This window comes from Acipenser ruthenus, chromosome 13 (assembly GCF_902713425.1).
Source record: "Acipenser ruthenus chromosome 13, fAciRut3.2 maternal haplotype, whole genome shotgun sequence".
Classification (NCBI taxonomy): Eukaryota; Metazoa; Chordata; class Actinopteri; order Acipenseriformes; family Acipenseridae; genus Acipenser; species Acipenser ruthenus.
The window spans coordinates 14,038,435-14,181,537 of record NC_081201.1 but is presented as its reverse complement, the minus strand read 5'-3'; the positions used below and the strand labels follow the sequence as shown (position 1 = coordinate 14,181,537).

Here is a 143,103-nt window from a genome sequence, read left to right as displayed (position 1 = left end):
GCCTTATTAGGAGGGAAACAGTTCCCGGATCTAAACTTGGTTTTAATTGCGAAGTATGTCGTTTTACATGTACACATGTGTTTGTTTGGAAAATGTACAGCAGCTTTGTTTTTGAGATTCTATATGGGAGCAATGTTAAGATCCTTTAAAATGTATAATGTTCCTTTAACGGTGCCAACAGTTTGGGAAATGCCTTTTAACTTCTCATTGATAAAACATTTTATTGTTAAGAATGAATTAAAGAATATAGGGAAAGAGTACTGGGAGGACTATAGGAAGGTGATCAGACTTGTTCAGAGCAAGGATACTATTTGTCCTGTCAGGTGGTACACCGCAGATCAGGTGGAAATGATTTGGATAGAAGTTGCCCATCCAAAGCTTTTAAATATACATAGGGATCTGGCCTGGCTGATAGTCCATGAGGCCTTGCCAGTCAGGCAAATGATGTATGGACGATGAATGGCGAAGTCCCCTAGATGCCCTCGGCAGGGTTGTGGGGTGGAAGAATCAGCTGAGCGTCTAGGAATGCAAGAAGCAGAACGCATGTGGAAGTTGGAAAAGTGGATCGGTGGGCAATGGGCTATTGGCATTGGTTAGTGGTACTGAGCATTTTTAAGGGTTTTGGATGAGGCTTTTATTTAGAATGGGCAAAAGTTTTTGCTCTGATCAATACGGAATCGCTACTGTTGTAACTTTTTTTTTTGATAGTGTACTGGTTTTAATACCTTTTGTGTGATTTGATCTGTATAGTGGAAGGTACTGCATGGAAAGTTACTTTTTGTGTGAAGATCATTTCTACCGGAGTGGTCTGACCGTATACTACATGGTTCGTTTTGTTTGGACTGTAATGAATGTAAAATGAAAAGATGTTTGAAAGGAAGTGATGTTGTATTTAACAACATGGAATGTTTGGGTTTTGTGATGTTTTTGTAAATGGCTTTTATAACCATAAATGTGATATATTCATATTGCAGTGATTTAATAAATATTTACATATAAAAAAAAAAAAAATCTGTTCTTATCAGTTTAATATCTGATACGTCCCCCATAGGGGGACTCGTCTATATTAAATTGATTTTTGGAAGCAGGAGATGGAACCGGGGCTTGCTCCGTCCACTCCACACATCGACCCGGTATTGCAGTACCTCCGGGAACGGTGCACAAGAAAGGTCAAAAGAGAGAGAGAAAGAGAAAGAGAAAGAGAAAGAGAGAGAGAGAGAGAGAGAGAGAGAGAGAGAGAGAGAGAGAGAGAGAGAGAGAGAGAGAGAGAGAGAGCCAGAGCCAGCCTCTCCCTCTCCCTTTTTCTGGGTTGTATTTTTTCCCGCTCTTTTTGTTGTTTTTTTTTGTTTTGTTTTGGTTTTTTTTTGTTTGTTTGTTTGTTCCAAATAAGGCAGGCAGGTCTGCCTAACTGAGGGACAGTCTGCTCTGCTCACGCAGCAGGCCAGTGTACCCAGAAGGCCTTGCGCTCGTGGGAGGAGGAGGACGAGCGCAGCGGTAAAGCAGAAACGGAGCTGTTTAGTGGGGCAAGGAGCCCTCGCTTTCAAGGCGGCAGCAGCAGCAAAGCGCCCCTTTGCCGGGACCGAACGGCACTTGCGTTTTGGGAAGAGTTCCCTGTTTTGTTTTGTTTTGTTTGGCCTTTCCGCCGGGTAGAGGAGAAGGCCTTTGGGCCGGCCGGAAGGGCTGGGCTACCAGTAAAACCACACTCTGGCTTCTCTTCAGTTCGAATAAATCTTTCTAAAGACTAAGGCTTAGAGGGTAGTGGCATTGCCCACTCCCTCCGAGGGTCTGTGAGAGGTTTGTTCGGGTGAGGAGGAACAGAATTTTTTTTTTTATTTTTGACTGGCTTTCTTCAGCTCGGCAACTTTTTGGAAGACTAATGCTCAGTCTGGTTTTGGCCGAGGGTCTTTCAAGATTTTGTTGACTGTTGAGAGCAGTTTTTCTTTTTCAGGCGGTTCCAGTTTTTTTCTTTTTCAGGCGGTTCCGGCTTTTCCAGACGTTCCTGGAGTTCGAGAGAAGGAGGACCTACCATCCAGACGACCTTTGAGGACCCTTTGATGACCTAGACGACCTCATCCCCAGCCCTTGATTGTAATCGAGATCCTGACCGAGAGAGCAGCAGGCGCCCAGCAGAGGGCGCCATCTGGGAGGAGCAGAGGGTGGCCCTGGACCCCGAGGAGGCGTCACAGCCACGATTCTTCCTACGTGGTCTTGGTGCCAAGCAGCGCCCCCTACTCCGCCAGGGAAGGACACCGTTCACCTGGGGAGGGGGTCCCTCTTGCGAGGCGACCATCTCCTCAGGGACTAAAGTAATAGTTCCTTCAACTGCCCAGATTTGCTGCTTACGTTGTCTCTTTTCTGTAGAGAGAGACAACCCGGATGTCCAGAGGCTTCTCCCACCCCAATCGGAGGAGCCAGCTGAAGGATGGCGTTCCGGCCAACCCAGGAGACCAGGAGGCACAATGTGGTGCGCTTCACAAGGACCCAGCAAGAGGAAACGGAACCAGGACTGACGAGACTGGAGTTCAGCCGGACCATTCTTCAGAGGGGTATGGGTTTTTCCCCTTCTGACTTGAATTGTTTGGTGAAATTGCCAGGGCTTGAGGAAGTGTTTGAGGTCAGTTTTAGGAACCCCCAAAAGTTACAAGAAATGTGGTCCTTTTGGGGGGAGAATAAATATCTCGCTCCATACAAAGAATTTTGTGTGGATGCACTGACAGACAGAGAAATGAAAGTTGTTACTGTCCAATTTTTCAATGAGGCTGTTAGCGACTATGATATTACAACATGGCTTAACCGCTATGGGAGGGTGTCATCAGAAGGGAGGAAAATTACAGACGAAGATGGGGTTTGGACAGGAGCCAGAAAGTGGCTGGTACGCCTTAATGTTGATCCATCGGGCATTGGAGGCGTCCGCCACATTCCAAACTCCATAGTGTTAGGGCCCAACAGAGGGCTGGTATTCTATAATGGGATGCCAAAACTCTGCAGGAAATGTGGGGAATTAGGACACCTGGCGGCCGCGTGTACTGTAGTCAAGTGCAGGAACTGCGGCGCCCCCCACGAGACCAGCCACTGCAGAGAAGAGAGGCAGTGCAATTTGTGTGGAAAGAAGGGGCACCTGTTTAAGGACTGCCCCTCTTCCTATGCCAACATGGCCAGAGCCAGCAAGGCAAATACCAACAAGCCTAGGCCTGAGCAGGAAGAGGGAGCAAGTAACAAAGATCAGTCCACATCACCACCAACAGCATCCAAGACCCAGACTCCAGCACCACCATCATCACCAGCACCCCCCTCACCCCCCCGCCCCCGAGACATGTCCCGTTTTACAAGGACCCCTTCCCCCAGCCCAGAGAGAAAGTACAACAGCTACTCCACTAGCTCCTCCAGAAACTCCTCTGATGCAGAACACGAGGCAGGGAGGGAGCCCGGACCCAGCAGCGGCCCCCCCTGAGTAGGGCCCTCTCAGCGCCAGCACTCCCCCTCGGCTCTCGTTATGACGCCATAAGGATTGAGTCCGTGGGGGAGAAAAGCGAAAGCGACAGTGAAAGTGAGAGTGAGAAGGAGGGGAAGGGAGTGAAGAACCAGCCGAGGGTGGGGAAAAGAAAGGGTAGAGACGAGGGGGGGGAAAGAAAGAAGATAAAGATCAAAGACAGCAAGTTGCAGGTGGCCCCCATAGATCCAAAACCAGCTAATCTCCACACAAAGTCTTGCCCACGGAGGCGAGTGGGACGGATACACTGCCGCCTAGTGGGCAGGTAGCAGCCAGCCAGGGCATCCCCAGCCAGCCTTCCCAGTCGTTAACACAAACCCTAGCACACCTCGCAGAAGAGGTGTTCACTAATGCACCGAGGGAGAGGTCGGGGTCAACATCTTCCCTGACCAGCAGTACCTCGGTAGCAATGACCCTCTTCAAGCGAAGGGCCTCCCTTCAAAGCATCCTTGACCCCCTCCCTTGTATGGGCAAAACCAGGGGCCCCCTAGAGGTCCTCCTAGATACAGCATTGGAAGACATGGGAATACCCCTGGACGCTTTAAGCCAGAAGTCTGCTAACAGCTCCAATTCAACAGACGGTAACAGCCAAAGAATGCTGTCTGTCAGAACCCCCCCCCCCCCAGGACAAAGCTGACCCACACGTTCCGAGGGGCCCTGAGCAAGTTCCACCAGACTTACCTTGTGGGGAGTTGAATAGCCCAAACAACTCCACGTACTGTGCATACAAAGACGGTGCCTTCTTGGACGAGGCAGCAGTGAGTACCTTCTCAGGGGTGATGGGAGTTGCAAATAAGCCCAAGCCCCCTCGAAGCAAGCGTAGAGCTAAGAGTAGGAAGAGTGTCCCGACCTCCCAATCATAGTCGCTATGGGGTGGACGCAGCGACTCCTTTTCTTGTTAGCTACCCTGATGGCCCTGATATGTGTGTCTGTTAATGTCAGGAGCATCAGGGAGACACAAAAAAGATTTGATGTACTAAACTAACTTGAAAGCAGATCTCATCTTTCTGCAGGAGTGTGGTATTTCGTCGAGCCCTGATTATAGGGACCTGAAGGAGAGTTGGACCCTGGGGGACTCCTTCTGGTCGGGCTCCAACATAGCCAGAGCCGACGGAGTAGGTATCCTGTTTAAAAACCCATTTATTACCTCCCGCAGCAGCAGGGAGGTAGAACCTGGTAGAATTCTGAGCGTGGATGTGACATACAACAACACTCCCCTCAGACTGGTCAATGTCTACGCACCCACTAACCAAAAAGAAAGAGTTCAATTTTTTCCACAGCTGCGTCCACTCCTGCTGGGGAACGTACCCGTCATCGTGTCAGGTGACTTCAATTGTGCTCTGAGGGACGTAGACCGGAGCAGGCCACGCAACGACCGCTCTAGTAGAGTTTTGTCCTCCGTAATATCTGATTTCTCCCTGTGTGATGCAGGCAAGTACCTGGTGCTTCCCTTTACCTGGGTGAGCTCATCTGGGACCTCCTTCTCCCATATAGATCTCGTCCTGCATACCAGCTCCCTTACGAAGACGGCAGTAGACACCCAGGCCGTCTTCTTCTCTGACCATAGGCTCCTGCAGGTAACATTGCAGGTCCCTCAGACCTCCCAGATGGGGTCAGGGGTCTGGAAATTAAACACCTCCTTACTCGACGACCCCTCCATAGCTGCAGCCTATAAGAGCAGGCTTGTTGAGTGGACCACTTTGCGTGATCTATTCAACTCCCCTATAGAGTGGTGGGAGATGGTCAAAATCAGAACTAAGGGTTATTTCATAGCAGCAGGCAAGAGGAAAGCAAAAGAAAGGAGGGCCAAATATAAACACCTGAATGCTGCCCTCCAGCGTCTGAGCCTGCTTCAGCTTCGGGGGTTCCCTGTAAGCGACGAGATAGCCCAGACCAAGCTAGATCTTTCAGTGCTTTGTAGGGAGGAACAACGAAAGGTCATGCACAATGCAAAAGTGCAAAAAATGGAGGAAGACGAAAAGTGTACCCGCTTCTTCCAGAAAACCAGGGAAAAGCGGCACTTGATGTCCTCCATGCTCGACAGCAGTGGGAGGATAGTAGAGGATAGTGAGGGAGTGAAAAAAGTGGTAGAGAACTTCTATAGGGACCTATATAACATCAAAGCTACAGATGACACCCTGATAGAGTGGTTCCTGAGCCAGTTGGAGCCTGACTCAGTGCGGGACGACGAGGAGGAGGAGGAGGACCCAGAACTCACGCTGGAGGAGCTCACCCAGGCGGTTAAGACCATGAACACCGGTAAGACGCCAGGTCTAGATGGCATCCCGGGTGAGTATTACCATCTTTTTTGGGACACGCTAAAAGTCCATTTAGAGGAGGTCTACAGAGCGGTCTACAGGGAGAAGCGGTTGGGCCCTTCTATGCAGGAGAGTGTAATTACTCTCCTTCATAAGAAAGGGGAAGTTAAAGATCTACGGAATTGGCGCCCAGCCTCCTTTGCGTGGATTACAAGATACTAGCCAAAGCTCTGATGCTCCGGCTACAAGTACACCTTCCTTTGGTCATTGGCCCCGACCAGGCTTGTGGTGTCCCAGGGAGGTCCATCACCGATATTTTAATGTTAACAAGGGACATTCTGGCTTATTCTAGAGAACGGAACCATCCCCTCTGCCTGTTCAACCTTGACCAGGAGAAGGCCTTCGATAGGGTAAGCCATGAATATATGTACAAAGTGATGGACCAGATGAAATTCGCTCCTGGACTTAGGGAGTGGGTTAAAACTATCTATACAAACATTAGTACCGGAGTCTTGGTGAACAGGCACCTGACTGGTAAAATATCTATCCAGTCAGGGGTCAGACAGGGTTGCCCACTATCCCCACTGCTATATGTCGTGTGCATTGAACCCCTCCTGCAGGCAATTCGTAGGGATACCAATATAACTGGTTTCCAGCTGCCTGGATCCAACGGGGTCCAGGTCAAAACAACAGCATATATGGACGATGTGTCACTCATTTGCACCAACACATCGTCTGTACCTCGGATTAGTAATATCCTTGAGAAGTACTGCATGGCGACTGGGGCAGTGATTAATAAGTCCAAGAGCGAAGTCTACGTGTCTAAAAATTGGCAGGTAGATAGGGAACTGTCGGATATGTACCCTGTCAAAAAGGACAAAATCAAGATTCTGGGCCTCATTTTCGAGAACAATAGCTGGGGGCCCAGAGCTGGACGGCGGCCATTAACCAGGTCCGTAAAAAGATTGGCGGATGGAGCACAAGATCCTTAACAATGACGGGTAGAGTATTAATAACCACGTCTATACTGTTCCCCATCCTCTCTTATGTAGGAAAAATCTTTCCCCCAGACAGGACCACCAAAAAAGTGGTGGACCGCATTATCCACCGCTTTATCTGGGGCAGCAAGATGGAGCGGGTAAAGCGAGCCACCTTGAGTAAAGCCGACAAGAAGGGAGGTAAGGGGGTCCCGGACGTTGTGCAGCTCACCCGAGTGCAGGGGCTCACGCAAACTATCAAGAACATCCAGGCCCTGGACAGGAAGGTATGTTACATGAATCGTTTCTATTTTGCCACCTGTCTCAGGGCCTTGGGCCTCTGCACTATTGATAACACCGTGCCGTACTCCTGGGACCCCCCATTGTATTATAGAACCTTAAGGGACACTATATATAAATTGGGCTTAGATAAAGCAAAATTGGCCTCCTGGGAATACAAGGCTGTAACTAAATATCTTGCCGGTTCCCAGGAAATTGAAAAAGTAGCTACTTTCTCCCTCACCCAAAGCCAAAAAATCTGGGAGAATGTGTCTCACAGCTGCCTCAGTAATGTCCAGAAGGATATAGCATGGAACACCGTCCACAGTGCACTCCCCACTCGAGCGTTCATGTTCAGGAGGGGACTAGCCCAAGTAGAAACATGCCCCTATGCAAAGTGCCGCAAGAGAGAAACACCAGCCCATATCTTCTGGGAGTGTGATGTGGCTGGCAGTGTCTGGCTCTCTGTCTCTGTCTTCCTAAACAGGTTTGCTGACACGGCCAAGATGACCGCTGAGACTGTGCTCTATGGGCCTGCGGGAGGAATCGCTACCAGCACAGCTAAGTGCGTTTGGCGTGTCATCAATGTTGTCAAGCAGATCCTGTGGGAGGGCCGTAATGTCTGTGTCTATCACAAGCAGGAGCTAGACACTATCACCACGACCAGAAGGGCACAAACTCTTATCAAGGACTTTGTAATTCTGGACATCCGGACCCTCGGGAAGGACAAGGCCTGCGCGGAGTGGAGGATCGCCGGACTTCAGGACGTGAAGATGGAATAAAGGAAAAAACTGGAACCGCTAGCTCCTAGGAGCGGGACTACGGGGCACCGCTAAGCCTTTTATTTATTTTGTCATGCCAGCATTCCGCCCTTTTTAGCTGGCATGACCGTTTTTGAACAGTGCCCTGGTTTTATGTAGTCTTTTTGTTTCAGTTTTATGGATTTTTATTTGATTTATTTTGAATGGTTTATTTGATTTTGTTTTGTTTTATGTATCTAAAAGATTTTTAATGTTAGCTATTAAAAGTTACATTTTAAGTGTTTTAAAATTTTAGAATTTTAACTCACTGTTTTACACACTGTCCCTTTTCCCCTGTCCCTGATTTTAATTCTATAGTTTTATTGTTCTGTTTTATGTTCACTTTTGAACTTTTTTAGAGAGCACTCCCCGGCCCTCACAGCACTGGTTTTTTATAGATGGTTCTTTTTTTCCAGTCACTTTTAAAAACAGCACAGGTTTTTTTCATGTTGACTTTAATCTGTGTTTGTTTTAACCATGTACAAAGCACAATTGTCTTGGTGTTTTTAAATGTATTTTAAATGCTTTTAAAACAAAATGTATGTCTGTATGCATGAATGTCATCTTTAAAAGAAATGTGTAATGAATGTAAAGGTGTAAATGTAAAAAAATGGTAAAATCTCAATAAAAGAGTATTTTATTAAAGATTTCTGTGGAGAGGAGCATTTATGAGTTCAATGCAATTTTTGGCTAGCCCTGCCCCTCGGGGTGGGGCTCGACATGGGTTTAAATGCAGAACGAGCACAGCGGCGGCGGCCGTGTTAATAATTAGAGCCTGGCACCTTTTTTTCTTGTTCTTTTTTTTTTTTCTTTTTCCCATTTTTCCCCCTCAGTCCACGAAGCGAGTACCCCGGCAGCTCCGGCGGGCGGGCACGCCTGGGGCGTTTGGTCAAAACCATTGTGGGCATCGCTTCTTGGCCTCTTGGCTCAGATCAAGTGTGTGGCTTGACCGCAGCTTGATTTGGAAGCGATAGGTAAGGTAAGTTAAGGTACGGTAAAAGGTACGGTAAACGGTGGCAATATTGGTTGCTGGTAGCTGAGGTGGTGGATGAAGGAGGGAAGACCAGGAGCCAGTATTGCTTAGCAGGTAAGGGGGACCCTTTGAGGGCACCTTATCTGCTTTCTAGTTAAGTATTTTCTTTTTTGCCTTTTTGGGTGTTTTTTTTCAATATTTCTACTGCTTATTAATTGATTGGAATGGCGGGCCCAAGGGTTGGGGGACGCCGTTTAAATTGTGTTAGGTTCTCTATAAATGAGTCGAAGCAGGGGGAGGAGAAGTTGTTTTTGAATAGGCTTGAGTTTTTCAGAGGGGTTGTACAGAAGGTGTTGGGGTTTAGGCCTATTGATTTAAACTGTATTATTACGATAGTGAAAGGAGGACAATGGGATGTAAGTTTTATGTCTGAGGCGGGTATGATGGAGTGTGTGAGCAGGTTTCATAACTTAAGGGGACATGATCTGATTAAGAAGTTGAGTTTGGAGAAACTGACAAATAATGCACGAAGGGTTGTGATTGTGAGAATGGGCTCAGAGATGGTGAAGGGACAGGATGTGTGCACTTGGTTGAGGAGGTATTGCCATGTGAAGGGGGAGGCTATAAAAGTGAGGGATGATGATGGGGTGTGGACTGGGTCATGGAGGGTGGTGTGTGAGCTGTGGAGAGGCTTAGGGACATATGATGGGTTTCTGCACATACCTTCTGACATTGCACTTGGTACTGACAGGGGGTATGTGCATTACTTCGGCCAGCCTAAGGTGTGTCGGAATTGTGGAGGTGTGGGGCACTTAGCGGTGGTGTGTAAGAGAGTGGTGTGTAATGTGTGTAAAGAGGAGGGGCACATGGCTAGGGAATGTGAAGTTCAGAGGAAGTGTAATCTGTGTGGGAGTGAGACACACTTTTTCATGAATTGTCCTAGATCCTTTGCCAATAGGGCTAAGAGGTATGAGGAGGGGGAAGAGAGTGAGGAGGAGAAGGAGGAGGAGGAGGGTGAGGGGAGGCAGAAAGGGGGAAGTGAGCAGCAGGAGGAGGGGGAGAGAGGGAAGAGAATAGAGGGGAGGTGAGGGAGGAGGGGAGGGAGGGGGAGGCACAGGGGGAGGGGGGAAGTGAGCAGCAGGGATCTGTTCTGGAGGAAGATTTGATGGTGTCCCCATCAGAGGAGGAGAGTGAGGACCCAGGGGAGGGGTCCAGTGGAAGGAGCAGGAAGGTGGTGTATAGGGGGAGTGGGGTGGTAAGCTCTGTAGAGGATGATGGAGGGGGCGGTATTCCGTGTGCAAAGCGGGAGAGGGATGGGGCTAGTGTCGAGGGAACAGGACGGGAGGAGGAGGAGGAGGATGGTAACTCAGAGGAAGAGGATATGGATCAGGAGAGGACTCCAGGGAAAAGGAAGTTACATAGTGAGGAGGGGGATGGGTTTGTGAGGGTGGAGGGGAGGAAGAAGGGGAAGAAGAAAAAGAAGCAGGGAAGTGGGGGAGTAGGACAGGAGTTTTTTTCATCCCCCAGTTCAGTCGTTTCCTCTAGGAGTGACTATAGAGGAGATGGTGGTGCGGAGAAGAATGGGGGAGAGCCGTTCCTGGATCTGGAGGGGGTCGTAGTGTTTTCCTCGGGTGAGGTAAGTATGAGGGAGGAATTTGTGGTAACGGAGCAGGATGATGTAGCTAAAGTTGCTGTAGTTATGGGAATGGAAGAGAAACCCTAATTCTTTTTGATGGACTCCAAGGTAGTAACTTTAAATGTAAGGGCTTAAGGGACAGGGAGAAAAGAGCTGCAATATTCTTGTCTTTGGCATTGATGCCCTTTAACATTTGTTTTTTGCAAGAGTGTTACCTTCGGGATGAAATGGACTTTAAAAAGTTCTCAAGGGACTGGACTGGGGGGGTTTCATTTTGGAGTGTGGGTAATGTACACTCTGATGGATTGGGGGTACTGGTGAAGGGTAGTGAAATGATTATTGAAAATGTGTTAACGGTGGTACCAGGGAGATTAATGGTAGTAGATGGTATGATTGGGGGGGGGGGCAGAAATATAGGCTTATTAACATCTATGCACCATGCAATCCTACCAAAAGATTACAGTTTTTCAAGGATTTTGTGTTTTTGTTATATACTAACCAAAAGGTCATATTGGGAGGTGATTTTAATACTTCGGTAGATAGTACAGAAAGTGGAACTGAGCTGGATTTTACAGGGAAATCTGTTAAAAGAAACTCAAAATTATAAATTAAAGGATGCATATAGAGGGTTGTATAAAGATGGAGTGGGGTACACATGGAGGAACACTAGAGGGCATCAAAGCAGGTTAGATTATTTTTTCACTTCACAAGAGATTAAGGTTAAAGAGTGTAAGATATTACCATGTTGGGGGTCTGACCATGATATGGTAGTGATGTCAATAGAGGGGGGTGCAGTGAATATTGGGAAGGGGTTTTGGAAACTTAATATTAGTTTATTACAGGACGAGACATTTGTGAAGAGTTTGAGAGAATTCTATAAATTATGGCAAGAATTTAAGGGGTGGTTTAGGAATATTTTAGTTTGGTGGGAGAAGTTGAAAGTTAATCTAGCAGAATTCTGCAGACGGTACTCCAAGGAGAAAAGAGAGGAGGAGAGAAGAGCGGTGAGGAGGGTAAATAGGAGGTTACAAAGGCTAATAGGTGAAAGGAATAGGGGTTAATGGTAGAAGAAGAAATTATAGAGGCAAAGAAGGAAATTAAGGAGTATTATGTGAAGAGTTAAAGAATTTGCATTCTTAGCAAAAGAAGAAGAGCGAGAGAAAGATGAGAAAAAAACAAAATATTTTTTTCAGACAGTCAAACAAAAACAAAGAAGAGAATGGGTGGAGGGTGTGGTCACTAGTGAAGGGAAGGTAGTGAGTAGAAAAGAGGAAGTGTTTGATCATGTGTCCTCTTTTTACAAGGAGATGTTTGCTGAAAGAAATGTGGACGAGGAGAAGGGTGAGGTGTTGTTAAGTAAATTAGGGAGGAGGTTGGGTGAGGAGGATAAGGTTGAATTGGAGGGGGAAAATAAAGTGACAGAAGTAGAGAGGGCTTTATTGGCTATGAAGGGGAATAAGACCCCTAGGGGGGATGGGCTTCCGAAAGAATTTTATGTTTCACTGTGGGATTTAGTTAAAAAAGGATTTGGTGGAGGTGTATAAGGGAATTTTTAAGAGAAAGGAGCTTAGTGAGTCAATGAAGACAGGGATTATTCACTTAATATATAAAAAGGGGGATAAGAGAGACATTAGAAACTGGAGACCAATAACATTATTATGTGTGGACTACAAAATTTTAAGTAAGGTATTAACTAACAGATTAAAGGAAGTGATGGGAGTTGTGGTGAGTGAGGACCAAACTTGTGGGGTGAGAGGCAGGGCGGGGTCTTACAATTTATCTTTAATAAGGGATCTGATTAGTTGGGCAGAAGATAGAGATTTGGCATTGGGGATTTTAAGTTTGGATCAAGAAAAAGCTTTTGATCGGGTGAATCAATTTTTTGTTTAAAGTGTTAAAGAAAATGAATTTTGGGGATAATTTTGTGGCCTGGGTGAAGGTGTTATACAATAATGTTTGTAGTAAGGTTAAAATTAATGGAACTCTGGGTGCCTCAGTGAAGCAGAAAGGAGGGGTTAGGCAAGGGTGTCCTCTTTCTCCATTGTTATATGTATTATTCATTGAACCTTTGGCAGAGATGTTAAGGCAAGAGAAAGGGATTGAAGGGGTGCATATTATTATTATTATTATTTATTTCTTAGCAGACGCCCTTATCCAGGGCGACTTACAATTGTTACAAGATATCACATTATACATTATTTCACATTATACAGATATCACATTATTTTTACATACAATTACCCATTTATACAGTTGGGTTTTTACTGGAGCAATCTAGGTAAAGTACCTTGCTCAAGGGTACAACAGCAGTGTCCCCCACTGGGGATTGAACCCACGACCCTCCAGTCAAGAGTCCAGAGCCCTAACCACTACTCCACACTGCTGCCCGCATATCCCTGGGGGGGTGGAGAGAGGGCCAAAGTGGCTCAGTACGCAGATGACACTACTGTTTTTTTCACCACAGATAGAGGCTTGGACAAGATAGTAGAGGTGTTGGGGTTATATTGTGAAGCTACAGGGTCTGCAATTAATGTGGGAAAATCTGCAATAATGTACTGTGGTAGCTGGAGGAACAGGAAAGACATAAGGCACAGGTTTTCTATTTGCAATGATGGGCTGAAAATTCTGGGAGTTAAATTTTATAACAGCGATTCAGCTGGAAAGAATTGGGAGGAAAAAATTGAAAGGGTGAAGAAAAAATTAGGTTTATGGAAAACTAGGCGGCTTAGTATTACGGGTAAGGGGTTAGTTGTTAAGGCTGATGTTTTATCAGGTTTGATTTACTTAGCCCTAGTCTTTCCTGTTCCAACTAAGTATAAATTGATTTTAACAAGGTTAGTGTTTTCCTTTATTTGGGGAGGCAGGTATGAACCGGTTAAAAGGGAACACATGTATTTGGAGATTGAAGAGGGGGGGAGGGGTATAGTGTCTATTCCTTTGAAATTGGAGATTTTGTTTGTATGTTTTATTGTGAAAATACAAAGGAAAAGGTACGGCATAAGGCATATTATTTTATGAAACTTTGGGGGGCTTTTTTAGTTAAAGATTTAGTGTCATGGGATAATGTGGGACCAAAGGCTGAGCAGTTACCATGGCACTATGAAAAGGAGTCACTATTTTTAAGAGCACACCCAGAGGTGCTCAAGGACGATTTGGTAGAGGAGCATAAGAAAATGTATAAAGTTTTAAAAGAAAAAATGCTACTATCGGGGGTGAGGAAGGTGGGTGCTAGGAAAATTAATTGGGGGGCAATACAATTAAAAAATCAGCCAAATGAAATAAAGGATTTGAATTGGTTGGCAGCCTTAGATAGGTTACCTGTCAGGGAAAGATTGCATAGGGAAGGTCAGATTCTCAACGGCAGGTGTCCAAGGGGGTGTCTGCAGGAGGAGGCGGTATGGCATGCCTTCTGGAGTTGTCATCTGGTTAATGGCTTCTGGGGAGAAATTAAAGTTATTAAGGTTAGTTAAAGAAAATCTTGATTTAAGTCCTGAATTTATGTTATGGGGGGGAAGGGTTGGAAGGGATGGGGAGTGAAGTTGGGAGAGTAATTTGGGGAATTATTAGTATTGGGAAAGAAATTGTGTGGAGGGATAGGAATGAGCAGTGTAAAAAAAAGAAACAAGGGAAGTCGGTAGCACAGTTGGTTTGTGAAGCGAAATCATGGGTGAAATTAGAATATAAGTTGGAAAACAGGAGGATGGGGGAGGTAGCATTTAAATCAAGGTTGGGGGAGCCTGGGAGGGAAATTTGTGTAAATAAAATGTAATAATGTGAAAATGAATAATTGGGAAAACTGTGATGATGACATGTGGTCTGTAAATTTCTGGGAAAATAGTGAGACTAATTTCTGAGTAGTAATAAAAAATTAAAAAAAAAAAAAAAAAAAAAAAAATCTGTTCTTATCAGTTTAATATCTGATACGTCCCCCATAGGGGGACCCATCTATATTAAATTGATTTTTGGAAGCAGGAGATGGAACCGGGGCTTGCTCCGTCCACTCCACGCATCGACCCGGTATTGCAGTACCTCCGGGAACGGTGCACAAGAAAGGTCTCAAAAAAAAAAGAGAGAGCGAGAGAGAGAGAGAGCGCCAGCCAGCCTCTCCCTCTCCCTTTTTCTGGGTTGTATTTTTTCCCGCTCTTTTTTTGTTTTTATTTTTTTGTTTTTTTGTTGTGTTTGTTTGTTTGGTTGTTGTTGTTGTGTTTGTTTGTTTGTTTGTTCCAAATAAGGCAGGCAGGCAGGTCTGCCTAACTGATGGACAGTCTGCTCTGTTCACACAGCAGGCCAGTGTACCCAGAAGGCCTTGCGCTCGTGGGAGGAGGAGGATGATCGCAGCGATAAAGCAGAACCGGAACTGTTTAGTGGGGCAAGGAGCCCTCGCTTTCAAGGCGGCAGCAGCAGCAAAGCGCCCCTTTGCCGGGACCGAACGGCACTTGCGTTTTGGGAAGAGTTCCCTGTTTTGTTTGGTTTTGTTTGGCCTTGCCGCCGGGTAGAGAAGGCCTTTGGGCCGGCCGGAAGGGCTGGGCTGCCAGTAAAGCCACACTCTGGCTTCTCTTGAGTTCGAAGAAATCTTTCGAGTGTGGGAGCGATTGGAGTGTTGGGAAGGAGCGCAGGTGGTGTGCGTAATTTATTAATAATAATATTTAATTGACAGATTTTCTTGGAGAGGCGTGTTCGTGAAAGGGAGTGGATTGGTGGTGTTTCTCGGAGGGGTAAGGCCCCCTAGGGGGTGCTAGTGTTTTTTCTTTTATTTGTGTAATTTCTTTCTGTGTAGTGTGTTGTAGTTGTTTTTTTGTTGAAGATGTCTAGGTTTAGTGTGCGTCGTCATTGTTGTGTGAGGGTTAGTTTGAAGAGGCATTTGACTGTTGGTGAGGATAGAATAGATATGAGTAGGTTAGAGATGAGTAGGTTGTTTTTGCAGAAGGCTTTGGGGTTTAAGGTGGATGAAATTAATTGTATAATTGCACTGGGTAATGGTAGTTCGTGGGATGTTAGTTTTAGGTCTGAGGATGTGTTTCTGAGTTTCTTTGTGAGGGTGGAGAATCAGAAGGACTCCGAAACTGTGTGTAAGTTTAATATAGAGAGTTTAGTAGATAATAGTGTTAGAATGGTGGTGGTGAAAATGTTTAATGAGACAGTTTCAGGGGGGGATATTCACACATGGGCGGCACGGTATTGTGAGGTAAAAAGGAGTCCGGTGAAGGTGACAGATGCGGATGGGATTTGGAATGGAGCTTGGCGGGTTTTGGTGAAACTCAGACCGAGTGAGAGGGGATATGATGGCTACCAACATATCGCCTCAGATATAGCACTGGGTGGGAATAGGGGGTTTGTGTATTATCAGGGTCAACCAAAACTGTGCAGAAATTGTGGCAAATTGGGACACCTGGCAGAGGCCTGCACAGAGGTTCGGTGTAAAAACTGTAATCAGGAGGGACATCTCACTTCTCAGTGCAGAGAAAAGAAAAATTGCAATTTGTGTGGAAAGGATGATCATGTTTTTAGGGATTGTCCTGAATCATTTGCAAACAGATTAAGAAAAGACAAAACTGCAAACAAAATGGAGGCCCAGGTGGATGGGAAAGATGATGTGGCAGTAACTTCAGTGGTGGGGGAGGAGAAGGGAGTGAGTGGTGATGTGGCAGTAATTCCAGAGGTGGGGGAGGGGAGTGGAGTGAGTGGTGATGTGGCAGTAGTTCCTGTGGTGGGGGAGGTGCAGGTAAAAGAAGGGGGGACAGTGAACCCTGGTGGTAGGGAAGAGAGGGAGGTGGTAGATTTAAGGGAGGATTTATTGGTGTCACCTTCCTCAAGCACAAATGTGTGTGATCTTTCTGATATTAGTGAGGAGGAAGAGGAGGAGGGAGAAATAGTAGAGGAAACTGAGGGGAGTGAGATGGAGGTGACTCAAAATTTAAGAAAGGAGAAAAGGAAAATGGTGGAGGGGAAAAAGGGAGAAAAACAAAGAGAGTGGCAATTGCGGATTATCCACAGGACCCGGACGTGGGGGAGCATTGCTTTTCTCCTCAGAGCTCTGAAAGTGGCGAGAGCTATGTGCCAGCAACCATAGAGGGAGAGGAAAGGAGCTTTCTGGTCGACGATGCGGTAACACAATTGGCAGAGGTGACACAAATGAGAGGTAAAGTTATGGGTAAAGTTAAAGGGAAAGGGGGAAAAACTAAAAAATAGTAATGATGGCTGGGTTAATAAGGTGTATAATCTTTGTGGCCATAATGGCGTTGTCAATTGCATCTATAAATGTTAGAAGTATTTGTAGCACTGTTAGATGTACTTCTATTTTTAATACTTTGGCGAGTGTGAATGCAGATGTTATTTTTGATTTTAATACAACTTTAGCAGCACAGGATAAGGGTGGTGCGAGTGGGGAGGTGAAGCTGGACAAAACATCGATTTTATTAAAAGGCTTTTTAAAGGATTTTAATTTGATTGATGCTTTTAAAAGTTTGCACCCGGGTGAAAGTGGGCACACTTGGTTTAACGCACAGGGGGACAGGAAATCACGTATTGGTTTTATGTTTCTATCCAAAGATTTTAAATGTAGTCAATTCATTTTAGACCCAGTGTTTTATTCCGACCATGTTTTATTGTGTGCCAAGCTTGATTGTGGAGTGCCTGTGACTGTTGGAAGGGGTGTATGGAAGTTTAATGTGAAGCTGCTAGAGGATGAGAGAGTGTGTGAAAGTTTCAAACAGTGTTATAACGAATGGAGCACGTTGAAAGAGATGTGTGAGTCTGTGTCTGAATGGTGGGAGGTGATGAAAGTGAAGAGTAGGGCATTTTGTATTAAAGTAGCGAGGGAAAATGTTTTAAAGGAGAAAAAAGGTATGCAGGGCTACAATACAGGCTGCAAAGGTTGTACACCTTTTTGCGAGCTGGTTTTGAGGTAGGGGGAGAGATTCGGATGCTCAAACAAAAAATGAAAGAGATCTTTGGAGAAAAGCAAAACAATTATTTATCTCAGTAGGGTCGAGCATGTGGAGCACAATGAAGTGTGTTCTAGGTTCTTTTTTAAAAAGGTGGTGGAAAACAACAAGGTAATGTGTGGTTTAAAAAATAAAGATGGTGTTTTAAAAGAATCCAAAGAGGAAATTAATCTCATTGCTGAGGAATTTTATAAGGAGAAGAATTTAAAGGTTTTATTGAAAGGTGTGAGCAAGGTTTTATCGGAGGAGGAGAAGGAGTGCATGGGTGAAGAAATAAAGATGGAGGAATTAGAAGGAGCGATAAAAGATTTTAAAACAAATAAGACTCCAGGAAATGATGGGTTGCCTGTTGAATTTTTTTGGAAATTTTGGGATATTTTAAAAATGGACATTTTAGAACTTTTTAGAGATTTTTTTAAAAAAGGAAAGATGCCATTGTCCCTCAGGCAGGGGGTTATTACACTTTTATTTAAAAAAGAAGATAGGAAGGATTTGAAAAACTGGAGACCCATAAAACTTTTAAACACAGATTATAAATTATTTGCTAAGATTTTAATGGTGAGGATCAGGGGGGTCATTGGTTCAGTGATCCACCCTGATCAAGTGTGTGCAGTGCCAGGGAGGAGGATAGCGGACAGTCTTATGTTGATTAGAGATTCCATCCAGTTTGCACTGGAGAATAAATTGTGTATTTTGAATTTGGATTTAGAGAAAGCGTACGACAGGATTGCGCACAAATACATGTTAGCTGTACTGGCGCAGATGGGTTTTCCAAAAAATGTAATTAATTGGATCCAAATTTTGTATAGGGAAATTGGCAGTAGGATTTTGATTAACGGTGATCTATCTGAGTCAGTGCAGGTTTTAAGTGGACTAAGACAAGGCTGTCCGCTCTCGCCCCTGCTTTTTATTTGTTGTATGGAGCCTCTGGCGAACTTATTAAGAAATGACACACTTTTAACCGGCATGTTTTTACCAGGCAGCGGTGGGGAGCAGAGTAAGTGTTTGCTGTATATGGATGACGTGACTATTGTGTGTTGATGATTTTTCTATTTACAGGGCTATGGATCATACTAAAGTGTTTTGTGGTGCGTCTGGATCCAGATTGAATGTGAACAAGAGTGAGTGTATGCTGTATGGCGAGTGGGTGCCTGCTCCCCAGGTTGACCTGAATTTTAAAACATGATTTTATCAAAATTTTAGGTTTAAAATTCGATAAAAAAGGGTCTGGTTTTAAGAATTGGGAGGATGTGGGTGGGAGAGTAACGCAGAAGCTGGGGTATTGGAGCCTGAGGGAACTAACAATGGAAGGGAAAGTTTTAATTGTCCGTTCGGTGATTTTACCCATGATTTTATATATTGCTGTTGTGTTTCCTCCACCAAGGAGTGTTTTTTAAGGATTTTAATCATGAAAACAATGCATTTTTTCTGGAAAACAAAGTGTGAACGAGTCAAAAGGACGGTACTGTACAAAGACAAGCCTTACGGGGGTAAGAATTTTCCTGATTTTAACTTGATTTTATGGTTAAAGTACACTGCAGTTCATGTAGAGGCATGTTTGTTTGGTTTTACTAAAGCTTCCTTTTTTACACGCTTTTATCTTGGGGGGGGGGTTTAAGAGTTTTAAAGCTTTTTAAACCTGCCTTGGGAGTGCCTACAGCGTGGAATGTGCCTTTTTATTACATGTCTATTAAAACGTTTTTAAAAGCAAATGACTTAGCAACCATAGAACCGGAAATGTGGAAAGATTTTAAAAAAGTAACTGGTTTTGTTCACCATAGACCCCAGATGTGTCCGGTGGGGCAGTACCCTCAAGCTGTGGTGGAGAGGATTTGGAAAGATGTGGCTCATCCTGGACTTCTGAATCACCATAAAGATCTGGCGTAGCAGACGGTGCACGATGTCCTTCCCGTTCGATCAGTAATGTACAAGCGGTCCCTGGCAAAGACCCCTAGATGCCCGATGGAGGGTTGTGGGGCAGAAGAAACCATCAGACATCGGTTTTGGGAGTGTCGTTCCTCCAAGAAGATCTGGAGAGAGGCAAGAGCATGGCTAAGCCAGCTCCTGGGCGGTGGCTCCCTGGACTATGAAATGATTGCCTATGGCATACACCCGGTGGCAATGGACAGAAAAGAATGGATTGTTTTATGGATTTTTTTAAATTGCATAAAAGATGCAATGTGGAAAGCCAGGAACCGGTGTGTCCTCAAGGGGGAGCTGCTGTCCAGTGCCGATACAATCCGGCTTGCCTTACACCTGATGAAGGACTATTATGCCAGGGATTCGCTTGTAGAAGGTGTACATTGTGCCCGTCATCGATGGAGGGTGTTCCAGGGTTATGGTGGTTCATGAGTCCTATATCTAGGGGATGAAGTGTTTTTGTAGAGGTGTTCTGTGGTGAACAAATGTAATAGCTTTTGACTTGTTTTTTACTGATTTTTTTGTTAAATTGTTTTGATTGTATTTTATTGTATTTTTTAATTGATTGAATTGTATTTTATTGTACGTTTTGAATTGATTTAAGTGTATTGTATTAATTGAATTGGTTTTAAAGAACTGTATTTAATGTATTTATTGATATTTTATTGCATATCATGAATTGAAAATATTGATTTTATGCATAGTTCATGTATTGAGTGTATTTATTTATTGAAATTGATATATATGTATCATTTTGTTCTTTATGTTTCGAAATTTTTGTTTTTTGTTTAAAATTTGTTTGTATTTGTCTTTTCCTGATGGAAAAATAAAATTATTGAAAAACAAATCTGTTCTTATCAGTTTAATATCTGATACGTCCCTGTGATGGGGTGCTAGCTCGCCCCTATAAATGTGTTGTTTGTTATTGTTGTTATTTTTACTGTTTTCATTATGGTTTTTGTGATTCTTGGTTTGTTTTGGATTGGCAGGGAGGGGGTTAAATTCCTCCCTGTAAAATGCATGTGAGAATGTGGCTGGAGCCTTAAGTGTATAATTGTTAATTATTAGTTAATTGGGCTCCAGCCACAGACTATAAAAGACAGCTGAAACCCTTTGTTAGGGAGAGGAGTTTTTGGGTGAGTTTTGTTTGTTGGTGTTCTGTGCTGTTTAGTTTTTTGAAAAAGAAACTGTAGTGAAGGCTAATGCCCAGCCTACATTTCTGTATTTTGTTTGAACCTTTTTGTTGGCCCTTGTGCCTGTTTATTTGATTATTTTTGTTTAATAAAGATCATTATTTTGCCCCTTCCACTGTCTCTGAGCCTCAAACCTCTGTCATCCTGCCACACGTGGTGTGAGAAGCGGGATAGCGCCACCGCGCCACCTAGAGGCTCAGAGCAGTATTTTTTTTTTTTTTTTTTTTGAATTTTGAATTATTTTAATTTGGGGATTTTGGAGGTTTTTTGGCGGTGCGCAGAATGGGGAAAAAACAAAGGCAGCGAAGAAAGCAGCAGCTACCAACCCCGTCGTCGGCAGCCACCCCACCACCGCCTTCACCACCATCATGGGAGATCTGGGAGTGGTTGGTGCACCCCGAAGCGGACCTCTTCCACGACCTCCCCACAGCCCTCAGCACGCTGTGGTATCGAGATGGGGAGAGGTGGGAGGAGTGGGAGAGAGAGCACCACCCGGGGTCCCTCCAGGAGATAGCCGTCATGGTCCTGGCATACCTGGCGATAGACATGGGGGAGATCCCCCTCCTTGAAGAAAAGGGGGTGGAGCCGCTGCCGTCGCCCAGAGAGGGGGAGCCACTGCCGTCCCCCAGAGAGGGGGAGCCCGAACGTCCGCAGCCCGAGAGGGAGGAGCCCGAACGTCCGCAGCCCGAGAGGGTGGAGCCCGAACGTCCGCAGCCCGAGAGGGGGGAGCCCGAACGTCCGCAGCCCGAGAGGGGGGAGCCCGAACGTCCGCAGCCCGAGAGGGGGGAGCCCGAACGTCCGCAGCCCGAGAGGGGGGAGCCCGAACGTCCGCAGCCCGAGAGGGGGCAGCCCGAGAGGGGGGAGCCCGAACGTCCGCAGCCCGAGAGGGGGGAGCCCGAGCGGGAGGAGTCGGTGCGTCCACGGCCCGAGCGGGAGGAGTCGGTGCATCCACGGCCCGAGTGGGAGGAGTCGGTGCGTCCACGGCCCGAGCGGGAGGAGTCGGTGCGTCCACGGCCCGAGCGGGAGGAGTCGGTGCGTCCACGGCCCGAGTGGGAGGAGCTGGAGCTGTCTCTCCCTCCACCGCCAGCAGAGGGGGAACAGTCGGAGCTGTCTCTCCCTCCACCGCCAGCAGAGGGGGAACAGCCGGAGCTGTCTCTCCCTCCACCGCCAGCAGAGCGGGAACAGCGGGCTCTGTCTCTCCCTCCACCGCCAGCAGAGGGGGAACAGCGGGCACTGTCTCTCCCTCCACCGCCAGCAGAAGATGCTGGAGGTCCCTCCCAGCCTCTGTACCGGCTGCTGAAGGGAGCGCGGGGACAAACTGCCCGGCGGCTAAGAGGCACAGCACCACCCAAGGATGCCTGCTTGTCCGCATCGCCTGGGGTTGCCTGCCTGCCCGCATCGTCTAGAGAAACTCTCAGTGTGCTTTCTCCTAGGGATGCTGGTCCGCCGTCGCCTGGGGTCGCTGCTGGTCTGCCGTCGCCTGGGGTGGAGCTACTGTCCCGAGCGCCAGAGGGGCCAGAGGATCCAGCGCCGCCAGAGGGTCCAGCGTCGCTAGAGGGGCCAGGGGGTCCAGAGGGTCCAGCGTCGCCGGAAGGACCAGCGTCGCCGTTCCCGCCTCCGCCACCAGAGGGAGTGTGATGGAAATTCAATCGTTTCCTCGAATAGACTTATTAGAAACTGACAGGAGGCAGTATGAGTAAAACAAAATAGATTACCTTTATTGATTGCAATCAGGAGCGTTCAACCATGCATCACAGAGTCTGTTAGCAGTCAGTTAGAATCGCACACCCACCCTTAATTTGGTGCGGGTTATATAGTTTTGGCACCCCCAACCCAGCCGAGAGAAGATCCGCCTCTTCTTCCATCTGCTCTTCTGTGGTTACCCACAGAAGTTTGTTTACCCCACATTTGATTGGCTGGGGCAGTTGCTCCACTTTTAGTTGAGGCCTGATTGGTTGTTACCGGGCAGACTTTCTGGAACCTTCTCCGGCTGTGAGTGTGGCGTGGTGCCAAAAGACACTTTGTAACATCCTTATTATAAAAGTATATAAAATATATAAAATAAAATAAAGAGATAAAACATCCACAAACTGTTTTTTTCTATCTCACTTCAGTTCCCAGTGTCCTAGAGATACCGGGCAGGGCTAGTTCTTACCCTCATTGTTCCATCTATAAGCTCTTTGTAGTGTTAATGCTGTGTCTAGCTTTATTGAGTTATTTAATGCCATTTAGGCAATACCTTATAAGAAAATAATCCACTACATTCCCTCCTTTGGTACCGTGCCAACCCGGTACCATAACTAATCATGATATTCTATCATACCTAAACTCAACCCCTCTTCCTCTTTACCTTCAGTGGCGAGGAGGGGCATGGTCAAATGTTTAGTGGTGTTAATAGCCCCGTATGCGGGAACACAATACTTCATTGGCTAGCCCTGTAAGTAATCTCTTTTGTTTCTTAAGCACATATTTCAAATAACAGAATAATAAAATAGCAATAGATAAAACCAATAATGAAATAAGCGAGGACCCCTGTCCCACCACATTCCACTAGTCAGCCCAGTCCACTCCAGCACTTTCCCTAGCTAATCCACATAGGATACCCCACCCATGTGATCAGGCATCTGCTAATATCAGTTGACCAGCGTTGCCCGCCAGCGACGCCTGCACTCTACTAACTCTCGAGTGAACGTCCATAAGCTGCTTGTTAATGTGTGCCAATGCCACCAGCATACCTGTATGATTGATTGTCTTCATCCATTCTTCAGCATCTTTGTTAATGCCTGTGATGTTAATCAAAGGAGTGGGGTGCATGCTCAGGTGTCCCACAGTCACAACACCCTGCGGGTGAAAACACACAGCCGGTGACATGAGGCTTACCTGGCCGCTACTTCCCACCCCCATGTTTGAGGTGATTACACACCATGTTCCATTTCTCATCTGAGTGCATCTTTCGTACCCTAGCTTTGGGTGTACCGTTGCTTCCATCAATTGCATTGACAGGTTAGTGCTGTTAGCATGGTCACACAGAACAGCATCACCAAATTCAATAAACTCAGTGGCTTTGAAGTACAGGGTGGCATTTTTGAGCATGCTGATCAACCCATGTTATTTGTGGGACTATAACCCGTGCTCCAATTACTACCCCTAGACTACTGACCGTTATCCAGGTACTGTGGTGGACCCGACTGGTGGTATGTGGCACTATTAAAATAAAACAAATATCTTCATCACATCGTTCAGTACATATCAGTATCCGGTCATACCCCACATAACACCTGTTCTCTCCAAGCTGTCAAATTTACATCTTCAATTATTGTGTCAACCGTCTTTCACCAGTCATTTGTTCAGCCATGGCCAATCTCTGAATGGCATCACCTGTTTTCAGAAACCGGCCATGGTTTTCATTGTCCTGCTGTATACTATCTATGGAATTGAGGCTTGAATTCACAGCCCCGAACCACCCAGCAATGTCGTCAATCAGACCCCTCCTTTGACGGCCACCTGCGTTATGTTGGTATGTATCCAATTCACGATTAAAAGTTTTATTCAATATTTTAGTTAATAGACTAAACTCATCACACCTTTTGGTGTAATGTCGTTTGATATCTTCAATGTTCATTTTTACCAACGTTTGCAACCAGATTGCTCCCATCACAAATGGTTTTGCCTCTTCCACAGCTATCAACCTGTCTGGGGAAAGGGCATTAGTGGGGGACATTGAGTGGAGTGGAACTGTGGCTTCATACCCCCCATACACCATGTATTTTCACAAGTACCATCACACACACTGAGTGCACATTAACACATGTCCAATTGCTTGTTGCATTAGTTTGTTCCTGTTGTCACTGTTTTGGCACAGTTTTTTTTTTTTTTTTTTCCCGTCCAGAGACAGTCCACCTCCAATGACGCATCACTGCTTACAGTTCGGTTGCATATTGACTCCTACTGGACCCCTCTTACTGTTAGTCGCCATATCGCAAGTAGAACATTGTTCAAACTGTGCTGGAGTCATTGTATTATTCTGGCTTATCAAACACACAGGTTGCCACGTTCCCTCTATGTTACTCTCGAAGGAAAGTGGTCTTTGTCGTTGTCTAAAGATTCACGTGCAATTCTCCCAGGGGGCCCCCAAAGCTTGTCTCTCTGTACACGCCTCGTTCCACGCCCAGAAGTGTGGAATCCTCTCCGACTCTGGAATGACATAATACCTGGAACACAAATCATGTTACTGTCCGTTGCTGCTCCCGCTGTCTGTGGAAAGAGATATACCGTTAGTTTCGGGGTATTCAGTGTCAGCAAATTCAAACTGAGATGTATCCACGCGGTGGTACCGTTTGGTCTGTGTCCAACGTACTCACTTAACCCCATGTGGGAGCTTCACTGCTACCCTAGTTTGTGTCACCATCAGCACTATGTATTAACCAAACTGTTAACATCTCTTTCTCTTCTTGTGTCTTTTGTGTGTCTATAATAGACTGCTGTTTCTGTGCAAGAATGACAAAATATATCTACTGACACAGCTGCTGTTTTGTGGTTAACAGGAAACCGCACTGCTTCCTTAGCTAGTTTCAGCCTTCTCGTTGCTTTTGTGCTTTCACTTTAGTTGACTGTGTGGGTTGTCCAGTTCTTTTACTTGGTCTTACAACGAAACGATCACCTATGCCCGAGATCACCACAATTGTCACATTTAGGCTCCTGCCCCTGTTTGCAATCTGACCTTTGTCCCATTTTACCGCAGTTCTGACATGCTCCATCAAATTGTGCCCCACTTATTTTCTTTTTTTTTTTTTTTTACTACTACTACACATGTTTCTTTTTTTTTACTACTACACATGGTTACTACACATGGTCTACTACCCCTACTACCCCTCCTTTGGACACATGGTCAAGACCGTGTGCCCACTTACACATCATGGGGTACCAGGCGCGTGGCAAAATGGGTTTACCGTTTGGCCCCAACCAAAACCCAGACTCGGTTTGGCCCCCTCTGCGTAAACTGTCATTTCCTTTTCCCCATTGTGCTTCTCACGCACTCTTACTGGTAATGCAACTTTATTTATTTATTATCCTATGTTACTTAATGCACGAACCTTGCAGAATTCCTTTCTTTGTCTTTCCAATTAATTTTGACATACGGATACAATTTTGACACATTACATTGTCTTTAACACCTGATTCATATTATTGCCGTTCCACCTTTAGCATAACAATCAACTTGTCTATGCCCCAGCCTACCACACTTCTCTTTCCTTCTGTAAACTACAACACCTCTCAACCACACAACTTTTAGGAATGCCTATCTTGTTTCTATGTTTTAACTTTCTGTAACATAACCTCTTGTCTTTTTGTACTTTGCCTTTTTCTTGTTAGTTACAGGTTGTGATATTTTTAGTATCGCCTCAATTCTGTTTTTGCACAGGGACTTCCCCTCGGCTGACAGCTGGCGGCCTAGACAAGTTAGTTCCCCATTTACAATCGGTACATCTATCAGTCTTGCTTGCTTACAGCGTCATACATATACATATATAATGTCTTCAACCTACTCACACTTTTACATTAAATTCTATTTTCCTTGGGTCTTTGAAGGCACTTTTCCGCCCTATGTCCTAACTCTCCACAGGTAAAACATTACCTTTGAGCCATACCCCTTCTCCTCACATCCACAAACAACCAGACCCGGGACACTCAATCACATCTCACAAGGAATTCCAGTTACACAACAATGCCACAATCGGCAAAACACTAGACCTTACATGTCTGTCTACCAGGACTTAATTTACCCTCTGTCAAGTCTCAAGTCTTGGCCCAGCAAACACCCACGAGTTTTTTAAATGCTTAGTCGAAGTACAAACTCAACTGTTAGCGACTGGATCCACTAAATATTGGGGATGGTAATTAAACATACTCATCCTCCTTGGACAGTCAATAACAGACAAGTCAGCGCAACAATTAATTGCAAATTAATGTTTATTGTGTTAAATCTGTAGTGGGGTCTTTTGGGAGGACTCGACGTGACAGCCCGTAACACTAATCTTATAAACTTTAATACGCAGTGCAAAGAAAGTCAGTAACACTATTCAAAATACAATTCTGACATTCATATTCGAAACAACGTGTACACATGGACAAACAGACAGAGAGAAACAAACACAAAGGAACAAACTATTAGTTCATACAGACACGTAAACATTAAATAGACAGACAGACAAACAATGCGCATATTACATAACCAGGATCCTTGATCATACTTTTAGTGTAACTTTGTTTCTGCTTTGTCACATTTCACAATACTTACTCAAACCTTCCGCAATCTGCTTCAGCCATCTGCTACGCATTCTGCTGTCCAGCATTCTCTCCTCTTCTGACCATATTCGCCGCACCCGTAGCATCTTCCTCTAAATCCTCTCACCAAGTCCCAACTCAGTTTCCAACTCTTCTATCATTTTTTTTCCTTCCCTTTGTTTTTTTTTTAATTCCATTAGGTTGATCTTTAGTTTTTCTTTTATCTCTTGTTTCGTTTTTTGTTTCGATTTCTTTTGACACTGTACTTCATATATTTTACATGACGAATACCAATCACTTTTCTGGGCCATTTTATTAACCATTTTCTACAACAATAAACTAGGGTTTAAATTTCTTCCTTTCTAACAGTCTGTCAGACTAGGCAAGTCTACAACATTACTTATTTGTTTCACCTACTTCCTCCTTTTCTTATAGCAACAGTGGTTTTGCAACAGGAAATAGAACAAGCACAGAAGCACACAAATGCAAGCGGCGACGAGAGAGACAGAGAGAGAAACAAAAGGAAAAAAAATATCAATACAGGCTCTCCCAGTCAACACAAAAGCAGATATTGCTTTTCTTATTTGTTTTAATCAATTGCTTATTTCCCTTTAAAGTCAGTTTCAGTGTCTATATTTATCGTTCGGGTTTCTTATCGGTCTCGTCTGTCCAGCGAACCCAGAGCAGGAGCCTCACGAGTTGATTTCCAGACTTTGCGCAGAGTCTGATTTCCAGAAGTTAATGCAAACCCCCGTGATTCCAGAGCCTTATGCAGGACTCCGTGATTCCAGAGCCTTATGTAGGACTCCGTGATTCCTTATCTTTCCAGAGCCTTATGCAAGGACTCCGTGATTCCCTATCTTTCCAGAGCCTTATGCAAGGACTCTGTGATTCCCTATCTTTCCAGAGCCTTATGCAAGGACTCCGTGATTCCCTATCTAACCCTCATGAGACTAAACTCAATTTTCCGTCCGGACAAAACGGGCCGAGTTAGAAACCCTGCTCGCAGCGCCAAATTGTGATGGAAATTCAATCGTTTCCTCGAATAGACTTATTAGAAACTGACAGGAGGCAGTATGAGTAAAACAAAATAGATTACCTTTATTGATTGCAATCAGGAGCGTTCAACCATGCATCACAGAGTCTGTTAGCAGTCAGTTAGAATCGCACACCCACCCTTAATTTGGTGCGGGTTATATAGTTTTAGCACCCCCAACCCAGCCGAGAGAAGATCCGCCTCTTCTTCCGTCTGCTCTTCTGTGGTTACCCACAGAAGTTTGTTTACCCCACATTTGATTGGCTGGGGCAGTTGCTCCACTTTTAGTTGAGGCCTGATTGGTTGTTACCGGGCAGACTTTCTGGAACCTTCTCCGGCTGTGAGTGTGGCGTGGTGCCAAACGACACTTTGTAACATCCTTATTATAAAAGTATATAAAATATATAAAATAAAATAAAGAGATAAAACATGCACAAACTGTTTTTTTCTATCTCACTTCAGTTCCCAGTGTCCTAGAGATACCGGGCAGGGCTAGTTCTTACCCTCATTGTTCCATCTATAGCTCTTTGTAGTGTTAATGCTGTGTCTAGCTTTATTGAGTTATTTAATGCCATTTAGGCAATACCTTATAAGAAAATAATCCACTACAGGAGACGAGCTGCTGTTCTCGCCTCCGCCATCAGAGGGAGACGAGCTGCTGTTCCCGCCTCCGCCATCAGAAGGAGACGAGCTGCTGTTCCCGCGTCCGCCACCAGAGGAGCTGGAGCGGGCTCTACCTCCTGCTGCCAACAGAGAAGAGGAACTCTGGCCACTGCCACCCTGGCCAGAGGTTCCTGCAATGTTGGCCACGCCCAAGGATGCCTGCCTCGCATCGCCTGGGGTTGCCTGCTGCTCTGCTTTTGTTCCTCCTAGGGTCGCCGAAGGTCCTGCTTCGCCTGGGGTCGCCGAAGGTCCTGCTTCGCCTGGGGTCGCCGAGGGTCCTGCTTCGCCTGGAGTCGCTGCCAGTCCTGAATGGCAGCAGGAAGTACTGTGGCCGGAGCCTCACAAAGGGGAGCTGCCGGCCACGAAGAAGGGGGGGGGGGGGAGGTGAGGAGACCACCTCCACCACAGCCCCGACCACCACCCCTGTGCCACAGCCCGGGGCCTGGGGGTTGGATCCCTCAGCCTGTGCTCCCGGACACCCAGGCTCCATGTCTGGCCCTTTGGTCACTGGGCCTGACTCCCAGGTCGCAGCACCACCAGGCACAGGAGGTCGCCTGGTCTCCTGCTCTGCTCCCCCTGGTTGCCCAGACGTCGCCTGGGCTCGCACCTCTGCCTGGGGCTGCAGCTGGCTGGTCGCCTGCCTGTGCTCCCGACGCCCCATCCAATGCACCTGGGTCCCCTTTCACCAGGTCTCGGTACCGCCAAGAGGGCGCTGGGCTATGGACTGACCCTCCCTCAGCAATGGGAGAAGGAAGACCTCCCACCATGGCCGCCCCCATGGGCCACTTGCTTCCCCTCGTCCGGAACATTGGGACTAAGGGGGGAGGTGGCCGTTGGGGCCAAGTGTGCTGTGCACAAGGGGGGGGGAAATGTGATGGGGTGCTAGCTCGCCCCTATAAATATGTGTTGTTTGTTATTGTTGTTATTTTTACTGTTTTCATTATGGTTTTTGTGATTCTTGGTTTGTTTTGGATTGGCAGGGAGGGGGTTAAATTCCTCCCTGTAAAATGCATGTGAGAATGTGGCTAGAGCCTTAAGTGTATAATTGTTAATTATTAGTTAATTGGGCTCCAGCCACAGACTATAAAAGACAGCTGAAACCCTTTGTTAGGGAGAGGAGTTTTTGGGTGAGTTTTGTTTGTTGGTGTTCTGTGCTGTTTAGTTTTTTGAAAAAGAAACTGTAGTGAAGGCTAATGCCCAGCCTACATTTCTGTATTTTGTTTGAACCTTTTTGTTGGCCCTTGTGCCTGTTTATTTGATTATTTTTGTTTAATAAAGATCATTATTTTGCCCCTTCCACTGTCTCTGAGCCTCAAACCTCTGTCATCCTGCCACAGTCCCCCATAGGGGGACCCGTCTATATTAAATTGATTTTTGGAAGCAGGAGATGGAACCGGGGCTTGCTCCGTCCACTCCACGCATCGACCCGGTATTGCAGTACCTCCGGGAACGGTGCACAAGAAAGGTCTCAAAAAAAAAAAAGAGAGAGAGAGAGAGCCAGCCTCTCCCTCTCCCTTTTTCTGGGTTGTATTTTTTCCCGCTCTTTTTGTTGTGTTTGTTTGTTTGTTCCAAATAAGGCAGGCAGGCAGGTCTGCCTAACTGATGGACAGCCTGCTCTGCTCATGCAGCAGGCCAGTGTACCCAGAAGGCCTTGCGCTCGTGGGAGGAGGACGACGAGCGCAGCGGTAAAGCAGAACCGGAGCTGTTTAGTGGGGCAAGGAGCCCTCGCTTTCAAGGCGGCAGCAGCAGCAAAGCGCCCCTTTGCCGGGACCGAACGGCACTTGCGTTTTGGGAAGAGTTCCCTGTTTTGTTTGGCTTTGCCGCCGGGTAGAGAAGGCCTTTGGGCCGGCCGGAAGGGCTGGGCTGGGCTGCCAGTAAAGCCACACTCTGGCTTCTCTTCAGTTCGAATAAATCTTTCGCCTTTTACTAAAGATTTCCATGGAGAGGAGCATTTATGAGTTCAATGCAATTTTTGGCTAGCCCTGCCCCTCGGGGTGGGGCTCGACATGGGTTTAAAAGCAGAACGAGCACAGCAGCGGTGGTGGCGGCCGTGTTAATAATTAGAGCCTGGCACCTTTTTTTTCTTGTTCTTTTTCCCATTTTTCCCCCTCAGTCCACGAAGCGAGTACCCCGGCAGCTCCGGCGGGCGGGTAAAAACCATTGTGGGCATCGCTTCTCGGCCTCTTGGCTCAGATCAGGTGTGTGGCATGACCGCAGCATTTGTTCACTAGGAGAAAGAGAAGGCGGTGTGCAGGATGGCCTACAACAATCCAGCTGGTCAATCCAAGTCAGCTGGTCGGGCTGTGCTTAGGAATACTGCGAGATTTTTGTGGAAGGGAAGAGCGGAGGAGGAGATGCTGGATAGAGAACAATTTATCCGAGAAGTATTGCTGGGAGTTTTGAATTTTGAGCCGGAAGAAATCTTTTGTTTACAAAGGAATGGAACATCTAAATTTTTGGACGTCACTTTGCATAGCGCACAAGCCTTTCATTATCTTCTTGATACTTGTAATGCTTTATCTTTTTTTCCCCGTGGAGTCCTTGGCTAAAACAAATTTCCAGATTATAACAGTACATATGTACAATCCATATGCGTCGGATTTAGCCATAAGTGCTTTCCTGTCCAGGTATGTGGATGTGATTTCCGGGGGAAAGTTACTTAGAGACGGCTTTAAAATTTGGAACGGGAAGAGACAGTTTCAGGTGCTGCTTCGCCAAGAGGAGGGAGGATATGATGGGTTCCGTCATCCCCCCGCAAATTTCTTTATTGGAGCAGATAGGGGTTACCTGTTTTATTCACGACAGCCCCTGTTCTGCAGAAAATGTTCCAGTTTTGGCCATATAGAGGTCGGGTGTACACAAGAGAGATGCAGGAACTGTGGAGAACTGGGACATGTTTCAAAAGACTGTCAGAAAAATAAGAGCTGTAATGTCTGTGGAGAAGAAGGGCATTTGTTTAAAAATTGTCCTAAGCAGAAGCAGACATATGCTGATGTTGCACGGGGCCGTGAGACAGATGGATTGGAAGTGGTGGATGACATGCCTCCAATTGAAAAAGTGTTGAAGGAGATGAGGCACATTGCTGTGCCTGACGGAGGGGCAGCAGAAGGTGATAAGGTAAAAGGTGGTGAAGAAGAAATGGAAGTGGTGTCGTGGGGAGATACCCCCGACGGCGTGACTGATATGACGGAGCAGATTTTGGTTCAGGGAAAAGGAAGGGGAAAGGGGAGGAAGAGTAACAAAGAAGTGGAGAATGAGACAGCATCTGCTGGTTTAGAGGGGACTCCAAAGAAGATAGTGGGCGTGCAGCGCATGGATGTACCGAAGGACTTGGAGGCTGTTTCTTCCCAGCAGTTAAGTTTAGTGGAGTCAGTGACTGCAGAGGAGTTATCTGGATCGGTTTCTTCATCATCTTCCATGATACCGGACACTGGTTTGGAGGAAGAGGTGCTGCAGTTGGCAGTCTTATGTCTTTCACCGGTGAGTCCAGGTCCTTATGGACTCAGGCATGGGGTTACCAGAGGAGCAAAATGAGAGGAGTTATGTGGATACAGAAGGTACGGGCCCTTTCTAGGGCTAGACTTTTTGGGACTAATGGTTTGAGGGTTTTTGTTGGAAAACATGAAACAAGTATTGAATAGCAGTTTGCTACGCATGAGGAATGACTGCTGTATTCATGTTATTTTTCTGAAAAGTGATTTAACATTGGATAGAAAAAACTGTTAGTTCCAAAAATGCAAGCACTGCTGTGATAGATGAAGGCTGCAATATGGTAGAGAAGTTAAGATTATTTTGTGTCAAAGCAAATGGCTGGCCAGCAGCACACGGCTGTATAAACAAGTCCTTTGATCTCCAGCCCTGACATGAAAGAAGTTTGCTCTTCGGGGAATCCACTGGGGTATAAAACTAGTTAACAGGTTTTTGCTTAGAAAATACAGCTGGTTTATGACGGGGTCATAAAGCTAGTTTTCAAGGGGGACCGAAGAGCCAAAAAGAGATAATGAAACTGGGATCAAAGTGTCTTAGGCAAATCGGAGAGATAGGAACAAGGAAGATGACAAAAACCAGATGTATGGACCTTTGTGACACCAGGGTCTGAAGAAAGCACTGAGTTCAGAGATCTTCACACTAGATCACACACACACACACACACACACACACACACACACACATATAATGATAATGAGTTGTACCTTTTCTATTGGTTAAGTGTCAGAAAAAGAGGAGGAGAGAGACACCTATGCAGAAGGGTATTTAATGTCATGCAACAATTGTAAGAACGATTATTCTGTGTCCTGTACCTGGGACCAGACTCCCTGCATATTTCAATAAACCTAACAACTGACTGAAGAAAAGGACTCTGTGCAGTTTCTTGAATCTACTTACTCACCATCCTTTTTTTAAGTTACATCAGTTTTTTTTGTGGTTTTCTCATTTGTGAATGATGGTTTATTTTAGTTTTTCATATCTTTTTTAGTGTATTATGTCTTTATCTTTTATTTCTATGAATGTAAGAGGTTTGAGGGGTTATAATAAGCGAGTTTCTGTGTTTCTTTATTTAAATTCTTTGTCATTTTCTTTTTGTTTTTTGCAAGAGTTTCATTTAAGGGATGCTTCTGATATTGCTTTGTACACAAAAGACTGGGGGGGAGGGGAGTCGAGGTGGAGTGTGGGGGGGGGTGCATTCAATCTGGGGTAGGGGTGTTAAAGGACAAGGAGATGGAGGTAGTGCAATGCATTTCAGTACTGCCAGGGCGCATTCTGTGTGTGGATGTGAACTGGAGAGGTCAAAAGCTGAGACTGATTAATGTATATGCACCTACTGATTTGGTTTCTAGAAAGGACTGTTTTGTTGCCATAAGGGATCTCCTTCTGACAAAGAGACACATAGTTTTGGGAGGGGATTTTAATGTATCATTAGATAAGGGGAATGTGCACGATTATACGGTGGGGGTGTTAAAGGGTATTATAGTACTTTTTAGTTTGGTGGATAGTTTTAAAAAATGTAATCCAGGGTTGGAAGGGATCACATGGAGAAATTCAAGGGGGGCAAAAAGTAGATTTGATTATTTTTTTGTTTCAAATGTGTTGTCTGTTAGTTTTTGCAATACATCTCCATTATGGTTTTCAGATCAAGATAGTTTAAAATGTATTATTAGTTTCACAACACCGGTGTTTGGTGGCGGGTTTTGGAAATTTAATTGTGAGGTATTAGAAGATGAAACGTTTAGGGAGCTTTTTGTATTTCATTTTAAGGGATGGGTTGAAATGTTGTGTTATTGTGATTCTGTTCTAGTTTGGTGGGAGGGGGTAAAGGGAAAAATTAAGATACTTACTCAACAATTCTGTAGGAGAGCGATTTTGGGGTTACAGAAGGATTTGGAGGGGGTGTATATAAGGGGAAACACAGGGGGTAATTTTGATTTTGAAAAGGCAAGGGAACTTAAGGATAAGATGAGGGTGGTGTGGGAAAAAAGGGAGAGTAATTTTTTTGTTTAGGTGTAAGGGGGATTTTTTAGAAAAACATGAGACATGTAGTTCATACTTTTTTAAACAGGTGAAGGGTGAACAAAAAAAGAGGGTGATCAAGGGTTTAAAGGGGAAAGATGGGGTCACGGTGGTGGATACAGAGGACATGCTAGACTGTTCTAGTAATTTTTATAAAATAATTATTTTCAGAAAAAGAGGTTAATGAGGAGGTTGCTGCCTTTTTTTGGATAAAGTGCATGTCAGGCTGTCTGATGAGGTGAGAGAGTTTGGAGAGACCGGTCACTGTTGCCGAGTTGAAAAGTGCGCTTAATAAAATGGCAGATAGGAAAGTGCCAGGGGGAGATGGTCTCCCTAAAGAATTTTATGTTACTTTTTGGGAGGTAATTGGGCCAGTATTATTAATGGTGGTGGGGGAAGTTTTTCACACAGGGAGTTTGTCAAAATCTATGAGGAATGGTGTGATTTCTTTATTGTTTAAAAAAGGGGATGAGATGAACCTGAGGAACTGGAGGCCAGTCACTTTGTTAACGGTGGATTATAAAATAATCGCAAAGGTTATGACAGAGGTTAAAACAAGCAATGCCGTTAATTGTAAGTCAGGATCAGACCTGTGGGGTGGTGGGTAGATCGGTTCATTGGAATCTGATGTTAACAAGGGATGCAATTAGTTGGGCTGAGGATAGGAGGGTACCTCTAATGTTGGTGAGCCTGGATCAGGAGAAGGCGTTTGATCGGGTGAACCAGGGTTTTTTGTTTAGAGTTTTGGCACATTTTGGGTTTGGGGAAAAGTTTCTGAGGTGGTTAAAAATGTTGTACACTGAGGTGGGTAGTAGGGTGAATATTAATGGGCATCTGGGGGAATTCATTTCACAAGTTTCAGGAGTGAGGCAGGGGTGTCCACTGTCTCCTCTGTTGTATGTTTTGTATATGGAACCTTTTGCAGAGGCGGTGAGAGTGGATGATGGGATTGAGGGGTTGTTGTTACCAGGGAGTGGGGGTATCTCTGTTAAGATCTCTCAGTATGCAGATGACACAACTCTATTTTTGACATCAGACAGAAGTTTGGAAAGAGTTCTTCAGGTTCTTGCACAGTTTGCCTTAGCATCAGGATCAAAATTGAACATGGATAAATCATCGGTCATGTTTCTTGGGGCCTGGAGAGATAGGTCTGATGTACCAGGGGGTTTACAGTTATGCACCAAGGGGCTAAAGTTATTAGGGATTTCATTCTATCACAAGGGGAGTGGGGTTAAGAATTGGGCGGATAAATTGTTAAGGTTAAGGGTGAAAATAGGATTATGGAAGTGTAGGAAGTTAACTTTTTTGGGGAAAGTGTTAGTGCTAAAAAGTGATGTTCTTCCATTTTTATTGTATTTATCTTACATTTTTCCTTTACCATATAAATTCAGAAAGATTTTGGTTAAAATGGTTTTTGATTTTGTTTGGGGGGGGAAATATGAATACATCAAGAGGGATATCATGTATAGGAGGGTGGAGGATGGGGGGAGGGATGTTCATAACATCCCTCTTAAATTGGACTGTATTTTTTTCATCTTTATGTATTGCTTTGAATCCAGTGGTTTTTCATAAATGTCAGTATTTTGTTTCATTATGGTTTTCTTTTACTATGAGAAATATTGTTGTCTGGTTGAATAATAGACCAAAGGCAGAGGTATTGCCAGAGCATTACCAGTGCGCTGTTGTTTTTTTAAAGAAATATCCAATTTGTAAAACGGAGAAATTATGTACACAGCACAAACTTCTGTATAAAAATATCATTGAGGGGGAGGGTTTGGAGTTGGTTGGGGGGGGGTCACAAAAGAGGTGTGGGGAAGGGTGCAGCCGAAAGGTTTAGATAATAGGTTAAAAGATTTAAATTGGTTAGTGGTGCACGGGAGGTTACCTGTAAGGGAAGTTTTACATAGACACGAATTAACAAAGAATAAGTTCTCTCCTAGAATCAAGTGTAGGGTGGAAGAGACTTTGAGTCATGTGTTCTGGGACTGTTTTTTTGTTAAAACGGTTTGGGCACGAATAGAGAAGGTGTTTGATTTGATTTTATTAGATTTTGCTTTGTCATATAGTATTGTGGTGGAGGGATTGGATTATAAAGGGATAAAGAAGGAGTAGGGTTTTTATTGTGGTAAGTTATTAGTTTAGTGAAACAGAATATCTGGGATGCAAGAATTGTTTTAGTTAAATCAAATACGAAATGGAAAGTACTGGGGGTGGTGAATAAGGTATGTACGGATTTGAGGGGTAGTGTAAAAAGGGATGTGTTAAGGTGGGGGTTCAATGCTGCAAAAGAAAAATGGAAGGGTTTGGTGTATTTGTAGTAAGATTTCTGTAAATAAGGGAAGGGGTTAGGTGTGACATGAGTTATGTATGGGATGGATTTTAGAGTTTATTTTGCGGGGTGTATACTCTGTATATTGTCATGTATTTTCTTTTGTGAATTTGTTTGATTGGATGTTCTGTATATTTGTTTGTGTGAAATAAATACATAAAAAAAAAAATCTGTTCTTATCAGTTTAATATCTGATATGTTCCCCATAGGGGGACCCGTCTACATTAAATTGATTTTTGGAAGCAGGAGATGGAACCGGGGCTTGCTCCGTCCACTCCACGCATCGACCCAGTATTGCAGTACCTCCGGGAACGGTGCACAAGAAAGGTAAAAAAAAAGAGAGAGAGAGAGGGGAAGAGAGAGCGCCAGCCAGCCTCTCCCTCTCCCTTTTTCTGGGTTGTATTTTTTCCTGCTCTTTTTTTGTTTTTATTTTTTTGTTTTTTTGTTGTGTTTGTTTGTTTGTTTGTTCCAAATAAGGCAGGCAGGCAGGTCTGCCTAACTGATGGACAGCCTGCTCTGTTCACGCAGCAGGCCAGTGTACCCAGAAGGCCTTGCACTCGTGGGAGGAGGAGGACGAGCACAGCGATAAAGCAGAACCGGAGCTGTTTAGTGGGGCAAGGAGCCCTCGCTTTCAAGGCGGCAGCAGCAGCAAAGCGCCCCTTTGCCGGGACCGAATGGCACTTGCGATTTGGGAAGAGTTCCCTGTTTTGTTTTGTTTTGTTTGGCCTTGCCGCCGGGTAGAGGAGAAGGCCTTTGGGCAGGCCAGAAGGGCTGGACTGCCAGTAAAGCCACACTCTGGCTTCTCTTCAGTTCGAATAAATCTTTCTAAGGGCAAAGGCTTAGAGGGTAGTGGCATTGCCCGCTCCCTCCGAGGGTCTGTGAGAGGTTTGTTCGGGTGAGGAGGAACAGAATTTTTTTTTATTTTTGACTGGCTTTCTTCAGCTCGGCAACTTTTTGGAAGACTAATGCTCCGTCTGGTTTTGGCTTGCACAATCCAGGGCGAGGGTCTTTCAAGATTTTGTTGACTGTTGAGAGCAGTTTTTTCTTTTTCAGGCGGTTCCAGTTTTTTTCTTTTTCAGGCGGTTCCGGCTTTTCCAGACGTTCCTGGAGTTAGAGAGAAGGAGGACCTACCATCCAGACGACCTTTGAGGACCCTTTGATGACCTAGACGACCTCATCCCCAGCCCTTGATTGTAAATCGAGATCCAGACCGAAAGAGCAGCAGGCGCCCAGCAGAGGGCGCCATCTGGGAGGAGCAGAGGGCGGCCCCGGACCCCGAGGAGGCGTCACAGCCACGATTCTTCCTACGTGGTCTCGGTGCCAAGCAGCACCCCCTACTCTGCCAGGGAAGGACACCGTTCACCTGGGGAGGGGGTCCCTCTTGCGAGGCGACCATCTCCTCAGGGACTAAAGTAATAGTTCCTTCAACTGCCCAGATTTGCTGCTTACGTTGTCTCTTTCGTAGAGAGAGACAACCCGGACGTCCAGAGGCTTCTCCCACCCCAATCGGAGGAGCCAGCTGAAGGATGGCGTTCCGGCCAACCCAGGAGACCAGGAGGCACAATGCGGTGCGTTTCACAAGGACCCAGCAAGATGAAACGGAACCAGGACTGACGAGACTGGAGTTCAGCCGGACCATTCTTCAGAGGGGTATGGGTTTTTCCCCTTCTGACTTGAATTGTTTGGTGAAATTGCCAGGGCTTAAGGAAGTGTTTGAGGTCAGTTTTAGGAACCCCCAAAAGTTACAAGAAATGTGGTCCTTTTGGGGGGAGAATAAATATCTCGCTCCATACAAAGAATTTTGTGTGGATGCACTGACAGACAGAGAAATGAAAGTTGTTACTGTCCAATTTTTCAATGAGGCTGTTAGCGACTATGATATTACAACATGGCTTAACCGCTATGGGAGGGTGTCATCAGAAGGGAGGAAAATTACAGACGAAGATGGGGTTTGGACAGGAGCCAGAAAGTGGCTGGTACGCCTCAATGTTGATCCATCGGGCATTGGAGGCGTCCGCCACATTCCAAACTCCATAGTGTTAGGGCCCAACAGAGGGCTGGTATTCTATAATGGGATGCCAAAACTCTGCAGGAAATGTGGGGAATTAGGACACCTGGCGGCCGCGTGTACTGTAGTCAAGTGCAGGAACTGCGGCGCCCCCTACGAGACCAGCCACTGCAGAGAAGAGAGGCAGTGCAATTTGTGTGGAAAGAAGGGGCACCTGTTTAAGGACTGCCCCTCTTCCTATGCCAACATGGCCAGAGCCAGCAAGGCAAATACCAACAAGCCTAGGCCTGAGCAGGAAGAGGGAGCAAGTAACAAAGATCAGTCCACATCACCACCAACAGCATCCAAGACCCAGACTCCAGCACCACCATCATCACCAGCACCCCCCTCACCCCCCCGCCCCCGAGACATGTCCCGTTTTACGAGGACCCCTTCCAACAGCCCAGAGAGAAAGTACAACAGCTACTCCACTAGCTCCTCCAGTAGCTCCTCTGATAAAGAACACAAGGCAGGGAGGGAGCCCGGACCCAGCAGCGCCCCCCCCCCCTGAGTAGGGCCCTCTCAGCGCCAGCACTCCCCCTCGGCTCTCGTTATGACGCCATAAGGATTGAGTCCGTGGGGGAGGAAAGCGAAAGCGACAGTGAAAGTGAGAGTGAGAAGGAGGGGAAGGGAGGGAAGAACCAGCAGAGGGTGGGGAAAAGAAAGGGTAGAGACGAGGGGGGGAAAAGAAAGAAGATCAAGATCAAAGACAGCAAGTTGCAGGTGGCCCCCACAGATCAAAAACTAGCTAATGTCCACACAAAGTCCCCAGTCTTGCCCTCGCAAGCAGAGACCGAGGCGAGTGGGACGGCTACACTGCCGCCTAGTGGGCAGGTAGCAGCCAGCCAGGGCATCCCCAGCCAGCCTTCCCAGTCGTTGGCACAAACCCTAGCACACCTCGCAGAAGAGGTGTTCACTAATGCACCGAGGGAGAGGTCGGGGTCAACACCTTCCCTGACCAGCAGTACCTCGGTAGCAATGACCCTCTTCAAGCGAAGGGCCTCCCTTCAAAGCATCCTTGACCCCCTCCCTTGTATGGGCAAAACCAGGGGCCCCCTAGAGGTCCTCCTAGATACAGCAATGGAGGACATGGGAATACCCCTGGACGCGGTAAGCCAGAAGTCTGCTAACAGCTCCAATTCAACAGACGGTAACAGCCAAAGAATGCTGTCTGTCATAACCCCCCCCCCCCCCCCCAGGACAAAGCTGACCCACACGTTCCGAGGGGCCCTGAGCAAGTTCCACCAGACTTACCTTGTGGGGAGTTGAATAGCCCAAACAACTCCACGTACTGTGCATATAAAGACGGTGCCTTCTTGGACGAGGCAGCAGTGAGTACCTTCTCAGGGGTGATGGGAGTTGCAAATAAGCCCAAGCCCCCTCGAAGCAAGCGTAGAGCTAAGAGTAGGAAGAGTGTCCCGACCTCCCAATCATAGTCGCTATGGGGTGGACGCAGCGACTCCTTTTCTTGTTAGCTACCCTGATGGCCCTGATATGTGTGTCTGTTAATGTCAGGAGCATCAGGGAGACACAAAAAAGATTTGATGTACTAAACTATCTAGCTAACTTGAAAGCAGATCTCATCTTTCTGCAGGAGTGTGGTATTTCGTCGAGCCCTGATTATAGGGACCTGAAGGAGAGTTGGACCCTGGGGGACTCCTTCTGGTCGGGCTCCAACATAGCCAGAGCCGACGGAGTAGGTATCCTGTTTAAAAACCCATTTATTACCTCCCGCAGCAGCAGGGAGGTAGAACCTGGTAGAATTCTGAGCGTGGATGTGACATACAACAACACTCCCCTCAGACTGGTCAATGTCTACGCACCCACTAACCAAAACGAAAGAGTTCAATTTTTTCCACAGCTGCGTCCACTCCTGCTGGGGAACGTACCCGTCATCGTGTCAGGTGACTTCAATTGTGCTCTGTGGGACGTAGACCGGAGCAGGCCACGCAACGACCGCTCTAGTAGAGTTTTGTCCTCCGTAATATCTGATTTCTCCCTGTGTGATGCAGGCAAGTACCTGGTGCTTCCCTTTACCTGGGTGAGCTCATCTGGGACCTCCTTCTCCCATATAGATCTCGTCCTGCATACCAGCTCCCTTACGAAGACGGCAGTAGACACCCAGGCCATCTTCTCTGACCATAGGCTCCTGCAGGTAACATTGCAGGTCCCTCAGACCTCCCAGATGGGGTCAGGGGTCTGGAAATTAAACACCTCCTTACTCGACGACCCCTCCATAGCTGCAGCCTATAAGAGCAGGCTTGTTGAGTGGACCACTTTGCGTGACCTATTCAACTCCCCTATAGAGTGGTGGGAGATGGTCAAAATCAGAACTAAGGGTTATTTCATAGCAGCAGGCAAGAGGAAAGCAAAAGAAAGGAGGGCCAAATATAAATACCTGAATGCTGCCCTCCAGCGTCTGAGCCTGCTTCAGCTTCGGGGGTTCCCTGTAAGCGACGAGATAGCCCAGACCAAGCTAGATCTTTCAGTGCTTTGTAGGGAGGAACAACGAAAGGTCATGCACAATGCAAAAGTGCAAAAAATGGAGGAAGATGAAAAGTGTACTCGCTTCTTCTTCCAGAAAACGAGGGAGAAGCGGCACTTGATGTCCTCCATGCTCGACAGCAGGGGGAGGATAGTAGAGGATAGTGAGGGAGTGAAAAAAGTGGTAGAGAACTTCTATAGGGACCTGTATAACATCAAAGCTACAGATGACACCCTGATAGAGTGGTTCCTGAGCCAGTTGGAGCCTGACTCAGTGCGGGACGACGAGGAGGAGGAGAAGGACCCAGAACTCACGCTGGAGGAGCTCACCCAGGCGGTTAAGACCATGAACACCGGTAAGACGCCAGGTCTAGATGGCATCCCGGGTGAGTATTACCATATGTAGCAGGGTGACGTGTTACATGTGTGGGTAGTCACTGGAAAATACTGACAGACACAGAGCATTGGTGTTGATACGCCGCTCAGGCGCGCAGATTTAATTTTAGCACCAAACTGACACTAGGGTACCAGCGATGGTAGACCTAGTGTCACATTTAACAAAGCAATAAAAACAAAGAAACAAAAGCTAAAAATAAAAGTTTGCCACACAAAATGACGAGCGCTAGTCCCACTAAAAGGAACGTCCCGCTCCAGGAACCTACTACTCTACGGTAACCCTGTTTATACTGTTTTGGGATCCACCTCCCCTAAGCTGACCTACTTCTGTTGTGTCATTTCTGAAGTCCTGGCCTCCCAGCGACTCCGGGCCATTCTGACGGTCCTGGCTGGGCAATTGCCTTCACAGGCCCCGTCCTGCAGTTAAAGGGCTCCGTAGTAGTCTTTCCCGCAGAGCGGACGCTTCCCTCCTGGATGTAAACAAACTCACAGCTCTCGTCTGTACAGCAATGGCCTTGCAGCAGCCCCGAGCTGTAGCGCAGCCGCTTTTTGAGCTCTGCGCAGCATCCCCAGGCACACCCCCCAGCCAATCCAGACCTCCCGATCACTTTAGCTCAGGACGAGCCTGCCACTCAACTGGTTGCTTAGCAACGCGTCTCCAACTGCGCGTTGCAGCTGATTTTCTACAGGCACACACTTGCGCAGGAACCAGCGACCCGGTTCCCTGTTACACCATCTTTTTTGGGACACGCTAAAAGTCCATTTAGAGGAGGTCTACAGAGCGGTCTACAGGGAGAAGCGGTTGGGCCCTTCTATGCGGGAGAGTGTAATTACTCTCCTTCATAAGAAAGGGGAAGTTAAAGATCTACGGAATTGGCGCCCAATCAGCCTCCTTTGCGTGGATTACAAGATACTAGCCAAAGCTCTGATGCTCCGGCTACAAGTACACCTCCCTTTGGTCATTGGCCCGGACCAGGCTTGTGGCGTCCCAGGGAGGTCCATCACCGATATTTTAATGTTAACAAGGGACATTCTGGCTTATTCTAGAGAACGGAACCATCCCCTCTGCCTGTTCAACCTTGACCAGGAGAAGGCGTTCGATAGGGTAAGCCATGAATATATGTACAAAGTGATGGACCAGATGAAATTCGCTCCTGGACTTAGGGGGTGGGTTAAAACCATCTATACAAACATTAGTACCGGAGTCTTGGTGAACAGACACCTGACTGGTAAAATATCTATCCAGTCAGGGGTCAGACAGGGTTGCCCACTATCCTCACTGCTATATGTCGTGTGCATTGAACCCCTCCTGCAGGCAATTCGTAGGGATACCAATATAACTGGTTTCCAGCTGCCTGGATCCAACGGGGTCCAGGTCAAAACAACAGCATATATGGACGATGTGTCACTCATTTGCACCAACACATCGTCTGTACCTCGGATTAGTAATATCCTTGAGAAGTACTGCATGGCGACTGGGGCAGTGATTAATAAGTCCAAGAGCGAAGTCTACGTGTCTAAAAATTGACCGCTGAGACTGTGCTCTATGGGCCTGCGGGAGGAATCGCTACCAGCACAGCTAAGTGCATTTGGCGTGTCATCAATGTTGTCAAGCAGATCCTGTGGGAGGGCCGTAATGTCTGTGTCTATCACAAGCAGGAGCTAGACACTATCACCACGACCAGAAGGGCACAAACTCTTATTAAGGACTTTGTAATTCTGGACATCCGGACCCTCGGGAAGGACAAGGCCTGCGCGGAGTGGAGGATCGCCGGACTTCAGGACGTGAAGATGGAATGAAGGAAAAAACTGGAACCGCTAGCTCCTAGGAGCGGGACTACGGGGCACCGCTAAGCCTTTTATTTATTTTGTCATGCCAGCATTCCGCCCCTTTTAGCTGGCATGACCGTTTTTGAACGGTGCCCTGGTTTTATGTAGTCTTTTTGTTTCAGTTTTATGGACTGTGATTTGATTTATTTTGAATGTTTTATTTGATTTTGTTTTGTTTTGTTTTATGTATCTAAAAGATTTTTAATGATAGCTATTAAAAGTTACATTTTAAGTGTTTCAAAATTTTAGAATTTTAACCCACTGTTTTACACACTGTCCCTTTTCCCCTGTCCCTGATTTTAGTTCTATAGTTTTATTCTGTTTTATGTTCACTTTTGAACTTTTTTTATAGAGCACTCCCCGGTCCTCACAAGCACTGGTTTTTTATAGATGGTTCTTTTTTTCCAGTCACTTTTAAAACAGCACAGGTTTTTTTCATGTTGACTTTAATCTGTGTCTGTTTTAACCATGTACAAAGCACAATTGTCTTGGTGTTTTTAAATGTATTTTAAATGCTTTTAAAACAAAATGTATGTCTGTATGAATGTCATCTTTAAAAGAAAAGTAAAATGAATGAAAAAACGAATGGGCGTAAATGTAAAAAATGTAAAATCTCAATAAAAGAGTATTTTACTAAAGATTTCCGTGGAGAGGAGCATTTATGAGTTCAATGCAATTTTTGGCTAGCCCTGCCCCTCGGGGTGGGGCTCGACATGGGTTTAAAAGCAGAACGAGCACAGCGGCGGCGGCGGCCGTGTTAATAATTAGAGCCTGGCACCTTTTTTTCTTGTTCTTTTTTCTTCTTTTTCCCATTTTTCCCCTCAGTCCACAAAGCGAGTACCCCGGCAGCTCCGGCGGGCGGGCGCGCCCGCCCGGGGCGTTTGGTCAAAACCATTGTGGTGGCATCGCTTCTCGGCCTCTTGGCTCAGATCAAGTGTGTGGCATGACCACAGCTTAGTCTATCTGAGAGAAAAAGAAGGTGATACGAAGATGGCGTCGAAATCTTTTACAAGTCAGCACGTGGGGCTCGACTGCGGAATACCGTCCGTTTCAGATGGAAGGAAGAGAACAAGGAAGATTTCTTAGATCGAGATCAGTTCATGGAGAAGGTGTTGCTGGAACAACTGCGCTTTGTACCTGCTCAGATCTACTGCCTTCAGGTGAATATAAGCCAAAAATTTTTGGACATGACTTTTGAAACTAGATCCATTTTCGAAATCTTTCTAAAAACTTTTGAAGAGAAATCAACAGAAAAACCTTTGTCTTTTTATAGCATGGAGCCACTGGCACAAAGACCACAGAGTAATAACGGTTCACATGTTTAACCCATATGTAAGTGACTTTGATATTGAACTGTTCTTATCTCGGTACTGCAAAACTGTTTCTGGTGGAGTACCAATTAAAGATAAGCATGGCATATGGTCAGGTAAAAGACAGTTTCGGGTAACTTTAAAGCCTGAAAAGGACAGCTCTGATGGGTTTAAGCACCCGCCGGCCAATTTCACAATTGGGCCAAACAGAGGCTACCTGTTTTACAGCAGACAGCCCCAGTACTGCAGGAAATGCGGTATTTTTGGGCACCTGGCTACCACTTGCGACAACATAATCTGTCGTAACTGCCAGGGCACAGATCATGAGACCAAGGTGACAAAACAAAAAAAATGCAGCATCTGTAACTCTGAGGAGCACCTGTTCAAACAGTGCCCAAAGAGGAGTACAACATATGCAGATGCTGTCCGAAGTGAGGAGCCGGCAGAGGAAGAACCAGCTGATCAAGAGGCGGGGGAGACTGTCCCAGAAACTCTACAGGAAATGGAGGAGGAGAAGGAGGAGGAGGGGGACGTTGTAGTCTGACCTAGTTGGAGGGTATTGGCTTCCTCCTGTGACTACAACAGATCGTTTCCTGGCAACCAGGAACATTGGAGAGATGTGAAGAGAGGCAGGGAGAAACGAAAAAATGTAGATGAACAATTAAAGAGTCAATCAGAGGCTATCACTAAACGGAAGGTAGCAGGGATCCCTCTTTCTGTTAACCCCTATGGCGCTTTGCTGGTAAGAAAGGAGGGGGAAGCTTTAGAAGAACTGTCAGAGGAGGGAGTTACTAGAGACTGGAGTGAATGCAGCACAGGCAGTGCTGAACTCGGAGCTACTTTGGAAGAAATCCAGGAGTAAGTTCTGGCTCTTGGTAATGACTCTATTAGGCAAACGCTACCCAGCCATGAGAACCAGGAACATTGGAGAGATGTGAAGAGAGGCAGGGAGAAACGAAAAAATGTAGATGAACAATTAAAGAGTCAATCAGAGGCTATCACTAAACGGAAGGTAGCAGGGATCCCTCTTTCTGTTAACCCCTATGGCGCTTTGCTGGTAAGAAAGGAGGGGGAAGCTTTAGAAGAACTGTCAGAGGAGGGAGTTACTAGAGACTGGAGTGAATGCAGCACAGGCAGTGCTGAACTCGGAGCTACTTTGGAAGAAATCCAGGAGTAAGTTCTGGCTCTTGGTAATGACTCTACTAGGCAAACGCTACCCAGCCATGAGAAGGAGGGTCCTACAGAAGGCGGACCAGGACATATGCCTGCTTTGGAAGGCAAAAAAGGGACTTGAGCTGACTGGTGATTAGTTTTGGTTGTTTTTCTTTTTTTTCTCTTAGCCTATGTAAATGGCTGCACTGAATTTAATGTCTGTAAATGTCAGGGGGTTGAGAGACAAAGTGAAGAGGACAGCTGTGTTTACCTCTTTACGATTATATGATTTTTTGGTTTGTTTCTTTCAAGAGGTACACCTTAAAAGATGAGAAGGATGTGGAAGCCTTCAGTACAGAATGGGGGGCTGGTGAGTCCCGCTGGAGTGTGGGGGGGGGGTACATTCGTCGGGAGTGGGGATTATTTTTAAGGGTCAAAATGTGGAAATCGTATACACTGTTTCACCTGTACCAGGGAGGGTCTTAATGGTGGATGCTGATTGTGGGGGGATACAGTTCAGATTTATTAATATATATGCAAACCCTCTTATGTCTGCAAGGGCGGATCTGTTTGCTGAGTTAGGGGATTTGTTGGTCACTAATAGGGTGGTGGTGATGGGAGGGGACTTTAATATTAATTTGGACGCAGCTCAAGATGCAGATTGTAGTCTTAAGCATCTGAAATCCCTGTTAACAAATTTTGAATTAGTCGATGCCTTTGCAAAACTAAAACTGAAGGGGGCCACTTGGAGGCATTCCAGAGGGTCTAGTAGCAGGCTAGATTATTTTTTTGTAAACAAAACCTTTCAGTTACAGTCTGGGTCTGTTCTCCCTATGTGGTTTTCGGATCATGACCTAATATCTCTCAAAGTATTAGTAAAAGCTCCCTTGTTTGGCAAAGGCTATTGGAAGTTTAACAACAAAGTACTTGAGGAGAGAGAGTTCTGTGAGCTTTTTTTAGAGCACTACCAGTTTTGGGTGGGGTTGAAGCCATATTTCAGTTCAGTGGTAGAGTGGTGGGAGGAGGTGAAAAGGAGGGTGAAAGTGTTGTCACAAGAGTTTGGTAAAGCTAAGGCTAAAAGGGAAAGGAAAGATTTTCAGATTGCAGCGGATTTTGGAAGGATTATACATGATAAGTAATAGGGGACACACACTGGGAGTACTTTGCAGAGGTGAAACAGCAGTTGAAAGACATTTTTACTCTAAAAGCCACACAGTTTTTGTTCCGGAGGCAAGGAGAAGTGGTCTTTAACGCTGAAGCTTGCACTCATTCCTTTTTCAGACAAATCAGGGACAGACAGAGTAGGCAGGTAATCACCAGCCTGCTGGACAAACAAAACAGGGAATTACTGGACCCTGCTGAGGTACTGGAATGTGCTAGCTCCTTTTATGAAGATCTATTTTCGGTGCGAGATGTGAGCGAGGGGGAGCTCAGGTGTCGTCCCAAGTGCCAAAAGAAGTAGTAGAGGACTTGGAGAAGCCAATACTGTTAGAAGAGCTGACAGCAGCCTTGAAAGGGATGAAAAGCAGGAAGGTACCAGGATCTGATGGGCTTGGGAAAGAATTCTATTTGGCGTTTTGGAATGTGTTGGGTAAGGATGTCTTAGAGGTAGTACAGGCTATTTTTAAACAAGGTGAAGTAGGGAGATCAATGAAGGAGGGCATTATCACTTTTTTATTTAAGAAAGGAGAGAAGTCTGATCTGCAGAACTGGAGGCCTATTACCTTATTAAATGCCGATTATAAATTAATAGCAAAGGTCCTTACAGGCAGGCTTGGGAGAGCAATGCCCCATATTGTACACATAGATCAGACTTGTGGAGTCCCGGGCAGGTCTGCCAAGTGGAACCTGCAGCTGATTCGCGATGTGATTGGCTGGGCGGAGGACAGGAGGTTGCCACTGATGCTAGTTAGTTTAGATCAGCAAAAGGCTTTCGACCGGGTACATCATGGGTTTTTGTTTAAGGTCTTGCAGAATTTCGGGTTTGGGGAGCACTTTCTGAGGTGGTTTGGCATTATGTATAATGGGGTTTTCAGTAGGCTCAGAGTGAATGGGAATTTGGGGAGAAAGGTCCGACAGGTATCGGGAGTAAGGCAGGGTTGTCCTCTCTCTCCTCTTCTCTATGTCTTGTTTGTGGAGACCTTTGCAGCGGCTCTACGGGGGGACAGGAGGGTGGGGGGCGTGGTAATCCCAGGCAGTAAGGGAGAGGTATTAAAAATCTCTCAGTACGCTGATGATTCCACATTAATTTTGGAGTCGGATTTTAGTTTAAAAAACTCTCTAGCGTTAGTCCACAGATTTGGGTTAGCTTCAGGGTCATGTTTGAATGAGAATAAAACTTCGATGATGTATTTTGGAACCTGGAGCAACAGAGAAGATGCACAATGTGATTTGAAACTATGCACAGAGGGTATAAAAATTCTTGGGGTCACATTTTATCGCACGCAGACAGAGGTTAAGAATTGGGAGGAGAGGTTAGAAAAGGTGGGAAGGCAGTTAGCACTTTGGAAAAGCGGAAGACTCACCTTCAAAGGTAAAGTGCTAGTAATAAAAGCCATAGTTTTGCCCATACTGGTCTACCTGGCATATGTATTTCCTTTGCCTCGCAGGATGAGAAGGTGGGGTCACTACGATAGTGTTTCAGTTCATGTGGGGAGGAAGGTACGAGTATGTGAGGAGAGATATTATGTACAGACCTATAAAGGAGGGGGGAGAGATGTGCCGCAGTTACCACTGAAACTAGACTGCTTATTTTTTTCAAACCTATGTGTTGCATTGGTCTCGCACAAATGTCAGTATTTTATCAAATGTTGGTTTTCCTTATCTATGCGTCATCTGGCCCCTATTTCAAACAGCATTCCTAAGGCAGAGACCAGGCCCGCCTGGTATGAACATGCTGTAGTGTGGTCAAAGGCTAACCCAGCCTGTAAAGAGAAAGATCTGTGCCTGTCACATAAAATGTTGTATAGCCAGTCTGTTTCAAGGTTTTATGTACGGTTTTTGTACGGACACCACAAAACGCCTGGGCTGAGATCCAACTGAAAGTTTGGATAATAAATTTAGTGACTAATTGGTTGTGTGCACATAGCCGAGTTCCAGTGCGGGAAGTTCTACACAGACACTCCCTGACTAGAAACCCTTTTTGTCCAAGGAACAGCTGTTTATCGGAGGAAACACAAAGGCACATGTTGTGGGAATGTTCCTTTTCTAAATCAGTGTGGGAGAGGGCAGAGGATCTGTTTGGGTTATTGGTGCAGGTTTGGTTCTGGATTATGATTTTATTATATATGGTGCTGGGTTGGGAAAATACTCAAAAAAAGATGGGTTTTATACTGTGGTTTCTAATCAGTTTGATCAAATTTGAAATTTGGGGAAACAGGAACTGCTTGGTGAAAAACAACAAGAGCATGTGCCCTGATAGAGTGATAAAAGAGATTCGGGGGCAGGTAAAGAGGCGGATCCAAATAGAAGTGGATAGATGGGGCTTTCATGCTGCAAGAGAAAAATGGAAGAATTTAACTGATCTACAAATATAGGATGTCTCTGATGTACTATGTGTTGTGAAAGATGTAAATTGTACTATAAAAGCAGTATGGTTACTTTGTAGTAATGTAAAAATGTAACTATTTGATTGTAATTGTATTGTTGTTCAATGAAAAAAAAAAAATCTGTTCTTATCAGTTTAATATCTGATACGTCCCCCATAGGGGGACCCGTCTATATTAAATTGATTTTTGGAAGCAGGAGATGGAACCGGGGCTTGCTCCGTCCACTCCACGCATCGACCCGGTATTGCAGTACCTCCGGGAACGGTGCACAAGAAAGGTAAAAAAAGAGTGAGAGAGAGCCAGCCAGCCTCTCCCTTTTTCTGGGTTGTATTTTTTCCCGCTCTTTTTGTTGTTGTTTTTGTTTGTTTGTTTGTTTGTTTGTTTGTTCCAAATAAGGCAGGCAGGCAGGTCTGCCTAACTGATGGACAGCCTGCTCTGCTCACGCAGCAGGCCAGTGTACCCAGAAGGCCTTGCGCTCGTGGGAGGAGGAGGACGACGACGATCGCAGCGATAAAGCAGAACCGGAGCTGTTTAGTGGGGCAAGGAGCCCTCGCTTTCAAGGCGGCAGCAGCAGCAAAGCGCCCCTTTGCCGGGACCGAACGGCACTTGCGTTTTGGGAAGAGTTCCCTGTTTTGTTTGGTTTGGCCTTGCCGCCGGGTAGAGGAGGAGAAGGCCTTTGGGCCGGCCGGAAGGGCTGGGCTACCAGTAAAACCACACTCTGGCTTCTCTTCAGTTCGAATAAATCTTTCGCCTTTTACTAAAGATTTCCGTGGAGAGGAGCATTTATGAGTTCAATGCAATTTTTGGCTAGCCCTGGCCCTCGGGGTGGGGCTCGACATGGGTTTAAAAGCAGAACGAGCACAGCGGCGGCGGCGGCCGTGTTAATAATTAGAGCCTGGCACCTTTTTTTTCTTGTTTTTTTTTTTTTCTTTTTCCCATTTTTCCCCTCAGTCCATGAAGCGAGTACCCCGGCAGTTCCGGTGGGCGGGCGCGCCCGGGGCGTTTGGTCAAAACCATTGTGGGCATCGCTTCTCGGCCTCTTGGCTCAGATCTAGTGTGTGGCTTGACCGCAGTTTGATTTGGAAGCGATCGGTAAGGTATCGCTATCAGTAAGGTAAAACGGGAGCAACATTGGTTGCTGGTAGCTGTGGTCTGGGTAGGAGAGGAGCCAGGTTATGGAGCAGGTAAGGGGGACCTGTTTATTTTTCTGTTATTGATATTTTGCTTTAAATTTGGCCTTTGCTAAATTTAAAAAAAAAAAAAAAAAAAGAAAATCCTTAATTTTTTGTGTGAGTTAGTGGCTATAATTAAAATGGCTCAAGGTTTGCGGCACGTCGTTTTAATTGCATAAGGATTTCTTTGAAAGAGGGAGATGAGCTAGCATTTAACAGGCTTGAGTTTTCTAGGGTTGTGTTGCAGAAGACACTGGGGTTTAGAGCAGCTCAATTGTATTATCACTGTGGGGAGGGGAAACACCTGGGATGTCAGTTTTAGGGCTGTGAGTGATTTGCAGAAATGTCACAGTTTGTTCAATTTGGGGAAAAATGACCAACTTTTGATAAGGTTCCAAGTGACAACCTTGACTGATGTTGCGAGAAGGGTGGTGATTGTGAGGATGGGGTCAGAGGGTGTGGAAGGAGAGGATGTGTGTGTGTGGCTAAGAAAGTATTGTACAGTGTATGGGGGTGCAGAGAAAGTGAGGGATAGTGATGAGGTATGGAATGGTGCTTGGAGAGTGCGTGTAAGTCTGTGGCCAGATCCGAATGGGTATGAGGGATTCAGAGCCATTCCCTCTGAAATAGTACTGGGGATGGATAGGGGATATATACATTTCAGGCAACCTAAATTATGTCGAAAATGTGGGGTAATGGGTCACTCGGCGGCGGGGTGCACAAAAATGTGTTGTGTGTAAGGGTGAGGGGCACGTGGCGAGTGAGTGTCAGGAGAAAAGGAAGTGCAGTCTGTGTGACAGTAGTGAACACCTTTTTATGCACTGTCCGTCCTCTTTTGCTAACAGAGCAAAGAAGAGTGAAGAGAGAGCGAGTGAGGAGAGGGAGAGGAAGGAGAGGTATGAGAGAGAGGAGAGGGAGGAGGAGAAGAGGGATGGGTATTGGACGGAGAAGTATAAGAGGTTTGAGAGGGAGGAGAAGGAACAGGAAGAGGGAGAGGAGAGGAAGGAAAGTGGTGAGCAGCTGGGGGGAGGGGGAAGGGAGAGTGGAGAGGGTGAGGGGAAGAGACAGGTGGAGTGGGGGGGAGAGCAGAGGGGCGGTGAGGGGGAGGAGATAGATCAGGGGGAAGAACAGAAGGAGCAGCAGGGATCTTCATTGGCAGTAGATCTGGAGGTTACGGAGTCTGAAGACAGCGAAGGTTTCGGAGAGGGGTCAAATAAGAGTGGGGGGGAGGCATGTTCTTCAGATATCCAGGAAGAGGGCCCTATCCCGTGTGGTCAGATGCCTCAAAAGAGACATGGCGGGGGGGGGGGGTGTAGAGGGTAGAACAGGAGGGGAGTCTAGTGAAGAGGAGAAGGAGGTGCAGGAAGAGGAGGGAGGGAACATAGATGGGCAGAAAATGGAGCAGGAGAAAGCTTCAGGGAAAAGGAAGTTGGAGAAAGGGGAAGAGGTGAAAAGTGGTATGAAAGTGGGGAAAAAGGGGAAAAAGGAAAAAAAAGGAGGACAGTATGCAAGCTGGGCAGGAGACCCCGGTTTCTCCTGGCTCCGACTCCTCGGTAGTGAGTGACAGGTCTTATGGCGGGAGGGGAATAGACCATGGGGGCACTTCCTTTTTGGATGATGATAATGTGCAGCGGCTCTCAGATAGCATGGGGATAGAACCATCTAAAGTTTTATGAATGTCTTTATACATTTCGCTGATAATAGCAACGGTGAATGTAAGGAGTGTGGTGAGCAAGGTCAGGTGCAAGGCTGTTTTAGAGTATCTAGAAGGTATTGATGCAGATGTGTTCTTTTTACAAGAGTGTGGGATTGGGTTTAAGAAAGAATATAGAGAGTTGGAAAGCATGTGGGTGAAAGGTGAATCAGTGTGGTCGGGGACAGATGAAAATAAGAATGTGGGAGTGGCAATATTGTTTAAAAATAATAAGTGTATAATTAAAGAGAAAAGTGTGTTGCAGGATGGAAGGGTTGTTATGGTGAGAGTGGTATGTAATAAGCAAGAGATTAAGCTGGTGAATGTGTATGCACCTGTGGAGAAACACCAGAGGCTTGAATTGTTGGGACTGGTAAGGATGGAGCTTAGTTCATCCATGCCGGTAGTGATGGGAGGGGACTGGAATTGTGTGAGGAGTGGGGGTGACAAGAAGGATGGGAAGGAAAATTTTAAATTGGATAAAACATCTGTGTTATTGAACAAAATAATTAAAGACTTTAAGTTGATAGATTGTTATAAAATGATACATCCTGAGGGGGGCTTTACCTGGAGCAACTCTCAGGGGACAAGTAAGTCCAGGATCGATATGATCTTTATTTCTGAGGGGGCGAAATGTCAAGATTGTAAACTGGAGCCTATGTTCTTCTCTGATCATGTGATGGTGAGGGCAACATTGGATCTGGGAGGGGTGAGTGAAAAGGGAAAAGGAGTGTGGAAATTAAATGTTAAATTATTAGAGGATAGTAAAATAAGAGAGAAATATGTAGAGAAGTATAAAGGGTGGAGGTCTCTACAGGTTTTGTTTGGAAAAAAGAGTGAGTGGTGGGATTTTGTTAAAAGGAGAACCAAATTGTTTTTTATAAATGAAGGCAGGGATAAAGTACGCAAAGCAAAAGAAAAATGTAAATGGCTGGAAAAGAAGCTTCAGAGATTGTTTTTGCAGGAGAGGGCAGGATTTGAAGTCTCTGAAGAGATAAAGGGGGTGAAGGAGAGAATAAAACATTTCATGTATAAAAAAAGTGAGACAGTGATGCTGCAAAGCAAGATAGAGAGGATTGAGAAAGAAGAGACCTGTTCGAGGTTCTTTTTTAAGAAAGTATTTGACAGAAAACAGGTGATGGAGGGGTTAAAAGGGGAGGATGGTGTGGTGAGGAATGGAAATAAAGGCATGTGTGAGGTGGCGGAAAGTTTTTATGAGAATTTGTATGATGAAAAGAGGGTGGTGGAGAGGAATTGTAAAGAAATGATTGAAGGCATTAATGTATTTTTAAGTAATGAACAGAAGGTGGGGTTGGAAAAGGGCTTTTCTCTGGAAGAGCTGGATAAAGCTTTGAAAGCAAGCAAAATGGGGAAAACGCCTGGGGAGGATGGCTTACCCACTGAATATTATAAGTGTTTTTGGAATGTTTTAAAATATGATTTGTTGAGTGTTTTTATAGAAAGTTCTAATGCTGGGGAAATGGCCACTTCTTTTAAGAGGAGCGTCATCACTTTGCTTTATAAGAAGGGAGACCGGGAAGATTTGAAGAACTGGCGTCCGATCAGCCTCCTCAACACAGACTATAAGTTGCTGGCGAAGATCCTGACTGGAAGGATGGGGCAGGTGATCGACACAGTCATCCATCAGGACCAGGTATGTGCAGTCTTAGGTAGGAGGATAATGGACAGCTTGATACTCATGAGAGACTCTATCTATTATTCCAGGGAGAGGGAGCTCCCGTTTAGTATCCTGAATTTGGATTTAGAGAAGGCATATGATAGAATAGCGCACAAGTACATGTTTGGTGTACTGTTGAAAATGGGGTTTCCAATCAGGTTCGTTAATTGGATTAAGGTCTTGTATGAAGACATCCAAAGTGTTATTTTGGTAAATGGGAGCACGTCTAAACCAGTTAAAATCCGAAGCGGAGTGCGCCAAGGCTGTCCACCGTCTCCTTTGCTGTTTATATGTTGTATCGAACCTTTAGCCATTGCCATTAGGGCGAATAAACAGACCTGTGGAGTGTTCGTACCTTGGAGTGGGAGAGAACAAGTGAAATGTATTTTGTACATGGATGACGTGTCGATTATTTGCCGAGATGAGTTTTCAATGGAGAAAACGGTGAGAATGGTCGAGGGGTTCTGCAAGGCGTCAGGATCCAAGGTCAACATGGGAAAAAGCGAGTGTATGCTGTATGGGAAGTGGGCCAGAGTTCCCAGCATAGGGTTGTGTTTAAAGAATGATTTTATTCAAATTTTAGGGGTAAAATTCTATAAACATGGGTCTGGAGTGCAGAATTGGGACAACGTCACTGCCAAGGTTGCACAAAAGCTGGGGCTGTGGAGCCTCAGAGAACTCACTTTTGAAGGCAAGTGTTTAATTTTAAAATCTGTTATTTTACCTGTCTTGGTTTACCTGCTGTAGTGTTCCCTACAACCAGGAATGTCCTGTGTGCCCTGACACGCAGTGTGATGCGCTTCTTCTGGGGGAGGAAGAATGAGATGTTAAAGAAGGGAGGTGGTATATAAGCCAGCAAAAAATGGAGGAAAGGGGGTTCCTGACCTCACGAAGATCTTGCTTTTACATTTTGTAATTGTCCATGTGAGGTTGTGTCTCTATGGGTCAAGCAAAACTGCACAATTTTGTAAAATATTTTTTAGGATCGATTCTAAGAGGTTTTAAAATGTTTTATCCTGTTTTAACTGTGCCGACATCATGGGAAGCTCCTTTTTTGTATAATAAAATTAAACTGTTTTTAAAGAAAGAGGAACTTTTTGTTTTAGATAAAGAGGTGTGGCAGGACCCCCGTAAAGTGCGGAAATTTGTGCAAGACAGAGAAAAAATGTGTAATGTCTCATTTTTTAACCAACAGGTTGTGGAGGGGATTTGGCTGGAAGTAGCTCACCCGAGACTCATGAACCGGCACAAGGACTTGGCATGGCAGACGGTACACGAGATCCTCCCAGTATGGGCTACTATGTATTGTAGGAACCTCGGGAAGTCCCCTAGATGTCCTTTTAAGGATTGTGGGGCAGAAGAGACTGCAGCGCATTTGTTCTGGGGATGTGGACAAGCCAAAAAAGTTTGACGGGAGGCCGAAGACATCCTGTGCGGGTTTTTAAACAACAGAATCATTTTAAAAGCAATGGTGCTGCATGGGATTAAGCCAGGGTTTGTAGTGAAAGAAAAATTGACATGCTTGTGGGTTTTATTGAACTGTTTTAAAGAAGCCATGTGGAAGGCAAGAAACCTTTTCGTTTTTAAAGGAAAGCTGCTGACCTCAGGAGAGGTGAAGATTTTGGCTTGTCACAGACTCAGAGAGTACCAGCTGCAGGATGCGCTGCGGGAAGGAGAGGAGATCGCCCGGGAGAGATGGAGCACCTGTTGGGCTTTGCCTGTCACTTGGACTCGTGCCGGTTCATGGTCTTATGATAGGGGGTGAAGCGGGTTGTTTTTTGACACATACACTGTCTTGTGCAAATGGAAGTTGTTTTAAACTGATTGTCCTTTCAGACCTTGTTTTTATTGGAAAGTTTTTATGACTTGGTTGTAATATGATATTGTTTTTTTCTGTGTATTGTTTGAGTTTTTTGATTATATGTTTATGATTTTTGTCCAAGGAAAATAAATAAAAACTTTAAAAACAAACAAAAAAAAATCTGTTCTTATCAGTTTAATATCTATATGTTTTGTTTTGTTTGGCCTTGCCGCCGGGTAGAGGAGAAGTCCATTGGGCCGGCCGGAAGGGCTGGGCTGCCAGTAAAGCCACACTTGGCTTCTCTTCAGTTCGAATAAATCTTTCTAAGGACTAAGGCTTAGAAGGTAGTGGCATTGCCAGCTCCCTTCAAGGGTTTCTTTTTCAGGCGGTTCCAGTTTTTTTCCTTTTCAGGCGGTTCCGGCTTTTCCAGACGTTCCTGGAGTTCGAGAGTAGGAGGACCTACCATCCAGATGACCTTTGAGGACCCTTTGATGACCTAGACGACCCCATCCCCAGCCCTTGATCGTGATTGAGATCCAGACAGAGAGAGCAGCCGGCACCCAGCAGAGGGCGCCATCTGGGAGGAGCAGAGGGTGGCCCCGGACCCCGAGGAGGCCAAGATTCTTCCTGCGTGGTCTCGGTGCCAAGCAGCGCCCCCTACTCCACCAGGGAAGGACACCGTTCACTTGGTGAGGGGGTCCCTCTTGCGAGGCGGCCATCTCCTCAGGGACTAAAGTAATAGTTCCTTGTTGATCCAACCAATGTTGATCCATCGGGCATTGGAGGCGTCCGCCACATCCCAAACTCCATAGTGTTAGGGCCCAACAGAGGGCTGGTATTCTATAATGGGATGCCAAAACTCTGCAGGAAATGTGGGGAATTAGGACACCTGGCGGCCGCATGTACTGTAGTCAAGTGCAGGAACTGCAGCGCCCCCCACGAGACCAGCCACTGCAGAGAAGAGAGGCAGTGCAATTTGTGTGGAAAGAAGGGGCACCTGTTTAAGGACTGCCCCTCTTCCTATGCCAACATGGCCAGAGCCAGCAAGGCAAATACCAACAAGCCTAGGCCTGAGCAGGAAGAGGGAGCAAGTAACAAAGATCAGTCCACATCACCACCAACAGCACCAGAAACCCAGACTCCAGCACCACCATCATCACCAGCACCCCCCTCACCCCCCGAGACATGTCCCGTTTTACGAGGACCCGTTCCCCCAGCCCAGAGAGAGAGTACAACAGCTACTCCACTAGCTCCTCTAGTAGCTCCTCTGATACAGAACACGAGGCAGGGAGGGAGCCCAGACCCAGCAGCGCCCCCCCCTGAGTAGAGCCCTCTCAGCGCCAGCACTCCCCATCGGCTCTCATTATGACGCCATAAGGATTGAGTCCGTGGGGGAGGAAAGCGAAAGCGACAGTGAAAGTGAGAGTGAGGAGGGGAAGGGAGTGAAGAACCAGCCGAGGGTGGGGAAAAGAAAGGGTAGAGACGAGGGGGGGAAAAGAAAGAAGATCAAGATCAAAGACAGTAAGTTGCAGGTGGCCCCCATAGATCCAAAACCAGCTAATATCCACACAAAGTCCCCAGTCTTGCCCTCGCAGGCAGAGACGGAGACGAGTGGGACGGCTACACTGCCGCCTAGGTGGGCAGGTAGCAGCCAGCCAGGGCATCCCCAGCCAGCCTTCCCAGTCGTTGGCACAAACCCTAGCACACCTCGCAGAAGAGGTGTTCACTAATGCACCGAGGGAGAGGTCGGGGTCAACACCTTCCCTGACCAGCAGTACCTCGGTAGCAATGACCCTCTTCAAGCGAAGGGCCTCCCTTCAAAGCATCCTTGACCCCCTCCCTTGTATGGGCAAAACCAGGGGCCCCCTAGAGGTCCTCCTAGATACAGCACTGGAGGACATGGGAATACCCCTGGACGCGGTAAGCCAGAAGTCTGCTAACAGCTCCAATTCAACAGACGGTAACAGCCAAAGAAGGCTGTCTGTCATAACCCCCCCCCCCCCAGGACAAAGCTGACCCACACGTTCCGAGGGGCCCTGAGCAAGTTCCACCAGACTTACCTTGTGGGGAGTTGAATAGCCCAAACAACTCCACGTACTGTGCATACAAAGACGGTGCCTTCTTGGACGAGGCAGCAGTGAGTACCTTCTCAGGGGTGATGGGAGTTGCAAATAAGCCCAAGCCCCCTCGAAGCAAGCGTAGAGCTAAGAGTAGGAAGAGTGTCCCGACCTCCCAATCATAGTCGCTATGGGGTGGACGCAGCGACTCCTTTTCTTGTTAGCTACCCTTATGGCCCTGATATGTGTGTCTGTTAATGTCAGGAGCATCAGGGAGACACAAAAAAGATTTGATGTACTAAACTATCTAGCTAACTTGAAAGCAGATATCATCTTTCTGCAGGAGTGTGGTATTTCGTCGAGCCCTGATTATAGGGACCTGAAGGAGAGTTGGACCCTGGGGGACTCCTTCTGGTCGGGCTCCAACATAGCCAGAGCCGACGGAGTAGGTATTCTGTTTAAAAACCCATTTATTACCTCCCGCAGCAGCAGGGAGGTAGAACCTGGTAGAATTCTGAGCGTGGATGTGACATACAACAACCCTCCCCTCAGACTGGTCAATGTCTACGCACCCACTAACCAAAACGAAAGAGTTCAATTTTTTCACAGCTGCGTCCACTCCTGCTGGGGAACGTACCCGTCATCGTGTCAGGTGACTTCAATTGTGCTCTAAGGGACGTAGACCGGAGCAGGCCACGCAACGACCGCTCTAGTAGAGTTTTGTCCTCCGTAATATCTGATTTCTCCCTGTGTGATGCAGGCAAGTACCTGGTGCTTCCCTTTACCTGGGTGAGCTCATCTGGGACCTCCTTCTCCCATATAGATCTCGTCCTGCATACCAGCTCCCTTACGAAGACGGCAGTAGACACCCAGGCCATCTTCTTCTCTGACCATAGGCTCCTGCAGGTAACATTGCAGGTCCCTCAGACCTCCCAGATGGGGTCAGGGGTCTGGAAATTAAACACCTCCTTACTCGATGACCCCTCCATAGCTGCAGCCTATAAGAGCAGGCTTGTTGAGTGGACCACTTTGCGTGATCTATTCAACTCCCCTATAGAGTGGTGGGAGATGGTCAAAATCAGAACTAAGGGTTATTTCATAGCAGCAGGCAAGAGGAAAGCAAAAGAAAGGAGGGCCAAATATAAACACCTGAATGCTGCCCTCCAGCGTCTGAGCCTGCTTCAGCTTCGGGGGTTCCCTGTAAGCGACGAGATAGCCCAGACCAAGCTAGATCTTTCAGTGCTTTGTAGGGAGGAACAACGAAAGGTCATGCACAATGCAAAAGTGCAAAAAATGGAGGAAGACGAAAAGTGTACCCGCTTCTTCCAGAAAACCAGGGAAAAGCGGCACTTGATGTCCTCCATGCTCGACAGCAGTGGGAGGATAGTAGAGGATAGTGAGGGAGTGAAAAAAGTGGTAGAGACACTCTGATAGAGTGGTTCCTGAGCCAGTTGGAGCCTGACGAGGACGAGGAGGAGGAGGACCCAGAACTCACGCTGGAGGAGCTCACCCAGGCGGTTAAGACCATGAACACCGGTAAGACGCCAGGTCTAGATGGCATCCCGGGTGAGTATTACCATCTTTTTTGGGACACGCTAAAAGTCAATTTAGAGGAGGTCTACAGAGCGGTCTACAGGGAGAAGCGGTTGGGCCCTTCTATGCAGGAGAGTGTAATTACTCTCCTTCATAAGAAAGGGGAAGTTAAAGATCTACGGAATTGGCGCCCAGCCTCCTTTGCGTGGATTACAAGATACTAGCCAAAGCTCTGATGCTCCGGCTACAAGTACACCTCCCTTTGGTCATTGGCCCCGATCAGGCTTGTGGTGTCAGGGAGGTCCATCACCGATATTTTAATGTTAACAAGGGACATTCTGGCTTATTCTAGAGAACGGAACCATCCCCTCTGCCTGTTCAACCTTGACCAGGAGAAGGCGTTCGATAGGGTAAGCCATGAATATATGTACAAAGTGATGGACCAGATGAAATTCGCTCCTGGACTTAGGGAGTGGGTTAAAACTATCTATACAAACATTAGTACCGGAGTCTTGGTGAACAGACACCTGACTGGTAAAATATCTATCCAGTCAGGGGTCAGACAGGGTTGCCCACTATCCCCACTGCTATATGTCGTGTGCATTGAACCCCTCCTGCAGGCAATTCGTAGGGATACCAATATAACTGGTTTCCAGCTGCCTGGATCCAACGGGGTCCAGGTCAAAACAGCATATATGGACGATGTGTCACTCATTTGCACCAACACATCGTCTGTACCTCGGATTAGTAATATCCTTGAGAAGTACTGCATGGCGACTGGGGCAGTGATTAATAAGTCCAAGAGCGAAGTCTACGTGTCTAAAAATTGACCGCTGAGACTGTGCTCTATGGGCCTGCGGGAGGAATCGCTACCAGCACAGCTAAGTGCATTTGGCGTGTCATCAATGTTGTCAAGCAGATCCTGTGGGAGGGCCGTAATGTCTGTGTCTATCACAAGCAGGAGCTAGACACTATCACCACGACCAGAAGGGCACAAACTCTTATTAAGGACTTTGTAATTCTGGACATCCGGACCCTCGGGAAGGACATGGCCTGCGCGGAGTGGAGGATCGCTGGACTTCAGGACGTAAAGATGGAATGAAGGAAAAAACTGGAACCTCTAGCTCCTAGGAGCGGGACTACGGGGCACCGCTAAGCCTTTTATTTATTTTGTCATGCCAGCATTCCGCCCCTTTTAGCTGGCATGACCGTTTTTGAACGGTGCCCTGGTTTTATGTAGTCTTTTTGTTTCAGTTTTATGGACTGTGATTTGATTTATTTTGAATGTTTTATTTGATTTTGTTTTGTTTTGTTTTATGTATCTAAAAGATTTTTAATGTTAACTATTAAAAGTTACATTAAGTGTTTTAATTTCAGAATTTTAACTCACTGTTTTATACACTGTCCCTTTTCCCCTGTCCCTGTTTTAGTTCTATAGTTTTATTGTTCTGTTTTATGATCACTTCTGAACTTTTTTAGAAAGCACTCCCCGGCCCTCACAAGCACTGGTTTTTTATAGATGGTTCTTTTTTTCCAGTCACTTTTAAAGCAGCACAGGTTTTTTTCATGTTGATTTTAATCTGTGTCTGTTTTAACCATGTACAAAGCACGATTGTCTTGGTGTTTTTAAATGTATTTTAAGTGCTTTTAAAACAAAATGTATGTCTGTATGCATGAATGTCATCTTTAAAAGAAATGTAAAATGAATGAAATGAATGGGTGTAAATGGGAAAAAAATGTTAAAATCTCAATAAAAAAGTATTTTACTAAATATTTCCGTGGAGAGGAGCATTTATGAGTTCAATGCAATTTTTGGCTAGCCCTGGCCCTCGGGGTGGGGCTCGACATGGGTTTAAAAGCAGAACGAGCACAGCGGCGGCCGTGTTAATAATTAGAGCCTGGCACCTTTTTTTTTCTTTTTCCCATTTTTCCGGCGGGTGGGTGGGCGCGCCCAGGGAGTTTGGTCAAAACCATTGTGGGCATCGCTTCTCGGCCTCTTGGCTCAGATTAAGTATGTGGAAGCAGAGGATGTGGCTACTTGGTTAGCGCGTTTTTGTACAGTTAAAGGGTCACCTGTGAAAGTGATGGATGCAAAGGGGATTTGGACTTGTTCTTGGAAGATTCCAGTAATACAGAGAGCAGACTATGGGGGGTATGGCAGTTTGGAGCATATTCCTCAGACTATTGTGCTTGGTGAAAATAGAGGGCTGGTATACTATCAGGGTCAGCCAAAGTTGTGTAGAAACTGTGGAGAAATGGGGCACCTTCGTGAGGCTTGTAAACAGATAATATGCAAAAAGTGTAGGGGTGTCGGCCATGTCTATGCTGAATGTCTGAATGAAAGGAAGTGCAATTTGTGCGGTGAAACATCTCATTTGTTTAGGACCTGCCCCAAATCATATGCTAACATGTTGAAAGAGGATTACAACAATGCAGATGTGGCGATGGTTAAAGATGGTGAGGTTGGGGAAAAAAGTACTACTGAGGATGTAGGGAAAGAGGTTCAGGACAAGGACAAAGTCGTTTTGAAAGGGTGTTTGGTTGAGGATTTGGTTGTGTCTTCATCAGGTGAGGAGGTGGAAGAGGATAGGGTGGAGTCAGATTCAAATTTGGGGAATGCTAAGGTGATTGGTCCTGAGGGGCAGAAGGTAATTGAGGGTGAAACAGGTGCAGCTGAAAGTAAGAAGCCGGAGGCGGGGCATGGTAGGGCGGTGGCTGGTGGAGAGTTGCAGCAGGAGGTGTGCATAATTCCCAGCAGTCCTTGTAGTACTGCAAGTGATTCATTGCTATGTTTGGAATCCTCATTGGGGAGCGAGGATGAAAGCAGGGACTTTGAAATGAAGGAACTGGAAAATTCAAAAAAAAGGAAATATGATTCTTTTGAGGAAACTGATCAGAAAAAAATTATTGTGACTCGGGATGATGGGGTGGTGTGTTGTGATGTTGGGGTTGAGGGTGTGTCTTCCCCTCAGGTTCAGAAAGAGAAGATTATCCTGTGAAAGAAGAATGAGGCACCTTTTCTATGGCCATGCTTGGAAGATGTTGGTAGTGGCTATAGTTAGATTTAAAATGGATGTTTATTTTTGTTTTATTATTATTATAATGGCGCTTTCAGTGGTTACTATAAATGTAAGAAGTATGAAGAGCAGCCTGAGGGGTGAGGCTGTTTTGTCCTTTTTAGGCAGTCAGAAGTTTGATGTGTTAATGTTACAGGAGTGTGGTTTTCCTTTAAAGGAGAATTATTTGGACATGGAAAAAAATGGAAATATGGGCCATCCTTTTGGAGTGGGTCTGATGAAAATAAATCTGATGGGGTAGCCATATTAATTAAAAATAGGAATTTGGGGGTGAAAGGGAGTACTGTGGTGAAGTCTGGTAGACTTTTAAAAGTAGACATTTGTTATATGGGGAAAGATTGTGTTTTTGTTAAATGTATATGCATCACCAAATGTACATGAGCGAACCGAGTTATTCAATGATTTAAGAGGTGTTTTAGTGAGGAATAAAACAGTGGTATTAGCAGGTGATTTTAATTGTGTTCTTAGGAAGGAGGAGAAAACACCTATAAAAGGATGGCTTCAAATTGGATAAATCCTCGCTGGTACTAAACGAGATTGTTAAAGATTTTGAATTGATTGATTTATTTCGTAAGCACAAGCCTGATGAGAAGGGGTTCACATGGGTGAGGGATAATGGAAAACAAAGTTCGAGAATTGACTTTGTTTTTGTGAGCAAGGGGGTTAAATGTATAGACTGTACAGTGAGTCCAGTCTTTTCGGATCACTTGGTTTTAAATGTAAAAATTGATTTGGTTGCATGTGTCACTTTGGGGAAGGGTGTGTGGAAGCTAAATATTTCACTGTTAGAGGATAAGGCTATAGAAGCCTTATTCCAGGTGAGGTATGAGGAATGGAGATCTCTGAAGGGGTGTTTTGAAACAGAAGGGCAGTGGTGGGAAGAAGTTAAAAAAGGATTAAATAATTCTTTATTATGGTGGGCAAGAGGAAGGCTGGAAAGGAAAAGAGGAAAATTGGAGGGTTAAGTATAGGGTTAAGAAATAAATCAGGTAAAAAAAAGAATTAAAAGGCATTTGAGAGAATGTAAAAAAAAAAAAAAAATCATATTCCAGAATCGGGTTAAGGTGTTGGAAGAAAATGAAACATGTTCTCGTTTCTTTTACAAAAAGGTTGTTGAGGGGAGCAAAACAATGGGAGGGTTGAAGGATGGTGTTGTGGTCTCAACTACTGAGGAGGTGTGGCTGAGGGGTTTTATAAAGAACTATATGGGGAGAGAGGTGGAGAAAGATAAAATGGAGGAGCTGGAGAGGGCCTTGGAGGGGAAAGTGGTTAATGGGAAACACCTGGAGGAAGATTTAACTCTAGAGGAGGTGGGGAAGGCAATGACAAGTTTTAAAGGAGGGAAGGTCCCAGGGAGTGATGGACTTCCTTTGGAGTTTTATTTGAAATTTTGGGATATTATAGCAAAGGATAATCTGTTGGTTTTTAAAGAGTTTGGGAAACAAGAGATCTTGCCTGAAAGTTTCAGACAAGGGATAATTACTCTGATTTTTAAAAAAAACTATAAACAAGATTTGAAGAATTGGAGGCCTATTAGTCTATTGAATGTGGATTTTAAAATTTTTAGTAAGATTTTAACTCTTAGGATGAAAAATGTATTGGAGGAAGTGATAGACCCGGATCAGACCTGTGCTGTGCCTGGAAGGAGGATCACGGACAGTCTGGTAATGATTTGTGATGCCATCTGTTACGCGAGAGACAGAAATATGAGGATCTGTTTATTAAATTTAGGTTTAGAGAAGGCTTACGATCGGATCTCGCACCAGTTTATGTTTCATATTCTGCTAAAGATGGGGTTTCCGGAGAGGTTTCTAGCCTGGGTGGGTCTGCTGTACAAAGGGATTGAGAGCAGGATATTGATAAATGGGGTTTTGTCAAAAACAGTTGGAATAAACTGTGGTGTTAGGCAAGGGTGTCCGTTATCCCCCTTACTGTTTATATGCTGTATGGAACCTCTAGCGCAGGTTCTGAGAAAGGAGAAAAATATCACTGGTTTTAGAATCCCAGGGAGCGGGGGATGGAAGTCAAGTGTGCCCTTTACATGGACGATGTGAATGTTGTTTGTGTTGACGAACCATCTGTGAGTAAAGTTTTAGCTATAACAGAACAATTTTGTAAGGCATCTGGGTCCAAGCTAAACAAAGAGAAGAGTGAAATTATGTTTTATGGGAAGTGGGATACGGCGGTCGGGAAGGACTTAAATGTAAAGAGGGACTGTATTAAAATATTGGGGGTCAATTTTGGGGCTGTAGGTGATGGAACTAAGAATTGGGAGGAGGTGGGTGTAAAAGTCAAGAAGAAGTTGGGATACTGGAAGTTGCGGAACCTCACACTGGAAGGGAAGGTTCTGATTGTTAAAGCTGTCATTTTGCCTATTTTGTTGTATACCTCTATGATTTTTCCTCCAGCCAAGCAGACTGTTTGTGTTATCAGGAGAGAGTTGTTCCAGTTCTTCTGGGGGTCAAAATGGGAGAGATTGAGAAGGGAGATTGTGGGTAAAGGGTTGCCAGATATATTCATGTTTTTAATGATAAAGTATGTATGTCTTCATTTTGATATGTGCGTATCTCATAGACTGTTTCCACTGCGTTTGAGATACCGTATCACTATGAAATTATTAAAAGGTTTTTAAAAGACCAAGATATGGAGAAGTGTGGAAAGGATGTGTTTTTAAATAAAAAAAAACACTATCTGTTTTTGTACAGGAGAGGGAACAAATGTGTCCAGTCAAGGGTGCTATTGTTGCCGACCCAAAGGGGGTGTGGAGGAACGTGGCCCATCCTGGCCTAGTGAATCGGCATCGTGACCCATCCTGGCTGGTGGCCCATGACATCCTGCCTGTCAGAGCAATGTTGAATGCAAGTAATCTCTCAAGAACCTCTAGATGCCCCAGAGAGGGCTGTGGGGCGGAGGAGACATGCCTGCATTTGTTTCGAGAATGCCATTTTGCAACAGATCTATGGAGAGAAGTAGTAGGTTTCACTGACCTGTTTCTGGATAGTAATATCTTGGATGATATGATGGTGCTCTACGGGATCAGTAAAAAAGTTTTTCCCCCAAAGGATTTTGGTTCAAAATATGGGTTGTGATTACCTGTGTAAAGGATGCAATCTGGAAAGTAAGGAACTTGTTGGTGCTGCAAAATAAACTTGCGCTGTCTATTGTGAAAGATTATGTGTTGCGAGATGCGTCTGCTGGAGACCTGGAGAAGTTGAAGATGGAATGGCATCTGGAACAATGGGAAGATGGGATGGATTGGGTCACCGGGCTGGTTGATGGGTCTGGGTGTGGTTTCATGGGGTCAGGGTGAAGGATGTACTTTAAGGACATACACTTGCCTGTACAAAATGTTTTGGAAATATGTGGATGGAATGAATGTATAATTATGTAATATGTCCGTATTCAGTAATGTAAAAGGATATATGGAAATGAATTGTGATTTGTTATGTGCTGATTTGTCTAGAGGGTATTGTAACTAATACGGTATTGTGAATATTTAATTAATACAATAAAAAAAGATTGTTGTGTTTAATATAAAATATTATAAGATGTACAAATAAAATGACAAAGGAGTAGATAAGAAATGTAATACAAATGATAAAGTACTGGATGTTAGCGACTTGTATTATGTACCTTGTATGGTGTTTTTTTTCCTTGAATAAAGAAATTTAAAAACAAAAATCTGTTCTTATCAGTTTAATATCTGATACGTCCCCCATAGGGGGACCCGTCTATATTAAATTGATTTTTGGAAGCAGGAGATGGAACCGGGGCTTGCTCCGTCCACTCCACGCATCGACCCGGTATTGCAGTACCTCCGGGAACGGTGCACAAGAAAGGTCTCAAAAATAAAAGGAGAGAGAGAGAGAGCCAGCCTCTCCCTTTTTCTGGGTTGTATTTTTTCCCGCTCTTTTTGTTGTTTTTTTGATTTTTTTTTTGTTTGTTTGTTTGTTTGTTCCAAATAAGGCAGGCAGGCAGGTCTGCCTAACTGATAGACAGCCTATCTGCTCACGCAGCAGGCCAGTGTACCCAGAAGGCCTTGCGCTCGTGGGAGGAGGAGGACGAGCGCAGCGATAAAGCAGAACCGGAGCTGTTTAGTGGGGCAAGGAGCCCTCGCTTTCAAGGCGGCAGCAGCAGCAAAGCGCCCCTTTGCCGGGACCGAACGGCACTTGCGTTTTGGGAAGAGTTCCCTGTTTTGTTTTGTTTGGCCTTGCCACCGGGTAGAGGAGAAGGCCTTTGGCCGGCCGGAAGGGCTAGGCTGCCAGTAAAGCCACACTCTGGCTTCTCTTCAGTTCGAATAAATCTTTCACCTTTTAGTAAAGATTTCCGTGGAGAGGAGCATTTATGAGTTCAATGCAATTTTTGGCTAGCCCTGCCCCTCGGGGTGGGGCTCGACATGGGTTTAAAAGCAGAACGAGCACAGCAGCAGCAGCGGCGGTGGCCGTGTTAATAATTAGAGCCTGGCACCTTTTTTTCTTGTTCTTTTTTTTTTCTTTTTTTCCCATTTTTCCCGTCAGTCCACGATGAGAGTACCCCGGCAGCTCCGGCGGGCGGGCGCGCCCGGGGCGTTTGGTCAAAACCATTGTGGGCATCGCTTCTCGGCCTCTTGGCTCAGATCCAATGTATGTGGCGTGATCGCAGCAGAGGATTGTGTGAAGGAGAAGGCGATGGCGACGGCGGAAGATTCATCGGCCCAAGGGGTGCGATTGGTGAACACGGTGAGGTTTAACCTGAAGAAGAAAGATGGAATCCTGCCGGTGCTGGGAAGGACGGATTTTGCAAAAAAGATCATGCTGGGAAATCTTGGATGTTCTACCGCTGATATCTACTGCCTCCAGGATGTCACCTCTTGTGGGATTTTCGACGTGACGTTTGCAACTGCAAGTACCTGCTCAATAGAATAGAAGCGATGTCTTGAAGGTAAAAACTCTGCTCCGTTGTCGGATTTTGTGATTGAGCCACTGTTTGTAAGGGAAATTAGACCCTTAACTGTTCACATGTACAACCCCTATGTACAAGATGCAGACATTGCCACCTTTTTGAAAAGGTTTTGTGATGTTTTAAGCCCCGGTTCCAAAATTAGAGACACACTGGGGATTTGGAACGCTAAGAGACAGTTCCGTGTAAGGCTACGGCCCTGCAGTACATCCACCAGCCTCTTTCTCAATTGGCGGGAACAGGGGGTATTTATACTATCCGGGTCAGCCGATAAGATGTCGGAAGTGTGGAAGGGAGGGGCACACCGCAGAGGCCTATGTGGCTGATTTCTGCAGGAAATGCCAGACAGAGGGACACACAGCATCCGGATGTGCGGCTCCTGTGGAGTGTAATCTGTGTGGTTCTCAGGAGCATGTTTTTAAGAACTGTCCATCCAGGGTTCGCAGTTATGCGGAGGCTGCTCGGTCGGCTTCGGAGAGCATTCCCCGGCCCTCACAAGCACTGGTTTTTTATAGATGGTTCTTTTTTCCCCCCCAGTCACTTTTAAAGCAGCACAGGTTTTTTTCATGTTGATTTTAATCTGTGTCTTTTAACCATGTACAAAGCATGATTGTGTTTTTAAATGTATTTTAAGTGCTTTTAAAACAAAATGTATGTCTGTATGCATGAATGTCATCTTTAAAAGAAATGTAAAATGGTGTAAATGGGAAAAAAAAAAGTTAAAATCTCAATAAGAGTATTTTACTAAAGATTTCCGTGGAGAGGAGCATTTATGAGTTCAATGCAATTTTTGGCTAGCCCTGCCCCTCGGGGTGGGGCTCGACATGGGTTTAAAAGCAGAACGAGCACAGCAGCGGCGGCCGTGTTAATTGGAGCCTGGCACCTTTATTTTCTTTTCTTTCTTTTTTCATTTTCCCTTTTTTTCCCTCAGCCCAAGAAGCAAGTACCCCGGCAGCAATGGTCAAAACCATTGTGTGCATCGCTTCTCGGCCTCTTCGCGCAGACCAAGTGTATGTGGCTTGACCGCAGCATTTGGACTACAAAGAGAAAGAGAAGGCGGTGTGCATGATGGCGGGCAGTGGATATTTCCTGGAGATGACGATCAAAAATACTGTGAGATTTGAGTTGAAGGAGAAAGATGACAAAGATATGCCGGTGAGATCGGATTTCATCAGGAATGTAATTTTGGATTTTTTGAAGGTGGAGCCACGGCTGATTCTCTGCATCCAAAGGAATGGAACAGACAAATATGTGAATGTTACAAAGACGACGGAGGATTTCTTTAGAGGATTGTTGCAGAAATACAAGGAAAAAGAGGAAGAAGAGCCAATTTCAGATTACAAGGTAATATCTATGTGTAAGATGAACTTTCGAGTTGTAACGGTACATATGCATGATGGAAATGTGAAGGATGGGGATGTGGCTGCCTTTTTGAGCCGCTATGTTAAAATTATTTCTGATGTGCGTTATATTAGAGATGAATTTGGTATTTGGAATGGTAAAAGGCAGTTCCAGGTTCTGTTACAAGAGGATCCTGATGGTTTTGAGGGTTTGGCACCCTCCGTCAATTTTCTATTGGAAAATATAAGGGGTATTTGATTTATTCAAGACAGCCTATGTATTGCAGAAAATGCAAGGGGTTCGGTCATTTGGAGCAATCTCTTAAGGAGGGGTCCTGCATGAACTGTGGCATAAAGGGTCATGTGGCACGTGAATGCAGGCATGAAAAAGCATGCAATTTGTGTGGAGAGGCTGGACATTTATTTAAAGATTATCCTGGGAGGAACGCATCTCACGCAGACACAGCCAGAGGCAAATGGAGGTCAAGGGAGGAGGAAGAAGATGCACCCCTGCCCCAGATAGAGAATCTTGAAAGGGAGTTAAGAAAAGTCCAGGAAACCTTGGAAAAAGAAAAGGAGAAAGCGCGCGCGAAAAAGACCAAAGCAGGAAAGAAGGGGTCCCTGTAGAAACAGGTTCCAAAGGTGGTAGGAAGAAAAGCTGGGCGGATGAAATGGAGGAAGAAGAGAATGGAAACAAGAGAAAGAGGAAGGTGGATGGAGAGAAGAAAATACAAAAACCCAGAGGAATACAAGCAAAGAAACAAACAAATCGAGCTTTCTAACCGGTATGATGTATTGGAGAAGCAAGGGCTGGAGGAGATTGAGGCTGTTGAGGGGGAATCCGTTTCTTCAGTTTCATCGCCGGGGATGCAGAAGCAGAGGAGTCAGGGGCGGGTGTTGCGGGAATCGGAAGAGGCACCATCAGATTTTCTAGTGGAGAGTTCTGTGGATGCTTTTAAGGGAACAATAATGATGGCAGACCGTGGCAAAGAATAAAGTAAGTAAAAAATGCTCTATTTTCTGTTTAAATGGAGCTTAAAGTCATTACTGTGAACGTTAGAGGCATGAAGGACTCTGGGAAAAGAGCAGCTATTTTTTTTTTATCTTTGATTGCTTTGGATTTTCATGTTTGTTTTCTGCAAGAGTGCCACTTAAGACTCCGGGGACTGTAAAAAGTTTATGAAGGAATGGAAACATGGACCTTCAATTTGGAACATAGGCAATGTTCATTCTGATGGTGTGGGAATTTTTTAAGGGGCAGGATTGTCAAATACAGGAACGAATGATTGTGGTTCCTGGGAGAGTGATGTATGTGCATGTGATTGTACAGGGGGAGAAAGTCCAGTGGTTAAAGAAAAGGGCTTGTAACCAGGAGGTCCCCGGTTCAAATCTCATCTCAGCCACTGATTCATTGTGTGACCCTGAGCTAGTCACTTAACCTCCTTGTGCTTCGTCTTTCGGGTGAGACGTAATTGTAAGTGACTCTGCAGCTAATGCATAGTTCACACACCCTAGTCTCTGTAAGTTGCCTTGGATAAAGGCGTCTGCTAAGTAAACAAATAATAACAATAATAATAATAATAATAATAATAATAATAATAATAATAATAATAATAATAATAATGTATGCACCAACAGGGAAGAGTGAGAGATTAGCGGTATTTAAAAAAATACCAGATATACTGGCAACAAATAGGAAAATTGTTTTTGGTGGGGATTTCAATATAGCAATAGATGATTTAAATAGAGATCATATTAATGTAAAAGATTTTTCAGCTTCATACTTGAAGGTGGTGATGGGTGATTTCGAACTGGTGGATGGTTATAGGGAGGTGAATAAAAAGGATGCAGGATACACATGGAGAAATATAAGGGGGGTGAGAGATTTGATTATTTATTTGTCAAAAACAGTACAATAATGGGTATACATAAAATAATGCCAAATTGGTATTCGGACCATGATATGGTGTATATGGGGTTTGAGTTTGAGGGGTTGGATATCGGAAAGGGGTATTGGAAATTTAATAATTCCATTTTAGAAAGTGAGGAGTTTAGAAAGAAATTTATAGTTCGATATGAGATGTGGCAGGAATTGAAATATGTTTTTTTAAATATTAGTGCATGGTGGGAATATGTGAAAATGGAAATTGCTGGGTTTTGTTAACAATTTGGGAAACAATTAAAAGAGAATGGAAAAGTTTGAAATAAATAGATTACAAAATAATTCACAAAGATTACATTCTAAACTTAAGGAGGGAAAGGATGTGAATATAGAGGAATATGAAGGGATTAAAAAAGATTTAAAAGAAAATGGAGCGTAAGGTTAAGTTTTATTTTCCATGTAAATGTAGAAAAGAAAGAGATGAAAAATGTTAAATTTTTCAGGAGTGAAAGGGAAAATCAGAAGAAATTATATTTCTGCGTTTTTTGGGGAAAATGGGATTGTTAAAGGGAAAGAGGGGCTTTTAAAACATGCTCAAAAGTATTAGAGATTTGTTTAAGAAAAGGGGAATAGATAAAGGAAAGGGTGAGATATTTTTGAATATTAAAAAGAAATTAGTGTTGAGAGAAATGATCTGGAAAAAGAATCACACAAGAAAAAATTAAAAATGCATTGATTTCTTTAAAGAATGGAAAAGCGCCAGGGTGTGATGGGATATCTAAGGAATTTTATCAGTGTTTTGGGGAGATTATTGGAGATGACATGGTGGAGATATTTAAAGAGATTCTTAAAAAGGGGGTGCTGTCTGAGTCTATGAAAATGGGTATTATAAAAGTTTATTATTTAAAAAGGGGGGAAAATAATTGCTTAAAAATTGGAGGCCGGTAACATTATTATGTACAGATAATAAAATATTAAGTAAAGTATTAACAAAGAAATTAAAATGTGTAATGCCAAATTTAATAAACAAAGATCAAACATGTGGGGTGACTGGAAGGAATAGTGGGTTAAATCTGCAGTTAGAGATACTGCAAACTGGGCGACAGAAAGGGATTTACCATTATGTTTAATGAGTTTAGACCAGGAAAAAGCCTTTGATCGGGTTAATCATGATTTTCTGTTTAAAGTGATGGGGGAAATTAATATTGGTGATACATTTATGGGTTGGGTTAAAACTATGTATAAATGGGGTGTTTAGTAAGGTAAAGGTAAATGGACATTTGAGTGGGAGAATAAAACAAGAAGGGGGTGTGAGGCAGGGGTGTCCTATGTCACCTTTATTGTATGTGGTTTTCATTGAGCCTTTTTGCAGAACTTGTAAGACATGATATTTGTATAGAGGGTATGCATATTCCTGGTAGTAATGGGCAGAAATTAAAAATTGCTCAGTATGCTGACGATATAACATTAGTGTTAACAACAGATTGTGATATAGATAGGGCAATACAGTTGTGTGAGTTGTATAGTGATGCAACAGGGTCAAAAATAAATCTATCAAAGTCATCGGTGATGTATTGTGGGAAATGGGATGGGAGGAAGGAAGGATATAAAAAGGTGGGTTAAGTGTGTGTGAAGATGGGATTAAGATTTTAGGTGTAAAATTTTATAAAAAAGGATGGGGCAAGAAAGAATTGGGAAGAGAAGATCGAAAAAACTAAAAATAGATTGAATAGGTGGAAATGTAGGTATTTAAGTATATCTGGGAAAGCAATGGTAATTAAAGCAGATATGTTGCCTAGTTTGATATATCTTGCAAATGTATACCCAATTCCAGTACGGCGCAAAATTAAACTAGGTATGAAAGGGTGAAAAGGGAACTAATGTATGGAAAGGTGGAGGAAGGGGGGAGAGGGGTAATATGTTTACCTTTGAAAATTGATTGTTTCTTTGTTTTGAATTTATGTGGGAATGTTTTGAAATGGGTGGAACATAAATGTTATTTTTCTGAGGCTGTGGATGGGGTCTTTGAGAAAGATTGTACCATGGGACAACACATTACCAAGTGCACAGGAGAAACCTAAAGAATATGAGCATGCAATGTCATTCTTAAAGGTACACAGTAAGGTATTTGAAAAAGATGTGCTGTTAAACCATAGAAATATGTATTGTTTGATTAGGGAAGGGATGGGAGTTAAAGTGGAGGTAACATTGAGGTTTGTGGAATGGGGGAAAATACAGCCAAAGTGGATGGGAAATGAAGAGAAAGATTTGGTTTGGTTGAGTGCTTTGAACAGGTTACCTGTAAGGGAGGTGTTACATAGGCACGGGTGTGCTAGGACAGCAGAATGTCCATGGGATAAGTGCAAGAAACCTGAAACAGTATTACATGTATTTTGGGAATGCGTCTTCATGCAGAAATTTTGGGTTAAATGTTTTGATGTGTTGGAAAGGTTTATTCCAATAAATAACATTGAATGGAATAGCATATTATATGGTGTAGGTCTTGAGACATTACCGGCTGATTCCTTTGTTATAGTTTGGGGTTTGATTTGTTTGGGGAAACAAGTTTTATGGGAAAAAAGGAACATTACTGTTAAAGAAAATGATTGTACAACAGTGTTTGAGGCATATTTGGGGTGAGTTTGGAAAGTGAAAAATGAAATAAATTGAAAGATATGTATGGAGTTGAGAAATGTGAGAAAAAATGGAAGAATGTATTGCATGTATTAATTTTAAAAGGATATTATTGAGATGTTATATTTATTGTAAATCATTTGGGAGAATACAAATTAAAAAAAAAAAAAAAAAATCTGTTCATATCAGTTTAATATCTGATACGTCCCCCATAGGGAGACCCGTCTATATTAAATTGATTTTTGGAAGCAGGAGATGGAACCGGGGCTTGCTCTGTCCACTCCACACATCGACCCGGTATTGCAGTACCTCTGGGAACGGTGCACAAGAAAGGTCTAAAAAAAAAAAAAAAAAAAGATAGAAAGAGAGAGAGAGAGAGAGAGAGACAGCCTCTCCCTCTTTCTGGATTTTTTCCCCACTCTTTGTTGTTTTTTTGTTTGTTTGTTCCAAATAAGGCAGGCAGACAGGCAGGTCTGCCTAACTGTTGGACAGCCTACTCTGCTCACGCAGTAGGCCAGTGTACACAGAAGGCCTTGCGCTCGTGGGAGGAGGAGGACGAGCGCAGCGGTAAAGCAGAAACGGAGCTGTTTAGTGGGGCAAGGAGCCCTCGCTTTCAAGGCGGCAGCAGCAAAGCACCCCTTTGCCGGGACTGAACGGCACTTGCGTTTTGGGAAGAGTTCCCTGTTTTGTTTTGTTTGGCCTTGCCGCCGGGTAGAGGAGAAAGCCTCTACTGGGCCGGCCGGAAGGTAAAGCGAGCCACCTTGAGTAAAGCCGACAAGAAGGGAGGAAAGGGTGTCCCGGACGTTGAGCAGCTCACCCGAGTGCAGGGGCTCACACAAACTATCAAGAACATCCAGGCCCTGGACAGGAAGGTATGTTACATGAATCGTTTTTATTTTGCCACCTGTCTCGGGGCCTTGGGCCTCTGCACTATTGATAACACCGTGCCGTACTCCAGGGACCCCCCGTTGTATTATAGAACTTTAAGGGACACTATATATAAAATTGGGCTTTCATAAAGCAAAATTGGCCTCCTGGGAATACAAGGCTGTAACTAAATACCTTGCCGGTTCCCAGGAAATTGAAAAAGTAGCTACTTTCTCCCTCACCCAAAGCCAAAAAATCTGGGAAAATGTCTCACAGCTGCCTCAGTAATGTCCAGAAGGATATAGCATGGAACACCATCCACAGTTCACTCCCCACTCGAGCGTTCATGTTCAGGAGGGGACTAGCCCAAGTAGAAACATGCCCCTATGCAAAGTGCCGCAAGAGAGAAACACCAGCCCATATCTTCTGGGAGTGTGATGTGGCTGGCAGTGTCTGGCTCTCTGTCTCTGTCTTCCTAAACAGGTTTGCTGACATGGCCAAGATGACCGCTGAGACTGTGCTCTATGGGCCTGCGGGAGGAATCGCTACCAGCACAGCTAAGTGCGTTTGGCATGTCATCAATGTTGTCAAGCAGATCCTGTGGGAGGGCCGTAACGTCTGTGTCTACTACAAGCATGAGCTAGACACTATCACCACGACCAGAAGGGCACAAACTCTTATCAAGGACTTTGTAATTCTGGACATCCGGACCCTCGGGAAGGACAAGGCCTGCGCGGAGTGGAGGATCGCCGGACTTCAGGACGTGAAGATGGAATGAAGGAAAAAACTGGAACCGCTAGCTCCTAGGAGCGGGACTACAGGGCACCGCTAAGCCTTTTATTTATTTTGTCATGCCAGCATTCCGCCCTTTTTAGCTGGCATGACCGTTTTTGAACGGTGCCCTGGTTTTATGTAGTCTTTTTGTTTCAGTTTTATGGACTTTTATTTGATTTATTTTTAATGTTTTATTTGATTTTGTTTATATATCTAAAAGATTTTTAATGTTAACTATTAAAAGTTACATTTTAAGTGTTTTAAAGTTTTAGAATTTTAACTCACTGTCCCTTTTCCCCTGTCCCTGTTTTAGTTCTATAGTTTTATTGTTCTGTTTCATGTTTTAGAGAGCACTCCCCGGCCCTCACAAGCACTGTTTTTTTTTTCCCAGACAGAGGGACACACAGCATCCGGATGTGCGGCTCCTGTGGAGTGTAATCTGTGTGGTTCTCAGGAGCATGTTTTTAAGAACTGTCCATCCAGGGTTCGCAGTTATGCGGAGGCTGCTCGGTCGGCTTCGGAGAGCATTCCCCGGCCCTCACAAGCACTGGTTTTTTATAGATGGTTCTTTTTTCCCCCCCAGTCACTTTTAAAGCAGCACTGGTTTTTTTCATGTTGATTTTAATCTGTGTCTGTTTTAACCATGTACAAAGCATGATTGTCTTGGTGTTTTTAAATGTATTTTAAATGCTTTTAAAACAAAATGTATGTCTGTATGCATGAATGTCATCTTTAAAAGAAATGTAAAATTAATGAAATGAATGGGTGTAAATGGAAAAAATGGTAAAATCTCAATAAAAGAGTATTTTACTAAAGATTTCCGTGGAGAGGAGCATTTATGAGTTCAATGCAATTTTTGGCTAGCCCTGCCCCTCGGGGTGGGGCTCGACATGGGTTTAGCAGCGGCGGCAGCCGTGTTAATAATTAGAGCCTGGCACCTTTTTTTTTCTTTTTCTTTTTTTTTTCTTTTTCCCATTTTTCCCCTCTGTCCAAGAAGCGAGTACCCCGGCAGCTCCGGCGGGCGGCCGCGGCCGCGCCCGGGGCGCTTGGTCAAAACCATTGTGGGCATCGCTTCTCGGCCTCTTGGCTAAGATCATATGTATGTGGCCTGACCGCAGCATAGGATCTGAGTTGCGATCGCCTGGTAAAACGGGAGTAGTATTGGCTACTGGTTTGGTATTGTAAATGGTGACAGGATTGCCTGTTGGTAAACGGTGACAAGGCTGCTTGTTGGTTTTTCTTCTTTTGGAATAGGTGCTGGTGAAACTAGAGAGCGGAGGAAGGACTTAGTGAAAGCACCCTTGAGACAGCAGGTAAGGAGGACCCTTTGGGGGCGTCTTATCTGTTCTTTCTTTAGTTTTTTTATTTGTATTTTTTGTTGTGATATTTAAGATATTTTGTGAAATGTCAACCTCACGGTCGTCGGGCCGGCGCTTTAACTGCATTCGGGTTGCGGTGAGAAGGCTTTATAGAGAAGGGGATGAGAAAGTGGAGTTGGATAGGTTGGAGTTTTCTAGGGCTGTGTTACAGAAAGTGCTAGGTTTAAAGCTAGCAGACTTGAATTGTATAATTACTTTTAGCAGGGGTAGTGCGTGGGATGCGAGTTTTATGACAGAGGCATTGCTTAAACGGTGTTGTGATGGTTTTTCTAGGATGGGGCAGCATGAGTTGTTAAAAGTTTGAAGTAAGTACCCTGACTGATTTATCCAGGAGAACGGTGGTAGTAAGGATGTGCTCTGAGGCTGTTACAGAGGAGGACGTGTGCACGTGGTTGAGGAGGTACTGCTCTGTAGAGGGGGTGGCCTCGAAGGTCACTGACCTTGATGGGGTGTGGAATGGGGCATGGCGGATTCCAGTTAAGCTTTGGAAAGGCAGGGGGTATGAGGGCTTTGACCACATACCCTCAGATATTAACTTGGAATTGAAGTGAAAATTGTGACTATTGTGGTTGAGTATGGGAGAGCTGTGGTTGTGGATGTGGAATGGATGGGGAAGGAGGTGAGGCTTATTAATGTCTATGCATCACCAGATAAAAATGAGAGAGCAGAGCTGTTTGAACGAATGAGAGGGTATGTGACAACATCCAAAACTGTGGTGGGGGGGGGGTGACTAATTGTATGCTGAGTGGGAGTGATAGGAAGGGTGAGTGTGTAAAGAAATTAGATAAAACATCAAAACTGTTGGGGGGCATTATAGGTGATGACCGTCTGGTTGATGGTTTTAGAAAGTTGAACCCTGGGGCGTCGGGTTACACATGGTCTGATGCAGCAGGGGTTAAGGCTTCTAGATTTGATTTTATCTTGGCCTCGAGGGAGGTGGAGTGGGTGCTGTGTGAGTGGGTGCCTGTGTTTTATTCAGACCACGTGTTGTTGCGTGCTGAATTTAAGATGGATGGGGTGTGTGAGAGAGGGAAAGGGGTTTGGAAGCTAAATGTGAGTGTGTTGAAAGATAAAGATGTGAGGAATGAGTTTGAAGAACGATATAGGGAGTGGCAGTCATTGAAAGTGATGTATGATTCGGTGGGTGAATGGTGGGAATGTGTGAAAACAAAAATTAAGGTTTTTTTTTTTTTTTTTTTTTTTTTTTTTTTTTTAAAGAGGTGGGAGTGAGGAGGGCAAGGACTGAGAGGAAGAGGGTGAGTGGGCTGCAAAGAATTTAATAGGCTGTATGAATTGGCAGGCATGGGATGTGATGTGGCAAGTGAGATCTGTGCGATAAAAAGAAAATTGAAAGAGTTGTATGAAAGTAAAATAAAAAGTGTGATAGAGGAGAGCAAGGTGCAGCATATGGAGGAGAATGAAGTGTTCTCGTTATTTATTTAAGAAAGTGATGGATGGGTGTAAGTTGATGAGTGGGTTGAAGGATGAGAGTGGGATTGTAAGGAGGGAAACAGATGGTATGCTCGAGGTGGCTGAAAGGTTTTATAGTAAACTGTATGAAAGGAAAGTAATAGATGAGAGTATGGTGTGTGAGATCTTAGATGGGTTGGATGCAGGTGTGAATGAGGGAGACTCATTGGATGGCGAGATCTACCTGCAGGAGGTTGCTGCTGCCATGGGGTCCTTCAAAGATGGGAGGACGGCCTTCCGAGAGAGTTTTATATGGCGTTTTGGGAGATGATTGTTCCTGATATTTTGGATGTTTTTAATGAAATTATTGTTAGAGACGATGCCCTTGTCTTTTAGGCAGGGGATCATTACCCTGTTTTTTTTTTTTTTAAATGTGAAGGAGGATTTGAAGAACTGGAGGCCTTTGACCCTCTTAAATGTTGACTAAGTGTTTTGCAAAGATTTTAACTCTTAGAATGGGATGTGATTGCTAATGTTGTGCACTTAGACCAGACCTGTGGCATACCAGGGCGGAAGATCACGGACAGCCTTATCCTATTGAGAGATTCAGTCCTTTTTGCGCAGGACCGTAAGGTGCCGATATGTCTGTTGAATTTGGATTTGGAAAAGGCATATGACAGAATCTCTCATGAGTTTATGCTCAGAGTGTTGGAGAAAATGGGGTTTACAAATAAAATTGTTAAGTGGGTAAGTCTTCTCTATAGTGGTATAGGAAGTAGGATCAATATAAATGGGAAGTTATCCGGTTAAATTGATGTTAAGTGTGGAGTAAGACAGGGCTGTCCGCTGTCCCCATTGCTTTTTATTTGTTGTATGGAACCTTTGGCGCAGGCCCTCCGCAGGGACAAGGTGATCAGGGGGCTTGCTATCCCTGGGGGCGGAGGAGCTGAGGTAAAGGTTCTATTATATATGGATGATGTGAATGTGTTGTGTGTGAATGAGCGTGCAATTAAGAGAGCTTTGTTTCAGTGTGAATGTTTACGGCCTCTGGGTCCAAACTGAACCGGGGAAAGTCAGAATGCATGTATTTTGGAGTGGGAGAGTGTGCCTGAGGTTGGGTTATGTGTGAAAACTGATTTTATTAAAGTTTTAGGTGTGAAAATTGGTGCTGCAGGATCTGGCCACAGCAATTGGGTGGATGTCATGAAGAGGGTCGGGCAGAAGCTGGGTCTCTGGAGGGGAAGGTGCTGGTGGTGAAGGCTGTGATCCTTCCTCTGCTGCTATATGTGGGGGTGATCTTTCCACCCACTAGGTCTGCGATTGCCTGTTTGGAGTGACAGATTTTTCTTTCTCTGGGGGTCCAAGTGGGAGCGGCTGAAGAGGAAGGTAGTATGCAGGGGAGTAGAGAAGGGTGGTAAAGGGCTCCCTGACCTGGAATTGTTTTTATTTATACACAGTTTTAGTAGACACTTGGAAATGGTATTAAGCAATAGATGTAAAGGGGCGCTGTTTGTTTGATTTTTTCTGGGTACATACTTAAGATTTCTAGGAATATTAAAGATTCCATTGACTGTGCCCACTGCATTTGATATGCCGTTCATTTATGCTGTGTTTAGAATGTTTTTAAAAGAGACAGCTGGAGAATATTTATAAAGATTTGTTTTTAAAACCTAAAAAATGTTTTGATTTTGTTCAGGGGAGGGAGGACACGTGCCCTGTGAGGGAATCCCTAGGAGACCCTGGTAAGGCGTGGAGGAATGCTGCCCATCCTGTCCTGATGAACCGACATAAAGACCTGGACTGGCAAGTAGTGCACGAAATATTACCGGTGAGAGCGGTCATGTACGCTCGAGGCATGGGGAAGTCCCCTAGATGCCCTTTTCAGGGCTGTGGAGCAGAAGAGACATCGCGTCACCTGCTGTGGGAGTGTGAGGCTGCCAGACGGCTGTGGAAGAAGGCGACCCCCTTGTTGGCTGTGTTGATGGAGGAGATTCATGTGGGGGAGCAGCTGGCTCTGTACGGGCCAAACAAGAAACAAAGGATCATGGCAGCTCTGGTGTGCGGTGAACTGTTTTAAAGAGGCTCTTTATAGAGCTAGGAACTTGCTTGTTTTATCAAGGGAGCCGAGTTGTCATGAGACCTATGAAATGGGCCTAAGGGCTGTGCAAGACTGTGTCCAGGGATGTTAACAGGAGGGGTCGTGAAGAAACTGAGAAGGTCTGGCAGTTGAAGAGATGGCCGGGCGGTGCTGGTGTTAGTGCCAGGTTGGAGTTTCAGGGTTCGTTGAGGCAGGATGAGTATGTTATTAAGGGCATGCGCTCTTCTTGGGCTCTTGGCTCAGATCAAGTGTATGTGGCTTGCCCGCAGTGCTAGGTAGAGAAGGTGATGCCTTCAAACAGGAATACGTCGGCTCCTGGAGCGCGATTGTTGGATACTATTCGTTTTGTGACAAAGGGGAAGGATGGAGTATAGCCAAAAATTGACCGGATTTTCTTTGCAAGAAAAGTTTTACTGGGAGGAATTGGATGCTCAACAGCAGATGCTCAAACAGTCTACTGCTTTCAAGAATTTTCGACGTAACCTTTTCCTCATCAAGATGTTGCTTGGCTGTTTGGGAAAAATGCTTGGCGGTAAGAAACAAAGCTCCTTTTTCTGGTTTTTATATTGAACGTCTCTTTGTTAGAGAAATTTGCCCTTTGACTGTGCACATGTATAACCCTTTTGTGGCAGAGGAGGATATAATAACTTTCATTAAGAGATTTTGTGATGTGTCATATTATGGATCTAAAGTCAAAGACTCTTTAGGCCTGTGGACAGGGAAAAGGCTATATAAGGTGAGGTTGAGAGCAAAAGAGGGAGCTGAAGGAGGAGTTTTACACCCACCTGGCTCTTTCTCTATTGGAGCGAATAGAGGCTACTTGTACTATCCTGGACAACCAGTGCGGTGCCGAAGATGTGGAGAGGAGGGGCATAATGCGGAGGGGTGTAAAAAAGATTTTTGTAGAAAATGCCAAAAAGGAGGACACACAACAGCTGGGTGCTCTGCCTTAGTGGAGTGTAATTTGTGTGGAGACAGAGAGCATGTTTTTAGAAACTGCCCAGAGCGGGCAGGAAGCTATGCTGGAGCTGTACAATCAAAGAGTAGTCACCACGGATATAGTTGATAAGAATTCTCAATCGGTGCTCAGAAGGGAATCAACAGCAGCATTACCAGTGGAAGTGGTGCCTGAATCAGAAATTAGTGATACAGGGAACACTAAGGATACAAATGTGGAAAAGGGCATGGTAGTTTCGGACCTCTCACAAAGAGCATCAGTTTCCTATGCAAATGAAGCAGCAACGAAGACAACAAAACAGAGAGCGGAGACTGAGCTAGCAAATATTGAGGAGGAAGAGAGGAGTGATTTGGAGGGAAGCCAAACCACAGAAGTACAGATGATGGAGCTGAATCAGCCAAGTACGGAGGCAGGACTCTTCCAGGAGCTACCTGCTGGTTCTCAGTGGGCAGACACTGAACAAGGATGGGTTACAAAGAAAAAGGGAAAGGAGAAAGAGAACAAACCTGGACCAGCAGAGTTTCAACCCAGCAAAGTACTGAGAACTTCAAACAGCTTCAAGATTCTGGGTACTATCTCCTCTTCGGAGGAGTCTAGTGCAGATAAGAGAAAGTACAGAGCCAATAGGTCCTGTACCACAAAGAGCAATGGAGTACCAAGAATCTGCATCAGCAGACTTTATTGAAGACACAGCGGAATGTGTGAGAAAAGTGTTTCTCAAACCTGTGCATTTTGAGACTCAGGGCGCAGTAGAGGAATTTATAAGCAAGATGGTATGAAGATGGTTTTTGTTTCAAGGAACAATTTGTTTTTATCTGTTTGGACTCTTTGCGGACTGTTAGTTTTCTTTTAGTCTAACATGAACAACCTACAAATGTATCACACTTAATGTCAGGAGTGTTAAGAACACGATTAGGTTGATTACCATACTTTCTTTTTTAGACACACAGAGTATTAATGTGTGCTTTTGGCAAGAATGCAGCATACCTTATTTGACATCATATCTGAGGTACTTAAAAAGGTGGACGCAAGGACGTGACGGTGTTCTGTAGTGATGCACCGTCAGTAACCAAATTATTACAGATCACAGATTGGTTTGGACAAGCTGCCGGTGCAAAAGTGAATCTGGAAAAAAGTGAAGCCATGTTTTTTGCGGACTGGTCTGGGGGACTCTCTATACCTTTCTCAGTTAAAACAGACTATTCATTTTAGGAATTTGGTTTGGGAAAGAGGGTGCAATATTAAACATGGGAAGATTAACTAAAATAAACAAAAAGACTGGCTTATGGACAAAAAGGGTGTTAACGTTAGAGGGAAAAGCTTTAGTGCTTAGGAATGACATATTACGTGTTCTACTGTATGTAGCTCAAGTCTGGGCACTGCTGAGAGACTGCGCAAGAACAGTCAATAAAATAGTTTTTTGTTTAGTCTGGGGGTCAAAAATGAATAGACTGAAACGGTCAATCATGTTTAAGTCAGCAGAGAATGGAGGAAAGAGGATCCCAGACCTGGTCAATATCTTGATGAGTACCTTTGTATGTAATTGTATGCACATTTGTTTGTCACCACATTACAGATTGTCTAAATGCCTTCTTTTTTTAAGATATTATCTATACATGTCCTTAAAGAAATACAGTTGGGTGTCTTTGCCCTTAAATATCCCATACTGTTGGTTCCCACCATATTATTTGTCTATAGTGATGAAGTTCATTAACATAAATAACTTAAGTTTTATAGGAGTGTAAGAATGGGTTCCAAAAAAGATTGTATCTAACATGAATGACTGATAAATTGGTTGTGTTGAGACAGTTTAATGAGGAAAAATAAGACCATTTGGCAGAATGTTTCTGCAAAATATTTGTTAAATAGGCATAAAGATATTGCATGGATGGCGGTGCATAATTGTCTAACTGTAAGAGAGTTCATGCATAGAAGAGGGCTAACCTCTATGAAAAAGTGCCCGAGACCAGGATGCACAGACGATGAAACAGTAGAACATATGCTGACTGCATGTGGGTTTGCAAAACAAGTGTTTCTCTCATGTAAAGAGCTATTAATGAAATTCATACCACAAAATGATATATGCAATGTCTTTCTACTGTATGACCTGATACAAAATGTAATAACAGAAGATGACTTTGAATGCGCATGGGTAATAGCATGCTGTATTAAGGATGTATTATGGACGGTAAGAAATTTACTAATCATACAAAGAAAATTCATATCGGTGATGTCCTGTAAGAGAGTGATAATCTGTTTGATAAATGATTACATAATAATGCAAACAAGGAAGTATGGGGTAAATATAGCCAAATCTAGATGGAAACTACCCTGGTAAGATTGTTGTGTATACTATAAAATATTATAAGATGTACAAATAAAATGACAAAGGAGTACATAAGAAATGTAATACAAATGATAAAGTACTGGATGTTAGCGACTTGTATTATGTACCTTGTATGGTGGTTTTTTCCTTGAATAAAGAAATTTAAAAACAAAAATCTGTTCTTATCAGTTTAATATCTGATACGTCCCCCATGGGAGGACCCGTCTATATTAAATTGATTTTTGGAAGCAGGAAATGGAACCGGGGCTTGCTCCGTCCACTCCACGCATCGACCCGGTATTGCAGTACCTCCGGGAATGGTGCACAAGAAAGGTCAAAAAAATATTTGTATTTTTTCCCTGCTCTTTTTGTTGTTTTTTGTTTGTTTGGTTTGTTCCAAATAAGGCAGGCAGGCAGGCAGGTCTGCCTAACTGATGGACAGCCTGCTCTGCTCACGCAGCAGGCCAGTGTACCCAGAAGCCCTTGCGCTCGTGGGAGGAGGAGGATGAGCGCAGCGGTAAAGCAGAAACGGAGCTGTTTAGTGGGGCAAGGAGCCCTTGCTTTCAAGGCGACAGCAGCAAAGCGCCCATTTGCCGGGACCGAACGGCACTTGCATTTTGGGAAGAGTTCCCTGTTTGGTTTTGTTTGGCCTTGCCGCCGGGTAGAGGAGAAGGCCTTTGGGCCGGCTGGAAGGGCTGGGCTGCCAGTAAAGCCACACTCTGGTTTCTCTTCAGATCGCATAAATCTTTCTAAGGACTAAGGCTTAGAGGGTAGTGGCATTGCCCGCTCCCTCCAAGGGTCTGCGAAAGGTTTGTTCGAGGGAAGAGGAACAGACCTTTTTTTATTTTTGACTGGCTTTTCTTCAGCTCGGCAACTTTTTGGAAGACTAATGCTCAGTCTGTTTTTGGCTTGCCCAATCCAGGCCGAGGGTCTTTCAAGATTTTGTTGACTGTTGAAAGCAGTTTTTCTTTTTCAGGCGGTTCCGGCTTTTTCCAGACGTTCCTGGAGTTCGAGAGAAAGAGAACCTACCATCCAGATGACCTTTGAGGACCCTTTGATGACCTAGACGACCTCATCCCCAGCCCTTGATCGTGATTGAGATCCAGACCGAGAGAGCAGCCGGCACCCAGCAGAGTGCGCCATCTGGGAGGAGCAGAGGGCGGCCCCGGACCCCGAGGAGGCGTCACAGCCACGATTCTTCCTACGTGGTCTCGGTGCCAAGCAGCACCCCCTACTCCGCCAGGGAAGGACACCGTTCACTTGGGGAGGGGGTCCCTCTTGCGAGGCGACCATCTCCTCAGGGACTAAAGTAATAGTTCCTTCAACTGCACAGATTTGCTGCTTACGTTGTCTCTTTTCCGCAGAGAGAGACAACCCGGACATCCAGAGGCTTCTCCCACCCCAATCTGAGGAGCCAGCTGAAGGATGGCGTTCCGGCCAACCCAGGAGAACAGGAGGCACAATGCGGTGCGCTTCACAAGGAACCAACAAGAGGAAACGGAACCAGGACTGACGAGACTGGAGTTCAGCCGGACCATTCTTCAGAGGGGTATGGGTTTTTCCCCTTCTGACTTGAAGGGTAGCACTCCCCAGGACAAAGCTGACCCACACGTTCCGAGGGGCCCTGAGCAAGTTCCACCAGACTTACCTTGTGTGGAGTTGAATAGCCCAAACAACTCCACGTACTGTGCATACAAAGACGGTGCCTTCTTGGACGAGGCAGCAGCGAGTACCTTCTCAGGGGTGATGGGAGTTGCAAATAAGCCCAAGCCCCCTCGAAGCAAGCATAGAGCTAAGAGTAGGAAGAGTGTCCCGACCTCCCAATCATAGTCGCTATGGGGTGGACGCAGCGACTCCTTTTCTTTTTAGCTACCCTGATGGCCCTGATATGTGTGTCTGTTAATGTCAGGAGCATCAGGGAGACACAAAAAAGATTTGATGTACTAAACTATCTAGCTATCTTGAAAGCAGATCTCATCTTTCTGCAGGAGTGTGGTATTTCGTCGAGCCCTGATTATAGGGACCTGAAGGAGAGTTGGACCCTGGGGGACTCCTTCTGGTCGGGCTCCAACATAGCTAGAGCCGACGGAGTAGGTATCCTGTTTAAAAACCAATTTATTACCTCCCGCAGTGTGGATGTGACATACAACAACACTCCCCTCAGACTGGTCAATGTCTACGCACCCACTAACCAAAAAGAAAGAGTTCAATTTTTTCCACAGCTGCGTCCACTCCTGCTGGGGAACGTACCCGTCATCGTGTCAGGTGACTTCAATTGTGCTCTAAGGGACGTAGACCGGAGCAGGCCACGCAACGACCGCTCTAGTAGAGTTTTGTCCTCCGTAATATCTGATTTCTCCCTGTGTGATGCAGGTAAGGAAATTAAACACATCCTTACTCGATGACCCCTCCATAGCTGCAGCCTAAAAGAGCAGGCGTGTTGAGTGGACCACTTTGCGTGACCTATTCAACCCCTATAGAGTGGTGGGAGATGGTCAAAATCAGAACGAAGGGTTATTTCATAGCAGCAGGCAAGAGGAAAGCAAAAGAAAGGAGGGCCAAATATAAACACCTGAATGCTGCCCTCCAGCGTCTGAGCCTGCTTCAGCTTCGGGGGTTCCCTGTAAGCGACGAGATAGCCCAGACCAAGCTAGATCTTTCAGCGCTTTGTAGGGAGGAACAACGAAAGGTCGTGCACAATGCAAAAGTGCAAAAAATGGAGGAAGACGAAAAGTGTACCCGCTGCTTCCAGAAAACGAGGGAGAAGTGGCACTTGATGTCCTCCATGCTCGACAGCAGTGGGAGGATAGTAGAGGATAGTGAGGGAGTGAAAAAAGTGGTAGAGAACTTCTATAGGGACCTATATAACATCAAAGCTACAGATGACACCCTGATAGAGTGGTTCCTGAGCCAGTTGGAGCCTGACGGGACGAGGAGGAGGAGGAGGAGGAGAAGGTCCCAGAACTCACACTGGAGGAGCTCACCCAGGCGGTTAAGACGCCAGGTCCAGATGGCATCCCGGGTGATTATTACCATCTTTTTTGGGGACACGCTAAAAGTCCATTTAGCGGAGGTCTACAGAGCGGTCTACAGGGAGAAGCGGTTGGGCCCTTCTATGCAGGAGAGTGTAATTACTCTCCTTCATAAGAAAGGGGAAGTTAAAGATCTACGGAATTGGTGCCCAATCAGCCTCGTTTGCATGGATTACAAGATACTAGCCAAAGCTCTGATGCTCCGGCTACAAGTACACCTCCCTTTTGTCACTGGCCCCGACCAGGCTTGTGGTGTCCCAGGGAGATCCATCACCGATATTTTAATGTTAACAAGGGACATTCTGGCTTATTCTAGAAAACGGAACCATCCCCTGCCTGTTCAACCTTGACCAGGAGAAGGCGTTCGATAGGGTAAGCCATGAATATATGTACAAAGTGATGGACCAGATGAAATTCGCTCCTGGACTTAGGGAGTGGGTTAAAACTATCTATACAAACATTAGTACCGGAGTCTTGGTGAACAGACACCTGACTGGTAAAATATCTATCCAGTCAGGGGTCAGACAGGGTTGCCCACTATCCCCACTGCTATATGTCGTGTGCATTGAACCCCTCCTGCGGGCCAGATCTCTTGGAGATATATAATGAGGGATTTTTGAGGGGCAAATTGCCTCCCACACTTGGAGGGGGGGTGATATCTCTGATTTATAAAAAGGGGGATAAATTAGATATTAAGAATTGGAGGCCAATTACGCTCTTAGGGGTAGACTATAAAATTTTAGCCAGGGCATTGGCAAATAGACTGAAGAGGGTAGTGGCGGAAGTAATTGACCCCGATCAAACGTGTGGTATACCTGGGCGTCAAATTTCAGACATGCTCTTTTGAATTAGGAGATGCAATTTATATTCAGGATCATGATTTTGATTCGGTTCTGATAAGCCTGGATTTAGAGAAGGCGTATGATCGTGTAATCTCATGTAGTTTTTTTTAAGGTATTGCACAAAATTAGAGTTTGGGGGGCAGTTTTGTAAATGGATACAGTGCTTTTATTATGGCTCCTTTAGTACTGTAATGGTAAACGGTTGGAAATCTCTGGGGTTTTTTGTCAAGTCAGGAGTCCGACAGGGATGTCTGTTGTCCCCGTTACTTTTTGTATGTTATTTAGAAATATTAGCAAATTTCTTGAGAGGAAAAAGTAATACGTGGAATTTTAATCCCTGGGAGCGACAATACACAGCTGAAGTGCTCCATGTACATGGATGATGCGACTTGTTTTTGCAGTGACCAACCATCTGTGCAGAAACTGATGCAAGTATGTGAGTGGTTTGGGCAAGCCTCTGGGGCAAAAGTGAACTTAGAAAAGAGTGAGGCGTTGAGGTTCGGGGAATGGGTAGGAGGTATTTCAGTCCCTTTCGTAGTAAAATTAGATTGGATTAAAATTTTAGGGATTTGGTTTGGAAAAGGAGCGATTTTAAAATCATGGGAGGGGAGAATTAAAAAAATAAAACAGAAAATTGGGCTGTGGAGTACAAGACAGCTGACACTGGAGGACAAAGCCCTTGTCCTTAGGAATGTGATTTTGCCTATTATATGTGGCACAAGTGTGGCCTTTACTGTATGCCTGTACCAGAGAAATCAACAAAGTCGTGTTTCATTTTATTTGGAGTTCCAGAATGGACAGACTGAAGCGTGCTATTATGTTTAAGGCTACTAAAGACGGTGGGGAAAAATGTGCCAGATCTTTAAAAAAATCTTAAAAGCGACATATGTTTGTAATATTCTACGGATCTGTTTACTACCGCGGTATAGGTCTGAAAAATGTTTCTTTATAATGAAATTTTTCCTGTTTGCATCGCTGAGAAGGTTTGGGTGGGTAACTTTGTCTTTACTGACACCTTACTGCTGGTCTGTACCGTTTTATTTGGAGTTTGTATTAATTTATTGTTGGTCATAAACTTCAATCCCTGCCCCGACTAGTGTTTGCCCACGACAGGTGTGTCTTGGGGAAGAGAGTGTATTTCATGTTTTCATTGAATGTTTATTTGCTAAACAGGTTTTAATGTCTGTACAAAGGCTATTGGAAGCATTTATTGTAAGGGAATCACTAACTAGTGACTTTGTATTATATGGTGTTGTGCAAAGAACTTGTACTATGTCGGACTTTGAATGTGCATGGAAAATAGCCTGTTGTCTTAAAGATGCATTATGGACAGCAAGGAATGTATTAATTGTTAAAAGAAAGAGGATGTTTGTATCAGCATGTAAAAGACTCGTGGAAAGCTTAGTGAAAGATTACATTATGGTAGAGGGAAGAAAGAATGGGACATCTTGTACTAAATAAATGGAAAACTGTGTTTGATGTCTTAGGATAAATCAATGTTTGAAAGGAATAAAAAAAAATTCTGTTCTTATCAGTTTAATATCCGATACGTCCCCCATAGGGGGACCCGTCTATTAAATTGATTTTTGGAAGCAGGAGATGGAACCGGGGCTTGCTCCGTCCACTCCACGCATCGACCCGGTATTGCAGTACCTCCGGGAACGGTGCACAAGAAAGGTCAAAAAAGAGAGAGAGAGAGAGAGAGAGAGAGAGAGAGAGACAGCCTCTCTCTCTCTCTGGGTTGTATTTTTTCCACGCTCTTTGTTGTTTGTTTGTTCCAAATAAGGCAGGCAGGCAGGCAGGTCTGCCTAACAGATGGACAGCCAGCTCTGCTCACGCAGCAGGCAAGTGTACCCAGAAGGCCTTGCGCTCGTGGGAGGAGGATGCTTTTCAATTATCCATTTTCAATGTTGCATCCTCAAAAAAGTCAAGCAGGTTAGTTAGACACAATCTCCCTTTCCTAAAACCATGCTGACTGTCTCCCAGGATATTGTTACCATATAGGTAAATTTCCATTTTGGATCTTATTATAGTTTCCATATAATAGATGGCTTATTGGTCTGTAGTTACCTGGTTCGGTTTTGTCTCCCTTTTTGTGGATCGGTATTATGTTTGCTATTTTCCAGTCTGTCGGTACAACCCCTGTGTCAAGAGACTGTTGCATGATCTTGGTTAGCGGTTTGTAAATAACTTTTCATTTCTTTGAGTACTATTGGGAGGATCTCACCGGCCCTGGGGATTTGTTTATTTTAGAGCTCCTAGCACCTTTAAAACACTTCTGCCTCTTATGCTAAAGTTATTTAAAATTGGATAGGAACAGGTCGACATGTGGGGCATGTTGTCCGTGTCCTCCTTTGTAAAAACCTGTGAAAAGTAATCATTTAATATATTTGCTATTTTTTTTTACTTCATTTATGATTTTGCCATTTGTGTCTCTTAGACATTTAACCTCCTCTTTGAATGTTCTCTTGCTGTTATAATATTGGAAAAACATTTTGGAATTGGTTTTATCCCCCTTAGCAATATTGATTTCTATCCCTCTCTTGGCCTTTCTAACTTCCTTTTTGACTTGCGTTTGCAGTTCCAAGTACTCTTTCTGTGTACTTTTGTTTTTGGTCCCTTTTAAACGCTCTGTAAAGTGCCTTTTTTCGCTGAATACTTTAAAATTGATCTATTAAACCATTTTGGCCTTTTTGCTTTAGATTTAGATTTGTCTACTTTTGGGATGTAATTGTTTTGCGCATCTAGTACTACATTTAAAAAAAAAAAAAACAGCCATCCTTTTTCTGTGGATGTTCTCTCTATTTTACTCCAATCTATTTCCGTTTGTCTCTGTTTCATACCTTCATAGTTTGCTTTTCTAAAATTGTAAACCTTAGCGTTAGGTCATTACTTTTGGGGTTTTAAAAAATACTTCAAATGAGACCATGTTGCGGTCTGAGTTTGCCAATGGCTCTCTGACCTCTGTTTTAGTTATTCTGTCTTCATTATTTGAAGAGACTAAAATCAAAGGCATGCTTCCCCTCTAGTCGGTGCCTTGACAAACTGCATTAGGAAGCAGTCATTTGTCATTTCCACCATTTCAATTTCGTCCGTCGTGCTCCCCATCGGGTTCTCCCATTTTATACGGGGGGGGGGGAGTTGAAATCCCCCATTAGTATGGCTTCTCCTTTTCTACACGCATTGGGTCATTGTATAACAAATTATTTTGCTCAGCGTCTGAATTTGGCGGTCTATAGCATGCTCCTATTATTATGCCCTTTGAATTTCTGTCCATTATTCTGACCCATATTGATTCTGCATTGTTTTCTTTGTCCTGATTTAACACCTGGGCTTGAAGACTATTTCTTATGTATAGCGCTACCCCGCCGCCTCTTCTGTCCTGCCTGTCTTTCCTATACAGTGTGTACCCACTAATATTACATTAGTCTCCATCACTCTGACAACCAAGCTTTTGTAACACCTATCACATTGTAGTTACTTGTTAGTGCAGTAGCTTCAAGTTCTAACATTTTGTTTGAGACTTCTAGTATTCAAGATAAATACATTTAATAGTCGTCTTACCCGAGTTGTTGCCCTTGTTTTGATGTGGTCTCCCTTCTGTTTTTTTTGTTTTCTCCCCACTTCCTTTCTAGTTTTAAATGCTTCTGGACCTCCTCAAGGATCCTTTCTCCAAGTAGATTGGTTCCCTTTTTGTTTAAGTGCAGTCCGCCCCACCTATATAGATAGTCCTTGTTGTAGAATGTGCTCCAATGTTCAAGAAAGGTGAAGCCTTCCTGTGTGCACCACGATTTCAACCATGCATTTTGATTTTGTATTTCCAGCTGTCGATATGGTCCTTTGCAAGGTGCCGGTAGTATCCCAGAAAATACCACAGGTTTTGGTCTTAATTTCCTTCCTAGCGCGCTGAATTTGTTTTGCAGGGATCTTGGTCTGTCTCTTCCAATGTTGTTTGTACCGATGTGGACCACTACTACCGGGTCGTCTCCTGTTCGTTCTAGGAGCCTGTCCACGTTCTCAGTGATGTGCTTGACAAAGGCTCCTGGAAGGCAGCACACTGTTGTAGTAAGGGGGTCCAAACTGCAAACTGAACTTGCTGTGTTTCTCAATATGGAGTCCCCAACAATCATGACCTCCCTTCTTTTTGCTGCCTGGCCAGCACTGTTTATAGGGTCCTGGATGTTGTTCCTTTCATTCTCTTGATGTTGGTTTTGGTCATCTAAATGCTGAAGTGGCTCAAATTTGTTGGATGTTTTGATTTCAGGTGGTTGTGTTTGACGAGGTTTCTTTTTTTCCCTGCTTCTGCCTATCTGAACCCAGCTGTTTCGAATCTCTTCCATCTCCCTGGTGGCTTTCAGTCTGCTAGGGGTGCAGACTTCCATGAATTGTGGGTGTGTCAGCTCCTCAAGCTCCTGTTGCTGTCTCATTTCCTCCAGCTCCTTCTCTAGCAGACTTACTCGTTGAAGCAAGTCCTGGATCGTGCGGCACTTTACACAAACTTGGTTGAGCTCTGTTGGGTTTTCTCAGATTTCCCACATCATGCAGTTGTCACAGCTTACTGGTTTGAAGACCATGTAGTAATTTTTGTTTATTTATTTATTTATTTTTTAAGTTTAGTTTCTGCAGGTGTCAACCTGCTTTCAAACTGCTTCTAACTGTGCTGTACTCGTCCACTCATACTTCGCCCATGTTGTCGCTTCCACACACTGTCTCTCTGAAACTGCCTGACTTTTGTTTGTTTGTGCTGGCGCTGCGGGTTCCGTCTCTTCCCCTGTGTCTCAGAACGCCGCGGAATTTGAATCAGCTGCTCTAAGTTTCAGCTTGTTATCAGATCCTCCCAGTAAGGGCTACCATGTAATCGCTGGATCCTCGGGAAGTCCCCTAGATGTCCTTTTAAGGATTGTGGGGCAGAAGAAACGGCAGCGCATCTGTTCTGGAAATGTGGGCAAGCCAAAAAAGTTTGGCGGGAGGCCGAAGACATCCTGAGCAGGTTTTTAAATAACGGAAAGGTTTTAAAAGCAATGGTGCTGCACAGGGTTAAGCCTGGTTTTGTAATAAAGGAGAAATAGACATGCTTGTGGATTTTACTGAACTGTTTTAAAAGAAGGCATGTGGAAGTCGAGAAATCTCTTTGTTTGTAAAGGAAAGCTGCTGACCTCGGGGGAGGAGAAAATCTTGGCTTGCCACAGGCTCGGAGGAGTACCAGATACAGGATGCGCTGCAGGAAGGAGAAGAGATCACCCGGGAGAGATGGAGCACCTGCTGGAGTTTGCTTGCCACTTGGACTCATGCCGGTTCATGGTCTTACGATAGGGGGTGAAGCGGGTTGTTTTTTGATGCATACGCGGTCTTGTGCAAATGGAAGTTGGTTTTTAATTCATGTATTAAATATATAAGTTTTATAACTGTCATCTGTATTGTTTTAAACTGATTGTACTTTCAGACGTTTTTTATTGAAAAGTTTTTATGACTTGGCTGTAATGTGATATTGTTTCTTGTGTATTGTATTAAGTGTTTTCATTATATGTTCATGATTTTTGTCCAAAGACAATAAATAAAAAAAAAAAATCTGTTCTTATCAGTTTAATATCCGATACATCCCACAGGGGGACCCGTATATATTAAATTTATTTTTGGAGATGGAACCGGGACTTCCTCTGTCCACTCCACGCATTGACCTGGTATTGCAGTATCTCCGGGAACAGTGCACGAGAGATAGAGAGCCAGCCAGCCAGCCTGTCCCTCTCCCTTTTTCTGGGTTGTGTTTTTTCCTGCTCTTTTTTTCCCCCCCAAATAAGGCAGGCAGGCAAGTGTACCCAGAAGGCCTTGCGCTCGTGGGAGGAGGAGGAGGAGGAGGATGACGACCGCAGCGGTAAAGCAGAAACAGAGCTGTCTAGTGGGGCAAGGAGCCCTCGCTTTCAAGGTGGCAGCATCAAAGCGCCCCTTTGCCGGTACCGAACGGCACTTGCGTTTTGGGAAGAGTTCCTTGTTTTGTTTTGCATTATTTTGTTTGGCCTTGCCGCCGGGTAGAGATGGCCTTTGGGACGTCCGGAAGAGCTGGGCTGCCAGTAAAGCCACACTCTGGCTTCTCTTCAGCTCGCATAAATCTTTCGCCTTTTACTAAAGATTCCCATGGAGAGGAGCATTTATGAGTTCAATGCAATTTTTGGCTAGCCCTGCCCCTCGGGGTGGGGCTCGACATGGGTTTAAAAGCAGAACGAGCACAGCGGCGGCGGCCGTGTTAATAATTAGAGCCTGGCACCTTTTTTTTCTTTTTCTTTTTTTTTTTCTTTTTCCCATTTTTCCCCTCAGTCCAAGAAGCGAGTACCACACTCTGGCTTCTCTTCAGTTCGAATAAATCTTTCTAAAGACTAAGGCTTAGAGGGTAGTGGCATTGCCCGCTCCCTCCGAGGGTCTGTGAGAGGTTTGTTCGGGTGAGGAGGAACAGAATTTTTTTTATTTTTGACTGGCTTTCTTCAGCTCGGCAACTTTTTGGAAGACTAATGCTCAGTCTGGTTTTGGCTTGCCCAATCCAGGCCGACGGTCTTTCAAGATTTTGTTGACTGTTGAGAGCAGTTTTTTCTTTTTCAGGCGGTTCCAGTTTTTTCCTTTTCAGGCGGTTCCGGCTTTTCCAGACGTTCCTGGAGTTCGAGAGAAGGAGGACCTACCATCCAGACGACCTTTGAGGACCCTTTGATGACCTAGACGACCTCATCCCCAGCCCTTGATTGTAATCGAGATCCAGACCGCGAGAGCAGCAGGCGCCCAGCAGAGGGCGCCATCTGGGAGGAGCAGAGGGCGGCCCCGGACCCCGAGGAGGCGTCACAGCCACGATTCTTCCTACGTGGTCTCGGTGCCAAGCAGCGCCCCCTACTCCGCCAGGGAAGGACACCGTTCACCTGGGGAGGGGGTCCCTCTTGAGAGGCGACCATCTCCTCAGGGACTAAAGTAATAGTTCCTTCAACTGCCCAGATTTGCTGCTTACGTTGTCTCTTTTCCGTAGAGAGAGACAACCCGGACGTCCAGAGGCTTCTCCCACCCCAATCGGAGGAGCCAGCTGAAGGATGGCGTTCCGGCCAACCCAGGAGACCAGGAGGCACAATGCGGTGCGCTTCACAAGGACCCAGCAAGAGGAAACGGAACCAGGACTGACGAGACTGGAGTTCAGCCGGACCATTCTTCAGAGGGGTATGGGTTTTTCCCCTTCTGACTTGAATTGTTTGGTGAAATTGCCAGGGCTTGAGGAAGTGTTTGAGGTCAGTTTTAGGAACCCCCAAAAGTTACAAGAAATGTGGTCCTTTTGGGGGGAGAATAAATATCTCGCTCCATACAAAGAATTTTGTGTGGATGCACTGACAGACAGAGAAATGAAAGTTGTTACTGTCCAATTTTTCAATGAGGCTGTTAGCGACTATGATATTACAACATGGCTTAACCGCTATGGGAGGGTGTCATCAGAAGGGAGGAAAATTACAGATGAAGATGGGGTTTGGACAGGAGCCAGAAAGTGGCTGGTACGCCTTAATGTTGATCCATCGGGCATTGGAGGCGTCCGCCACATTCCAAACTCCATAGTGTTAGGGCCCAACAGAGGGCTGGTATTCTATAATGGGATGCCAAAACTCTGCAGGAAATGTGGGGAATTAGGACACCTGGCGGCCGCGTGTACTGTAGTCAAGTGCAGGAATTGCGGCGCCCCCCACGAGACCAGCCACTGCAGAGAAGAGAGGCAGTGCAATTTGTGTGGAAAGAAGGGGCACCTGTTTAAGGACTGCCCCTCTTCCTATGCCAACATGGCCAGAGCCAGCAAGGCAAACACGAACAAGCCTAGGCCTGAGCAGGAAGAGGGAGCAAGTAACAAAGATCAGTCCACATCACCACCAACAGCATCCAAGACCCAAGATCATCACCAGCACCCCCCTCACCCCCCCGCCCCCGAGACATGTCCCGTTTTACGAGGACCCCTTCCCCCAGCCCAGAGAGAGAGTACAACAGCTACTCCACTAGCTCCTCCAGTAGCTCCTCTGATACAGAACACGAGGCAGGGAGGGAGCCCGGACCCAGCAGCGCCCCCCCCCCTGAGTAGGGCCCTCTCAGCGCCAGCACTCCCCCTCGGCTCTCGTTATGACGCCATAAGGATTGAGTCCGTGGGGGAGGAAAGCGAAAGCGACATTGAAAGTGAGAGTGAGAAGGAGGGGAAGGGAGTGAAGAACCAGCCGAGGGTGGGGAAAAGAAAGGGTAGAGACGATGGGGGGGAAAAGAAAGAAGATAAAGGATTAAAGACAGCAAGTTGCAGGTGGCCCCCACAGATCAAAAACTAGCTAATGTCCACACAAAGTCCCCAGTCTTGCCCTCGCAGGCAGAGACGGAGGCGAGTGGGATGGCTACACTGCCGCCTACTGGGCAGGTAGCAGCCAGCCAGGGCATCCCCAGCCAGCCTTCCCAGTCGTTGGCACAAACCCTAGCACACCTCGCAGAAGAGGTGTTCACTAATGCACCGAGGGAGAGGTCAGGGTCAACACCTTCCCTGACCAGCAGTACCTCGGTAGCAATGACCCTCTTCAAGCGAAGGGCCTCCCTTCAAAGCATCCTTGACCCCCTCCCTTGTATGGGCAAAACCAGGGGCCCCCTAGAGGTCCTCCTAGATACAGCACTGGAGGACATGGGAATACCCCTGGACGCGGTAAGCCAGAAGTCTGCTAACAGCTCCAATTCAACAGACGGTAACAGCCAAAGAATGCTGTCTGTCATAACCCCCCCAGGACAAAGCTGACCCACACGTTCCGAGGGGCCCTGAGCATTTTCCACCAGACTTACCTTGTGGGGAGTTGAATAGCCCAAACAACTCCACGTACTGTGCATATAAAGACGGTGCCTTCTTGGACGAGGCAGCAGTGAGTACCTTCTCAGGGGTGATGGGAGTTGAAAATAAGCCCAAGCCCCCTCGAAGCAAGCGTAGAGCTAAGAGTAGGAAGAGTGTCCCGACCTCCCAATCATAGTCGCTATGGGGTGGACGCAGCGACTCCTTTTCTTGTTAGCTACCCTTATGGCCCTGATATGTATGTCTGTTAATGTCAGGAGCATCAGGGAGACACAAAAAAGATTTGATGTACTAAACTATCTAGCTAACTTGAAAGCAGATCTCATCTTTCTGCAGGAGTGTGGTATTTCGTCGAGCCCTGATTATAGGGACCTGAAGGAGAGTTGGACCCTGGGGGACTCCTTCTGGTCGGGCTCCAACATAGCCAGAGCCGACGGAGTAGGTATCCTGTTTAAAAACCCATTTATTACCTCCCGCAGCAGCAGGGAGGTAGAACCTGGTAGAATTCTGAGCGTGGATGTGACATACAACAACACTCCCCTCAGACTGGTCAATGTCTACGCACCCACTAACCAAAACGAAAGAGTTCAATTTTTTCCACAGCTGCGTCCACTCCTGCTGGGGAACGTACCCGTCATCGTGTCAGGTGACTTCAATTGTGCTCTGAGGGACGTAGACCGGAGCAGGCCACGCAACGACCGCTCTAGTAGAGTTTTGTCCTCCGTAATATCTGATTTCTCCCTGTGTGATGCAGGTAAGGACCTGGTGCCTCCCTTTACCTGGGTGAGCTCATCTGGGACCTCCTTCTCCCGTATAGATCTCGTCCTGCATACCAGCTCCCTTACGAAGACGGCAGTAGACACCCAGGCCGTCTTCTTCTCTGACCATAGGCTCCTGCAGGTAACACTGCAGGTCCCTCAGACCTCCCAGATGGGGTCAGGGGTTTGGAAATTAAACACCTCCTTACTCGATGACCCCTCCATAGCTGCAGCCTATAAGAGCAGGCTTGTTGAGTGGACCACTTTGCGTGACCTATTCAACTCCCCTATAGAGTGGTGGGAGATGGTCAAAATCAGAACTAAGGGTTATTTCATAGCAGCAGGCAAGAGGAAAGCAAAAGAAAGGAGGGCCAAATATAAACACCTGAATGCTGCCCTCCAGCGTCTGAGCCTGCTTCAGCTTCGGGGGTTCCCTGTAAGCGACGAGATAGCCCAGACCAAGCTAGATCTTTCAGTGCTTTGTAGGGAGGAACAACGAAAGGTCATGCACAATGCAAAAGTGCAAAAAAATGGAGGAAGACGAAAAGTGTACTCGCTGCTTCTTCCAGAAAACGAGGGAGAAGCGGCACTTGATGTCCTCCATGCTCGACAGCAGGGGGAGGATAGTAGAGGATAGTGAGGGAGTGAAAAAAGTGGTAGAGAACTTCTATAGGGACCTGTATAACATCAAAGCTACAGATGACACCCTGATAGAGTGGTTCCTGAGCCAGTTGGAGCCTGACTCAGTGCGGGACGAGGAGGAGGAGGAGAAGGACCCAGAACTCACGCTGGAGGAGCTCACCCAGGCGGTTAAGACCATGAACACCGGTAAGACGCCAGGTCCAGATGGCATCCCGGGTGAGTATTACCATCTTTTTTGGGACACGCTAAAAGTCCATTTAGCGGAGGTCTACAGAGTGGTCTACAGGGAGAAGCGGTTGGGCCCTTCTATGCGGGAGAGTGTAATTACTCTCCTTCATAAGAAAGGGGAAGTTAAAGATCTACGGAATTGGCGCCCAATCAGCCTCCTTTGCGTGGATTACAAGATACTAGCCAAAGCTCTGATGCTCCGGCTACAAGTACACCTCCCTTTGGTCATTGGCCCCGACCAGGCTTGTGGCGTCCCAGGGAGGTCCATCACCGATATTTTAATGTTAACAAGGGACATTCTGGCTTATTCTAGAGAACGGAACCATCCCCTCTGCCTGTTCAACCTTGACCAGGAGAAGGCGTTCGATAGGGTAAGCCATGAATATATGTACAAAGTGATGGACCAGATGAAATTCGCTCCTGGACTTAGGGGGTGGGTTAAAACCATCTATACAAACATTAGTACCCGAGTCTTGGTGAACAGGCACCTGACTGGTAAAATATCTATCCAGTCAGGGGTCAGACAGGGTTGCCCACTATCCCCACTGCTATATGTCGTGTGCATTGAACCCCTCCTGCAGGCAATTCGTAGGGATACCAATATAACTGGTTTCCAGCTGCCTGGATCCAACGGGGTCCAGGTCAAAACAACAGCATATATGGACGATGTGTCACTCATTTGCACCAACACATCGTCGGTACCTCGGATTAGTAATATCCTTGAGAAGTACTGCACGGCGACCGGGGCAGTGATTAATAAGTCCAAGAGCGAAGTCTACGTGTCTAAAAATAGGCAGGTAGATAGGGAACTGTCGGACATGTACCCTGTCAAAAAGGACAAAATCAAGATTCTGGGCCTCATTTTCGAGAACAATAGCTCGGGGGCCCAGAGCTGGACGGCGGCCATTAACCAGGTCCGTAAAAAGATTGGCGGATGGAGCACAAGATCCTTAACAATGACGGGTAGAGTATTAATAACCAAGTCTATACTGTTCCCCATCCTCTCTTATGTAGGAAAAATCTTTCCCCCAGACAGGACCACCAAAAAAGTGGTGGACCGCATTATCCACCGCTTTATCTGGGGCAGCAAGATGGAGAGGGTAAAACGAGCCACCCTGAGTAAAGCCGACAAGAAGGGAGGTAAGGGGGTCCCGGACGTTGTGCAGCTCACCCGAGTGCAGGGGCTCACGCAAACTATCTAGAACATCCAGGCCCTGGACAGGAAGGTATGTTACATGAATCGTTTCTATTTTGCCACCTGTCTCAGGGCCTTGGGCCTCTGCACTATTGTTAACACCGTGCCGTACTCCTGGGACCCCCCATTGTATTATAGAACCTTAAGGGACACTATATATAAATTGGGCTTAGATAAAGCAAAATTGGCCTCCTGGGAATACAAGGCTGTAACTAAATATCTTGCCGGTTCCCAGGAAATTGAAAAAGTAGCTACTTTCTCCCTCACCCAAAGCCAAAAAGTCTGGGAGAATGTGTCTCACAGCTGCCTCAGTAATGTCCAGAAGGATATAGCATGGAACACCGTCCACAGGGCACTCCCCCACTCGAGCGTTCATGTTCAGGAGGGGACTAGCCCAAGTAGAAACATGCCCCTATGCAAAGTGCCGCAAGAGAGAAACACCAGCCCATATCTTCTGGGAGTGTGATGTGGCTGGCAGTGTCTGGCTCTCTGTCTCTGTCTTCCTAAACAGGTTTGCTGACACGGCCAAGATGACCGCTGAGACTGTGCTCTATGGGCCTGCGGGAGGAATCACTACCAGCACAGCTAAGTGCGTTTGGCGTGTCATCAATGTTGTCAAGCAGATCCTGTGGGAGGGCCGTAACGTCTGTGTCTATCACAAGCAGGAGCTAGACACTATCACCACGACCAGAAGGGCACAAACTCTTATCAAGGACTTTGTAATTCTGGACATCCGGAACCTCGGGAAGGACAAGGCCTGCGCGGAGTGGAGGATCGCCGGACTTCAGGACGTGAAGATGGAATAAAGGAAAAAACTGGAACCGCTAGCTCCTAGGAGCGGGACTACGGGGCACCGCTAAGCCTTTTATTTATTTTGTCATGCCAGCATTCCGCCCTTTTTAGCTGGCATGACCGTTTTTGAACGGTGCCCTGGTTTTATGTAGTCTTTTTGTTTGTTTTATGGACTTTTATTTGATTTATTTTGAATGGATTATTTGATTTTGTTTTGTTTTATGTATCTAGAAGATTTTTAATGTCAACTATTAAAAGTTACATTTTAAGTGTTTTAAAATTTTAGAATTTTAACTCACTGTTTTATACACTGTCCCTTTTCCCCTGTCCCTGTTTTAGATCTATAGTTTTATGTTCACTTTTTTAGAGAGCACTCCCCGGCCCTCACAAGCACTGGTTTTTTATAGATGGTTCTTTTTTTCCCAGTCACTTTTAAAACAGCACAGGTTTTTTTCATGTTGATCTTAATCTGTGTCTGTTTTAACCATGTATAAAGCACAATTGTCTTGGTGTTTTTAAATGTGTTTTAAATGCTTTTAAAACAAAATGTATGTCTGTATGCATGAATGTCATCTTTAAAAGAAATGTAAAATGAATGAAAAAACGAATGGGTGTAAATGTAAAAAAATGTAAAATCTCAATAAAAGAGTATTTTACTAAAGATTTCCGTGGAGAGGAGCATTTACGAGTTCAATGCAATTTTTTGGCTAGTTCTGCCTCTCGGGGTGGGGTGCGACATGGGTTTAAAAACAGAATGAGCACAACAACAGCGGCTGTGTTAATTGGAGCCTGGCACTTTTTTTTCTTCCCATTTTTCCCCTCAGTCCAAGGAGCAAGTACCCCAGCAGCTCCGACGGGCGGCCACGCCCGGGGCATTTGGGCATCCCTTCTCGGCCTCTTTGCTCAGATCAAGCGAGTAGAGAAGGCGATTGGAGCTTGGAGAATGGATTGCGAGGCAGAATGGTGAAAGTACTGCCGAAAATTCAAAATATGGTTCAATTCCAGTTACTGGATCGGGAGAAAACTTTTGAAAGAGGAGATTTCGTGGGAGGATTTATGTTGAGAACTTTGAAGATTCCGGTAAGAGACATTTTTTGTGTGCAAGAGACAAGGAATGAAAAGTTTATGTAACTTTGATCACTGAGGAACTGGGCAGGAAGCTAATTGGCATATGCGAGAGCTGAAGAGGAGAGGGGCCATTTTGTTTTTTTGCAGTGGATGCTTTGTTTCAGAAAAGAGAAGCAAGGCCACTTTTTGTTAAAATGTTTAACCCGTATGTCAGAGTGGAGGACATTGAAGCATATTTAAAGGTGTACTGTGATATCACAGTGGGGTCTGTGAAAGTTATGGACATTAATGGAATATGGAATGGGTTCCATATTCCATGGGCACACTTGGTTTAATGCACAGGGGGACAGAAAATCACGTATTGGTTTTATGTTTCTATCCAAAGATTTTAAATGTAGCCAATTCATTTTAGACCCAGTGTTTTATTCCGACCATGTTTTATTGTGTGCCAAGCTTGATTGTGGAGTGCCTGTGACTGTTGGAAGGGGTGTATGGAAGTTGAATGTGAAGCTGCTAGAGGATGAGAGAGTGTGTGAAAGGTTCAGACAGTGTTATAACGAATGGAGCACGTTGAAAGAGATGTGTGAGTCTGTGTCTGAATGGTGGGAGGTGATGAAAGTGAAGAGTAGGGTATTTTTTCTTAAAGCAGGGAGGGAAAAGGTTTTAAAAGGAAAGAAAAGGTATGCAGGGCTACTTTTCTGCGAGCTGGTTTTGAGGTTGGGGAGAGATTAGGACGCTAAAACAAAAAATGAAAGATCTGAGGAGAAAAGCAAAGCGATTATCTATTTGAGCAGGGTCGAGCATGTGGAGCAGAATGAAAAGTTATCTAGGTTCTTTTTTAAAAAGGTGGTGGAGTACAACAAGATAATGTGTGGTTTAAACAATAAAAAAGGTGTTTTAAAAGAATCCAAAGATGAAATGTGTGGCATTGCGGAGCAATTTTATAAAGGACTTATATAAATGAGAAAGTAATTGATGAAAATAATTTTAAAGGTTTTATTGAAAAGGTGTGGAAAGGGTTTTATCAGGGAGGAGGAGAAACAGTGCATGGGAGAGGAAGTTAAGATGGAGGAGGTGGATGGAGCTATAAAAGATTTTAAAGCAAATAAGACACCAGGGAACGACGGGTTACCGGCAGAATTTTATTGGAAGTTTTGGGATATTTTAAAAGATGGACATTTTAGAACTTTTTACCTATGTAAGATGACATTGTCCCTCAGGCAGGGGGTTATTACACTTTTTTTTTAAAAAAAAAAGATGATAGGAAAGATTTAAAAAACTGGGAGACCCATAAACCTTTTAAACACCAATTATAAATTTGCAAAGATTTTAATGGTTAGGATTAGGGGGGGGTCATTGGTTCAGTGACGCACCCTGATCAAGTGTGTGCAGTGCCAGGGAGGAGGATAGTAGACAGTCTTATGTTGATTGGAGATTCCAGGAAGAATAAATTGTGTATTTTAAATTTGGACTTGGAGAAAACGTATGACAGGATTGCGCACAAATACATCTTAGCTGTACTGGCACAGATGGGTTTTCCTAAAAATGTGATTAATTGGATAAATTTTGTATAGGGAAATTGGCAGTAGGATTTTGATTAACGGTGATCTATCTGAGTCAGTGCAGGTTTTAAGTGAACTAAGACAAGGCTGTCCGCTCTTGCCCCTGCTTTTTATTTGTTGCATGGAGCCCCTGGCAAACCTTTTAAGAAATGACACACTTTTAACCGGCATGTTTTTACCAGGCAGCGGTGGGGAGCAGAGTGTTTGCTGTATATGGATGACGTGACTTGTGTGTTGATGATTTTTCTATTTACAGGGCTATGGATCATACTAAAGTGTTTTGTGGTGCGTCTGGATCCAGATTGAATGTGAACAAGAGTGAATGTATGCTGTATGGTGAGTGGGTGCCTGCTTCCCAAGTTAACCTGAATTTTAAAAAGGATTTTATCAAAATTTTAGGTTTAAAATTTGATAATGGGTCTGTCTGGTTTTAAGAATTGGGAGGATGTGGGTGGGAGAGTTGCACAGAAGCTGGGGTTGTGGAGCCTGAGGGACCTGACAATGGACGTGTGGCGGAGTGTCCCGCCCCTATTTATTATTATTTGTATTTGTTTGCGGTGCAGATAAAAGCGCTGTGTCTTTTGTTATTGTTTTTTATATTTAAAATTAAACAAAAGACACGGCTCTTTTATCCACGCCGCAAAACAATAATGAGGGAACTAACAATGGAAGGTAAGGTTTTAATTGTCCGTTCTGTTATTTTACCCATGCTTTTATATATATAGAGGTTGTCTTTCCACCACCTAGGAGTGTTAACACTTTTAAAAATCAGGAAAATTTATTTTGGAGACCCAAATGCAAAAAAGTGAAAAGGATTGTTTTATATAAAGTAAGAAAGTATTGAGGAAAAAAAGGTACCCGATTTAAAATTGGTTTTATGGCTTAAGTTCACTGCAGTTCATATGGAGTCCTGTTTGTTTGGTTTTAGTAAGGCGTCATTGTTTACTCTGTTTTATCTGGGGGGGGATTAAGTGTTTTTAATCTTTTTAAACCTGCCCAGAATGTGCCGACTGCTGAGGATGTGCCTTTTTATTATTTAAGAATTAAAGTTTTTAAAGGAATATGACTTATGCAATGTGGAAATAAATGTGGAAAAATTTAAAAAAAGTAACTGCTTTTGTTCATCTTAGAACCCAGATGTGTCCGGTGGGGCAGTACCCCCAAGCTGTGGTGAGGAGGATTTGGCAAAATGTGGCTCATCCTGGACTTCTGAATCACCATAAAGATCTGGCATGGCAGACGGTGCACAATGTCCTTCCTGTACGATCTGTAATGTACAAGCGGTCCCTGGCAAAGACCCCTAGATGCCCGATGGAGGGTTGTGGGGCAAAAAAAGCATACGCCATCGGTTCTGGGAGTGCATATCCTTCATGAAGATCTGGGGAGGGGCAAGAGTTTGGTGGAACCAACTCACAGGCAGCGGATACCCAATGAGAAAGTGCAAAAAAAATGAATGGTTTGTGCAATGGGCTTTTATTAAATTGCATGAAAGATGCAATCTGGAAACGACAGAATCGTTACGTCCTCAAGGGGGAGCTGCTGTCCTGTGCCGAGACCATCCTGCTTGCCCTACACCTGCTGCAGGATTACGGAGTCAGGGACCGGCTTGTTGAAGGTGTACATCGTGCCTGTCATCGATGGAAGGTGTTCTCCAGTGTTATGGTGGTTCATGAGCCTCACTTAGGGGAAGAAGTGTTTCTATAGAGGCGTTCTAGGTTGAACAAATTGCATTGTGCAGGTTTTGTTTTTAGTTTTTTTTACAGGCTCTTAATAGTGTTTTATGAATTGATTTGACTTATTGTACTGTTTTGAATTGAATTGATTTAAATGTATTTTATTGTACTGTTTGAATTGATTACAAGGGACTGCAGTGAAAGTTATTTTAGTGTTTTGAAAATATTTAACTGTTATTTAAACTCATGTATTTTAAGTATTTAATTGATTTTATATATGTATTGTGTTGCCTTTTTACTTATGTAATGTATGATTGTTTGAGTTTTGATTATATGGTTTGCAATGTATTGAAATTTAGTTTTTGCCAGATTTTGTTTTTGTCTTTTCCTGATGGAATAATAAAATCATTGAAATACAAAAAAATCTGATCTTATCAGTTTAATATCTGATATGTCCCCCATAGGGGGACCCGTCTATTAAATTGATTTTTGGAAGCAGGAGATAGAACCGGGGCTTGCTCCATCCACTCCATGCATCGACACGGTATTGCAGTACCTCCGGGAACGGTGCACAAAAAAAGGTCGAGAGAGAGAGAGAGAGAGAGAGAGCGAGCCTGTCCCTCTCCCTTTTTCTGGGTTGTATTTTTTCGCAGGTCTGCCTAACTGATGGACAGCCTGCTCTGCTCACGCAGCAGGCCAGTGTACCCAGAAGGCATTGCGCTCGTGAGAGGAGGAGGAGGATAAGTGCAGCGGTAAAGCAAAAACAGAGCCGTTTAGTGGGGCAAGGAGCCCTCGCTTTCAAGGTGGCAGCAGCAAAGTGCCCCTTTGCCGGGACTGAACGGCACTTACATTTTGGGAAGAGTTCCCTGTTTTACATTGGTTTGTTTGGCCTTGCTGTCGGGTCGAGAAGGTATTTAGGCCGGCCGGAAGGGCTGGGCTGCCAGTAAAGCCACGCTCTGGCTTCTTTTCAGCTCAAATAAATCTAAGACTAAGGCTCAGAGGGTAGTGGCATCGCCCGCTCCCTCAGAGGGTCTGTGAGGGGTTTGTTCGAGAAAAAGAGGAGCAGGCTTTTTTATTTTTGACTGGCTTCTCTTCAGAACGGTAACTTTTAGTAAGGCTTGCCCAATCCAGGCCGAGGGGCTTCCAAGATTTTGTTGACTGTTGAGAGCAGTTATTCTTTCATGCGATTCCAGTTTTTCCAGACATCCCTGGAGTCCGAGAGGAGGCCCTACCATCCAGAAGACTTTTGAGGACCTTTGATGACCAAGACGACCTCATCCCCAGCACTTGATCGAGACAGAGAGCAGCCGGCGCCCCGCAGAGGGCGCCATCTGGGAGGAGCAGAGGGCGGCCCCGGACCCCGAGGAGGCGTCACAGCCACGAATCTTCCTGCGTAATCTCAGTGCCAAGCAGTGCCCCCTACTCCGCCAGGGAAGAACATAGTTCACCTGGGGAGGGGGTCCCTCTTGCGAGGCGGCCATCTCCTCGGGACTAAAGTAATTGTTCTTTTAACTGTTCAGATTCACTACTTATGTTGTCTCTTTCACAGAGAGAGACAACCTGGACGTCCAGAGGCTTCTCCCACCCCAATTGGAGGAGCCAGCTGAAGGATGGCATTCCAGCCAACCCAGGAGACCAGGAGGCACAATGTGGTGCGCTTCACCAGAAACCAGCAAGATAAAAACAGAACCAGGACTGACAAGACTGGAGTTCAGCCGGACCACTCTGCAGGGGGGCATGGCTTTTTCCCCTTCTGACTTGAATTGTTTGGTGAAATTGCCAGGGCTTAAGGAAGTGTTTGAGGTCAGTTGTAGGAACCCCCAAAAACTGCAAGAAATGTGGTCCTTTTGGGGAGAGAATAAATATCTTGCTCCATGGTAGATAGGGAACTGTCGGACATGTACCCTGTCAAAAAGGACAAAATCAAGATTCTGGGCCTCATTTTCGAGAACAATAGCTCGGGGGCCCAGAGCTGGACGGCGGCCATTAACCAGGTCCGTAAAAAGATTGGCGGATGGAGCACAAGATCCTTAATGACGGGTAGAGTATTAATAACCAAGTCTATACTGTTCCCCATCCTCTCATGAGGGAAAGATTCCCCCCCCCCCAGACAGGGCCACCAAAAAAGTTATCCACCGCTTTATCTGGGGCAGCAAGATGGAGAGGGTAAAGCGAGCCACAATAAATAAAACCGACAAGGGAGGCAAGGGGGTCCCAGACGTTGTGCAGCTGACCCGAGTGCAGGGGCTCACGCAAACCATCAAGAACATCCAGGCCCTGGACAGGAAGGTATGTTACAAGAATTGTTTCTATTTTGCCACCTGACTCAGGGCCTTGGGCCTCTGCACTATTGATAACACCGTGTCGTACTCCTTGGACCCCCCATTGTATTATAGAACTTTAAGGGACACTATATATAAATTGGGCTTCGATAAAGCAAAATTGGCCTCCTGGGAATACAAGGCTGTAACAAAACATCTTGCCGGTTCCCAGGAAATTGAAAAAGTAGCTACTTTTTTCCTCACCCAAAGCCAAAAAATCTGGGAGAATGTGTCTCACAGCTGCCTCAGTAATGTCCAGAAGGATATAGCATGGAACACCGTCCACAGTGCACTCCCCACTCGAGCGTTCATGTTCAGGAGGGGACTAGCCCAAGTAGAAACATGCCCCTATGCAAAGTGCCGCAAGAGAGAAACACCAGCCCATATCTTCTGGGAGTGTGATGTGGCTGGCAGTGTCTGGCTCTCTGTCTCAGTCTTCCTAAACAGGTTTGCTGACACGGCCAAGATGACCGCCGAGACTGTGCTCTATGGGCCTGCGGGAGGAATCGCTACCAGCACAGCTAAGTGCGTTTGGCGTGTCATCAATGTTGTCAAGCAGATCCTGTGGGAGGGCCGTAACGTCTGTATCTACCACAAGCAGGAGCTGGACACCATCACCACGACCAGAAGGGCACAAACTCTTATCAACGACTTTGTAATTCTGGACATCCGGACCCTCGGGAGGGACAAGGCCTGTGCGGATTGGAGGATCGTCAGACTCCAGGACGTGAAGATGGAACAGCACCAAAGACTGGAACCGCTAGCTCCTAGGAGCGGGACTACGGGGCTCTGGTTAAGCCTTTTATTTATTTTGTCATGCCAGCATTCCACCCTTTTTAGGTGGCATGACCGTTTTTGAACGGTGCTCTGGTTTTATGGACTCTTGTTTTTTATTTATTTTGAATGTTTTATTTGATTTTGTTTTTATGTATCTTTAAAAGATTTGTAATGCAAACTATTAAAAAAGTTACATTTTAAAGTGTCTTCATTTTAGAATCAACACAGTTTTATACACTGTCCCTTTAGTTTATTTTAGTTTTATAGTTTAGTTCTGTTTTATGTTCACCTTTTGAACTTTGAGAGCACTCCCCGGCCCTCACAAACACTTTATAAATGTTTTTTTTCCCCCCCAGTCACTTTTAAAGCAGCACAGGTTTTATCATGTTGATTTTAATCTGTGTCTGTTTTAACCTTGTGCAAAGCACAATTGTCTTGGTGTTTTTAAATGTATTTCAAATGCTTTTAAAACAAAATGTATGTCTATGCATGAATGTCACCTTTACAAGAAATGTAAAATGAATTAAAGAATGCGTGTAAATGTAAAATATGTAAAATCAATCAAAAAATAATATTTAACTAAAAGAATGAGGAAGCTATATTCTTTAAAATAGCAATGGGTGTAAGGGCCTAAAGGGAAGAAGGGAAATGTTAAACCCCGTGGACTCTGAATACTGTTAGGTCCATAATGCATTGTATAATCCCTTTGATGAAAATGTTCCTTATAGATATTTAAAATGCTTTTATAGATATTTTTAATGTGGTTATGATGAGTTTTGTATTTTAGGGATCACTGGTTTAACGGGAAGGTTGTTTTTAAATTTTAGATTTGGGAATGTAAAATTTGTGCAAGTTTTGTCAGGTGAGGGACTGTGGGTAATTGATAATGTACAGCACTTTGAATTAACTTTTTGGAACATAGTTTGAATGGGTTTATATGGTTTTTCTTTTAAACTGTATTAACGAATGGGAACTTTTTGAATATTTAAAAAACTGGTTTTGTGGAATGTGTGAGTTTGCAGAAATGTAAAAAATTCTAAATAAAAAGAGTATTTTACTAATCCTAAACGACCCCCTTAATGAATAACGGTTCCTTTATTTGAATGCACCAATTAAATATGGTAAATTTAAAATGTTTAAATCAATATTAGATTAAATGAAAAGAATTTAAATACAATTTTTAAATTGACCTATAGCTATATTTAATTAATGTTCAATAATAACACAATGAACAATATATTAGGGAACAGCTGTAATTTATTTTAAGTAGTCTATTTAAAAAGGGACAGGAAATGCAGTTTCTTTTTATTTTTACCCCTGAAGCTCCAAAAATCGAGCAAAATGTTGGGACCTTTTATTTTATTTAAGTTTTTAAAACATTAAAATAAAAGAATAACTTAATTGAAACTTAAATCACGGCAAATTTAAAAATGGTTAAGGCCGGGGCCCCAGACAAATAGATATATATTTTTCGAAAGAAAAATAACTATTTTGTTCTAATCTGCTTGGGGTGGGAAAAGGTTTATCTTTTTTTTTTTTTTTTTTTTTTTTTTTTTTTAACTATTTTGGAATACACCTTGATGGAAACGTATAACAAAAGGAGGATCCTTCATAAACTGGAGATACTGTATATCAAAAGCTGTATATCAAGAGACTCAAAGCCATCTAAAAAAACCTGGATCTGAGAGGATCCCTGAAACTGGATGAAAAACTGCATCCCAGAACACTCCTGAAACCATCTAAAAAACCTGGATCTGAGGGGAGTTTACTGTTGATTTATTGTTGACTATTTGAATCTTGATTTGCTGTTAACTTTCATAGCTTTTTAATAATGCTGCATCTAAATGAGACAACTCTAGTATATCTAAAATGTATTTTGCTAAACAAGCTAAAATCTTTTATAAATGAATACAAGCAATACATCATACTGATATCATTAATACAGCTATATCTACACAAGAGGCTCCAAAAGGCATGCTATGGCAAGTTCAAATTAACTGATTTTATTAAACCAGCCTCCAACAGAAAATGCAAGAAATCTAATTGAAACAAATGCAACTGATTGGGTCATGAACAACTTATCAATACTAAGTCAGCATTACGATGAAGTAATTGCAAGAAGAGACCAACAGTGGGGAGGCCTTTAATAAAGCCAGCCAATGGGCAAGATAATATTTTAAAAAGATGCTAAAAGATACTTCAATACAAAACTGCTTACACTTTAAATCTGTCCTATCTGTCGCCCCCCCCCCCCCCCCGAGACAACAAATAGAAACAAACATTCAACTATTAGATTCCAGAATCCAAGTCACTTTTCAATACTACCGATTTTCCTTCTCTACCCTCATCACAATTGGTTCTACCTTATCTATCAATTACACCCATTTCAGATACTAGTCCCATAATACCCATCATACCTTCTAGCACTCCTAAGTTAAAGACAGAGCACTGAAACTTTACAAAATATAAACTTAGATACACCCAAATCACAAACAGAAATAAACATCCAAATATCTAGAGATTTCACAACTCAACTCACTTTTCAATACAACTGATTTTCATCCTCTAGTTTATAGACAGACTTCTGTAAATACAACTAGTCCTACAAGACCTAGTATACCTTATGACACTTCTAGGTTATCTAGAGAGAGTATTGAAACCTTACAAAAAACCAAAGTAATCTCAGTTCAGACTGAAATCTCTTGTATACCTTCAGTAACCTGTTATAAATGATTCACCAATTCTCTAAATTGCAATTCAACTCATTTGGTATCTCCTACAGATGCCATTGATATCAATGGCATCCTACAGATGCCATTGATATTTTATCTTCTATACCAGTGAAACTTACGGAACTTACATCAACACCTATTCACAAGGACAATTTCGAGCTTAAGGATGAACAGTCCCAAACAAATGATGTTACCTGAACACAATGGGCAAAGAAGTTCTGAATCCTCTCCAAATTCCAATAACATTTCCAGGAACGCCGAACATGGACAACCCTTGAATGCGTTCAATTCAAACCAGATAATAGAATAGAAAGACATTTAAAAAACATCTAGAAAAATTGTGTGGCATGTTAAAGCTTTTAAACCAAATCTTAATTATTGGAGATTCTAATTTAAGTAAAATCCCTCCTTACACTAATCCTGAAATTCAAATTGATAGCTACCCTGGAGTTAATTTTTTACATATGGCTAGTGTACTTGATAAAATGTATCCTAACCGGTACTCAAAGTGGTTCTGTCATTAGGTAAAAAGGATCAACATTGCAAATCGATTGCACTAAAACAAACTAAATAAATTAATGAAAAGTGCATCTCTTGTCTTTCCTAATGCAACAATTTGTATCCCTAAAATAAACTTTTCTAATACACACTCTTACATCGACAAAATGACAAATAAATACATTCAAACTAATTATCATGGTTTAGAAGCATTAACTAATTCAGAATTTCTTTTAGACCACATCCACTGGACCACACAAACTGCAGAAAAAAAATCTTCAAATGATGTTGTAGACTTTTAAAGTGATTCTGGAGAAATCAACTGTCATTAACCTTCAAAACTCCAATATAAAATTAACCTGTCTCAAACATATTTAACGAAAGCACAAAATTCTTTATTAGAGAAGAGCTTCATTTATTCCTACACCTCAGTCTTTCACATGAACTAATAAAAGGGAGATATATATATATATATATATTACACATATACATATAAAATCATAGAAAACTAAAACTGTTGGATCACTTTGATTACAATACTGACAAACAATTGCCATTTACACCTCAATCTAATTGGGAACCTGAAAATAAATTTAATTATAGAATTGAAGACAACAATCTGTTAATCTCGCAATTGGATATAGACCATATTCCTAAAGACAATTTGAATCCTTTAGAAAGACAAGCTTTAATGAAATTAACCAAAAATATGGATCTAGTGATTAAATCTGCTGACAAAGGCTAATCAATAGCAATTCTGGATGAACAATATCTTTCTGAAGCAAATAGACAATTACAGTAATAAAATTATAAAGGTTTACCGGAATTTATATATTCAAACATATGAAGAGATCAAACATACAGTACAACAAATGTATAAAAATAAAAATGACCAAACAATATTTAATTGGCAATCAAAATTCCTAGACCACGTTGTTTTTACTTGCTACTAAAAATTAATAAATAATCTATATGGGCTGTTCCTGCCGAGATCCCTCCTGGTAGACCAAATTATCTCAGATTGTGGTAGTGAATCATATTTCATTGCTGAATATCTAGATTTTTATCTAATCCGATCTCTCAAAAACATGAGTTATGAGTTACATAAGACACATGCTTTTGTAACCAATTAAAAGCCTAACAGTAAATACAGATGCCTTTTTTTACTTTTGATGTAGAAAGTTTATATACAAATATCAAAACACCCTTATGATTGGAAACGGTTAAAACATTTTTTAATATGTATCCAGACTCGTCTAGGCTAGATGAATACATCTTGAAACGTTTAGACATCTCCTTCACCAAAAATGACTTTCAATTTAATGATTCTTTCTACCTCCAAATTAAAAGGCACAGCTATGGGTAAAAAGTTTGCCCCGGCCTATGCAAACATATACATGGCCCAGTGGGAACAAACAGCCTTTTTAAATTGTACACACTTTCCTCTTTAGGAAATTCTTTAGGTACTTGTATGATATTTGAAGTATTTAAGAACAGGATCTCGGTAGCTTCCAGAACTTTGCATACCCTTAATTCTCAGTCACCCATCTATAAAATTAAAAGTCACAACTCATACATTACACATTAATTTTCCGGATACCAGAGTTTTTTTTTTTTTTTTTTACAGATCCAACTGATGGTAAAAAAACATTAAAAACCAAGGTATTTTTTAAAAGACACTGACACACATGCTCTTTACAATACCAGCAACCATCCTGAATATACTTTCAAGGGTCTTATCAAATCACAGTTTAACAGAGATAATAGAATTTGCATAGATTTCAGATTTTCCAACAGCTACTCAAATATTTTCAGCATTACAAAAAAGAATATTCTAAACTAGTTTTAACAATTAAATCTAGTTTCTTGAGAAATGTTAATCATAATAGCATTCCGGATAATACATCACTTATCCCTTTAATTACAACCTTCTCACAATCTAGTATTAATGTAAATATTGTTAAAAGTAATTTTATTTAAAACGCAAGATTTGATCCCAGAATGAAGACTTTTAAAATAGTGTCAGCATATAAAAGAAATAAATCTTAGATATTCTAGTGCATACTAACATTGGAAATATAAAAAAAATCAGCTAAAACTAATCCTTATTTTTCAAAAACACAAAATCTCTAATCCTAAATGTAATATCACTATAACTAAAATCGATCAATTTCTAACCCTAGACACAGATAATGTAATCTATGCCATTCAATGCAATAAATGTAAATTTATATATGTAGGAGAAATGGGTAATAGTATTCAGATTAGATTAAAACACTTATACAATATTAGGAAAAAGAAAACCAATAATTAGGTGGTACAACATTTTTTAGTAGATGAAATATTAATTTAATATGCATAGGTTTACAAACAAATACTCTATGGGCTATAGGACAAAGGAAAATTACTAAAAGTATTTGGATCAATAAGTAAAATTCAACATTTCCCTGTAGGTTTAAATGAAAACTAGAGTTCCTGAGGAGATGGATTATATGGATTCTGTCAGTTAATTCCCTTCACATTTCCTTTATCCCCTTTCTTTTTTTTTCCTCACTTTATCACTTTGATTATTTGATATTTTGAATTTAGTATATTTATTTATTTATTTATTTATTTATATATACACACACACTTTTTTTGGTGTGAATTTTTTTTTATTATTATTTTTTATTATTTTGTCACGGTTTAATTTCTCAACTCTGTTTGAACCCTGTCTTAGCTATTTAAAACATTGATACTAAATATAGATTTCATTTTTTGAATTAAAATATATAATGCTACATATAAATACGGAGTAATTTAAAAGTTGAAAGGAAAGATCGAAACGGATTAAATTTGAAGAGTGGTTAATTAGGGTCTATTATTTGTATACTTCCACTTGTGTCACTATTCATTTTGGATATATATATAATATATATAAACTTTTTTTTACATTATTTTTATTTTATCACGTATTTAGAATTAATTTTCTGGATCCGGTATTGATTGACTTAATTTATTTTTGTTTTCATTTTTTAAAATTGAAAAAAAAAAAAAAGGTTTAAAATAAGTGACCAATATATTAAGACATAAAAAGGAATTCCTTCAGATATTCCTAACCATAACTCTAACCCCAACCCTGGCCCTAACCATAACTAACCCTAACCTTAACCCCAAATCCTACCATATGTTTTTCATTTAATTTAATTATTTTTGATCACATATTTAGAATTAATTTTATAGCGCCAATGTCAATTAATATCTTGATTATATATAACTCTTCCCCCAAAAAAACCTTGACAAAAAACTCTTGACCAAAACAATAAACTAAGAAATGAATTGCCAGTGTACTAACAGATGACAATTATTTCATTCCCTTAATATTATTTTTAGATATTCCCTTTTCAGTTTATTTGCTGAAATCTAGCCCTGATTCTATATTTTTTGTATCTTCATAAATGTCAAACTAATTTTCTGAACCCAATGTTAATTAATCTTAGTGTTATTTGTTTATTTTAAAAACTAAGTCTTAACAAAACCCAGACCAATATAACAAACTAAAAGATGCGTTGCCAGTGCATTAATAGATATGGCAGGAATTTAAGATGTTTCCTTCTCTGTCTTTTTGCCAAAACCTAACCCCAACCATAAGTTTTGTACTGTCCCTTTTAGTTTAGTTGTATAGTTTAAGTTTATTGTTTAGTACCGATATGGTCACCTTTTGAACCTTTTAAGAGAGCACTCCCCAGCCCTCATGTACACTAGTTTTTTATAGATGTATTATTTGTATACATGTATGTTTTGTATTATTATTGTATTTATAGGCGGGCAGGCGAAGCCATCCAGTCTAATCATTATTGTGTTTATAGGGGGGGGGGGGGGTAATTAAGGCTCCAGCCATGAATAAGAACATAAGAAAGTTTACAAACGAGGAGGAGGCCATTCAGCCCATCTTGCTCCCATATGATATTTATAATGCACATTTTTATTGCTCGCATGCAATACACTTTTCTCTATTAAATGTCATTTGCCATGTGTCTGCCCAATTCTGAATGCTGTCTAGATCATTTTGAATAACCTTTGCTGCTGCAACAGTGTTTGCCACTCCTCCTATTTTTGTGTCGTCTGCAAATTTAACAAGTTTGCTTACTATACCAGAATCTAAATCATTAATGCAGAGGACCAAATACTGATCCGTGGTACACCACTGGTTACCTCACTCCATTTTGAGGTTTCTCCTCTAATCAGCACTTTGTTTTCTACCCGTTAACCACTCCCTAATCCATGTGCATGCATTTCCTTGAATCCTTACTGCGTTCAGTTTGAGAATTAATCTTTTATGCGGGACTAAAGCTTTCTGGAAATCTAAATGGACCATGTCATATGCTTTGCAGTTATCCATTTTCAATGTTGCATCCTCAAAAAAGTCAAGTAGGTTAGTTAGACACAATCTCCCTTTCCTAAAACCATGCTAGCTGTCTCCCAGGATATTGTTACCAAAGTTAAATTTTCCATTTTGGATCTTATTATAGTTTCCATAAGTTTACATATAATAGAAGTCAGGCTTATTGGTCTGTAGTTACCTGGTTCGGTTTTGTCTCCCTTTTTGTGGATCGGTATTACGTTTGCTTTTTTCCAGTTTGTCGGTACAACCCCTGTGTCAAGAGACCGTTGCATGATCTTGGTTAGTGGTTTATAAATAACTTTTCATTTCTTTCAATACTATTGGGAGGATCTCATCTGGCCCAGGGGATTTATTTATTTAAAAGAGCTCCTAGTCCCTTTAACACTTCTGCCTCTGTTATTCTAAAGTTATTTAAAATTGGATAGGAACAGGTCAACATGTCGGGCATGTTGTCCGTGTTCTCCTTTGTAAAAACCTGTGAAAAGTAATCATTTAATATATTTGCTATTTTTTTTCTTCATCTATGATTTTGCCACTTTCTAACTTCCTTTTTGACTTGTGTTTGCAGTTCCAAGTACTCTTTGTGTACTTTGTTTTCAGTCCCTTTTAAACGCTCTGTAAAGTGCCTTTTTTCGCTGAATATTTTTTTTAAATTTATCTATTAAACCATTTTGGCCATTTTGTTTTAGATTTAGATTTGTCTACTTTTGGGATGTAATTGTTTTGTGCCTCTAGTACTACATTTTTTTAAAAACAGCCATCCTTTTTCTGTGGATGTTTTCTCTATTTTACTCCAATCTACTTGTTAGTCTCCGTTTCATACCTTCATAGTTTGCTTTTCTAAAATTGTAAACCTTAGCTTTAGTCATTACTTTTTGGGGTTTTAAATATTTCAAGTGAGACCATGTTGTGCTCTGAGTTTGCCAATGGCTCTCTGACCTCTGTTTTAGTTATTCTGTCTTCATTATTTGAAAAGAGACCAAGTCAAGGCATGCCTCCCCTCTAGTCAGTGCCTTGACAAATTGTGTTAGGAAGCAGTCATTTGTCATTTCCACCATTTCAATTTCATCCGTCGTGCCCCCCCCCCCAATCGGGTTTTCCCATTTTATACAGGGGAAGTTGAAATCCCCCATTAGTATGGCTTCTCCTTTTCTACATGCATTTCGAATGTTATTGTACAACAGATTATTTTGCTCAGCATCTAAATTTGGCGGTCTATAGCATGCTCCTATTATTCTGACCCATATTGATTCTGCATTGTTCTTTGTCCTGATTTAACACCTGGGCTTCAAGACTATTTCTAAAGTATAGCGCTACCCCTCCGCCTCTTCTGTCCTGCCTGTCTTTCCTATACAGTGTGTACCCACGATTATATTCGTCTCCACCACTCTCAGACAACCAAGCTTCTGTAACACCCATCACATCGTAGTTACTTGTTAGTGCAGTAGCTTCAAGTTCTAACATTTTGTTTCTGAGACTCCTAGCATTCAAGATAAATACATTTAATAGTTGTCTTACCGGAGTTGTTGCCCTTGTTTTGATGATGTCTCCCTTCTGTTTTTTTGTTTTCTCCCCTCTCCCTTTCTAGTTTTAAATGCTTCTGGACCTCCTCAAGGATCCTTTCTCCGAGTAGGTTGGTTTCCCTTTCTGTTTACGTGCAGTCCATCCCACCTATATAGATAGTCCTTGTTGTAGAATGTGCTCCAATGTTCAAGAAAGGTGAAGCCTTCCTGTGTGCACCATGATTTTAGGCATGCATTTTGATTTTGTATTTCCAGCTGTCCATATGGTCCTTTGCAAGGTGCCGGCAGTATCCCAGAAAATACCACAGTTTTGGTCTTGTCTTAAGAGTGTTGTTGGATGTTCAGAAGAGGAACGAGCGCGGGAGCGAAAATTAAAAAAACAAAGCGTACAGGATCAGTGAAGGCATTTGCCCAGCCTGACCTGTATTGGCTGCTTTTAAAGTAGCACAGGTTTTATCATGTTGATTTTAATCTGGGTCTGTTTTAACCTTGTACATAGCACAATTGTCTTGATGTTTTTAAATGCTTTTAAAACAAAATGAATGTCTGAGTGCATGTATGTCATCTTAAAGAAATGTAAAATGAACGAAAAAGAATGGGTGTAAATGTAAAATACGTAAAATCTTAATAAGAGCATTTTACTAACGACTTCCGTGGAGAGGAGCATTTATGAGTTCAATGCAATTTTTGGCTAGCCCTGCCCCTTGGGGTGGGGCTAGACATGGGCTTAAAAGCAGAATGAGCAGCGACCGTGTTAATTGGAGCCTGGCACCTTTTTTTTCTTCCCATTTTTCCCCCTCAGTCCAAGAAGCCCAGCGGCTCCGGCAGGCGTTTGGGCAAAACCATTGTGAGCATCGTTTCTTGGCCCTAATCTAATATATGTGGCTTGCCCGCAGTGCTGGAACGGGAAGGTGATGGCTTCATACAGATCGATGTCGGCTCCTGGAGCGTGACTTTTGGATACAATTCGATTCGTCACAAAGGAGAAGGATGGAATTCAACTTAAAATCGTAAGGACTTTATTTATCAGAAAACATTCTGCTAGAAGGAATCGGCTGCTCAACAATGGATATTTACTGCCTACAGGATTTTGCTGCAAAAGGGATTTTTTCGACGTTACCTTTGCTTCATCAAGCTGCTGCTCGACTGCCTGGTCCAGATGTTTGGAGGTAAAGGATATAGCTCATTTTGTTGACTTCTATTGAACCTCTACCAGAGAAATCTGTCCAGCGACAGTACATACGTACAATCCTTTTGTTACGAGGGAAGATGTTGTTGCATTTGTTAAAAGATTCTGCGATGTATTAGATATCGGGACTAAGGTCAAGGACTCCTTGGGACTTTGGACTGGTAAAAGGTAGTATAGAGTGAGGCTACGACCCAGAGAAGGGGTCGTAGGAGGAGTCTTGCATCCCCTGGCTCTTTCTATTGGAGCTAACAGATGGTATCTATATTATCCTGGCCAACCAGCGAGGTGTCAGAGGTGTGGAGAGGAACGACATAATGCTGAAGGATGCGATAGACTTGTCGTGAATGCCAGAAGGGAGGGCATACAACTCCTGGGTGTTCAGCCCTAGTTGAATGCAATCTGTGTGGATCCAGTGACTCTGTGTTTAAGAATTGTATGGAGCGTGCAAAAAGTTATGCAGGTGTAATAAGGCTAGAAAGGGTAGTCGTCCCTTCTAGACCTGTTACGAGTAGCTCTGATAAAGAGCTTAGAAGTGATGCGACAGCAAGGCCCCCGGCAGAAACAGCTGCAGAGGCTGGGGGAAGCCTTGACAATTTAAAGGACGGGGGGGGGGGGGGGGGGGGGGTTACTTGGGCCTGGGCAGACGGGTCCTCAGCATCACATACTGATTTGTTTGTTTCTTCTGTATTTAAGAATCTGAATTGCTCTACTTTTCCAGTGTTTTTCTCTGATCAAAGTTATGTGTTAAGGCTGATATTCCCGCCTCCTGGGCGTGGGATTTGGAAATTAAATGTAGACCTCTTGTCCGATATAAATGTTAAAGAATTAAGAGCATTTTGTGAATTGGAGGTCCCTCAAATGTTGCTTTGAGAGTTTGAGGGATTGGTGGGAACATGTAACAGGAGAGAAATGAAGTCTTATTTATTAAAAAGGAGTAAACAATTAAAACAAGAGAGGGTTTGTTAAAATCCAAGCCCAGTTGCAGTCTGTTTGTATTGTTAGAGTGTGGCTGGGATGCGAGGGATGAAATGGGAGGGTGCCAAGGCAGTTAAAGTATTTCCAAGAAGAGGCTGAAAAGATAATGTTTTGTTCCAAAGTTGAAGTGTTAGAACTAGCAGGTTTTTCTTTAAAAAAGTTCACGCAAATGTATCTAGCATTTTTGAAGTGTACAATACTCGGCAGAATGTTGTTAACTCTTGAGATTGAGATTGAGTGTTATTGGGGACTTTTATAAAAAATGTGTATGCTGAGAAAGTCTAATGCCGATTATTGTGAATTGTCCCCCCCCCCCCCCCCAAGAATTCTAATACCTTGGCGCAGGATTCTAAAACGTTTTTTGGATTGACCTCTTTCCCTGTCAGAGCTGGGGGAGGCTGTTAAGAATTGTAAAAAGAATAAGACCCCTAGTGGCGATGGGCTGCCGGTGGAGCTGTACTTGGCTCTCTGGGAGGTAATTGCTCCAGATCTTTTAGAAGCGTTTAATGAATTCTTGAGTAACGGGAGAATGCCTGCCTCACCTAGAGAAGGTGTGATTACATTAAATTTACAAAAAGGAGGGTAATAAATTGGACAAATTGGCGTCCAATTACATTGTTTGGAGTCTATTATAAGCTTTTGGCAAAAATAATGGGAAATAGGTTAAAGACAGTGATTGCGGATGTGATTGATCTGGTTATCGGTTTTTATAGTTTAGATTTAGGAATGTAAAATTTGTACAGGTTTTATCAGATGGGGGATAGTGGGTATTATGGGTAATGGATAATGTCTAGCACCTTGTTGGATTATTAACTTTTTAGAATACATAGTTTAGATGGGTGTATATAATTCTCTTTAAAATTATATTAAATGAATAAGTACTTTCCAAATATTAAAAAATGGTTTTGTAAAATGTATGAGTTTGCACATCATACTGTAGTAAAAATGCACCTCAACAAAATAGAACAAACACTTTGAAAAATAAGATAGAAAAGAATATATGCAATTGTATTTATTTGAAAATGTGTTGATAGGCATTAAATATTGTAAACTAACAAAGAAATGCCTTTTGAAAAAACTGTACAATTCTCAATAGAGTATTTTACTAGCAGCAGTGCAGAGTAGTGGTTAGGGGCTTTGGACTCTTGACCGGAGGGTCATGGGTTCAATCCCAGGTGGGGGACATTGCTGCTGTACCCTTGAGCAAGGTACTTTACCTAGATTTCTCCAGTAAAAATCCAACTGTATAAATGTAATTGTATGTAAAAATAATGATATCTTGTAACAATTGCAAGTCGTCCTGGATAAGGGTGTCTGCAAAGAAATAGATTTCCGTGGAGAGGAGCATTTCTGAGTTCAATGCAATTTTTGGCTAGCCCTGCCCCTCAGGGTGGGGCTCGACATGGGTTTAAAAGCAGAACAAGCACAACAATGGCGGTCATGTTCATTGGAGCCTGGCATCCTTTTGGGTATTACTTCTCGGCCTCTTGGCTCGATCAAGTATTTGTGGCATGACTGCAGTACTGGATTAAAAGAGAAAGAAAGATGATGGAAAATACTACCAGCAACATTTCAGCGCAGGAGGTACGATTAAGAAGAACAGTTCGATTTACTATTGGAGAGGAAGTAGCAAAGAACAACAACCTGGAATTCATTGTTAAGGATCTTTTTGAAGTTTTCAGAATCGTGGCGGGGCAGCTGTACTGTCTCCAGGATTTTTGGAAAAAGGCTTACGACATCACTTTTACCACAGAATGGCTTTGTTACAATTTGCGGTGAAAAATGTAAAGAAAAAAAGGGATATGGAAATACTAGCAGGGGTGAAAATCAAACCGCTTTTCGGGCAGGAGGTAAGACCCTCAATCTTGCATACGTATAATCCTTTTGCTTCAGAAATTTACATTGAATTATTTAACAAATATTGCTCCTCGGTAATATCTATTGGAAAGTTAACAAACGACTATGGTGTCTGGAATGGAAAGAGGAGATATGGTGGTACTGAGCTAGACCTGAGTATGCCAGGAAACAATCCATCCTCCAGGAACTTTTTCAATAGGAGTAAATAAAGGATATTTGTATTACCTTGGGCAGTCGCCCTTTTGTCAGAAATGTGGGCTTTGGTCACCAAGCAGAGGAATGCAAGGAGACAAGATGTAGGAATTGTGGAGGATCATGGGCATGAAATGAAGGACTGCAGAAAGTCTAGAGCATGCAATCTGTCTGGAAGCATAGAGCACTTGTTCAGAGACTGCTCTCAAAAAGAACCCAACAAAAGTCCTATGCACAAGCAGCAGCAGGGCAAGCAGAGGAGAAGGAGGTGCCCAGTCTGAAGCAGAGTCTCGCCAGAAAAAAGGAGATCGTCATACTGACCCTAAGATGAAGGTAACGGAGGATGAGAAGAATAGCTGTGAGACAGGCAGAGTTTCCAGTCCTCAGCCATCCAGCAACTTAGGACAGGGGTCTGGAAAAAGGAAAATGAATGAATCAGAATCTGAAAATGAGCCTATCAGAAGCAGAAAGCTTTTCTGTGGATATCCCAGGTGGGCAGGCAAAATCTTTGTGGTAAAGATAGAGATCCTGTGAGAAGCAAGTTTCTTGAGGAGAAAGCAGTCAATCAATACGCTGGAACAATTGGCTTGGATTCATCTCGAGTGAAAGGTCAGAGCGAAAGCGTTACGAGTGAGGAAGAGGGGAGAAGAGAGGAAGCTGAAATGGAAACAGAGAAGGGTACTGCTGCGTTGAATTTTGGGATTAGCAGTCGCTGGGAAGCCTGCCTGCCTTTGTGTTTGTGCTGCGTGGCGCACACAGGAAGGTTTCACCTTTCTTTAACATTGGAGCACGTTCTACAACAAGGACCATCTATACAGGTGGGATGGACTGCACATAAACAGAAAGGGAACCAACCTACTCGGAGAAAGGATCCTTGAGGAGGTCCAGAACATTTAAAACTAGAAAGGAAGGGGGGAGAAAACAAAACTGAAAGGAGACCACATCAAAACAAGGGCAACAACTCCGGTAAGACAACTACTAAATGTATTTATCTTGAATGCTAGAAGTCTCAGAAACAAAATGTTAGAACTTGAAGCTACTGCACTAACAAGTAACTACGATGTGATGGGCGTTACAGAAACTTGGTTGTCCGAGAGTGATGGAGACGAATGTAATATTAGTGGGTACACACTGTATAGGAAAGACAGGCAGGACAGAAGAGGCGGAGGGGTAGCGCTATTCATAAGAAAGTCTTGCAGCCCAGGTGTTAAATCTGGACAAAGAAAACAATGCAGAATCAATATGTCAGAATAATGGACACAATTCAAAGAGCATAATAGGAGCATGCTATAGACTGCCAAATTCAGACGCTGAGCAAAATAATCTGTTATACAATGACATTCGAAATGCGTGTAGAAAAAGGAGAAGCCATACTAATGGGGGATTTCAACATCCCCGTATAAAATGGGAGAACCCGGTGGGGAGCACGACGGACGAAATTGAAATGGTGGAAATGACAAATGATTGACTTTCCTAACGCAATTTGTCAAGGCACCGACTAGAGAGGAGGCATGCCTTGATTTAGTCTTTTCAAATAATAAAGACAGAATAACTAAAACAGAGGTCAGAGAGCCAATTAGCAAACTCAGACCACAACATGGTCTCATTTGAAGTATTTTTTAAAACCTCAAAAGGAATGACTAAAGCTAAGGTTTACAATATTAGAAAAACAAACTATGAAGGTATGAAACAGACTAACAGAAGTAGATTGGAGTAAAATAGAGAAAACATCCACAGAAAAAGGATGGCTGTTTTTTTTAAAATGTAGTACTAGAGGCACAAAACAATTATATCCCAAAAGTAGACAAATCTAAAACAAAATGGCCAAAATGGTTTAATAGATCAATTAAAAAATATTCAGAGAAAAAAAGGCACTTTACAGAGAGTTTAAAAAGGGACCAAAGACAAAGTACACAGAAAGAGTACTTGGAACTGCAAATGCAAGTCAAAAAGGAAGTTAGAAAGGCCAAGAGAGGGATAGAAATCAATATTGCAAAGGGGGCTAAAACCAATTCCAAAATGTTTTTCCAATATTAGAACAGCAAGAGAACATTCAAAGAGGAGGTTAAATGTCTAAGAGACACAAATGGCATAATCATAGACTAAGAAAAAAAAGATAGCAAATATATTAAATGATTACTTTTCACAGGTTTTTACAAAGGAGGACAGGGACAACATGCCCGACATGTCGACCTGTTCCTATCCAGTTTTAAATAACTTTACTATAACAGAGGCAGAAGTGTTAAAAGGGCCTGGAAGCTCTTAAAATAAACAAATCCCCTGGGCCGGATGGGATCCTCCCAATAGTGCTCAAAGAAATTATTTACAAACCACTAACCAAGATCATGCAACAGTCTCTTGACACAGGGGTTGTACCGACAGACTGGAAAAAAGCAAACGTAATACCGATCCACAAAAAGGGAGACAAAACCGAACCAGGTAACTACAGACCAATAAGCCTGACTTCTATTATATGTAAACTTATGGAAACTATAATAAGATCCAAAATGGAAAATTTAACTTTGGTAACAAGATCCTGGGAGACAGCTAGCATGGTTTTAGGAAAGGAAGATTGTGTCTAACTAACCTACTAGACTTTTTTGAGGATGCAACAATGAAAATGGATAATTGGAAAGCATACAGCATGGTCTATTTAGATTTCCAGAAAGCTTTTGACAAAGTCTCACATAAAAGATGAATTCTCAAACTGAACGCAGTAGGGATTCAAGGAAATGCATGCACATGGATTAGGGAGTGGTTAACATGTAGAAAACAGAAAGTATGGATTAGAGGAGAAACCTAAAAATGGAGCGAGGTAACCAGTGGTGTACCACTACATTAATGATTTAGATTCTGGTATAGTAAGCAAACTCGTTAATTTGCAGATGACACAAAAATAGGAGGAGTGGCAAACACTGTTGAAGCAGCAAAGGTCATTCAAAATGATCTAGACAGCATTCAGAACTGGGCAGACACATGGCAAATTAAATTGAGAGAAAAGTGTAAAGTATTGCATGCAGGCAATAAAAATGTGCATTATAAATACCATATGGGAGATACTGAAATTGAAGAAGGGAACTATGAAAAAGACCTAGGAGTTTATGTTGACTCAGAAATGTCTTCATCTAGACAATGTGGGGAAGCTATAAAAAAGGCCAACAAGATGCTCGGATATATTATGAGAAGTGTTGAATTTAAAATCAAGGGAAGTAATTTTAAAACTTTACAATGCATTAGTAAGACCTCACCTAGAATATTGTGTTCAGTTCTGGTCACCTTGTTACAAACAGGATATTGCTGCTCTAGAAAGAGTGCAAAGAAGAGCAACCAGAATTATCCCGGGTTTAAAAAGGCATGTCGTATGCAGACAGGCTAAAAGAATTGAATCTATTCAGTCTTGAACAAAGAAGACTATGCGGCGATCTGATTCAAACATTCAAAATCCTAAAAGGTATTGACAAATCCCAGGGGATTTCTTTGACCGGAAAAAAGAAACAAGGACCAGGGGGTCACAAATGGAGATTAGATAAAGGGGCATTCAGAACAGAAAATAGGAGGCACTTTTTTTTTTTTTTTTTTACACAGAGAATTGTGAGGGTCTGGAACCAACTGCCCAGTATTGTTGTTGAAGCCGACACCCTGGGATCCTTCAAGAAGCTGCTTTATGAGATTCTGGGATAAATAAGCTACTAACAACCAAACGAGCAAGATGAGCTGAATGGCCTCCTCTCGTTTGTGAACTTTATGTTCATTTCGCAGCTAGCCCTGAAGCTACGGTAGAAACATTTATCAGAGAAGCGCAAGCCGGCTTGCAAATGCCCCTCAAATCTTCACAGTGCTGCATCCACTGGCACACGGAAGAAAAGACAATGCCAGGTTGCTAAATGCAACAGAAACAAAACTTTCAATGTCTGCGCCCGTTGTGAAAAGGCAGTCTGTGGTACATGCACTGGTTGAAAAGTGTGTTATCTGTGTAGATTGTACCAATTAGACAGCTGTAATAGATGAGCCTTTGAACTCTGTTTCCCTCAAAGCACATCCACGTCGCTTGTTATATTTTGGTTTTATGCCATTTTTATAACTAGTTATTTATTTATGTGATTGTGTATGTGCATACAGCTTTCTACACATGTTTACACAGTAGTTTATTGTGTAATGTTTGAAAAAAAAAGTGTCACTTTCAATGTATATACAGTGTTTTTGCTGTCTGTGCAAATGTTATATATGATGTTCATAAATACAAATATCAAGTTGTATCCAATAGTTTGTTTTTCATATCAAAGCGGTTTTAAAATAGACTCCAAATGAACCGCTGCGGCGGTTGTAACTAGTTTTGTCCAAGAAATACATGTTTCATGGAGGAAACTCAAGAACATGTGTTTGGGAGTGTCCTTTTGCCATTTCTGTTTGGGAGAGAACAAAACAAATTAACCAGGGTAGGTTTGGGAGTTACATTGTCATATGATTTAAGATTTAATTTTAAAAGGTCTTACAAAAAAGTACCCAGCACATTTTTTGTGGTTGATTATAAGTGTTAAATATGAGATGTGGGTATGAAACACATGGATAAAAATATAGATGCAAAAGATTTCTGTAGTAGAGAAAGTGCAGAACGACATTAGAAATAGAATTGAGAGGTGTGTTAAATAACTGAAAATATGCAAAAATAAATCTGTTCTAAAGTTTAATATCCAATACTTCCCCCGTCTATTAAACAGATTTTTGGAAGCAGGAGATGGAACCGGGGCTTGCTCCGTCCACTCCACACATCGACCCGGTATTGCAGTACCTCCGGGAACTGTGCACAAGAAAGGTCGAGAGAGAGAGAGAGAGAGAGAAAAACGGTGTGCGTGTGCACCCCTCTCCGGTTATATTTTTTCCCCCCGCTTTTTTTTTTTTTTTTTTTTAAGGCAGGCCGTCCTAGCTAGACGATGAGGGACAGCCTGCTATGCACATGCAGCAGGCCAGTGTACCCAGAAGGCTTTGCGTTTGTTGGAGGAGGAGCGATTTTAATGCATGCAAATCAAGGTAGGCATTCACTTAAGGCAGCAGCAAAAAGCCAATTTTCCAGGACCAAACGGTAGTTGCGTTGTGGGAGGAGGGTTCCCCATTTAGCCTTGCCACTGGATAGAAAAGGCCTTTGGGCTGGCAAGGCGGACTTTGCCTCCAACAAACCCATGCTCAGTCTTCTCTTCAGCTCCAATAAATCTTTCGCCTTTTACTAAAAAAAAAACAAAAAAAAAAAACAAAAAAAAAAAAAGTGGTGGACCGCATTATCCACCGCTTTATTTGGGGCAGCGAGATAGAGGGTAAAGCGAGCCACCATGAGTAAAGCGGACAAGAAGGGAGGCAAGGGGGTCCCAGACGTTGTGCAGCTCACCCGAGTGCAGGGGCTCACGCAAACTATCAAGAACATCCAGGCCCTGGACAGGAAGGTATGTTACATGAATCGTTTCTACTTTGCCACCTGTCTCAGGGCCTTGGGCCTCTGCACTATTGATAACACCGTGCCGTACTCCTGGGACATTGTATTATAGAACCTTAAGGGACACTATATATAAATTGGGCTTAGATAAAGCAAAATTGGCCTCCTGGGAATACAAGGCTGTAACTAAATATCTTGCCGGTTCCCAGGAAATTGAAAAAGTAGCTACTTTCTTCCTCACCCAAAGCCAAAAAATCTGGGAGAATGTGTCTCGCAGCTGCCTCAGTAATGTCCAGAAGGATATAGCATGGAACACCGTCCACAGTTCACTCCCCACTCGAGCGTTCATGTTCAGGAGGGGACTAGCCCAAGTAGAAACATGCCCCTATGCAAAGTGCCGCAAGAGAGAAACACCAGCCCATATCTTCTGGGAGTGTGATGTGGCTGGCAGTGTCTGGCTCTCTGTCTCAGTCTTCCTAAACAGGTTTGCTGACACGGCCAAGATGACCGCTGAGACTGTGCTCTATGGGCCTGGGGGAGGAATCACTACCAGCACAGCTAAGTGCGTTTGGCGTGTCATCAATGTTGTCAAGCAGATCCTGTGGGAGGGCCGTAACGTCTGTGTCTATCACAAGCAGGAGCTAGACACTATCACCACGACCAGAAGGGCACAAACTCTTATCAAGGACTTTGTAATTCTGGACATCCAGACCCTCGGGAAGGACAAGGCCTGCGCGGAGTGGAGGATCGCCGGACTTCAGGACATGAAGATGGAATGAAGGAAAAGACTGGAACCGCTAGCTCCTAGGAGCGGGACTACGGGGCACCGCTAAGCCTTTTATTTATTTTGTCATGCCAGCATTCCACCCTTTTTAGCTGGCATGACCGTTTTTGAACGGTGCCCTGGTTTTATGTAGTCTTTTTGTTTCAGTTTTATGGAGTTTTATTTGATTTTGTTTTTAAGCTTCTAAAAGATTTTTTAATGTCAACTATTAAATGTTACATTAAGGGTTTTAATTTTAGAATTAACAGTTTTATACACCGTCCCTTTGCCCCTGTCCCTTTTAGTTCTATAGTTTTATTGTTCTGTTTTAATGTTCACCTTTGAACCTTTTTAAGAGAGCACTCCCCAGCCCTCACAAGCACTGGTTTTTTTAGATTGTTCTTTTTCCAGTCACTTTTAAAGCAGCACAGATTTTATCATGTTGATTTTAATCCGTGTCTGTTTTAACTTTGTACAAAGCACAATTGTCTTGGTGTTTTTAAATGCTTTTAAAACAAAATGTATGTCTGTATGCATGAATGTCATCTTTAAAAGAAATGTAACATGAATGAAAAAATAATGGGTGTAAATTGTAAATATGTAAAATCTCAATAAAAGGGTATTTTACTGAAGATTTTCATGTAGAGGAGCATTTAGAAGATTTGTGGAGAGCCGCCCCAAAGAAGTGAAAGCTGCAGTCTTGTTGTCAAACCGCCGAAAAAAACGACTATCTTCAAATCTTTCGACAGACATTGTGGCTCGATACATTGGGTTTGAGAGTTGATCTCCAAAGAACTCCAGAGTGAAAACGTCAGTTTTTTCATATCCCGCTAAAAGGGAAAGACCCAGAAAAGCCAGAAGCTTGTTTTCAGATGCATCCTTCCTTGCTGTTGTTCTTTGTCCTTCAAGGTTGGTACAAACAGAGCCGAGTGGGTGATAGTTGTTCTTCCAGGTGCAGGACCCAGTGGGCTCCTCATTGTGTTGGGTCTCGCCTGGTTTTTGCTCTAGTACGTGCCACTGCAGCGGGTTTGAATGGTCTGTTGGACATTATAGTCGGGTTCCTCTTCAGAAGACTTTGATAAATCACTCTCCTCACTAGCACAGGATTCTTACAGAAAATGAACATCTGTAGCTGACTGACATAAGCTAAATCATCAGCAGCACATGCTCAGAGAGTCACAGTGTTTAATGACAAGGAAAGCAGGAGGTGGAAATTATAGTCAACAGTAAATTAATTGGAGTCTGCTGGACCTGATAACGGGACAATTAGTAATAAGAATGTATGTTTTCTCCTTTTTTTTTTTTTTTTTTAATTAAATCTACAGAAACATTTGTCACTAAATTGTAGAACAGAAGGAGGGTCACGGCAACATAATGCATCTATAACGCAATTATTGCACAACAAAAACTATGCAGAGTCTCTTAGACCCAGGGCTGCATTCTAGGGTTAAGTGCCCAATGGATATGACATCTGAAGAGTATTAACAGATGTGTTACAGTCTGTACCTTTTTGGTTTCCTTAGATGCTCAGATCATGCCATTACAGGAGTGTGCAATACCTTGTTAGTCGAAATGGTGGCCATATGGCCCTTCAATATGGTCATGAGGGAACAACTGCAAGTCTTCTGGGGTAGCAGTGTTATTTAAAAAGGAATCTTTTATAAAAAATAAAAAAAAAAAAAAAGAGAGAGAGAAGACATTATAAATGGGAGATTATTGGTTACTGATGCAATGTTTAATATTGTACCTAAGAGTTATAAATGTGTCTGGGAAGCCAAGTAAGAATGAAGGGAAGGATTTATTTTAGTTCTTGCCAATATATTTAAACTACTGTAAAAACGGTCATCTGAAAGCAGACAGTCATGGAGATGGATTGGTCATTAAAAAGGTAGTTTTAAAAGGATTCAAAGCTAGTGGATGAAGGGAAGGGGGTGGAGGGACATATCCACATTTCCGGGGGCTCACCTCGGTGGTTCAGCAAAGTCTAGACTACTGATTTGCATCGAGAAAGAAGTTATGTAGCCAGTATATTTCTGATCACAGAGCTATCTGCTCAGAGATTTATACACCAGAGTGCCCTAATGAGAGAGGTGTGGAAATTAAAACACGATTAATAACTAAAGAGAACAAGGAGGAGCTTGAAACATTGTGGGGTGGAGGTCACAAAGTTTTGAGAAGATTAAAGTTTCTCAAGAGGGTGGGATGCAATTAGCTACATTAGTAAGAAGGAGTGGTTTAAAAAAGCACAGAATAAATTTCAGGAGTTTATTAAGATTGCAGGAGGGGGGGATGGGATGCGGCCAAGGAATGCAGCTCTGCTACTATTTACCTATACTGTGATTTAATGACCCCACAAAAATGCTTCAGGATGAAAGCATCGAAAATTGCCCCCCCCCCCTGGGTTTTGCCTCTAGCACCACATGACTTCCCATCTGCTAACACAAATGTTTGTTCAGGACATGGCAGCAGCTTCTCATGAGAGAGATTAAACTTCTGCCAGAGCTGTAATTGCATGAGTGTGAATATACATCCAGTATAGCTTCTCCTTTAATTCCTCTCACTTCAATGGGAAACGGCAGCAAAGACAAGTGTTTTTGCAGTTTATTAGCCTGGTTAACTTTTGACCAGTACTCTTTCTGTGTTGCCCAATCCATTTCCACCAGCGTGCCAATTCTCACTAGCTCGTCAGTCTATACAGAAACTAGCAAGCTTTGGATGACAGTTATTCAATGTTGAAGCACTTCCGCAATATCAGACTTACATTTAAGACATAAAGCCCTATAACCATCCTTTATGCATTGCCATGGGGTCTGTACCATATTCCTTATTGCTGACAAATAACACCGTGTAACAATTTTTTTTTTTTTTTTGGTTCCTGGGTAGTAAGTGTTATTTTCTAATTGCTTATGCCTCAAAAGTATAGAAAATGGCTATTATTCCCCACAAACTTTGCTTTTGTGACCAGGACAGTGATATTTTGAAATTTACCTATTTTCCAGAACATTCCAGATAGATTCAGTGCTGAGTAAACTTGGAGTAACTTCTAGAACTTTCCAGTAATATAAATAGTAGTATAAATACAGGGGCCTTAAGCCCACCAGTTCAGTTTGGTTCCAGCTGCCCAAGTTGATACATATCTGCATTTTTCCGAGATGGCATCAAGGTCATAGGAGACTTCAAAATGGTGGCATTCCTGAAGGGTCTCCAAGGCGGTTTTACCAAGTTTCCCTGCTATCTTTGTCTTTGGGACAGCAGGGACACCAAGGTGCACTACCACAGGCAGGACTGGCCACAGCGGACCGAGTTCTCTGTGGGGAGGAACAACGTCCAGTGGGAGCCACTGGTGGACCCCCGGAAGGTGCTGATGCCACCACTGCACATCAAATTGGGCCTTATGAAACAATTTGTCAGAGCTCTAGATAAGGAGTCGGCAGCCTTCAAGTACCTTCAAGGACTTCTTCCCTAGCTGTCTGAGGCAAAGGTCAAAGCCGGTGTCTTCGTCGGACCACAGATAAAGAAGATCCTGGAGTGAAATGAATTCCCCAAGAAGCTCACTAGTAAGGAGAAAGCAGCTTGGAACAGCTTTGTCGCAGTGGTTCGGGGCTTCCTGGGCAATCACAAGGCCGAAAACTATGTGGAGCTGGTTGAGACTCTGGTGAAGAACTACGGCACAATGTGCTGTAGGATGTCCCTCAAAGTCCATATCCTTGAGGCTCATCTTGATAAATTCAAGAACATCATGGGAGCGTACTCCGAGGAGCAAGGCAAGCGCTTCCACCAGGATATACTGGACTTTGAACACCGCTACGAAGGACAGTATAACGAGAACATGATGGGAGACTACATTTGGGGGCTGATTTGTGAAAGTGATTTACAGTATAATTGTAAATCTCGAAAAACTACTCACTTCTAAATCTTTTGTAGTCATTTTTGTATTACTTTAGTATAAATACATGTTAATTTGGATTCATATGTTTTTTTCTGAACGAAAAGACACAAATTTGCCCGTTTTCTCATTGGAAATAGGTAAATTTCAAAATCACTGCCCTGGTTACAAAAGCAAAGTTTGTGGGGAATAATAGCCATTTTCTATACTTTTGAGGCATTAGCAATTCGAAAATAACTCTTACTACCCAGGAACAAAAATTGTGTTATAGTGTAATCAATGGGTAGAAGCAGCAAGACAAGGCTTCACAAAAATCATTTCAGCTACGTATATTTCCCCTCTCAGCTATCCACCAGCTTCTAGCTGAACCTTTCAAGACAGACGACAGAATAGCCACTCAGGATCCCCCATAGGTCAAGGGCTAGGAAATTCACACTGTTATATGAACCCTAACATGTCATTATATTATACTTGATACAAGGGTTGTACTGACAGACTGGAGAATTGCAAACATAATAAACGATCCACAAAGAGAGACAAAACCCAACTAGGTAACTACAGACCAATAAGCTTAACTATTACATATAAACTTATGGAAACTATAATAAGATCCAAAATGGAAAATTACCTATATGGTAACAGTATCCTGGGTGACAGTCAGCATGGTTTTAGGAAAGGGAGATCGTGTCTATCTTGCTTGATTTTTTTGAAGATGCAACATCGACAATGGATAATTGCAAAGCATATGACATTTATTTAGATTTCCACAAAGCTTTTGACAAAGTCCCGCACAAAAGATAAATGAACGCAGTAGGGATTCAAGGAAATGCATGCACATGGATTAGAGAGTGGTTAACATGTAGAAAACAGAAAGCACTGATTAGAGGAGAAACCTCAAAATGGAGCGAGGTAACCAGTGGTGTACCTCAGGGATCAGTATTAAGTCCTCTGCTATTCCTAATCTACATTAATGATTTAGATTCTGGTATAGTAAGCAAACTTGTTAAATTTGCAGACGACACAAAAATAGGAGGAGTGGCAAACACTGTTGCAGCAGCAAAGGTCATTCAAAATGATCTAGACAGCATTCAGAACTGGGCAGACACATGGCAAATGACATTTAAAAAAGAGAGAAAAGTAAGGTACTGCACTCAGGCAATAAAAATGTGCATTATAAATATCAGATGGGAGATACTGAAATTGAAGGAATCTATGAAAAAGACCTAGGAGTTTATGTTGACTCAGAAATGTCTTCATCTAGACAATGTGGGGAAGCTATTAAAAAGGCCAACAAGATGCTCGGATATATTATGAGAAGTGTTGAATTTAAGTCAAGGGAAATAATGTTAAAACTTTACAATGCATTAGTAAGACCTCACCTAGAATATTGTGTTCAGTTCTGGTCACCTTGTTACAAAAAGGATATTGCAAAGAAGAGCGACCAGAATTATCCCGGGTTTAAAAGGCATGTCGTATATAGACAGGCTAAAATAATTGAATCTATTCAGTCTTGAACAAAGACGACTATGCGGTGATCTGATTCAAGCATTCAAAATTCTAAAAGGTACTGACAATGTCGACCCAGGGGACATTTTCGACTTGAAAAAAAGAAAAGGTCCAGGGGTCACAAATGGAGATTAGATAAAAGGGCATTCAGAACAGAAGATAGGAGGCACTTTTTTCCCCCCCACAGAGAATTGCGAGGGTCTGGAACCAACTCCACAATAATGTTGTTGAAACTGACACGCTGGGATCATTAAGCTACTAACAACCAAACGAGCAAGATGGGCCGAACGGCCTCCTCTCATTTGTAAACTTTATGTTCTTATATTATCTTCTGTGTCAATTCAGGAAACACCAAACAAGAACAATTCTACGAGAAGATATGGGAGCAGAATCAGACATTCTAGGTGTACTAGCAGATCTAACATGTTGCATGAGCTTGCTCTGCCATTGTTCATCCCTTCTTAAACAATTGACCATTTTGTATTCCAGTTCTGCTACAGCTGTGACAATGGATATTTGCACATGTTCAAATCTTTGGTCTATATAGTGTTTAAGCGGCTCCTTTCTGTCGATACCACTTTCTTGGGCTAATTTAACCTTATTCTCCATGGTATCTAAACAAGTAGTTAATTGCAGAATGGAGTCTTATTGTTTCTATCTCTGAAAGGACAGCAGTAAACTCCTCCCCACCTTCTAAATCACTGCCAATGGTCCTGGTGATATGCAAGTCATACAGTAAAGAGGCAATCTCTGCAACAGGTTTTCTTCTAGTTACACAAGGTACTATAGTAATATTTGAGAAATCCACAGCATCATGCATCAGGTTAGCCTTCCTCTGGATTGGACATTTTTAATGTATTAAATTGGCTTTTAACCAAGCACAACTAAACAAGACTGCTAGCATTTCTAGACTGCACCACAAACACAAATTAGTACTGAAATTCTGAACCGTCCCCGTAGACACCATCAGTCAGTAACAATCTCAACTCTAAAAGCACAATGAAAATAACTAATTACCTGTCAATTATATTCCTACCCACAAGAAGCCATATATTAAAAAAGGTAGGTGAGCAGAGTGCCAGATCCAAGAAAAAACGCTGGGAAAGTCAGCACTCATTACAATAAATATGCATTGTGGTAATCAAACACAAAGAAAGAAAAGAAAATACTGGGAAACAATTGTAGAGCAATGAGACTAAAATATCCAAAAAGAGTCCCCTGGACTAAACTGGCCATGCACAGGGCATAAAAAAATAAACGGAGCCTTCTGTGAGAGGTGCTCGTTGAACCCCAATAAAAAACGGAGCCTTCTGTGAGGCGCTAATTGAATCCCAGTAACTGAGCCTTCTGTAGGAGGTGCTCGTTGAACCCCAATAAAACTGAGCCTTCTGTGAGAGGTGCTCATTGATCCCCAAAACAAAAACAAACTAAACTGAGCCTTCTGCGAGAGGTGCTTGTTGAACCCCAATAAAAAACTGAGCCTTCTGCGAGGTGCTAATTGATTCCCAATAACTGAGCCTTCTGTAAGAGGTGCTCATTGAACCCCAATAAAAGAAACAAAAAACTAATTAAACTGAGCCTTCTGTGAGTGGTGCTCATTGATCCCCAAAACAAAAACAAACTAAACTGAGCCTTCTTCGAGAGGTGCTCATTGAACCCCAATAAAACTGAGCCTTCTGCGAGAGGTGCTCGTTGAACCCCAATAAAAAACTGAGCCTTCTGTGAGGTGCTAATTGCATCCCAGTAACTGAGCCTTCTGTAGGAGGTGGTCGTTGAACCCCAATAAAACAGCCTTCTGTGAGAGGTGCTCATTGAACCCCAAAACAAAAACAAACTAAACTGAGCCTTCTGTGAGAGGTGCTCATTGAACCCCAATAAAAAACTGAGCCTTCTGCGATGTGCTAATTGATTCCCAATAACTGAGCCTTCTGTAAGAGGTGCTCATTGAACCCCAATAAAACTGAGCCTTCTGTGAGAGGTGCTCATTGAACCCCAATAAAAGAAACAAAAAACTAATTAAACTGAGCCTTCTGTGAGTGGTGCTCATTGATCCCCAAAACAAAAACAAACTAAACTGAGCCTTCTTCGAGAGGTGCTCATTGAACCCCAATAAAACTGAGCCTTCTGCGAGAGGTGCTCGTTGAACCCCAATAAAAAACTGAGCCTTCTGTGAGGTGCTAATTGCATCCCAGTAACTGAGCCTTCTGTAGGAGGTGGTCGTTGAACCCCAATAAAACAGCCTTCTGTGAGAGGTGCTCATTGAACCCCAAAACAAAAACAAACTAAACTGAGCCTTCTGTGAGAGGTGCTCATTGAACCCCAATAAAAAACTGAGCCTTCTGCGATGTGCTAATTGATTCCCAATAACTGAGCCTTCTGTAAGAGGTGCTCATTGAACCCCAATAAAACTGAGCCTTCTGTGAGAGGTGCTCATTGAACCCCAATAAAAGAAACAAAAAACTAATTAAACTGAGCCTTCTGTGAGAGGTGCTCATTGAACCCCAATAAAACTGAACCTTCTGCGAGAGGTGCTCATTGAATCCCCATAAAAGAAACAAAAACTAATTAAACTGAGCCTTCTGTGAGAGGTGCTCGTTGAACCCCAATAAAACTGAGCCTTCTGTGAGGTGCTAATTGAATCCTAGTAACTGAGCCTTCTGCGAGAGGTGCTCATTGAACCCCAATAAAAAACTGAGCCTTCTGTGAGGTGCTAATTGATTCCCAATAACTGAGCCTTCTGCGAGAGGTGCTCATTGAACCCCAATAAAAAACTGAGCCTTCTGTGAGAGGTGCTCATTGAACCCCAATAAAAGAAACAAAAACTAATTAAACTGAGCCTTCTGTGAGAGGTGCTCGTTGAACCCCAATAAAACTGAGCCTTCTGTGAGGTGCTAATTGAATCCTAGTAACTGAGCCTTCTGCGAGAGGTGCTCGTTGAACCCCAATAAAACTGAGCCTTCTGTGAGGTGCTAATTGATTCCCAATAACTGAGCCTTCTGCGAGAGGTGCTCATTGAACCCCAATAAAAAACTGAGCCTTCTGTGAGAGGTGCTCATTGAACCCCAATAAAAAACTGAGCCTTCTGTGAGAGGTGCTCATTGAACCCCAATAAAAGAAACAAAAAACTAATTAAACTGAGCCTTCTGTGAGAGGTGCTCATTGAACCCCAATAAAACTGAGCCTTCTGCGAGAGGTGCTCATTGAACCCCAATAACTGAGCCTTCTGTAGGAGGTGCTAGTTGAACCCCAATAAAACAAAAACTATTTGTCCAGAACAAGTGTATATACAAAATTCAGGTGATAAAGGAAAAACCACAGAAATATTTAATTTTAAAAAGCTGAACAAAAATGAGTAAATTTGCTTGATCTTACCCAGCATTCAGGAAACAGTACAACAGCAAAACCACCTGGGTTTGGAAAAATCCTTCCAACAAACAATTCCCCAATGGAAAGGCAGCTCAGAGAAATGATCCTTTTAAATCCCAGGGTAAAGTAGGAACGGCTTGGTGAGGCAATCTATTCATTCACTAAGGTGAATTTCAAACTCAGCTGAAGAAGTTAATTGTAGAATTGATTCCAATTTTTATAAAGATATCTTTCGTGAGTGTAGTTGTGTTTTTTTGTTTTAGAAAATACTTTTTCTAACAAACACACACAGCAACCACACCCTTCTCTCTCCTCAACACAAACCTGACTCTCCCCTTATAAACAGTCAGGTGCGTCTAATAAAGAAATAGCCAAATGGTCTAATGAGACAATGATAATCAATTAGATAGAACCAGGTCATTGCTATAAGGACCGTTAAAAACAATTAACATGATAAATAGGAGAACAGATGCAAAGATAAATACTAATGTGTTGTGTATGGCAAACAGAATATATGAAGATTTAAAAAACGTTCAGCATTTACCACGAAACCATAGATAACGTTGCATTTGTAACTTTAAACTGCTTAATAAGCTTTCAATTAAACTCTGATAACCTGGCCAGGTTTCCTGCCAATCAGTTAAGTCTGGCAGGCAGCAAGCTTCTCATGCTGCAGGGGTGTAGCTAATGCTACAGCGGGCGGGTAGGAATGCTGTTTAACAGTGCGGATTGTATTAGAAAATAAACCAGAATTATTATACCGGGTAGGGTTATGTATGTAGATATAATATTGCATAAAGAGAATTTTAGGTTAATAAATGTGTATGCACCAACCATTAAGAGTACTAGGCTAGAGGTGTTTAAAATCTTACCTGAGTTGGTATCTACAAATAGGAACATTATTTGGGGGGATTTTAACACTTCACTGGATGATCTGGAGGATGTTAATGTGAATGTAAAAGATTTTTCAGAAATCCACTTAACACTTGAAGCGCCGGAATTTCAAACGACCTAGAAGCTCCACACCGGTCATTTTAACCGGTAGCTTTTTAAACAGGTGTAATATGATAATGAAAGACAAAACGATCGTAAAAAACTCAAAATCAAACATTTGCGTAGCAGAAACACCATATTTAAATGGAAAACAAAACATAACATATTTTTTTTTTCAAAAGGAGCAGTACAAAAGTTAAATAAAACATAACTAAAATAAAGTAGTAGGGCCTAACTATTTTGTAACGGGTCTCTTTACATACTAAATTGTATAAACATTTTATTTGTCTGTAAAAATAACATCAAATAGTATGTAATGCACTACTTCAAAACATAAATAACTATAATACAATAAAACTATTTACATAACATATTTATTTAGCCTACATACCTGGCAGCTTTCTAACTTGTACAGTCCATACACGCTCCTCCACTTTCCCTGAGCATTTACCGCACACTGCCCTTCCACAACCTTCCACAACCACACATCCAAAGTTTTGTTGTCATTGCATTTTGCAACCTGGCACGGTTTCCTCTTGCGTGTGGGTGCAGCGGCTGCAGCACTGCCAGAAGGGGCATCTGTCTCTGCACTTTTCTGATCCATATTTGCTTGCTGAAGCTCCATGGCTAACTGCAAGATGGAGTCCCTCCTGTTGCAGTTGTCCTGGGTACATTCCTTGTACAAAACATATGCATTGATGGCTGCCAGGTCCAAAATGTTATAAAATACAACCACAGGCCACCGACGAGACCTGCCTTTGACTGAATACTGTCGTGCCATCTGGTCCAGCACATCCACACCGAACATGTGGCATTGTAGTATTCCACTGTGTGACAGGGCAATTATTTTGTATTAGTATTATGATTTATTTTATGTATAAATATGATGGTGAAAAGCTATGTTTATTATTGTTTGGCAGCATGTATAGGGAAGCCACATCCACAATAAACCCCGTGCAGAAGGTGACTATGTCCCGAGTTAATGAATGAATCCCTGTTCGAGGTGGGTGTTCAGGAAGTGGAGAACGAGAGCGAGTGGAGAATCTCAAAGTAAACAGAAAGTAAGAAAACGATTCCTGCGAGGGCTGGAAGCACCAGCACTGTACTTGTTTAGTTGGTGTCAGTTTTTTGTGTGCGAGATTTGTTTTTGTTAACCCTTTTTATTTTTGCTCTGTGAGCAGTGTTTTGTGTTTAAATATTTATTTTATTTTTGTTGTAAATAAACACGGCGCCACAGTGCACATTTTCACCCCAGTACTGCCTGCTTGTAGTTCCTGTTTCTGGCCTGATGCCACCACCCTCAGCCGCCCTGTCACACACAGTCTCAGGCTTTTTTTGCCATCGGTTCCGATCGCCACTGTTTTGTGCCTGAACTTGCAATGCTATACACAGGGGGGTACCTATGACTCAGAGGCATGTTTTTCAAGCACTCAAAGAATGCAGACAGATAGACGTCACTTGATCACAGGACTGATTGTATTGAAAAGGACAGGCAGGATTATAGGCTATATTTTATTCAGTAAACAGGTTGGGAAAAGGAAGAAATATGAAATTGATAGTTTGCAAATGAGTTAAATGAGGGGAGAGGGTGAATATAGAACTGTATGGGAAATTGAAAAAAGACATGAAAAGTAGATTAGAAAAAAGTGAAGAATTTTTGTGGAAGGGTAAAAGAAAGATGACAAGTGTTCATTTTTTTTCCAAACTGTAAAAAAGAACCAGAGAAAGGTTTTAGGTGTTAAAAGTCACAATAACAATATGTATGACTCCAACTCTATGAAAGTCAATGGAGTTAATTTATGGATATAGGTACCCTGGCCTTAACTCAGTTTATTCACCAGATTTTTAATTACCAAGAGCTATCATTGCTGTGTAAATATAGTGTATCAAACAATATTTACATTTAATACATTGGTAAATAACATTGTTGCAAATAGAGGATATGTAAACTTTTGATGACAACTGTATATATGTAAGGACAGCAGTGTGGAGTAGTGGTTAGGGCTCTAGACTCTTGACCGGAGGGTTGTGGGTTCAAGTCCAGGTGGGGGACACTGCTGCTGTACCCTTGAGCAAGGTACTTTACCTAGATTGTTCCAGTAAAAAAACAACTTTATAAATGGGTAATTGTATGTAAAAATAATGTAATATCTTGTAAGTCACCCTATATAAGGGCATCTGCTAATAAATAAATAATAATAATAGGACAGGGCATGGGGTGTGTTGCATTAACATACGGCTGTGGTTGGGCTGGAGGCACGAAGCAAAGCTGAGTATCAACAGTCGTATGTTAATACAACACAGCCCACAAGCTCTGGAGTGTGTTATCCTGCTTATAAAACAGACACAATAAAACATAGAAAAAACAAATGATTTTTTTATTAAAAAAACCCAACAATTTTAATATATATTCTTCCGCTTTTGAGAAAAAATAGTCCGTCAGACAAGATTCTATTTGCCAGAAACATTAAACTGAATGTTTTCCACATTTCCATTTATTGTAAAATGTTCCATTGAAAAAGGAAAACGTGACGAATTAATGAAACCTCCACTAGGAAGGGCTGTAGAAAGGGTTTTCTCCTTTTTATCCTTACGTTTTGTGGGAGGAGTTGCAGATGAAGACGGACGGTCGTAAGGTGTGGAATGAACTGAACTCCACTGCTTTCTGTTTTCATCCGAAGCAGTCCAATAGCTTCTTAACTGGATTCTGCTCTGTGACCAGTAACTGACATTATTTCTCTCGCATCCAAGCCAGCTTCACTAAGTAGGTGCACAGCAGTGCTTCTTGTGCTGTGGTTCGTATAAAGACGAAACAGCGCTGCTTCCAGTGATAAACGAGGCATCACTGAAGCGAGGTGATTCACTCCCAGATAGTAGAGTATACCAGATAGCTTCATCATTTAAGTGGCATAAAGGAATTTGGCAAGGGTGAAGGAAAAAACTGATTTTGGTGATATATTTTTTAAAACTCAATATGGGTCAAAGGGGATTACCAGGCATGGCATACATACACGCACGGTGGCTCTCTTTATTTATGTCATTCAAAGCGTTGTGATTTTTTGTCTCTTTGTTGTAGTTTAAGGATACAAATTCCAGTCCATTTTCATCTGTAGTGACAGCAAAGCTGTGAGGTTTAAAAAGATGCTGCCCTTCTCTGCCACGCCTGGCCATGTGTATGTGAATATCCAGCCAGACTTTCTGCACAGTCCAGAGGGTGTGGTGCTGGAAGGAGCAGCTGAGTTTTGTAGCTTCTCCAGGTCAGCAGTAGCAATGTCTGGATTCTGAACTGCGGTGTCTTTGCCTGCTTTTCTGTGTCTTTTCATTATTGACAAAAATAATTATTGGCATTTTTGAATGCTTAGTCGCTAACAATGCTAACATTGCGGTTTATGTCAGTGCCGTTTCCATAGCGATTGAGACCAGCACGGAGGCTACCAAAGCTAGAAATGGAGTATTCTTGACCAGCTGAATTACACACTGAAGCACAGAATGATCATAACTGAGGGTAGGCTAAAGTTAGCCATTAAATAGAAATCTTCAGAGATATTTGGTTTTTTTTAACATTGTTGTCGTTATTTGGGGGTTCAATACCCCGGTGAAGTTAGGTTGATATTGGACATTGGATATTCAGGTGGATATTCGCGCAAAACACTAATATTTCATCCAATGAAAGATGTTATGCTAAGGAGTAATTTAAGCCATGTCTCGTTGATTTGCGAGTAAGCAATCTCTAGTTATGAACGTGGAAAATAAGCATTTCAATTTACATTGTACAGTAGGTTACGCCATATAATGGTTCATAGCTCCTACATAAAAACTCGCAAATAACTGTTATTTCACCTCATGAAAGATGTCATGCTAAGGAGTAATTTAAGCCATGGCTCATTGATTTGCGAGTTAGCAATCTCTAGTTAGGAACACGGAAAATAAGCATACACGGGGGAGACCGGGGACAGTTGTAACAGTTTTTACATTTTGCATCATAACTCCAAGACCATTTGAGCTGGTTTTCCCATTTTCTGATACAAACAACTTACACCTGTCTGTTACCAATTATCGCCGTTGTCATGTTTGTAGAGGTAATGTAAAGACCACAGTATTGCTTCAAATGCAAGGAGTCCGATGTTACAATTGACCCCATGGCCGGGGGCAGTTGTAACAGTGGTCGGGGTCAGATGTAACATTTTGTATATTTTATTTAATAACAAATAAACAACAACACGTTGTATTTCATTTAAAAACTGGATATCTTTATTCAATAAGATATATATCTTTAATACTCAAACAATGTTCAACAGTGTAACAAGAACAATTGTCATACATTCTAATTGAATAACTCAAACCTTACTGAAATATTGTCAATGTTTTTTTTTTTGTAACAAGAACAATTTTTAAACATTTATTTTGTATCTACATTGAATCACTTATAATATGTTGTGCTTTGTACTAGCTGAAAGCAGACCTACTTTCAAAACTTAATACTTTGAAAACTAGGGCTTTTCAAAATAACTATTTCACTCTGATTCACAATTGTGACATATACATAACTTGCCTCCTTCAGTGCAAACTTCGTGGGCCCAAAACTTGCAGGACCAGCTCTGAACCCATACTTCCTTGGGTCGGGATAAAGTATAATCTTCAAGGCACACTATACAACCTTTTTCTTTCCAGTTTTCTTTTTTTATCTGCCAAATCAATTTTTCTGTTTGCCTTCTGACCCACAGACTTCTTTTTTCAGCTTCCATGGCTAATTTTACAGGTGTGTCAGTGAGAATTGCTGTTACTTTCCTCTTTCTCCCTCTGTTTTGACTTGCCTTGGGCCTGCTTTGGGGAACTTCTTGTGTCTCCTTTTGGAGAGCTTGATTATAGCCTGATGTACTTGCCTCTGGAGAGGTGACCTGACGTGTGGCTGGAGTGGTGACTTGAGGTGTGGTTGGAGAGGTGACCTGAGGTGTGGTTGGAGAGGTGACCTGATGTGTGGTTGGAGAGGGGACCTGACGTGTGGTTGGAGAGGTGACCTGACATGTGGTTGGAGAGGTGACCTGACGTGTGGTTGGAGAGGTGACCTGACGTGTGGTTGGACAGCTGACCTGAGGTGTAGTTGGAGAGGTGACCTGAGGTGTGGTTGGAGAGGTGACCTGTGTTAGGAGAGGTGTTTTCTTCTGAAAGTGAAGCAGGTGGAAGTGGCCGATCAGTGACAAAAGATGGTGCGAAGTCACATTCTTCAAAAATATCCTGGATGAAAAGCCAGATTCCCGTACACTTGAAGCCTGCCTGAATATTTTTGGGTGTACCAGCTAAGGGAAGAGCAGTCTTCACAATTCCTGGAATATCGTAGACCGTCTTCTTTAATGTCCCATAAACACTACGATCGAGAGGCTGCAATTCATGGGAACAGTGTGGGGGAAATGACAGGAGAACAATGCCATTGTTCTTACAGAAATCAATGCACTGGATTGACAGGTGAGAGTCATGGTTGTCTAGCAGGACCTTTGTTTCAGGAGAAAATCTGGTGTGTTTTGCGAAGTGTCGGATAAAGACCATAAAGTCGTCTTTTTGCATCCAGCCTGACCCATTTGCTGTTCCAATACAGCCTGTGGGCCCATCTCTCAAAAAAATGGTCGATATTGCCTAATGCATTCACTGCAAATGCCATAGAAACAAGAACACCATGCTCTGCAGATGCCATTGCACCAACTTGTTTAATTCTGCGTTTGGCCACAATTTTGTCAGGTGTTTGGACTGTTGTGATCCCAGTTTCATCAACATTCCAGATATCCTTGGCATCAAACGTGTTTCTTCCTAAAACATCCCCTAGGTTTTTGAAGCACATAGACACGTGTGTGGTTGAAACGTGTTGCCCGCTTGCGGACTCCTAATGGTAAGTTTAGGATGCCTCTTCAAATATGATGGAGGATACTTGCAACTGTATGTTTTTGCAAGCTCATATGCAAACTTGCGCACTTGCAAAAAAAATTTAAACAAAAACATAAATGTCTCATTATTTTGAAAGATCATGATGTTACACACAGTTTCAAATCCCCTTTTCTGCTATTTAATAAGAATACACGAAAAGGGCTATGAACACAGAGGATACTGCCTGTTTTCTGTCTACTCTACATTAACTATTAACTGTCCAGCATTGTCTTACGTGTTGATTCTATGCTTACCTCACAAGTCCATAATACAAATCTGCAGCCTTCAACATATATTCTGACAACTTATTTTCCTGCTTAGTTATGCACACAATCAACGAGACATGGTTTAAATTACTCCTTAGCATAACATCTTTCACTGGGTGAAATATTAGTGTTTTGTGTGAATATCCACCCGAATATCCAATGTCCAATATCAACCTAACTTCACCGGGGTTTGTCAATGCCTAATGTTAATTTACCATAGCATATCGTAAAGTAGCACAAAAAAGAGGAACCATGTTTATTTGAAAAGAAGTCAGGATTATTATTATTATTATTATTATTATTATTATTATTATTATTATTATTATTATTATTATTATTAATAATGTATTTTTTTAAGTTTTATTTTCCAACCGAGCAGTTGTGACACTGGAACTATGCTTGTTAGAGAGGGAAGCAGAATGTCGTTTCACTTTGTTTTGACTGTATTTATTTTGGTACTGTATGCCAAGTAATAATAATAATTTTTTTTAAAAAGTGCTTTGAGCATGAATTGCTTCTGAAGTGTCCTTTATTGGAACTCTGCATGGAAAATACGTCTTTAATGAAGAAGAGCAACTTGTTAAGGTAATGTGTAAAAAAATAAAAAATAATAAATAATAACAATAACTTGAAACAAACCATGCAGCTACTTCACAATAACTTCAGACCCTGAATGCATCTCGGGCAGGCAGCAAGTATAGCTACAAAGTTGTGTGCACTCTGCGCTGTAACGGGGCTTGCGGTGGTGGTCTGTGGCTGTAAAGGTGTCGCGCGGTAAGGGGTCCCGGGGTGATGGGGTTGTGCTAGTAATTTGTTTTTTCACAATAAAAAAATACAGTGCAAACTTATACACATTTGCGCCTGGCACCTTTTTTTTAATCTCTTTTCCCTCCCTCAAAGAAGCAACTACGAATATCCTGGCGACTCTGGCGGGCAGGCATACACGGGGGCATTTGGGCAAAACCATTGTGGGTATCGCTTCTCTGCCTCTCGGCAGTGATCAAGTGTGTTGCATGACTTTTGAATACCATTCTTTTGGTTGGGAAAGAAAAAAATGGGGTGCAGTTCAGCATGGGAAGAAGGATGTTAGCAAAATAAATAATTTGGGGTTTTTTGTCCTTACGGTGGAGCAGATATATAGCTTTTGGGACTTTCCTCTACGGAATACTTTCAAAGTGACTTTTATGGGAGACTATCTATGTCAAGAAGCCTGGAATAAGTGCCTGGAATACAAGGATACAGCTAC

At 43.4% G+C, this 143,103-nt stretch overlaps 1 long non-coding RNA gene, 13 other non-coding genes and 3 pseudogenes across 14 annotated transcripts; 16 read left to right on the top strand and 1 right to left on the bottom strand.

Moving 5' to 3' along the window:
- Positions 1 to 981: 981 nt before the first annotated feature.
- On the top strand, positions 982 to 1,167 carry LOC117414549 (U2 spliceosomal RNA). Its single transcript, XR_004546261.2, has one exon. It is a non-coding gene; the product is annotated as a U2 spliceosomal RNA (small nuclear RNA).
- A 13,089-nt stretch (positions 1,168 to 14,256) lies between these two features.
- On the top strand, positions 14,257 to 14,464 carry LOC117414609 (U2 spliceosomal RNA; annotated as a pseudogene).
- Positions 14,465 to 22,163: 7,699 nt separating this feature from the next.
- Positions 22,164 to 28,308, bottom strand: LOC117968057 (uncharacterized). Its single transcript, XR_004662210.2, has 2 exons — positions 27,855 to 28,308; positions 22,164 to 27,178 (listed from the first exon to the last, which is right to left on the bottom strand). It is a non-coding gene; the product is annotated as an uncharacterized LOC117968057 (long non-coding RNA).
- Positions 28,309 to 29,712: 1,404 nt separating this feature from the next.
- LOC117972008 (U2 spliceosomal RNA) lies at positions 29,713 to 29,917 on the top strand (annotated as a pseudogene).
- Positions 29,918 to 30,336: 419 nt separating this feature from the next.
- Positions 30,337 to 30,451, top strand: LOC117968063 (U5 spliceosomal RNA). The gene has a single exon (XR_004662213.1). It is a non-coding gene; the product is annotated as a U5 spliceosomal RNA (small nuclear RNA).
- A 5,974-nt stretch (positions 30,452 to 36,425) lies between these two features.
- Positions 36,426 to 36,616, top strand: LOC117972003 (U2 spliceosomal RNA). The gene has a single exon (XR_004663276.2). It is a non-coding gene; the product is annotated as a U2 spliceosomal RNA (small nuclear RNA).
- A 12,530-nt stretch (positions 36,617 to 49,146) lies between these two features.
- On the top strand, positions 49,147 to 49,333 carry LOC117968080 (U2 spliceosomal RNA). Its single transcript, XR_004662230.2, has one exon. It is a non-coding gene; the product is annotated as a U2 spliceosomal RNA (small nuclear RNA).
- A 438-nt stretch (positions 49,334 to 49,771) lies between these two features.
- On the top strand, positions 49,772 to 49,886 carry LOC117968062 (U5 spliceosomal RNA). Its single transcript, XR_004662212.1, has one exon. It is a non-coding gene; the product is annotated as a U5 spliceosomal RNA (small nuclear RNA).
- Positions 49,887 to 65,712: 15,826 nt separating this feature from the next.
- LOC117968077 (U2 spliceosomal RNA) lies at positions 65,713 to 65,906 on the top strand. The gene has a single exon (XR_004662224.1). It is a non-coding gene; the product is annotated as a U2 spliceosomal RNA (small nuclear RNA).
- Positions 65,907 to 66,341: 435 nt separating this feature from the next.
- On the top strand, positions 66,342 to 66,456 carry LOC117972012 (U5 spliceosomal RNA). Its single transcript, XR_004663284.1, has one exon. It is a non-coding gene; the product is annotated as a U5 spliceosomal RNA (small nuclear RNA).
- A 6,540-nt stretch (positions 66,457 to 72,996) lies between these two features.
- Positions 72,997 to 73,194, top strand: LOC117972007 (U2 spliceosomal RNA). Its single transcript, XR_004663281.2, has one exon. It is a non-coding gene; the product is annotated as a U2 spliceosomal RNA (small nuclear RNA).
- A 9,617-nt stretch (positions 73,195 to 82,811) lies between these two features.
- LOC117417299 (U2 spliceosomal RNA) lies at positions 82,812 to 83,006 on the top strand. Its single transcript, XR_004663278.1, has one exon. It is a non-coding gene; the product is annotated as a U2 spliceosomal RNA (small nuclear RNA).
- A 5,035-nt stretch (positions 83,007 to 88,041) lies between these two features.
- Positions 88,042 to 88,224, top strand: LOC117968081 (U2 spliceosomal RNA). Its single transcript, XR_004662231.1, has one exon. It is a non-coding gene; the product is annotated as a U2 spliceosomal RNA (small nuclear RNA).
- Positions 88,225 to 92,079: 3,855 nt separating this feature from the next.
- On the top strand, positions 92,080 to 92,264 carry LOC117414624 (U2 spliceosomal RNA). The gene has a single exon (XR_004662240.1). It is a non-coding gene; the product is annotated as a U2 spliceosomal RNA (small nuclear RNA).
- Positions 92,265 to 92,625: 361 nt separating this feature from the next.
- On the top strand, positions 92,626 to 92,740 carry LOC117968064 (U5 spliceosomal RNA). Its single transcript, XR_004662214.1, has one exon. It is a non-coding gene; the product is annotated as a U5 spliceosomal RNA (small nuclear RNA).
- A 10,926-nt stretch (positions 92,741 to 103,666) lies between these two features.
- Positions 103,667 to 103,866, top strand: LOC117968084 (U2 spliceosomal RNA). Its single transcript, XR_004662235.1, has one exon. It is a non-coding gene; the product is annotated as a U2 spliceosomal RNA (small nuclear RNA).
- Positions 103,867 to 124,382: 20,516 nt separating this feature from the next.
- Positions 124,383 to 124,547, top strand: LOC117968059 (U2 spliceosomal RNA; annotated as a pseudogene).
- The last annotated feature ends 18,556 nt before the right edge of the window (positions 124,548 to 143,103 follow it).